This window comes from Aotus nancymaae, unplaced genomic scaffold, assembly GCF_030222135.1.
Source record: "Aotus nancymaae isolate 86718 unplaced genomic scaffold, 86718_ANA_hifiasm-v0.15.2.pri h1tg000041l, whole genome shotgun sequence".
Lineage (NCBI taxonomy): Eukaryota > Metazoa > Chordata > Mammalia > Primates > Aotidae > Aotus > Aotus nancymaae.
Genome location: NW_026988455.1, coordinates 31482728 through 31626906, shown reverse-complemented (window position 1 = coordinate 31626906; position 144179 = coordinate 31482728). Strand labels below are relative to the sequence as shown.

The 144179-nt window shown below is 41.9% G+C and overlaps 1 protein-coding gene, 1 non-coding gene and 2 pseudogenes across 2 annotated transcripts; all 4 read left to right on the top strand.

The window, feature by feature from the left end:
• Window positions 1–30579: 30579 nt before the first annotated feature.
• LOC105725238 (protein FAM110A-like) lies at window positions 30580–39314 on the top strand. The gene is made up of 4 exons (XM_064361319.1): window positions 30580–30774; window positions 35794–35849; window positions 38024–38761; window positions 39053–39314. The coding sequence occupies exons 1-4, from the start codon at window positions 30580–30582 to the stop codon at window positions 39312–39314; spliced, it is 1251 nt and encodes a 416-aa protein (XP_064217389.1).
• Window positions 39315–47880: 8566 nt separating this feature from the next.
• LOC105725240 (spermatogenesis-associated protein 31D1-like) lies at window positions 47881–90587 on the top strand (annotated as a pseudogene).
• On the top strand, window positions 57867–57934 carry LOC135268715 (small nucleolar RNA SNORD95). Its single transcript, XR_010337079.1, has one exon. It is a non-coding gene; the product is annotated as a small nucleolar RNA SNORD95 (small nucleolar RNA).
• Window positions 90588–106043: 15456 nt separating the features above from the next.
• LOC135268691 (spermatogenesis-associated protein 31D1-like) lies at window positions 106044–111518 on the top strand (annotated as a pseudogene).
• Window positions 111519–144179: the final 32661 nt, after the last annotated feature.

Below are 144179 nucleotides of genomic sequence, written 5' to 3'. Positions count from 1 at the left end.
AGAAGATGCAGGGACTGATTCCTTTCTGACAGGTCCTTATTAACGACTTAGAACATAATGTTGTTGTTAATAACTTCATCTTGGTTGGGAAAAGCATTCCTGAGTTCATCAATGCAATAGCAGAGGTTTTCAGTCAGAAGCTGACTCTAGATTCACGTTCACGTAACTTTGCATTTCTTTAGTTTAGCTGGCATTGACAGTAGGATACACAAAGTGGTTCTCAGCCAGTGAAAAACAAAATTAAGCTGGTAAAAGAGACAAAGGTGGTGAGCTTCTTTAGAGAAAAACCATGTGTTTCATTTACTGCCTGGTCTATCACGACTACCATTTATTCCACATCTGATGTTGCCCAGGGATCGTACCAGGTGATCTGGATATTCACATCGTGTCCCTGACCTGCAGGACAATTCCATTTCACAAGTGGGGAAACCAAGGCCCAAATGAGGAGCCTGAGATGGGGCAATGTGAAGTGACTTGGCCCAGCCCGAAGAGCTGGGAAGTGGGAAGGCAGGTCTGGCCCATGCACTTGCTACAAGCTGTGATCCCTTTCTAGCTGTGGTTTGCTGTTTCCATTGTGCACCTGATATGGCTTATTAAATGGTGCTCAGTGGAAGAAAACAATTTGTGGTTGAACTGGTAAAGGCAATGAATCAAATGAATTTACAGTTTGCCATTCTTACCTCTTAGCTTTCTCGAAGGAAGACATTAGCTATGTGGTATCCTTTCATACGAGTTAACAAATGTAGGCTCAGAAACCAGGTTTGAGTATGAAAGAGGAGGTAGGGAGTTTTGGCTAACCTCTCTCCATCTGTAGTTTACCTTCTTACTCAAGGTTAAAGTTTGGGACATGTCTTACCCTTGGGAGGAAGTGGGAGCTGTGAACTCTAGGACTTTGCTGAAGGTCATTATTAAAGAGACACCTGTGCTTAAGCAAGTTTATGCAGAAACCACAAGTGGAAACCACTTGCCTTTAGAATCTTTGCTTCTATATAAGAATATGCATGCACATATATGTTCTTGGGTACAGGAATATGTACCAGAGTAGAGTGGAGGGTGGTAAATTAGGGGGACAATGAAGGTAAAGGAAGCCAGGGGTAGCTGGCTTAATCATGGTAAAAACACTCATATTTGCATATGCAAATGAGATTCCCTTGGGTTTCTTTTAAATGCCTTCATACTGTTCCCTAAGTACAGTCAAATAAAAGGTGACAAAAACTCAGACAACAGAACAAAAGAACCAAACTAATTTTGTGCACACATTGCAAACAGTAAACTGCAGAGCTTTGCTACCCTGCTACCCTCTTTCCAAAGAAAGCATATTTCAGGAGTCAAGATGGGTTCATCCCAGTTTGCATTTAGATTTCATTTTACCAATTATTTGGATTTTTAGGTTTTGGGGTACATGTGAAAAACATGCAAGGTTGTTGCATAGGTGCATACGTGGCAGTGTGATTTGCTGCCTTCCTCCCCTTCACCTATATCTGGCATTTCTCCCCATGCTATCCCTCCCCAACTCCCCACCCCCCCATCCCCCCCACTCCCCCACAACAGACCCCAGTGTATAGTGCTCCCCTCCTGACAAAAGAACACAAAATTATTTGGATTTTAAAAAGGAACAGTGTCCCAAATCCAAGTTTTGCAGACAAGTTTAGGCAGCTGAATTTATACACCTGAGGCATTGTGAAGGAACAAGGACAACAGCCTCTGTGGAGCCGACAGAAGGGTGACTAAGGCTTCTCATCACGTAGAAGCCAGGAAGGAGCAACATAGATCCATTTGTACAGGGAAACTTGTCTAATGGACCCAGAGATTTTTCTGAGAGTTCTTTCAGCCTCCCTTCTATACCAAAGTATGGGCATATGCATTTTATAACAGGAGAGTATTCTACTGGGAGAATCCATCACAAACTCTTTATCTCATTTCAAACAGAAAGCACTAAGACTCCAAAGGCAAAGGCTCCTTCTTTCTTCCAGGAGCCTCTGAGTGAGGGAACCACACAAATCCATTTAACTTTAAAGAAAACTTTTACAATGTGTTTCAGCCTGTCTTACCCTCACTTTGCTCATTTGTAGAATGATGAGTTTATATTCTCTGAATCCCCCCAGCACCAAAAGTTTCCAGTTTTGAAAGATTCATTAAGTACAGACTAATGCCTTTCATTTCTACTGTTTCTAAGAGGATCAGGAAACTAACTGGATCAATCCAAATTGACAAATAAAAAGATCCATTTGCGACTTTCCAAATATGCTGTACTTTGAGCCTTTGCTCAGGTCTGTATTCTCAGAGTGCAGTCCCTGGACCCATGCCATTAGCATCACCTGAAATGCAAATTCTCATACCCCATCCCAGACTTACTGAATTCCTTCCTGTCTCTTTCAGCCCAGCTACCACGTAAACAAGCCCAGCTGTCCTGCAAGTTCTAGGGTGAGGCTTTGAGGAGAAGAGCCTTGATTTGAAGCCTTAAGAGTGACTCTGGGCTAGAATCACCCAGTTAAGCTGCCTCTCCATTCCTGAGCCACAGAAACTGTGAGATGATAAATGTTTATTGCTCTAAGTTGCTAAATTTGGGGGTAATTTGTTATGCGGCAATAGATAACTAAATACACAGGGCTTGCATGTTTTTGTATTCTCCAAAGCTCATAATGGGATGCTTTGCTCATAATAGGAGCTTATTATATGATTGCTGGAATTGAAGGAATTTTGCCTTGAGAAATTTTCAAGAGTAATTTCTCGGTTTAAAAGGGATGCATTCACTATAGGTTCCAGGGAAAATATGCCTGAATAAGTTACAGGAAAAGAACAAAAAGGGTGGGGGTTGGAGGAACACAGAATGAAAGGAAGAAGGGAAAATGCAGTAAGTTTGAGGGAAAGTGTCAATTAGGCTTCTCGGATTCTTTGAGTTTTCCTGCAGTTTTTCCAACTTTTGAAATAAGGGAGACTTTTTTGGTTTTGTTTTGTTTTGCTTTTTTTGAGAGACAGACTCTTGCTTTATCACCTGGGCTGGAGTGCAGTGGTGTGATCATAGCTTATTGCAGCCTGGAATTTTTGGGCTCAAGCAATCTTCCCGCCTCAGCCTCCTGCCTCAGTCTTCCAAATAGCTGGAACTATAGGCATGTGCCACCAAGCTCATAATTTTTGTAGAGACAAGGATTTTGCTTTGTTGCCCAGGCTGGTCTCAAAATCCTGTCCTCAAGCAATCCTCATGCCTTGACCTCCCAAAATGTTGAGATTACAGGTGTGAGCCACCAGACCCGGCAAGAGATTTTTTATGTTACCATTTTAAGAGGAATGAGGCCCAACTACCCAAATAAATATCTTCAGTGCAACAGGTGAAGTCCAGAAGTTCCAAATTACCAGCCAGAGTCTACCATTTGAAGATGAAGTGTGACACTCAAGAGGCTGAGCTTGGATTTAGCTGAGATAAGTATCTGAATGACCACCCTGCACTTCTAGTCTTTCCTGCCACTACATTCATACCTTTCTTTTAAATTTTGACAAATAAAAATTGTGTATATTTATATGATTTGTGTGGTGATGTACAACATCATGTTTTGAAATATGTATGCACTGTGGAGTCATGCGTCTCCCATTTTCTCCTCGTCAGCTCCAGACATTGCCTTGAATCATCTGGAAGGTAACACAACACATCTTCTGGATCTGTGAGTAGCTGGAAGTTGGCCTTCCTTATTTTATGCATGTGCCCCTCTTGCCTGGCTCAGTGTCACCTCAAGTTTCTTTCTTTCTTTTTTTTTTTTAATTTTGAGACAGAGTCTTGCTCTGTCACACAGGCTGGAGTGCAGTGACATGATCTCGGCTCACTGCAACCTCTGTCTCCCGGGTTCAAGTGATTCTCCTGCTTCTGCCTCCCAAGTAGCTGGGATTACAGGCACCTGCCATCATACCTGGCTAATTTTTTGTATTTTTGTAGAAACAGGGTTTCACCATGTCAGCGAGGCTGCTCTTGACAAATAATTGACAAAAAGATCTATTTGCTACTTTCCAAATATGCTGTACTCCTGAGCCTTTCTCAGGTCTGTATTGCTCAGAGTGCAGTCCCTGTCACCCAGGCTGGAGTGCAGTGGCACAATCTCGGCTCACTGCAACCTCTGCCTCCGGGGTTCAAGCAATTCAACCTCAGGTGATCCACTGGCCTTGGCCTCCCAAAATGCTGAGATTACGGGTGTGAGTCACCCGCGCCTGGCCTCACGTCAAGTTTCTTTCCCTTTCATGTCTCAAGTAGGGCTGAGCGTGCCTGGGAGGAAAGAGGGGTGTTTAAGACAGACGAGCAGTCCATCTGCTGGTACACACAGCAAGCCTGTCCACACAGTGTTTGGCATGGTACTTATTCTACCCTTGAGGACAGTGCTTCCTGGGCACTTCTGAATACTGCTGCTGGCTCCTGCAACCACACACACACATACACACACACACACACACACACACGTAATACACTCCTCTGAAAATCTCCAATCTCAGACAGAATGCAGCCAGCTGAAACCAGCAGTGGAACATCCTTCTCTAGAAACCTCAGGACGTAATGGAGGCTGACTTTCTGGGCGATTGCCTGGCTGGGTGGAGAATAAAGACTTTAATTTCAAACCATCTTGTTTGCACTTTCCTTGAGAAAAAAATCTTGGTTTGGATGACACCCAATATAATATGATTTCTTTGGTGTAAGTGCAAGAATTTTTCTCTTCATTTTAATTTTCCCATTTCCTGAACGTCGGGCCTTTTTTTGAGATTTTTTTTCTTTCCTCTGTTGTTGTCATATTTGGTTTCATTTTTAAGAGTAAAAAATTATTTAGGAGAAAGTCTCAAGTAAGTTTTATAGGGATATTAATTTGGCAACTACTTGTGTTACTTAACTAAAGAAAAGCCAAATAAAACTATATCGCTGTGATTTCAAGGCACAGTACTTCAGAATAAGTGTCAGACAAAATTGTTTCTCGTTATGATCTGGGGAGTGGCCCGTAAAATCTGTTTTGAGTTTGGAGGAATTTTGAAGTTGTTGCTATATGGAAATTATGATCTTTCTGGAGAGATCCTCCAGGCTGCGCATTCGGTAATTTCTTTCTTTTTTTTTTTGAGATGAAGTTTTGCTCTTGTCACCCAGGCTGGAGTGCAGTGACACAATCTCGGCTCACTGCAACCTCCGCCTCCTGGGTTCGAGCAGTTCTCGTGCCTCAGCCTCCTAAATAGCTGGGATTACAGGCATGCGCCATCACTCCCTGCTAATTTTTTGTATTTTTACTAGAGACAGGGTTTCATTATGTTGGCCAGGCTGGTCTCGAAATCCTGACCTCAGGTGATCTACCCGCCTTGGCCTCCCAAAGTGCTGGGATTACAAGCGAGAGCCACCACTCCTGGTCACATTCTGTAATTTCTTACACATGCCTGCTTCACCACATTCCTGCCTCACCCTTCTGGAAACATTATTCTCTGCAGTGTGTTAGGAAGAAATGTACATCTCCTCTCACCCAGTCTGGGGCTCTCCCCAACGAAAGGAGCATGACTTTCTGACTCTCAGATGCACAAAGTTCAGCTGGGTGAGTGAGCTGATGCAGTTGATGCTCACACGTGGCCAGTTTCTCTTGAGTTCTCAGTGGATCTGAGTTATGCTGCATCTCCATGGATGTGAGTTAGGATCAACGACCATTGCTCTGCAAATCTCTCTCCCTCCTTACGGGTTTACCAAACTCTACATTTTGAAAGAAGGAGTAAAAATTCATCTTGACCTCTGGTCCAAGTAGTGATTGCTAAGCATATATGCCAGATATGAGAAACAATATCTTGACGCCTCTCCCACTCCGACGTCCATATCTCCATTGGCTGAGCAATCCAAGCACGGACCTCAACCCATACCCTAGTCAGCTGCTGCTGCTCTGTGGGCTCATTCTAGCTCCCCAAATGGCTTGTTGTAACCTAACCTTGTCCTGCAGTTTTCTGAATTTCTCAGTGACCTAACCTTGATCCATTTGGTCTTGGAAATGCTGGGATGGGTTCTGCTCTTCCCACCCTCAGACTTTTCTTTTTTCTTTTTTTTGAGATGGAGTCTCACTCTGTCACCCAGGCTAGAGTACAGTGGCACGATCTTGGCTCATTGCAACCTCCACCTCCTGGGTTCAAGCAATTCTCCTGTCTCAGCCTCCCAAGTAGCTGGGTCTACAGGTGCATGCCACTATGCCTGGCTAATTTCTGTATTTTTAGTAGAGATGAGGTTTCACCATATTGGTCAGGCTGGTCTTGAACTCCTGACTTCAGATGATCTGCTCACCTCAGCCTCCCAAAGTGCTGGGATTACGGGTATGAGCCACCGTGCCTGGCCCCATCCCAGACTTCTTCCAGCTGAGGAAGATGCTGAGCCCACGCACAGGCCAAACAATGGTGGGACTCACTCCAGCCTCCTCCCTCTGTTTATCCTTTTGTCAACGTGGACGATGTTTGCCAGGGTAGAAAAGCCACACATTCTTGGTATAATTGATGGGGCACTGTCAAGCAATGGTATAAGTGGTTTATTCTGAAGGAGGTTATTACTGGCCACAAAACTTCAAGTCAGCTGTTTGCTGGGAACCCTTATGAAGGAAGCCCCTGTTTTGGCATCCACCCTCAAAAGCATCTCACAGAGGGCTTACTGTACTTTTGCACCCAGCCACATTTAATCCATTTATAAGACCCCTTTGTCTGAGATGCCTTACCAGAGGAAATTAATGTAGGATATTGCAGACAGCTTTTTAAAATGTCTTTTCTATAGCACTGTGTAGTTCTGAGAGCAAAGTGGGTTTTCCCCCACATTGTTATGACTTGACATCTCCGTTGTGGAATGTTTCCAGCCAGTTATGATAAGAAAGAGCTGGACTTTTTACTCTTGTGGAAACCACAGCAGAAGAAGGCCATTATATTATCTATTCACTTACTGTCCTCCTGTAAATATAAATGCATTTAAGTAATGGGTCCATGTTAGGGGGGAGGTGAGGTGGCAGCACGTCAGGCAATGAAAAATGGAAAGTTCAAGATCACAATGGTTACCATGTGGACAGCAAAAGAGAAACATGTGCCTCACAAGAAGGAAGATGTATTTAATAAACCTATTCCCATGTGAAAGGTCCTTGGCCCTTTTTTTTTTCCTTTTTTTTTTTTGAGATGGAGTTTCTTTCTCATTTCCCAGGCTGGAGTGCAATGGTAAAGCTTGGTTCACTGCAACCTCCGCCTCCTGGGTTCAAGTGATTCTACTGCCTCAGCCTCCTGAGTAGCTGGGATTGCAGGCATGTGCCACCACACCTGGTTAATTTTGTATTTTATTAGTAGAGAGGGGTTTCTTCATGTTGGTCAGGCTGGTCTTGAACTCCTGACCTCAGGTGATCCTCTGCCTCGGCCTCCCAAAGTGCTGGGATTACAGGCATGAGCCACTGCGCCTGGCTGGTCTTTTGGTTTTTGTTGTTTTCATTTCACAGCAGATCAGTGAGCATGTCCTTATTGCCTGGCACCAGTTCAAGTCCTGGTGTCAGTGCTTTGGCTTTGAAGTCAGATGACCTGAGGTCGAGTCTGTGCCTTGCCACTGGGTGGCTGTGTGGCCTTGGGCAAGCTATTTGCTAACTTTCTGTTTCTGCATCTATACAAAGTAAATAAGACTGAAATCTTCTCTTCATAAGGCTGTTGAAGGCCAGGAGTGGTGGCTCACACCTGTAATCTGAGCACTTTAGGGGACCGAGGTGGGAGGATCGCTTGAGGCCAGGAGTTTCAGTTAGACCTGGCAAACATAGCAAGACCCCATCTCTACCAAAAAATAAAAAAATTAGCTGGATGTGTGCCCGTAGTCCCAGCTTCTCGGGAGGCAGAGGTGGGAGGCTCTCTTATGCCCAGGAGTTTGGAGCCACAGTGAACCATGATCCACTGCACTCCAGCCTACGTGACAAAGTGAGATCCTCTCCCCAAAACAAGGAAAAAAGGCTCTTCTAGAGCACTAAGTGAGTGAAGGAAATGTGTGACTGGGGTATAATGGGCATGCAGCCCTGGGAAGCTCTTGCCATCAGAGCACCACGGACACACCCCTCAAATGCTCAGATGAGAAGGGAAGGTTTTTTTTTTTTTTTTTTGCTTGTTGTTTCTTTACCAAAGTCACCTGCATTTTATCATACACACACACACACACACACACACACACACACACATGTTTTTTTGAGATGGAATTTCTCTTTTATTACCCAGGCTGGAGTGCAATGGCAGAATCTTGGCTCAACATAACCTCCACCTCTCCAGTTCACAGAGATTCTCCTGCCTCAGCCTCCTGAATAGCTGGGACTGCAGGTGCCTACCACCATGCCCAGCTAATTTTGTATTTTTAGTAGAGACAGGGTTTCTCCATGTTGGTCAGGCTGGTCTTGAACTCCCGACCTCAGGTGATCTGCCCGCCTCAGCCTTCCAAAGTGCTGGGATTACAAGTGTGAGCCACCGCGCCTGGCCTATCATTTATATTTATAGGCAAATTATTTAGGAAATGAAGAGACTACTTTTGGAAAAAAAGAAACAGTGTGTCATGAAAGCATAGGTGGCCAGCATAGCAAAGGGAAATCATAGAGGCAACGCTTGCTGCTCACCAAGCAGAGAGACATTAAGATCTGTGTGTCAGACACAATCTGCGCTCTGAGAGCCGTTCTCTGTGATCAGCCAGAGACAACTCAGGGTCCCCCTCAATCCATAAGTGCAAGAGTGCTTTCCCAACCACTATTGATTTTCTTTCCCTTGTTCTGATTTTGTGATCATTAGTCAACTTCTGATTAATTTAACTCCTCTTTCCCAATACTTTTCCCTGAAACCTCGTGCTCCTTCAGTCGCTGTCCTTTCTCCCTAATCAACTCCTATTCATTCTTCAAGATGTCCTCTTTGCTGGATATGGTGGCTCACACCTGTAATCCCAGGACTTTGAGAAGCCAAAGCAAGAGGATTGCTTGAATCCAGGAGTTCGAGACCAGCCTGGGCAACATGGCAAGATGTTGTCTCTACAAAAATTTTTTTTTAAAAAAATGTGTTAGGTGTGGTGGTATATACCTGTGGTCCCAGCTACTCAAGAGACTGAGGCAAGATGATCACTTGAACCCAGGAGTCAGCTTGCAGTGAGCCACGGTGGCACCACTGCACTCTAGCCTGGGTGACAGAGTAAAACTCTGTCTCAAAAAAAAAAAAAAAACAACAAAAAAGATGTCCCCTTTTAAAAAGATTCAGTTGTCTGCTATTTTCTTAACTCTTTTATACTAAATCATAATTTAGAAAATTACCTGGCTTTTTCATGAAATTGTAAGCTTGACCAGAGTGATGGTGTCATACTCTCACTATGAAGAGTTCCCTCTTCCCCAGGTGTCACATCTAGTCTGAAGGAAGCACTGAATACATCCTTGAGGACTGGATATTGAATAAATACGTCAAATGAGTGAAGAGCAATTTGTGGGTGAATCAGTGTTAATGTGTTGTAGTAGAGTATTATGGGCTGAGCTGTGTCCCTCAAAATTCATGTATTGCAGTCCTAACCCCCAAGCACCCCAGAATGTGACTGCTTTTGGAGATAGGGTCTTTAAAGAGGTCATTAAGTTAAAATGGGGTCATTGTTAGGGTGGGCCTTCATCTAGTCTCACTGCTGTCCTTATAAGAAAAGCCACCATGTGTTTGCCCATTCTTGCATTGCTATAAAGGAATACCTGAGACTGGATACTTTATAAAGAAAAGAGGTTTAATTGGCTTACAGTTCTGCAGGCTGTATAAGAAACATGGCTTCTGGTAAGACCTCAGGGAGCTTTTACTCATGGCAGAAGGCAAAGCGGGAGCTTACACGTGACATTCACAAGCGGGGGCAAGACAGGGAGCGTTGTGGGGGAAGGTGCCACACACTTTTTAAGGAGCAGATCTTGCAAGACCTCACTATTGTGAAGACGGCACCAAGCCATGAAAGATCCACCCCTATCATCCAAACATCTCCAAGTAGGCCCGCACTCCAGCATTGGAGATGACAATTCAACATGAGATTTGGGTGGGGAGAAATACCCAAAATGTATCCCACTACAAGATGAAAGCACACGAGGAGGCCCCAGAGAAACACAGGCCCAGGAAAAAGGCCGTGTGAGGATATAGGTAGACGGTGGCCATCTTCAAGCAAGGAGAGAGGCCTCGGGAGAACTCAAACCTGCCAACACCTTGATCTCGGACTACTGGCCCCCTTCACTGTGAGAAAATAAATTTTGGTTGTTTAAGTCACCTTGTTTGTGGTATTTTGTTATGGTAGCCCTACTGAATAAATACACAGAGCAATGTGAATGAACTATTTCTGGGGAAAATGTTGATGTATTTTAAAACTAATGTGGGCCGGGCGTGGTGGCTTACTCCTGTAATCTCAGCACTTTGGGAGGCTGAGGTGAGTGGATCACTTGAGGTCAGGAGTTCAAGACCAGCCTGGCTAACATGGTAAAACCCCATTGCTGCTAAAAACACAAAAAAATTAGTCCGGCATAGTGGTGCATGCCTGAAATCCCATTTATTTGGGAGGCTGATGCGGGAGAATGACTTGAACCCGGGAGGTGGTGGTTGCAGTGAGCAGAGAATGTGCAACTGAACTCCAGCCTGGGCAACAGAGCAAGACGCTGTCTCAAAAAATAAATAAATAAATAAGAAAATATAATAATGTGAAAGGAGGACTTAAGAGAAAGCTACTTAATATTAACTAAACAGGGGGGCCAGGAGCACTGGCTCATGCTTGTAATCCCAGCACTTTGGGAGGCTGAGATGGGCAGATCACCTGAGGTCAGGAGTTTGATACCAGCCTGACCAACATGGAGAAATGCCATTTCTATTAAAAAAAAAAAAAAATTGGCTGGGCATGGTGGCACATGCCTGTAATCCCAGCTACTCAGGAGGCTGAGGCAGGAGAATTGCTTGAACATGGGAGGCAGAGATTGCAGTGAGTTGAGATCATGTCATTGCACTCCAACCTGGGCAACAAGAGTGAACTCCATCTCAAAAAAAAAAATTAACTAAACAGCAGTAATAAGAAGTCACCATTGAGTGCCTTCTATCTGCTGACACTTTTCAAATTGGCTGACATACATTATATTATTTAATTTTTATAATAATCCCATGAAGTAGTTATTATCATCCCTATTTTATAAATGAGGAGGAAAGAGAGGTTTGGTGGGTTGAGTAAAATCTCATAGATCACGAAGGTGCTGAGTAGTGGACTGGGGCCTGAACACAGGTCTGATTCTAAGCCCATGTGCTATTCCACCATATTGCCAAGTTACATCCATTACAGGGAGCAGTCCACAACAGCATCATAGCATTTGACTAGCCTCTGCGGCATGTTTTCTCAAAAGCATTAAACTTCAAAGGAATATGTCTCCAGAAATGCATGGAAATATTATAGCTGAGAAGATTCTGAAAGTTTGCTGATAGATGAAATTACGTATCTGGGAACTTGCAAATAATTTTTTATGGAGACAAAATTGATTTTGCCGTAGGCAATAACTGAGTAAAGCAAACAGGTACAAATGTGAGACTTGCAAAAAAACCAGAAAAGATTCAGCCTAAAACATTCCCAATTAATTTGTATGTGATGTGCTCAAACTCTGTATGACTCTTCAGCAAATAAACTGGCATCCGTTTGCAGAGATGCTAAGTTGCCAGCATTCTCCTATAAATGAATTGCAGAAAATGGGCTTGATTATAGGTCATTTCATTTAAGCCTTAGTTCTTTTATCCCACAGGGTTAAATTCGGTAGACAAATAAAAAGATTTAAAAATATTTTTCACACTAAGAATTTTCTCACCAAAGTCATTTTAAAAGGCTTTTGAAAAATCTGCGTTTATTATTGAAAATGTGCTGCTTAGTTACAGCACTGATCACTGTCTTTTACTGATTCCAAAGTCTAGGAGGAGTCTATTAACTGGAAACTCAATACAATTCAGAAAAGAAACCACAACAAAATCTTGGAAAAATAAAATACTTTCCCACAAAAGCTTCTGGCCCCTTATCATTCCTTTAGTGTTCTCTAACTTTCTTGAAAACTGGGTTTGTGTGGACTATTGCTTTCATATTATCTACAGTTTTTAGCACTGGCTAAACTAGACTGAATTCTCATCTTCTCAGAATTAGCCCAAGTACTGATCAGTTTCCTTTGAAGTCAGTTCTAACTCTCCTTTTGGAATAGCAGAGGAGAATCAAGCTTATTTTCCAGGTTTTCTTCACCCTGGTTGCTCTTGGCATATCTTAATGTGTAGCATCTGCCCTTTTGGTTCCGAATTTATTCCATAAGCCAGAGTCTGACTAGCTTAAAATCTGTATGTGATACAGCAACATGTGATTTCAACCTGTAAAGATGAAAGAGTGCCCTTTGTCCTCTACTGTCCTAATCTCTTTGGGGGGAAAGATGAATTAATTGCAAGAAGGAGAAGTGTGTTGCCTGTAATTATGTGGTATGTGTAAGAAAAGGCCAGTTCAAGTGCAAGAGTACAGCTTCTTTTATAAAACAAAATCTGACTTGGGTGTATAAAAGCAACACTGGGGGCCGGACGTGGTGGCTCATGCCTGTAATCCCAGCACTTTGGGAGGTGGGTAAATCACAAGGTCAAGAGATCGAGACCATCCTGGTCAACATGGTGAAACTCCGTCTCTACTAAAAATACAAAAAATTAGCTGGGCATGGTGGCGCATGCCTGTAATCCCAGCTACTCAGGAGGCTGAGGCAGGAGAATTGCCTGAACCCAGGAGGCGGAGGTTGTGGTGAGCCGAGATCGCGCCATTGCACTCCAGCCTGGGTAACAAGAGCAAAACTCCGTCTCAAAAAAAAAAAAAAAAAAAAATGCAACACTGGGAATCAGACCAGAAAAAGAAATCAACCCAGATGTCACTAAGTTTCATTATGAAAGTAACAATAGCATGAAATCACTTTTTAAAAAATTCAGAAACAACCTACACTTATTCTCAGTTAGAACTCATTATTGGTCCCTGGTTGAACTTCAGAAAGATTTAAGCTGAAAGAAACTAAATGTTCAGAATGCACCAGCAAAATTCTCCTTAATTCAATGATTGGAAAAGAATAGAATCCGTAGAAGGTTAGATATAGCATAAATTAAAAAAAAAAATCTACTAAAAGACCACACATTATCACAACGCAGGGGACTAGGTATAACACTGACTTCTTTCAACAGTATTGGGTAAATATTTGACCGCCAATGTCGTTACGGTTAATGTATATTCTAGACCTCAGAGGACATCAGGACGGAAGACAAGCTTTCTGACTGGCTCTCTAAAAGTCTTTGTTTGCTTGGGAACGACTGGTAATATACTCTGTCCTTAACTTGGCGCTGTTCAACTCCTAGCTGTTCAATAGATAAAACAATAATGATCTCGTCCTTTTGATCATTTAACTAAATGTGATTTGTAAATCAGTACGTAATAACTTCAGGTTAATTATTAACTCTCAGAAAATATTCTCATCAATAGCCTTCAGGGCTAATACTCCTTTATTTAATTCTGGAAAGATGGAGACACTGGTGCTGTACATCCTTGAATGTCCCATGAAATCAAAGTTGATTACAATGACACTAATATTTCTATAACTCATGTCTTTCTTGCAATTCCCTATTAGGATAAAACAAATTCCTCTGTGTTAAATTACTCATTTTGATAACTATGTGAGAAGACGGTGCACAGATGGTATTTCTGAGAATGGCATCAAAGCATTTAAAATGCTGATTGGCAACATATCGCATATTTATGAGTGGAAAGTCATCTTTTGGCTATATTAATGCTGCAGAAATAAACACACTTTGGTCTCTGATGCAAAGTTTTTGGTTCTCACGGCAATAGCTGTTCACTTTGCTTACCAGGTACAATAATGGAGTCAACGTTTTTATCAGTCAGCTGCATTTATGTAACACCAACCATGTGTTCAGCATCAGGTGCTTTGGAGCCTTGGCGAGAAAGGCATTCAAGGACTTTATAGTTTAATGGGGGAGAAGGAAAAACACAAATGTGTACATGTAAACAAGCAGGGTTGGAGATGTCTAAACACACACAGCATCCTGAGCATCTGTGCAAAGACACGGGCGGAAAAGACAAAGGCTGGGTGTGTAGAATGAGTGCAGCGGCTGAAGTCAGGTGAGTATTGTTTTGTCTAGGCTGTGTTGGAGTTTCAACAGAGTTTGTTTTCCATTTCTTAAAAAACTGAAGAATCATATACATTCATGAACAGAACTTTTCACTCTGATTTTGGGGCAGCTGGGGGTGCTCTATGGGATTTGATGGGAGGGAAGTATATTTCTAGTGGAGAGAAATGCCCATGCGGTGGTTCCCAAAAAGTGGTCCAGACCAGTAGCATCAGCATCATCTGGGCACTTGATGAAAATGCAGATTATCAGGCCCCACCTCAGACCTATTAAGTCTGAAATGCCAGGAGTGGGACCTGGCTATCTGTGTTTTGGCAAGCCTGCTAGGGGACTCTGATGCTTAAGTGTGAGAAGCACTGCTCTAGGAGATGGCTCTGTCTGGAGCAGGGGCAGTATTCCTTTGAAATGACACATCCAGAGGCCACCTTTTACCCATAGGAGGCATTCTACAAGACAAAAGCAGTTGGTGAGGAGGGGGCAGTTGTGAAGACCACAAAATTCATCACCAGAAACTTCAAGAGCCCTCTGAAATGTTTATGTTAGAGCCACTGTACTGACCTAATGTCTTCAGAGAATACTTACTAACTTTTGCATTTCCTGACTTTTATGAGAGGCTTTTAAATGTAATTTCCTTTGCTTTTAAGGAAAAGATTAGATGGTGGGGAGGGGGCTTGCAGGGGATGGGTACCTAGTAGTGAGAGGGTAAAAATAGGAAAAAGATTTTCAAGAAAAATTCTTTAAAGACATTGCTGCAAAACCTATATGCCTGGACTGAAACTCAATAGAATAATAACAGTACTAGAAGCTAATATTTACATAGCTCTTATTATGTGCCAGGCATGTTCCAAAGTATTTAGCAACACGGTCATTAGTGTTCTTGAAAGCCATCTGTGCATCGTCTTCTCGCATAGTTATCAAAATGAGTAATTTAACACAGGGGAATTCATCTTTATAGGGAATTGCAAGAAAGACATGACTAATAGAAGCAACAATATTAATTCATTAATCCCTACAACCACTTCTCACGTTAAAAAATAAGGAAACTGTAACACAGAGAGGTTAAGAAACTTGCTTGAGGTCACACAGCAAGAGCTGGTACTAGAGCTCTGGCTTGCAGGCTGTGTTTTTAACCATAACACTATGTTATTCTCCAAGAACTAAAACACTGGAGGACAACTATTTCTATTTTGGAAGAGTGACTCATTGTTCTAAATTGCTTGGCATTTGAGTATTAAGCTTCAGGGCCTGATGACTTTCTTATTTAATTTTCTGGTTGGCCAGCCGAGTATTTCCTGGGTCTACCCAGTTCTCACAGAAAGTAGCTGAGGTTGACTTCTGGGCAGGGTAAATCAGTTACAAAGTAAAGGTTAGGCTCACTGCCCAGAGCAAAGCTGGAGAAGACTCTGGAGAGATTGCCCCACAGCCTGGAGCAGTTTAGCTTGGCCTCGGCAATCCCTGCAGGTTTCAGGGGCTCCTAAAAGGCTTGAGTCCCCCTCAGAGTGCATGGAGAGCAAGTTTCACAGGGTGGAGGGAGTTAGGGGAGAGAAAAAAGAAGACACAGTTTGTTGACACCATCCTGTCTTCTATGAGTCATTCTCAGGACTAAAAGTCATCACCATTTATGGGTGAAGGACATGGACTTCGGGGTCAGACAGCAGCTTGAGTTTGAGTCCCAATTCTTTCACTTATTAGATGTGGGAACTTCCTGCTTTCCCTCACTTATAACATGCAGACATTAGTTTTTGCCTTGGTGGTTTTGAAAGGATTAAGTAAACAATACACTCAAAGTACTTTTTTTCTTTTTTCTTTTTTTTTTGAGATGGAGTCTCACTATGTTGCCAGGCTGGAGTGCAGTGGCATGATCTCGGCTCACTGCAACTTCTGCCTCCCGGGTTCAAGCAATTCTCCTGCCTCAGCCTCCCGTGCGCCAGCTACTTTTTGTATTTTTCAGTAGAGACAGGGTTTCACCATGTTGGCCAGGATGGTCTTGATCTCTTGACCTCATGATCCACCTGCCTCGGCCTCCCAAAGTGCTGGGATTACAAGCGTGAGCCACCATGTCCGGCCGACTCAAAGTTCTGAAAACAGTGTGTAGCACACAAAGCAAGTGTTAGCTCCTCTTGTATTGACCTCCTGCTGCACACGTGGTGCCAACCTATAAGCTTTCAAGAACACTAATGACCACCTCCCGCTATTTCTCACAACAACTCTATGACTTAGGTATCTCCCATTTTGCAGGTGAAGAAACTGAGCCTCAGAGGTGTTAACTGGTCAAGGTGACTCGAGCAGGGAAGGGCTCAGCCAGGCGCTAGCAGAGGCGGGCCTGAGCGGGCGGCTCAGCACTGCTGTCCCCTCTCCCGCAGGCAGACATGCACCCCCGCTGGATTGAAATAATTGTCTACGGGGTCCTGGGGAAACCGCTACTGAGTTACTGCTTTGTTCACCAGTTTTCAAGCTGGATTTGAAGTAGCTTTTAATCACTTCGCTCATAAATGTTCACTGCTTGGTGGGAGTCCTCCCCATAGGTTGTCTCACAGATGCATCAGCATAAGAAATGTTTGATGGGGCCTGCAATTTGCTTGTCATTTTCTGCCCACGTGAGTGATTGACAAGTGCTTTGAGTCACATCTGAGACTTCCTTTTAGGGAATGCATGTAGATCGGCAGTCACATTCCCTGACACCTCTCACACCTTCAGCTGCGCTGTCACCAACACACTGACGTATTGGAAGCTCGGGCCTCTGCTCATTGTGTACATAGGAAGGGACAGCTGGCCCAGGTCAGCAGAGAGGAAGCATATGTCAGGGTCCACTGTGAACTCTGACCTCTCTGCCCTCTGGCCCAGAGGACAGTCTCATGGCTAGGTTGCTGTCATTGTCATTCCCAGGTATACCATTCAACATCATGTGGCTGCAAAGTTAATTTGCTGTTTTCTGTTTAGTCACACAGGTTTCAACTTCTTTAGCAAATTGATTTCCCTCCCTGGTGTCTTATAGCAGACATTCCAGACCAGACAGGGTAGTAGTTATTTCAGATCCTGAAATAGTTGCCCTCAGTGTGTTGTGAGAGACTGAAACCCAAAGGGTATATTAATAGGTCATTAGTTCATATCTGCGCATGTTTTACTGCTATTTGCACTGTAAATTTTTTTTTTGAGACTGAGTTTCACTCTATTGCCCAGGTTGGAGTGCAGTGGCACCATCTTGGCTCACTGCAGCCTCTTCCTCCTGGATTCAAGTGATTCTACTGCTTCAGCCTCCGGAGGAGCTGGGACTACAGGTGCCTGCCACCACACCAGGCTAATTTTTTGTATTTTTAGTAGAGACGGGGTTTTGCCTTGTTGGCCAGGCTGGTCTCCAACTCTTGATCTCAGGTGATCCCCCCTGTCTTAGCCTCCCAAAGTGCTGGGATTACAGTTGTGAGCCATGGTGCACGGCCTACATTAAATCCTTTGACTTTGTAATATTTACTTTATTTATTTTTATTTTTTTAGACGGAGTCTCCCAGGCTGGAGTGCAGTGGTGCAATCTCAACTCACTGCAACCTCCGCCTCCTGGGTTCAAGCAATTCTAGTGCCTCAGCCTCTTGAGTAGCTGGGATTACAGGTGTCCACCAATATAACTGGCTAATTTTTTTTGAGTTTTTAGTAGAGACAGGGTTTCACCACGTTGGCCAGGCTGGTCTTGAATGCCTGACCTCAGGTGATCCACCCACCTTGGCCTCCCAAAGTGCTGGGATTACAGGCATGAGCCACTGCGCCCAGCCAATATTTACTTTAAAGTATACTGTATACCAAGAAAACAAAGAAGCAACAAGCAAAATTCACAGTATCAATGACGACATAAACCTAGAAACAGACACTGTATTTGACTACTAGGTATTAAGTTGAAACACATAAAATTGAGACTCTTTAATATTTTTGACCTATAAGAACAAACTATCCTTGGGCAACAGTGAAGTTAAAATTAGGTGAAAAAAGAAAATATTCAAAAATATCAGAATGGAAATGTCCTTGTGCCTTCCACGTTATCAAGACACGTGATAAAATATTAGAGGAATTTTAGCTGGAAAACTTAGCAATATTAGTACTGGAGAAGGATAAGAAGTTTTTACCATTCAAGAAAGATACATCTGGTAAGACAAAATATCAAAGGAAAAATATTAGCAGGGGTACTAATGTAACCCACCTGGGTCTCAGTTTTCTCATCTGTAGAATGGGGTATTTCACAGAATGATTTCCTGGACTTTGAAGTATGAGGAGTCTGAGATGTAATTAACATTTGAAATGCACATGGGATTGAATGTTGACTTTCTTTTTTCTTTTATGAGGCAGAGTTTCGCTCTTACTGCCCAGGCTGGAGTGCAATGGTGCAATCTCAGCTCACCACAACCTCTGCCTCCCAGGTTCAAGCGATTCTCCTGCCTCAGCTTCCCAAGTAGCTGGGATTATAGGCATACACTACCATGCCTGGCTAATTTTGCATTTTTAGTAGAGATGGGGTTTCTCCATGTTGGTCTGGCTGGTCTCAAACTCCCAACCTCAGGTGATCTGTCTGCCTCAACTTCCCAAAGTGCTAGGATTACAGGTGTGAGCCACCGCTAGATGATCCAAACTAGATAGTCTTTTTTGAGGATCTATGGAGAAGACCCTAAGTTTGAGACAGCTATCATATATTTCTCTAAGGCCTGTTTAAGCTTAACGTTAAACAGAAATGTTCCTGAGTTGCTGTATCCCAGGGGATTTTAGTGAACATACACAAGATGTTTCATGCCCTTCATGTTTCTACCCAGTAGAAAAAAATAAAATCAATTTGTATCTTGGACCAGAAACAGGAGGTGGTTCTTTTTACCACTAGCCTTGATAATATCTTTCTCCTTGTGGTGTGGCACGGGAAGTTTAGCACACACCATCACCCTCCTCAGAGGACCCCAAAGAGAAGCAGTTACTAAGAGAGTCAGGTAACACCATTTTACAGACAGCATTGAAGAGAAGCAAAGTCTCTGTGGCATTGTCATGACAATGTCTGTATTTTCAAGCAAATCCATCAACAAGGACTGAAGTCAGTTCTTCAAATGGTAATACGATCCCCATTCAAGGCAGAGACAAGGTGCCAGTTGGTATCATTTTGAAAATACCAGTAATACTCCTCCAGGTGTACTAAATGCATTAATCATGTTAATCCTGAAAATGCTCTGCATCTAGTACCTCTTATAACAGATGATAAAACTGAGTTATGGCTGGGATTTAAAGGTTGTAGGTCCATACAGAAATGGATTAGGAAAAGCTGGGTATCACGGGGAGAACAGAAACCTACCAAGGAACACAAGGATTTTTTTTTTTTTTTGAGACCATTTCACTCTGTCACTCAGACTGTAGTGCAATCACACTACAACCTCTGCCTACTGGGTTCAAGCGATTCTCCTGCCTCAGCCTCACGAGTAGCTGAGATTACAGGTGTGCACCACCATGGCCAGGCTGGTCTTGAACTCCTGGCCTCAAGTGATCTGCCCGCCTCAGCCTCCCAAAGTGCTGGAATTACAGGCATGAGCCACCACACCCAGCCACGAGGATTCTTTTAATTGAAAATAGTGCATAGTCCTACTATGATGTATTTAATAGAAAAACACTACAATATATTATTTAATTAATTATTACACGCACGGGCACGCGCACGCACACACACACATAATTCATGCTCATCTATTCTGTTTGTTGCCTTCATAAATCTCAGATAATTAGTCTTTCTAAGTATTGTTAGATATAGAAAACTGGTCTGATTGGGCTTCACCTGACAGTGCAGTTTACTTGCAGGGTTTACTGTTTTACTGACCTAAGTTAAGACCCAGCTCTAGTATTCATCAGCTGTGTGACCCAAGTAAATTGCCTAGTAACTTTAACGATATCCACTTCACAGAGCTGCTGGGAGATTTAAATGAGATCATATGTCTAAAGCAGTTAGTAAGTACCTAACACATGGTAAACGCTTAATAAACAGCGACAAAAATAGCGATTTCTAGAGTCACTCAACAAGGTAAACCGTGTCCTTTCACAGCGCTCACTTTGCCAGGTTTAACAGGTGTGACACTCTATAAACTTGCTCCCCCAGGCACTGCTGTAGACCCAACAAATAGAAAGATATTTAAGGTAATAAACTTGTTCAGTATCTTGCCAATTTTATGAGCCAGTCCAACAGGATCTGCCCCAATCATAGGAATGCAGTGATAAAGGCAGTGCCACTAAGCTCAGTTTTTTTTTGCTGGGGCAGCTCTTCCCATAAGATGCCTCCAACAGACTTCCCTTTACCCCATTTGCTTTTTCCACTGCTGTGCATGAAACCAAAGCTATGCGTATTTTCATTTCCAGTGTTCTCATATGTTGATCTTTTTCATCTACTAAAAAATAGTGAGCTTGAAAAGTTCAATTAAAATGAAACATAAATATTTTCTTTCTTACTGTGTCATTAAAACCTCTCTTCCACTCCCCAACATTACTTGGCACCCACCCAAAGAAAATGTTTTCCCCTTTTGGCCCCCAGTGTTTAAAGCATAGAGGAAACAGGTCTGGTTAGTCTGTCTCGACAGGATCCTCACATGGGGAGAAGAGCAGAGATTTCAAAGGACTGGAAAACAGAGTACAAAGTAGAAAAGTAAGCAGAGGGAAAAAGGAGGGTGACTGAGAGCTAAAAGAGGGAAGAAAATCATTTCATAGAACCAGCCTAGAATAGACGATTTCTGTAAGATTGTATCTTATCTTGGGTTTCTGCATTTAAGTGTAAAGGTCATTGTTAAGTGATGACTCCCTCCAGAAGAAAGTCTGATATAGCATTATCTCTGGTCATTTCTGGTCAATTCCAATATTATTCAACACAGCTGGTATTTCAGATTTATATTATCAGGGGATAGATCATCTTCAACAGCAGCAGTGGCACAGATATTTATTGAGCATTTACTACGTGCTATGAAGTTAACAAGGAATAGTTTCTTTACTCCTTAAAGAAATCCCGTGAGCTATGTGCAATTATAATCCCAATTTCAAAGATAGGAAACCTGAGTTCAGGGAGGTTACAACTAGTAGTTGACTGAGGCTGGATTCAAATCCCAGCAGTTGGACTCCAGAACTTGTGCCCTCTATTATATTCCACAGGGCACTCCAAATTTTTGGATACGTTTTCAAAATTCTTACTATAACTCCTCTTGCTCCCGCTCCTCTTCTTCCTCTCTGTCATCCTCCCCCTTTTTCTCTGCTGCCTTCCTCTCTTTACGTGGATCCTGCCCAGACAGTCAGGTTCTATTTTCTAAGTGGTGCACCACCCAATTTTATTTCCTGTCACAGAGCTAATGTATTCCAACCAGTCGTTTTTCCAATAGTTGCTAATCCAGCGAAATCAGCGTCAGTCACCACAGGAAATTCATATAGAGGGAACTGCTCCCTCTAGAGTTTCATTTTGCAAATAAGTTGTTTGTTGTTTCCGTTTAGTGCTCTTCCTCTCTTCCTCCCTTCCCAAGATGACTTTGCCGTGTCTAAACATTAGGCTTTCTATTCCAGGTTAAGCCAAAAATAAACCCATCTACGGAGGCGTGCTCAGTGAGTGGTTTCCTGTAGATATCTGGAGGGCCGCACATTCCTTTTCATCTTCTCTATTCTAAACAAACGTATCTCCATTTCAATCTTTTTTCCTAGGGAAATACTCTTTCCTTTCTCTTCCCCATATTCTAAGCTCTTTTTTCCTCTTTGTTTTATCCATTTATCTGCTTCAATTTCTGTCCGGCTGACTTTGAAACAACATAGTCAAAACTGAGGTGAGCACAGGCTATTACTTTTTGTTGAGCTTGTTTTAATCAGACCGCTTTTACCTTGATGTGGAAAAATCTTGCCCCAAAATGTAACACAGAGGCAAGTGAAATCCAGGAAAGAGTTTCTCTGATCTTCATCTATTGGGGTGATTGACACAGGGTTTCATGTTCACAGTCCAGTTGCAGATAAGATAAATCCTTGACCTTAAAAGCAGTGGTCGTTGAAACCCTTTAAAGTGGTTGGGCAAGCAGGGTCCGAGAGCAGATTGTACTCTTGTGGTATGTATGGTCATAGTATCTCTTACATTATAAAGTATAATACATTGCATTTGCTAGCTGTATAATTTTGACTAACCTCTATGGTGCTCAGTTTCCTCATCTATGAAGTGGGGAGAATAAAAATAACTAACTACTTTATAGGGTTGTCATAAGAAATAAATTAGTATATGTATGTATGTTGTGTATATATATATATATATATATATATGAACACTACCTAACACTGGAAATTAAATATGTGTTACTGGGCTGGGTGTGGTGGCTCACGCCGTAATCCCAGCATTTTGGGAGGCCTAGGTGAGTGGATCACCTGAGGTCAGGAGTTTGAGACCAGCCTGACCAACATGGTGAAACCCCGTCTCTACTAAAAATACAAAAATTAGCTGGGCATGGTGGTGCATGCCTATAATCCCAGCTACTCAGAAGGCTGAGACAGGACAATCGCTTGAACCCGGGAGGTGGAGGTTGCAGTGAGCCGATGTGGTGCCATTGCACTCCAGCCTGGGTGACAGAGCGAGACTCTGTCTCCAAAGAAAGAAAAAAGTATATATGTGTGTGTGTGTGTGTGTGTGTGTGTGTGTATTGGGGTTGGTGGTGGTATTCAGATTTTAGTATGTTTTATGTGTGTTTCCAAAAGATTACCGTGGCTGCAGTGTGAAGAATGTTTCTGAAGAGCTAATCAGGATGCTGAGAGACAGGAGAAGGCTGTTGCAGTAATCTATGAGCGAGATGTTGACACCATGGGCCACACTGGCAGTGGCCAAGGTAGAGTGGTGAGGACAGAGGCGAATGGCATTTAGCAAATAAAATTCATACGGTTTGGAGATGGATGAAGTTGGGAATGGGGCAGAGAGGGCTGGGTGCCATGGGTGACTTCATTAATTCTGATGAGGTTGACCATTTTTCCTTTTGCCCCCTCGAGTGCCCGTACCTCCTAGGTCCATAGCCGATGTGTGCAATCTTTTACAGAGTTGAAATGATCAAGAACATTTGAGCAACACTGCTTGGGCATGCTAATTAGCCAAAATAAAAGAAGGAAGTTGACCCTCAACCCTTGTCTTTGTTTTTCTTTCCAGCTGCAGAAGTCATTTTCAGTTGTTCTCTGACTCCGGTAAACAAAAATCCCTGTCGCCTTATCCCTTTGATGGCTGGTTCCACTTCTATATTTTCACTTGGACATGATTCTCCCTGACAGTAGAAGGTTCAGCACCAAGACCTGCAGCTGTGAAAATACTTGCTCCTCTTCAGAACTATTAGTTCTCCTGGGAATCCTGTCACAGTGCCAACCACTTGCTGGTCCTGAAGTGACCCTGTTATTTTGGGAGGTAGTAAAGGAAATGATATTTTTAAAACCCCAAGTGGCACTCTCTTTGGACACTGAAAGGTGTGTAAGTGATAAAACGCTCACTATGCTGAAGGAACAGGGGAGCACACAGGTGCTGGAGGCTCTCTAGTGTCTCTCTTTGTGGCTGCAAAATACCGCTGAGCTCACCGAAATAACCCATGACCAAAGCCTTCTCTTCTGTTGAATAATTAGATAACAGAAGTGGTCAGTTTAGAAAAGCTAACTCTCTTCTGTATGTGTTTTAGAATTTTTTATTACAAACAAAACACAATCCTTGGGCAGGTTTAAGAGCATAGGAAAAAGACTGCTAGATTTTGACTGTGAGCACAGAACCTATGTTTTATTATTCTTTGTATTTCAAACATACCCACAGTGCTTCTCATTTATTAGGTGCCCCCAAAATACTGGTTGGATAAAAGGTTCGTTGATGTTTTCACAGAGTATTATTTCTATGGTGTGGTAAATTGAGCTTTTTTTATTTTTTTGAGACAGTTTTGCTCTTGTTGCCTGGGCTGGAGTGTAATGGCGTGATCCTGGCTCACTGCAACCTCCATCTCCTGGGTTCAAGTGATTCTGCTTCCTCAGCCTCCCAAGTAGCTGGGACTACAGGCACCCACCACCACACCCAGCTAATTTTTTTGTATTTTTAGTAGATACAATGTTTCACCATGTTGGCCAGGCTGGTCTCGAACTCCTGACCTCAGGGGATCCACCTACCTCAGCCTCCCAAAGTGCTGGGACTACAGGCCTGAGCCACTGCGCCTGGCCAGAGTTGAGCATTTTTTTGTTCTACTTGGTAGAGGCAGTCTTCCTGTGCTCCTTATTTGTTTTGACCATTATTTAGCTACAACGGCTTTCTAAAATGAAATAAATAAGAATTATTTTGAGTACCATTTTGCGTGTACAGATACATACACTTGCTAACCAGGTGCAGATAGAGATGCTCTGCTTGGAGGATGCTTTTGCAACTTAATTGCACTGAAATGAGATTACTGATGTGGGAGGAAGGGAAAGGAAGACAAAACTCACAACTTAATTTCTAAGCAGGATTGCTCTTTAAAAAATAAATTTTAAGTGCTTCTTGCATACCCAGCATAGGCACTACGGGATTTACTGGTGATTTGTGGTTTGTAATTACCCAGAATATGATCCAGTGGACCCTTGTCCTTTGAAGCGATTGGCCCATTCTCTTGACTGCTGCTCTGTACTTTCCCACTCTCGGCTCTCAAGTCAGGGCCCCATTCCTGCTGGTCTGTCCTGTTGGAACAGTCTCTTTACACTATATTCTTTTTTTTTTTTGAGACGGAGTTTTGCTCTCGTTACCCAGGCTGGAGTGCAATGGCGCGATCTCGGCTCACCGCAACCTCCGCCTCCTGGGTTCAGGCAATTCTCCTGCCTCAGCCTCCCGAGTAGCTGGGATTACAGGCACGCGCCACCATGCCCAGCTAATTTTTTTGTATTAGTAGAGACGGGGTTTCACAATGTTGACCAGGATGGTCTCGATCTCTTGACCTCGTGATCCACCCGCCTCGGCCTCCCAAAGTGCTGGGATTACAGGCTTGAGCCACCGCGCCCGGCCTACACTATATTCTTAAATTCTCCTTGTTGCTGGATTACTGTATGTTAGTAATTCTCAAATTGTGGTCCCCAGACCAGCGTATTAGCATCACCTGGAAACATATTAGAAATGCAAATTCCTGGCTGGGCATGGTGACTCACACCTGTAATCCTAGCACTTTGGGAGGTCAAGGTGGGTGGATCACCTGAGGTCAGGAGTTTGAGACCAGCCTGGCCAACATGGTGAAACCTCGTCTCTACTAAAAATACAAAAAAAAATTAGCCAGGTGTGGTGGTGGGTGCCTATAATCCCAGCTACATGGGAGGCTGAGGCAGGAGAATCTCTTGAACCTGGGAAGCAGAGGTTGCAGTGAGCCAAGATTGTGCCACTGCACTCTGTAGCTTGGGTGACAGAATGAGACTCCCTCTCAAAAAAGGAAGGAAGGAAGGAAGGAAGGCAAATTCCTGAGTCCTACCCTGGACCTCCTAAAGAAGACACTGGAGGCCTCAGCAGTTTTGTTTTAATAAGTAAGTGATTTTGATGCACTTTCAAATGTGAGAACTACTGGCATATATAAAACTCATTCTAAGTATATCACCTCTTTGTTCAATACCTTCTATTGCCTTTTTTTTTTTTGCCAAAACTTGTCTAAGCGTCTGTTTTTATATCCGTCTATTCAGTGCTTTCTACTATAGAACACCAGTTGATGTTTCCCTAAACATGTCAGTGTATCCCACACTGCAGAATTCAAGTAGAGTGCTTGTTTTCCCCCTCTTCTTTCTTCTTGTAGAAACCACACTCATTCTTTAGAGCTCTTTGAAAACTTAACATTTATCTAAGTAATTCAGACATGTGGCTTTAAAATCAGCTGGTATTGAAGGGTCTATGAAGAAACACAACAGGTCCTACCCGACCTCTCAACCACTCTTTTCTATTCCCCAGGGAAAATAACTTTAATCTTTTCTATTTTTAGTTTTTCTTACAATGACCTTTAATCTGTAAACACCTCTAATTAAAAATAGTTAAACATTTTATCTACTAACTTTTATGTTTATCTACTAATTTTTGCTATGGCAATGTATTAGTCACAGTTCTCTAAAGGGACAGACCTCTATACAATTTGAATAAATAAAATTTCAGGTTGATAAAATTTGATAGACACTGATTTCTTCTCTTGACTATTTATCTTTAGTTAAATCTTGATCTCGTGCCAAGTTTATCCTTTTCAGGGAGCGTTTTCAGATACTGCTGTCTTCCCTGCCATGATAGTGCTTTGTATCTCTCTCTTTTAATGCATGCCAGGCCTACCTTGTATTACAACCAATGCTTGAAAGTGTGCATTTCCCATCCCAGCTAGGTTGTAAGAGCCAAGGAAATCTAACTGGTGTTTTCTTTTCTCTGTATCCTCCCAGGGCCAACCACAGGACCTGGGACATAGTACTGTCACATGTTGCTTAATGACAGGGGTATGTTCCGAGAAATTCATCCTTAAGCAGTTTCGTTATTGTGCAAACATCATAGAGTGTATTTGCCCAAACCTAGGGGTAGAGCGTACTACACACAAAAGCTATATGGGACAGTCTACTGCTCCTAAGCTACAAATCTGTACAGCACATTACTGCACTGAATACTGTAGGCACATTAACACAATGGTAATTATTTGTATATCTAAACGTATCCAAGCATTAAAAAGATGCATCAAAAATATAGTATGAAAGATAGTAAATGATACACTTGTATAGGGTACTTACCATAAATGGAGCTTATAGGACTGGAAGTGGCTTTGGGTGAGTAGTGGGTGAGTGGTGAGGGAAGGTGAGGGCCTAGAATATTCACTCATGTATACTACTGTAGACTTCTTGTCAGTTTTTTCTTTTTTTTTTCCTTTTTTTTGAGATGGAGTTTCACTCTTGTTGCCCAGGCTAGAGTGCAATGGTGCAATCTCGGCTCACTGCAACCTCTGCCTCACAGGTTCAAGCGATTCTCCTGCCTGAGGCTCCCGAGTAGCTGGAATTATAGGCGTGTGCCACCATGCCTGGCAATTTTTTTGTATTTTTGTTAGTAAAGATGGGGTTTCTTCATGTTGGTCAGGTTGGTCTCGAACTCACGACCTCAGATGATCTGCCCTCCTCGGCCTCACAAGACTCCTTAACACTGTACACTTAGGCAACAGTAAACTTATTAAAATATTTTTTTCTGCGATCATAAACCTTAGCTTACTATAACTTTTTTAACTTTGTGAACTTTTAAATTCGTAAGTCTTTTTGACTCTTGTAATAACACTTAAAACAAACATGTTGTACAGCTAGACAAAAAGTGTTTTCTTTCTTTATGTTCTTATTCTATAGGCTTTCCCTATTTTAAAAAATTTAATCTTTTTAACTTTTTAAAGTTTTTCTTAAAAACGAAGCCACAAACTCACACTTAACCTGGGCCTACACAGGGTCAGGATCGTCAATATCATTGTCTTCCACCTCCACGTCTTACCCCACTGGAAGGTTTTCGGGGGAATGACACACATGAAGCTGTCATCTCCTGTGATAACAATGTCTTCTGCTGGGCACCTCCTGAAGAATCTGCCTGAGGCTGTTTTACAGTTAGCTTTTTTTTTCTTTTTTTTTGAAACTGCATCACTGGTAACTTTTGGTTAATAAGTAGAAAAGTACAGTTTAAAAATAACATTAAAAGTATAGTGAATACATAAACCAGTAACACAGTCATTTATTATTATTAGCTAGTAGTATAGACTATACATAATTGTATGTACTAGACTTTTATACCACTGGCGGCACAGTAGATTTGTTTATACCAGCATCTTGAGTAATGAGTTGTGCTATGATGATGTTTCAGTAGCTGTGACATTTGTAGGTGATAGGAATTTTTCATCTCCATTATAACCTCATGAGACCACCAACGTATATGTGGTCTGTTATTACCCGAAACGTTGTTACGCGGTGCATGAGTGTACACACTAAGTAAATGTGGCAGATTTTACAATACAGTAAAATATATTTGTCCAATTTTGAAGCTTGGTGCTGTTACATCAGTACTAAGAATATGGCTTTTCTTTCCAACGTGGTTGTCTAACATTATTGCAGGGAATAGTAACCCTGAAGTCAGGAGACTTGAGCCACACCAGTCTTCTTGGTGACCTCTTCTAAGACCTCCCATGAGGTGCCTGATGTCTTGGTCCATTTTTTCTTTCTTTTTGAGATGGAGTTTCACTGTGTCACCCAGGCTGGAGTGCAGTTGCACGATCTCCGCTCACTGCAACTTCTGCCTCCTGAGTTGAAGCAATTCTTCTGCCTCAGACTCCCCCGAGTGGCTGGGTTTACTGGTTCCCGCCACAACGCCCAGCTAATCTTTGTATTTTCGTGCCCAACCCATTTTTTCATCAATAAAATGGTGGGTTGGGCCGGGTTTGGTGGCTCACACCTGAATTCCAGCACTTTGTGAAGCCAAGGAGAGCAGATCACCTGAGGTTGGGAGTTTGAGACTAGCCTGGCCAACATGGTGAAACCGCATCTCTACTAAAAATACAAAAAAATAGCCAGATGTGGTGGTGCACACCTGTAATCCCAGCTCCTCCGGTGGCTGAGGCAAGAGAACCACTTGAACCCAGGAGGTGGAGGTTGCAGTGAGCCAAGATTGCGCCATTCCACTCCAGCCTGGGCGACAGAGCAAGACTCTGTCTCAAAAAAAAGTATGATAAGCTGTAGTGAGGAGTGATTGCAACAACACATGTTATAAAGCTTATGTTAATTCCTTATATTTAAAACAAAAAGGCAACTCATTTTTGTTGTTGTAATTAAGGGTCTAGAAAACATTAACAGTAACCTTTAAATAGAAAAGTTCATATTTAGATTGTCTAGGGGTTCTTTCTTCCAAGATCAGCTGAAGAGTCTTTGGGTGAAATTATAGTCTCATTGTCTGAAATTTGAAGCGAGAAAATTCAAACATTTAGTACCATTTGCCTCTTCTTACTTGTTGATGAGAAATCAGCATTACTGCCAACCTTTCAGGCTTTGAAGGGATTTTAAACTTTATCTTGATTTGATGGTTAAAAAAAAAAATTAACTAAAGGCACGTTTTCTAAGCCCTTGTCTGGCCCTACCCATTAGAAAGTGTGAGCTACTGTTCTATCGAAACTAATTAAACCTTAAATGTATAACCAACTCTCAATTACCAAGGTTAATGGGACTACATGCATACATAATTATATCTTACATTTATACAGGGCTTTTAACTTCCTCAAAGCACTTTTCACTGAATTGCATATATAAAACAGATGGGTTTTTTTTTAGGGGGGAATTCACAAATAAGGCAAAATAATCTTGGAATTAATAATTTCAACTCTGTACCTTTTCTAAGCTATTAGAGCTACTGAAATTGTCTAGTAGGACTTTCATTGCTCTACTCTCTTCTTCAGCCCTCCCAACTAAAGGCAAGAAATGATGGAAAGATCTGGAGCAAGAAGGAAAAATAGCCAAGGACCTGAGCCATCCACAAACTAGATCATTAGCTCCAGGGTAATTAAGAGTAATTGACTGTCTGTGTGACTCTATCCAGAAAGGCCAGAGACAAAAGAGACAAAAAGGTGTAGGAAACGCTGTGTAAATAACAGCATTTACAGGGTTCTTATTCATTCAACAAGCATTATTGAGCACCTACTGTATGCCGGACATTGCTCTCAACAAAGACAACAGGTGCAGAAGTGAACAACTCAGGCAAGAATGCTACCATGACTGAAATAATCTTCTTAAATGGTGAAAATAGATAATAACCAAGAACATTAATATGCAAACGAGATAATTCTAGGTGATACTAAGAACTGTGAAGTCCATAAGACACAGCGATAGTGCCTTGGGGAGGGGAGGCTATTTTAGATAGAGAACCAAGGAAGGCCTCTCCAAGGAAGTGATATATGAGGTGCAACCTACAAGGGGAAAAGGAGCCCGCCTGAGAAGGTTTGCTAACCAGAACGATGGAATGAATGAACTGGCCACATATGCTGGAGGGAGGCCAAAGCAGGCCCCAGGTCCGTGGTTATTCATTTTGTGTCCTCCTGTCAAAATTCCTAAAACCGCTCCAGGACCCCTGATTTATTGCCTCTACAATGGATGTTGCTAATACAGATCACCTTGACAGGGGTGCTCTGAGGAATAATAGGTAAACAATTGTGAGGAGCTATATAAATGCTAAATAATGATCACAGTAATAACCTTTTATTCAAGTCAGTACCGTGATAGGCAGCTTACACTCGGATGCTTTGGCAAATGTGGGAAATCAATACAGCTGCTCCCTGAGCACACCAGCACCATCCTTTAAAATAGAAAAAATAAATGAGCCGATGATCATGATATTCAAAGTGGTTAGTGATCAAATAACTGTCTTGAGAGAAAGCTGGTGTGTGAAGTGTAAAATGGGAGTAGAGACTAACGGGGAAATGCAACTGGATGCCCGATGGGGCACACACTACCCGCTCCAGGATGGGAATTCTACCCTCATCAGGACAGGCGCTGCCACCACCAAAAGCTCTGGCAGACAGAAAGTGGGATGAGAAAGAGCCGGATCAGCAACATCTTTGCCAGCAGCCCCATCTGGCCCTCTTGGCCTTGGTAAACCTCCCTGGGGAGAGAACTAAGAAGCTGGTACCAAGGGCCCTCCCTTGGAAGGGCACCAAGGAAGAGGGGAGGGAGGGAGGGAGGGAGGGAGGGAGGGGAGGGGAAATGAGAATTGCATTTTTCCTTTCTAGAATGAAATGTCTGAAGTATCCCAAGGCCTGGAGAGGCTTCTGTAGTCTTCATAGCGGAGCCTCCCTACACAATCGCAGATAGGAATCCATCCTTCTAGTCGCTCCTCCTTTCCCTGAAACCTCCCTTCCTTCCTTTTCTTTAAATCTCTCCTCCCCACAACATCATATTAACACTATACAATGATGATGTTTGTGTGTCCTACTATCTCTTTCATATAAATATTCATGTGCCTGAACATTCTTTCCTGACTCCCACCCCACATCAGCAATTATGTGGCCATAGAGGGATACACACACGCACGCATGCGCACACACGTGCACTCACAAGTACATGCACACACACACACACAGCCCTTCTTTGTTAAACCCTGGCTCAGCTATTACAGAATGCTTGTGGAATATAGGCTGTGTAGCAGAAAATTTTACATTAGAGTTGCTGCTGATTTGAAAAGCGGAAAGAGAATTGAAAAAGCAGATACTTATTTTAAGGTGTCTTAAATTAAGATTTTAAGGTGTCAACCTGACATTTAATACTTTGCTGCATATTGACTGATGCTCCATAGTGACTGAGCAAGTCGCTTTTCCACGGTGGGACAGGTAGACTCCACATGCTCTCTGAGGTGCTATGAGATCCCAGTGCATATTTAACCTTTTGAGGCTTGGCTAGAAATTAGGGGAATAAGAAAGAATATAACAAGGCAATCTTAGTCTACAGGAAGTTTCAGTTTAAATTTGAGTGAGGCAGGATCAAGATCTTTGAAAAAGTCTAATTGATTTTAAGCAAATGGAATAATATTCAATGGTTCCCAACATTTTTGGCACCGGGAACCAGTTTTGTGGAAGGCAGTTTTTCCACGGATCAAGGGGTGAGGAGGATGGTTTTGGGATGAAACTGTTCCACCTCAGATCATCAGGCATTCGTTATATTCTCATAAGGAGCTGCAACCTAGGTCTCTCGCATGAGCAGTTCACAGTATGGTTCATACTCTTGTGAGAACCTATTCTCAAATTCTGCAATTAGCAGTGCCCATTGTAGAGGCAATAAATCAGGGGTCCTGGAGTTTTTTTTTTATTTTATAACTCTTTTTTTTATTGATTTTAGGTTTTGGGGTACATATGAAGAACATGCAAGATTGTTGCATAGGTGCACACGTGGCAGTGTGATTTGCTGTCTTCCTCCCCTTCATCTATATGTGGCATTTCTCCCCATGCTATCCCTCCCCAACCTCCCACCCCCCGCTGTCCCTCCCCTATTTCCCCCCAACGATATTGACAGAAGGACACCAAATGAATAACCACAGACCTGGGGCCGGTTTTGGCCTCCCTGCAGGGAGACGGAGCTCATGCTGTAATGCTTGCCTGCGGCTGCTCACCTCCTGCTGTGCGGCCCAGTTCCTAACAGGCCCCTGACTGATACAGGTCCCCCGCCCAGGTGATGGGGGCCCACAAGGGACATAGTAAGTGCTCAGTAACATTTCAGCTCGTTAGTAAGGCGTGGTATTGATTTCCATCTCCCAGTGTCTCGGGCTGCTTATGACTGAACTCATATGTTCAAATATAACTTTTGTTCAAAGGCTTTGTTTCCAAAAATAGGCAATGGAGGAATCTGGGGAAAGTTGTCCTCAGGAGATGTGGTTATCTTTATGGCCAAATCTGTCTAGAATAGGTTGTTTCATTAGCAGGCATGCCTACTTGGCTTCCAGATTTTGTTTGTTTATTTGTTTATTAGTTTGCTTTTTGAGACGGAGTCTCTCTATGTCACCTAGGCTGGAGTGCAGTGGTGTGATCTTGGCTCACTGCAACCTCCACCTCCCAGGTTCAAGTGATTCTCCTGCCTCAGCCTCCCAAGGAGCTGGAATTACAGACAACCCGCACCACATCCAGCTAATTCTTGTATTTTTAGTAGAGATGGGGTTTTGCCATGTTGGCCAGTCTGAACTCCTGACCTCAGGTGATCTTCCCACCTCAGCCTCCCAAAGTGCTGGGATTACAGATAAAAGCCACCACCACCCTTGGCCTTGGTTTTTTTTTGAGACAGAGTTTTGCTTTGTCACCCAGGCTGGAGTGCAGTGGCGAGATCTTGGCTCATTGCAACTTCCACTTTCTGGATTCAAACGATTCTCCTGCCTCAGCCTCCCAAGTAGCTGGGACTATAGACACATGCCACCACACCCCGGCTAATTTTTTGTATTTTTAGTAGAGACAGGGCTTCACTGTGTTAGCTAGGATGGTCTTGATCTCCTGACCTCGTGATCTGCCCACCTTGGCTTTCCAAAGTGCTGGGATTACAGGCCTAAGCCACCATGTCCAGCCCCTTGTTTGGTATTTTTAATGCCTTGAACTGTCCATAAGATGGAAGGGCAAATTATAAGGAAGGAAGGTACCTGCACGGATTTCATGCTTTTAAATTAAGATAACCCATACCCAACAAAATCCAGGATTGAACCCCAAGGAATGATTCCCTTTATTTCATCTTGATCTTGCCTTTTTTTCTTTTCCTTTCTCCCCCTCAAAAAGAAAACCTCACCTGGAACCTGATCACCGTCTCTCCTCAGCCTCACGTTCTGGTGCTCACTCCTTTGGAGTTGATGACGAATTTTGACTTTCCTGCATTTTTGGCACTCCCTCAAAAAACGGGTTATATCTATCTGGTAGTTCTTTCTACTTCTGGCTGTGCGGACGTTTTGACCCTATTCAGTCAAGTTTTGATCCCAGGGCTCTTGCGTGGCTTTGACCTATCTCTCTGGCATCCATACTGGGCTTGACTCCACCACAGATGGGGTCAGGGGTTGGCAAGAGGAAAGACCCAGCAAGGAACGAGAAAGAACATCTGGCTCAACTTAAGCCGTGTAGAGAAACTCAGCCTTGCTCGTTGTACGGTCTCTGTCCCTGTATTCCTCTGGGGTTTGTTATGTTTCGTTTTGTTCCCTTCTATCTCTGACACTTTCTCTTTTTGTCTGTATTAAATCTCAGCCTTGTAATGAGTCTATCCTCCCCTAGCATCCCTTTGTAAGACTTAAGGGGGAGTGAGAGTCAATGATATCCATTAGTCAAAATAAGTTGGATGGCCGGGAGAAACTGCTGACTCTGTAGTGTGTTTATAGCACTATCAAGTGCCATTTAACCATATTAGTTGGCCAACTCCTCTGACTTGCCAAGATGTGTAGAAAAGTTAGTAATACTTGTCAGATGAATGAATGAATGGGTATCAATTCCTAAATGCATACTAGTTTGGTAGTATTGTATCAGGTACTTGACATAATACAAAATATAAGGCTTGGTTCTTGGCTTAAGAAGTGCATCTTGGCCAGGCATGGTGGTTCACATCTGTAATCCCAGCACTTTGGGAGGCCACGGTGGGCAGATCATGAGGTCAAGAGTTCAAGACCAGCCTGGCCAACATAGTAAAACCCTGTCTCTACTAGAAATACAAAAATTAGCCAGGCATGGTGGCACACACCTGTAATCCTGCTACTTGGGAGACTGAGGCAGGAAAATTGCTTGAACCCAGGAGGTAGATGTTGCAGTGAGCTGAGATTGCACCACTGTACTCACAGGGTGGCAGAGTGAGACTACGTCTCAAAAAAAAATTGCATCTTCTCGTATCCATTCACAAAAAGACTGTTTCAAAGTATCACAGAAAGCCAGACCAGGTTCACTATTTCTTCTGGAAAACAAGAAGTCATCTCTTAAAATGAAATGTTAGTAAAATATTGGTTATGGCAGTAACAGACATGAGCTAATACATCGTGGAAGTCGAACACTTCATAACTATCAGTGGGTTTTCTACTTAATGTCTTTATAAAGAGCAAAATGTATAAAACAAGATAAATAAGATAAAGTGAGCACCTGGGGAATCAACCCCCATGTCAAGGAATACAACTTTGACATGATCCCGGAAGTCCTGAGTCTTCTGTCTGTTACAATAAGCTTTTACTTATTTTTCTTTAAAATACTATTACCTTTATAAACTACCCTAAATAAAGTTTAATTTTACCCAGTTTTGAACCCAAAATAGATTTTTAAAAAACAACAACTGCGTGTATGTTCAATATTGGACTTAAAAAGGAAATCTTTTTTTCTTTTAAATAAGATATTTTGAAGTGTACTGATCTCTCTTGGAGATCAAGACATTTATGCGTTCGTCTGCTTTTATGTTTGCTGACTGCCAGTCAACCTACTCTTTCATACTTCAAAGATATCCTTTCCCAAAGCTACCTTTGGTCTTATACTAATGCTTTCCCTGATTCAATGAATCTTTGAAGGATACTGAGCTCACCATGATGAAATGGGTGTTGACATTCCTTGAACATCATTGTAATTATTCCTAATTTGTACTTTGCTTCAAAAAGTCTCTTCCTCTGCCCCCTAAAGTCTGTACTTTCAAAATGGTATCTACAGCTTTAATTATACCTGACAATAAACTGCTCTTACCACAAAAGCTGTTTGATCATGTACCACACTCAGATTACGTAATCAGATATCATCTCCAGATATTCTATTTTTTTAAAAATCCCAATTTATATTGTGCTTTTAGTGAGCTAAAATACTAGCAGCAGTGTTTTTAACTGTTGCTGTAAATTTTTTTTGTAGTTATTGTAAATCAAATTTGTGACAAATGATTGAATGCTGGTTGAATTTTCTACCAAACTGGGGTAAAATGGTCCTTTAAACTATTGTATGCTGTACTAACCTACTGAGTAAAAAGTGCAATGGAAATTGGATGATTGATCTCCACAGAGAATCAAATCAGATGGTATAGTGATTTTGGGTCCAGAATAATCCTGCTAATCACATCACCTTCCCAATAACTCAACTAATATCAATTCCTGTGTGTGTGTGTGTGTGTGTGTGTGTGTGTGTGTGTATCCATCCAGTTTCTTGCCTTTTTTTTACAAAACTTTTATGTTCACAGGTTTTTGGGAAACAGGTGGTATTTGGTTACATGTGTAAGTTCCTTAGTGGTGATTTGTGAGATTTTGGTGCACCTGTCACCCGAGCAGTATACAATGAACTTGATATGTACTTTTTATCTCTCACCCTCTTTCCACCCTTTACCCCTGAGTCCCCAAAGTCTATTGTGTCATTCTTGTGCCCTTACATCCTCATAGCTTAGCTCCCACTTATGAGTAAGAACACTCGATGCTTGGTTTTCCATTCCTGAGTTACTTCACTTAGAATAATAGTCTCCAATCCCATCCAGGTTTCTGCGAATGCCACTAATACAGTCCTTTTTATGGCTGAGTTGTATTCCATCGTATATACATACCTTTATCCACTCGATTGATTGGCATTTGGGTTGGTTTCACATTTGTGCAACTGCAAATTGTTCAGCTAATATCAATTTCTATGAAGAAGAGGTCTTCTTGTGAATCCTTGTGAGACAGGCTTTGGGAAGGCAGAGTAAAGGAATGAAAGCATCTAGTGCGGTTCATTGGTATAAGGACAGGAGACAAAAATGAGGTCTGTATTCTTTGTTTTTGAGATGGAGTCTTGCTCTGCCACCTAGTCTGGAGTGTAGTGGCGCAATCTCGGCTCATTGCAATCTCTACCTCCCAGGTTCAACCGATTCTCCTGCCTCAGCCTCCTGAGTAGCTGGGATCACAAGCACGCGCCACCATGCCCAGCTAATTTTTGTATTTTTAGTAGAGATGGAGTTTCACCGTGTTGGTCAGGCTGGTCTTGAATTCTTTGGCCTCATGATATACCCACCTTGGTCTCCCAAAGTGCTGGGATTACAGGCATGAGCCACTGCGCCTGGCCGAGGTCTATATTCTTAAGAAGTTATCAGTACCATAAGTGCAATCATTCTAAAGCTTATAACATTGCCACACTGCTCTGTAAAACATAGTTTATTTTTTCCTTGATTCAAGTCTCATATATCTCATAATGAATTAAATAATCTTATCTGTTTTCACTGTTCTTTGTGTTTGGAGACAGTAACTAGGGCGCTCTGGCAGAATCAGTTGTTTCACATGGAGGTCTTGGGAAACAAGATTGGCAAGAAATGTGGGGTCAGATTATGGAAAGCCTTAAAATGCTTATGTTGGACTTTATCCTTCAGAAGTCATTTAGTGGTTGGTTAATTAATTAATTAATTATTAATTGGGAGCACCATGAGGAAAACTGTTTCTGATGGCTTCTAAGGGGACGAAGACTCTGACAGGGAGACTACATATAATGATGTAGCTTTTAGGATATAAGGTTGGACTAGACTGGCAGTGGTGGGAATGACCTGAGGGGGAAGGGACAGATGCATCAAACATTTTAAAGGGAGAATTTGTCTTCTTTTTTTTTTTTTTCAGCCACTCAGGCTTGAGGCTGTTCAGTATTTTTGATTTATTTCTCTTTCCATTTATGCTTTTCTTCCTCCCTCGATAGCCTACTTTTTCTTTCCCATTTTTTTCTCTCTCCTTTTCTTCGCTTGCAGTTAAGACATTCTCATACCACCTTTCTATATGAGATGATGACTAAATCAGCTCAGCGGATATCAAATGGGAGATGTGGGTAGAAATTCACTAACCACACTTTGGGAGGCCGAGGCGGGCAGATCACGAGATCCAAGACTATCGTGGCTAACATGGTGAAACCTTGTCTCTACTAAAACTACAAAAAATTAGCAGGGCATGGTGGCACGCGCCTGTAGTTCCAGCTACTTAGGAGGCTGAGGCAGGAGAATCGGTTGAACCCGGGAGGCGGAGGTTGCAGTGAGCCGAGATTATGCCACTGCACCCCAGCCTGGGCAACAGAGCAAGACTCTGTCTGAAAGAAAAAAAGAAAAAAGAAAAAAAAGAAATTCACTAACCATAAGATTTACTAAGTAATTAGAATATGTTGTGCTGGTTTTTTGTTTGTTAGTTTTAAAAACTCTTGTTTTCAGTTAGAAAAAAGGAGAGAAAACAGAAAAAAGGCATGGGGGGGAAAAGCAGAACAGAAAATGCAGAGACAGAGACCTCCACTCATTCATTAGTTCAAGAAATGCCATGTTTCAAGACAGAAAGAACCAAAGGTACAAAGAGAATACAATATAACAAAATAACAAATTTTACTGTAATTGTATGAGATATTTTTCCTTCTAACACACTGGGAGCCGTGGCTGAGCCTCTTTGAGCGCATTCAGCTTCTTTTTCTCTCCTTCACTGCAGCGGTTGCCGGCGTCCAGCTACCTCCGTTCTGCCTGGATCTCTGGCTCCTCATTTCTCCAATCTCCTCAGACCAAAGCCCTCGGGATATGCAGCAGCCACGCCTGTGGACACGCTGAGCCCTGGAGCCCCGGCCGCCCCTGCCCTACCTTGCCGCCTGCGGACCAAGGTCCCCGGCTACGTGGCACGGAGGCCGGCAGATGGCGGAGTCCGGAAACCAAGTGCTGTGGAGCGCCTGGAGGCCGACAAGGCCAAGTACGCCAAGAGCCTGCATGTGGACAACACCCGCCAGGAACCTGTGCAGCCCCTGCTGTCCACACAGCCACTCTTTAGCCCCGAGACTCGCCGCACAGTGCTCACGCCCAGCCGCCGAGCCCTTCGCGGCCCCTGCCGACGGCCCCAGCTGGACCTGGACATCCTCAGCAGCCTCATCAACTTGTGTGATAGTCCCGTGTCTCCTGCTGAGGCCAGCCACACTCCTGGACGGGCACAGGGAGCCGGCCAGCCTCCCCCAGCCACCCCGCCACGACCGCCGCCCAGTACCTTTGCGGTCCGCCGAGTGGACGTCCGCCCTCTGCCTGCCTCACTTGCCCAGCCCGGCCCGTCACCGGGTCCTGCCGCCGCCTCCAGCCCAGCCCGGCCACCGGGTTTGCAACGCTCTAAGTCGGACTTAAGCGAGCGCTTTTCTAGGGCAGCCGCTCACCTTGAGCGCTTTTTTTTTTTTTTTTTTTTTGAGACGGAGTTTCGCTCTTGTTACCCAGGCTGGAGCGCAATGGCGCGATCTCAGCTCACCGCAACCTCCGCCTCCTGGGTTCAGGCAATTCTCCTGCCTCAGCCTCCTGAGTAGCTGGGATTACAGGCACGCGCCACCATGCCCAGCTAATTTTTTGTATTTTTAGTAGAGACGGGGTTTCACCATGTTGACCAGGATGGTCTCGATCTCTTGACCTCGTGATCCACCGTCCTCGGCCTCCCAAAGTGCTGGGATTACAGGCGTGAGCCACCGCACCCGGCCCTTGAGCGCTTTTTTAGCTTCTGCGGCCTGGACCCGGAGGAGGCAAGAGGGTTGGGTGTGGCCCACCTGGCACAGGCCAGCTCGGACATCGTGTCCTTGGCCGGGCCCAGTGCTAGGCCGGGTAGCTCTGAAGGGGCCTGCTCCCACCGGTTACTGTTGAGGAGCCGGCCCCGGGAGCGCGTCCCCTACGGCGTGTCGGTGGTGGAGCGCAATGCCCTCGTGATTAAGTGGCTGTATGGGTTAAGGCAGGCACGGGAGAGCCCCGCAGCTGAAGGCTAGGCTGCCACTGGACCTGGAATTCGCCACAGGACAGATCTTAAAGAGGCAAGTGGCCCCTGGACCTCTCTTGCATACATTCTCTGGATCTGCATGTCAGAGGCTCCACCCTGGTGTGAACTTGGTATGGAGGCAAAGGCTTAGAGGCTGGACCAGCATTCTTGGGCAAGGACTGACCCTGGAGGGTTTTGCTCTTGACTTTGGACAGCCGAGAACCCCTCCTTCCACCCCAATACAAGGTTTTTGACATGAGTGTATTCCTGCTTAGCTCCTTTTGTGGGGCTGCATTTGGGGTGCTTTGCCCTCCCCACTGAGAGTATGGGCCAAGGGATCTCCTTCATCCGGTCTCCCCAGTGGCTCTGTATCCTTCCTTCCTTGACCTCTGTCCTTTGTTGACGCCCTTCTAACTTTTTTTTTTTTTTTTTTTTTTTGCTTTTTGTCTTTCTCTTTATTTTTAAAATCGTTGCCATCTACAAGAGATGCTCCTTTGAAGGGAAAAATTTCACAGATCATGAAAATTTGTCCTGAGAACAGCTTCTGCCATATACCTCTTGAAGATAACAGCATCAATACAAATAATAATAATAAAGTTGAAATAGGTCATTAGTTTGAGACCAGCCTGAGCAACTCAGCAACATGGGAAGGGAACCCCAGGTTAAGAAAAAAAAGAAAAAATTCAGGCAGCTGATGGGGCACACAGCCAGAGACATCAGCCAGGACATGGATCAGGAAAGCGCTGTCAGTTCGCATGTAAGCCTCTCCCATGGAAATCCCACCACGAAAGCCTTGGGAGGCCGAGGCGGAAGGATCCTGAGGTCAAGAGATGAATACCATCGTGGTTCACATGGTGAAACCCATCTCTACTAAATATAGGGTAGAGATGCTAGGATGGGAGACAGAAGATGAGGTGTGATTGTTAGCCTGCTTCCTTCCCTCTATGCACATCTTGTTTTCCATATCAAAAGATGGAGTCTAAATCCCAACCCTTTGAAACTGAGCTGGCCTTGTGACTGGATCAATCAGTGTATTGCTGTGGAAGTGACTTTCTGGGACTTCTGAGGCTACGTTGCAAGAAGCCTGGGTCTTTGGAACATTTACTCCTGGGATGCTTCCTTTTGGAACCCAGCCACCCTACTGTGGGAAACCCAAGTCACATGGAGAGACCACATGTAGGCACCCCAGCTGGCAGCCCCAAGTAAGACAAGAGCCCACATCTCTGCTAGCCGTGTGAATGAGCTCTTTTGATGTCCAGCCCAACTGAGCTTTCAGATGACTGCAGCTCCAGCTGACATCTGACTGCTCTACCAGGGAGACCTCAAGCAAGAACTGCCCAGCCAATTCCAGTCAATCCACAGAATAATAAGAGTCAAGAATAAATTACCTTCTTAAGCTACCATGCTTGGTGTGATTTGTTATACAGTCATAGATAACTAAAACATTTTTGCTTAGTTTATCCTTATGCAAAATATAAAGAATACACACACTTCATCAAATGTTTGAAAGACTCATAATGCAACCCAAAATGCATGTGTATTTTTAATTAAAAAGAATTTTAAAGATCACTTTATTACTCTTTAGCCTTTGTTACTAGAATCTGATTTTACCTATTCTTTTTTTTTTTTTTGAGATGGTGTTTCGCTCTTTGTTGCTCAGGCTAGAGTGCAGTGGCTCAATCACAGCAACCTCTGCCTCTTGGGTCCAAGCAATTCTCCTGTCTCAGTCTCCTGGGTAGCTGGGATTACAGGCACCTGCCACCATGCCTGGCTAATTTTTGTATTTTTAGTAGAGACGAGGTTTCAACAAGTTGGCCAGGCTGGTCTCAAACTCCTGACCTCAGGTGATCCGCCCACCTCGGCCTCCCAAAGTTCTGGGATTACACTTGTGAGCCACTGCGCCCAGCCAAATTATTCTTAACCAGAAATCCTAGGAAGGATTTAAGCAGAATTTTTTCCAACATTAATTTTAGGTTTGAGGGCACATGTGCACATTTGTTACATGGGTAAATTGCGTGTCTTGGGGGTCTGGTGTACAGATAATTTTGTCATCAGGGTAATCAACATAGTACCTGACAGGTACTTTTTCAGTCCTCACCCTCCTCCCACCCTCCACCCTCCAGTAGGCACCAGTGTCTATTGTTCTCTTCTTCGTGCCTATGTGTGCTCAGTGTTTAGCTCCCACTTGGGGTGACAACATGCAGTATTTGATTTTCTCTTCCTATGTTAACTTGCTTAGGATAATGGCCTCCAGCTCCATCCATGTTGCTGCAAAGGTCATGATTTTGTGTTTACGTCTGCGCAGTATCTCATGGTGTATATGTACCACAGTTTCTTTATCTGGTCTGCCATCGGTGGGCATCTCGGTTGATTCCATGTGTTTGATATTATAAATAGTTAAGCAAATATGTTAATCACTATAATATTTTCAGTACTAGTCAGGATAAAATGATGTAGATATGATAAGAATAATTGGTGTGTAATTAGAGGATGGGTTTAAATATTAATTTTGTCATTTATCACTGTGTGACCTGGAGCAAATTGTTTAACATCGCTGATTCCTGGTTTCCAATGATACCATGTATAGCTATGTGCTGTATAATGATGTTCTGCTCAACAGCAGATTGCATGTACAGCAGTGGTACCATAGGATTACAATGGAACTCTATACAGGTATACCATTTTTATCTTCTATACAGTATTTTTAATGTGCTTTTTTATGTTTACATACGCAAATGCTTACCATGTGTTACAGTTGCCCAAAGTATATGCTACAGTAACATGCTACACAGGGTTGTAGACTAGAAACTTATATAGCCTGGGTGTGTAGTACGCTATATTGTCTACGCTTGTGTACGTACACTCTAAGATGTTCACACAATGACGAAATCACCTAATGATGCATTTCTCAGAATGTATTCCTGTTGTTAAGTGACACAGGACTGTATTTGAAAGCATTTAGTAATGCCTGACAAAACACATTCAATAAATTTTACTTTTCTTCCTTGCTAGCAAATCCTGCAGTCATGAGTGCAACCATGTTGAAGCTTAACATAGTTTTGTATGACTTCCTAAAGCTGAATATTTTTATTATTTATCAAATATCTCTCTTAATAAGCTCTTGATAAGTATTTCATGAGCTTCCACAGTGTTGCTTTTAGTAGCGGATCTACCTTAGTTTTCCTATGGGGATGACTTGTTTAATAGATTTTTGAGGACTCATTTTGTTGCTAGAATCTTACAAAGGCACTTTTGTGGCAACCGTCTTTGATTTTCAAGGACATAACCCTGTTTCACATCTTGAATGTGGTTCCCTTCCCCAGTGCAAATGTTAATAAGTTAAGTGACTATCAAATAAGAATTTTAATTCAGTTCATCATATGTTTATGTATTTAAATTTAAGAGTCAAATTGATATAATTGGTAACATTACACATTTGCTTTGATTTGAGATGCCAAGTGATTGAAAAAATTTTTAATTTAGAAGTGAATTACCTTGCTTATTTGAATTTATCATTTTTGCATAATTAGGACAAACTAATTTAATTTGCAGTTATCCTTTTAAATGACTTAAATGATGTCTGCTGAGATACTCAAGGCCACATGATTAGTGGAATCATCTTGAATATTTCTCTGTTTTACAGGGTTGGGAAGTATTCACGTGCAACTTGTGAAACTCAGAAATAGAGTCAGAAGCTTATGCCTTTCTCCATTAATATACACATTTTTAAATTTTATTTTATTGCCCTTACCTTTGTAGGCTGTTTCATGTTTTCCAGAAGGATAACACTTTGCATTTAGTAATGGAGTGCCTTCCTTTTTCAATTCTGTTTTTTTTGTGTGTCATTTTCACTTCATGTTTAGCTCACATCTCAGTTCTGCAAAGGGAAAGCTGGGTATTCATTTAGTGAGTCATGGTGAGACTCTCCAAGACAATGCTCTTTATGGGGACTGAGGTTTCTTCAGCAAATATGGCTTTTTGATGATGCGTTTTAATGAGCTTTAAAAAATGTGGACACCTGACTACTGGATAGAGTAGCTGGAATCTATAATCTTAGAATAGTGTTTTTCAAACTTCAGGTCCTGGATCAGAAAATAATTCTGGGAATTGTGACAAGCAGTTAAGAAACAACAAAGCAAACTGGAATAGATAATATTAGATACCTTACATGTAACAAAGGAAAGGAAAATTTCATGAAACATTTGTATTAGTGTTATGTGTGTGTGTATTAGTTTATGATCAAAATTATTTTACTTATTTTTTGTGAGTTGCTGTCCAAAGAGTTTGAAAGCCACAGTCTCAGATTTAAAGCTGTCTGATGCAATTTGATAATATAGCAGTTTAAAATGACAACATACTTGAAATATAAAAGTGTAGATTGCTTTTAGTTACATATTTTAAAGAGATTAGCATGTTGCTTTTACCCGGGAAGCCTCTCCCTGGCACGACTGGGCATTTTCCAAAGGGCAGGGACACAGTCATCCCCATGTAACCGGGTCCTGTAGGAGCCCAAGTGGTATCTCTGTGGGAGGCTCTGAGGCAACAGATTATTCATGTAGCCTGTGATATTGCTGCTGCCCTGCTGGTGTTATCTGTTGGCAATATGATGCCTTACTCTACCGGATCAGACTTCCCTAGGTCTCAGTCTGCTGGGAAGACGGCAGCACACTTGTTCCTCATTAATGGGACCTGCACTTTGCTTGGAGAGCTGGCAAATTCTAATCCTGAACTCCTTTCTTTACTAGAGAACTTCTCCTTTCTTTCCCACTGGATCTTAGGAAGATAGGAGCCAGCATGGGAGGTTATTTCTCTCTTATTCATAACACGTGAGTTGGGGTTTTGTGTAAACGCCTACTCATTTGAGGAAAGTTCCATTCCTGGAATTAGAAAATTAATCCTTAATCAGAGTAATGCAGTGTCACAATTTCAATCTGCTAATGACCTTTGGAGAGAGACGGCATATATCTCCAACTGATGAATTTCCCTTTTAGAGGATAAATGACATCCTCCCAGGCTTCTCTCAGCTGGACCAATACACTTCAGAACCCAAAGAATCCTTCGGGCAGGAAGTGATCCCTTACATTTCTGACACTGGTCATTTAGGTTTCCCCAGCTACTCTCAATTTTGCAATTTACTTTCTCTCCCATTAAAGTGGCTTCCTATTGAACTCATTCGTGGAATTTGCCTTATTGTGTCACTTAACTTTTCCCACTGCTTAATTGTATTTAATTTTTTTGCATAGAGCAGCCGTGATCTAATTTTTTAATTCTTCATTTATAATGCTTTCATTTTCAAGTTATTACTGCTGAAAATCAACTAAACTTCATTATTACTCCTCTCTGTCTCTGCTCCCTAATCTCTCTATCAACCTTTACCTGTTATCCAGGCTTTTTTTTTTTTGAGACGCTCTGTTACCCAGGCTGGAGTGCAGTGGTATTCACTGCAAACTCTGCCTCCTGGGTTCAAGTGATTCTCTTGCCTCAGCCTCCTGAGTAGCTGGGACTACATGTGCCCACCACCACGCCCAGCTAGTTTTTGTATTTTCAGTAGAGATGGGGTTTCACCATATTGGCTAGGCTGGTCTCGAACTGCTGACCTTGTGATCCGCCCGCCTCGGCCTTCTAAATTGCTAGAATTACAGGTGTGAGCCACTGCACCCAGCCTATCCAGGTTTTAAAAATATGTACTCAAGACAGCAGTCAACAAAGATTGACTGAATCTTTACATAAGATTTTTTTTTTTTGAGATGAAGTTTTGCTTTTGTTGCCCAGGCTGGAGTGCAATGGTGTAATATTGGCTCACTGCAATCTCTGCCTCCTGGGTTCAAGTGATTCTCCCACCTCAGCCTCCTGAGTAGCTGGAATTACAGGCATGCGCCACCACGCTCGGCTAATTTTGTATTTTTAGTAGAGATGGGGTTTCTCCATGTTGGTCAGGCTGGTCTTGAACTCCTGACCTCAGGTGATCCACCCACCTCGGCCTCCCAACCATAGTGCTGGGGTTACAGGCATAAGCCACCGTGCCCAGGCTAAGATTTTTTTTCCCCCCGCATAGGACATTTTCACAAATAGCTATAACCCATTTTCTTAAGAACTTTAGATGGATTAAGGAAGCAAAATAAGCAAATTTATTAACAGCATTAGAATTTCATTCTGAAATCTTTTCTATGAGTTGAAATGTGGCAGAAGGCAGGTGTCTATTTAAGAAGAAAGACCTTGTTACAAGTTATCTTGGAGACTCTTAGATTGTCCTTAAGAGCAGTGTTATGCTTGAAGATCCGAGGCACAGTTTTGGTCACTACCGTGTTTAATTTAATGGGGAAAGTGAAATGGTCTCTCAAAGCACTGGAACTGACTTTCCCTCAGCCTTTCCTTGGTTATATATTCTTATAATTACAGGATACGGGAAGAAAGAAACTTGGCATTCATTTTATCTGTCTTAGTCTACACACTAGGAAATTGAGGCTCGGAGACAGGAAGTCATTAAAATAATTCATTATTTGGTTACTTGACTAGATTGTTTCAGAAAGGATGCAGGAAAGTAGAAATATTTGAAAGGCATTTAGGAATTGTAATAGTCAACACTGACTGGGCATGGTGGTGTGCGCCCGTAGTCCCAGCTACTGGGGAGGCTGAGGTGGGAGGATTATCTGAGCCTGGGAAATTGAGGCTGCAGTGAGCCAATTGAGGCCGATTGTGCCACTACACTCCAGCCAGGGTGATAGGGGTGATGGGAGTGAGACCGTGTCTGAGGGAAAAAAAAAGTCAGTACTGTGAACTGGTTGGTGGTGGGCTAGGGGATTGGGTGCTGAGGGAGGGGGAAGATTCCAGGATGCTACTTGAGGCTTTAGCTTTAGTATCCGTACAAATAGAATGAGTTCATTTTGAAGGAGGATGCTGGAGGAAAGGTGTATCTGCAGAGAAAGATTGTGAGTTTAGTTTGGGAGTGTTACATCGTGGGTGGCTTTGTGAATCCAAGACAATATTATAATGGAACATATACAGAAGGAAAACCACGAGAATATTGAGTCCTGAAAGTTTAGTGAAGAGAGTTTTTCCAAGAGGGAGTTATTCTCATCCGTAGCCTCTGTGAAGCCAGTAATTAAGATACAGATGGAAATGTGTTTGTTAGGTCTAGCTATCAGGAAGTTGTTGGTGACCTTGGCAAGTCGCGTTTCAATGGTGCATGGGGTTAAAAGCCAAAGTAGTGAGCTGAGAAATGAGTGGGAGGAGAGGAAGTGGCAAAAGGGAATGTAAACAACTATCCAGAAGTTTGGGACGGTCGGGGAAAAGCGGAAAGTCGGGTAATACCTGCCCGAGAAGATGCAGAGAAATGGCTTTATTTGATACAAGAGCGAGTTGGGCATGTTTTAGTGCTGATGGGAAAGGGCCAATTTTTCTACGGAAGTAATTGTTCTCTTTTCTGGCTCCTGCCTTCTGTCTAAAGGTCTGTGTATTTCCTGGAAATTGTGGAGCAGATCTTTTAGGAGCATCAGAATGATCTCTTATGGATCCATTATCAACTAACTTTTGACTACCAGCTCTTGTTATCAATCCATGTGCCTACATTCCCTTGGGACTCCTTCCTGAATGCTCATACTCATGTTAGAAAAAAAAGCATCTTTCAAATTCATTAGCAGGAGTGAAGAGAGCAAAAGCAATTTATCCACTTTTCAAATTGGCCTGGATGTGAGTTCAAACTGAGAAATTATCATTTTAGATCAGTTTTTCAAGAAGATTTGAATAACATTATTTATTATTAATATTAGTCATGCATCTAACAACTGGCTGTATATTTACCTCACATATACTGGCTGTATATGTGTGTCTGTATGTATCTATCTAGATCTATCTATCTATCTATATCTAATCTATCTATATATCTATATATATGTATCTTTTTTTTTTTTTGAGACAGAGTCTCACTCTATCACCCAGGCTGGAGTGCAGTGGTGTAATCTCGGCTCACTGCAACCTCCGTCTCCCAGGTTTGAGTGATTCTCGTCCCTCAGACTCCCAAGTAGCTGAGATTACAGGTGCGTGCCACTACACCTGGCTAATTTTATATTTTCAGTAGACATGGGTTTTCACCATGTTGGCCAGACTGGTCTTGAACTCCTGACCTCAGGTGATCCACCCGCCTCAGCCTTCCAACATGCTAGGATTACAGACATGAGCTACTGAGCCCAGGCGAGTAAACATATTTATTTATTCATTACCTGCTATATAGCAGATACCTGTCATGAAATACCTAAGGATGATCTGAAAATCTTGATTTTTAAGTTATTTTATATTTTGAATGTAAATTTCTGTAGTTTATGATGATTTTCTACACTTTTGATACAATATTCTCTGCTATGTCAAAACAATGTTAAGTTATAGCTGAAACTTTTTTTTGGACACCTGGCATCCAAATTCCCTTTCTGTTTCTAAAATAGGCCCTGTGATGTAATTTTTAGTAGAAACAAGGGCCCTACTTCCTTCTGTGTAAGTTGAAGGAAAGTTAACCTGGATTAGCAGATGGGTTCTCTCACCAAGGGTGTGACACCCTGAGGGAGTGACGTACAGTCCCGGGGATGGCTGACAATCACCCTGGTCGTGGCAGTCCCGTAAGTGTCTGTGGCATCAACCTAACCAGGCTGCTCCTGGGCTGGCCTTGGCTGTGTCTGCAACTGCCCAGCCTGTCTTGGTTCCTGCCTCTGTATGGAGCCTGCTTCCTGTTTTTTCACTGCGCTCTCTAAGTCCCTTCCAAGAACTTTCTCTTCTGCTTAGATTACCTGGAGGAGGTTTGTGCTGTTTGGCATCGAGAACTCTGATGGATTCAGAGGGTCACTGTGGAATAATAAAATAACCAACAAAAACATTTGATTTTCACTAACGTTTGTAGACTATAGGTATTATGCTGAATGCTTGAAATAAATGATGTTACTAAATCTTCAAAACTCCAGGGTGAGGCAGGCACATGGGTCTGTTGCTTCAAGAAGCACCTCAAGGCCTCCTGTTGTGTGAAGACTTTTCTGACCTTTTCTCCCTCTTGCAAGTAGACTTGATTCTTTTGTGTCTATTCTTTGTCCTATAAAGAAGGGAGAATGTATATACATATACACACTATATATACATAAAGACATATATATAGTATACATTATTTTGTCATATGTAACATTATCATATAAAGATAAATATAAAATGTAATATAAGTAATATATAATAGAATGGAATACATATTAAGTATAACTATTGTAGATATAAATTTTTTGTTTGGTTGTTTTTGAAATGGAGTCTCACTCTGTCATCCAGGTTGGAGTGCAGTGACACAATCTCTGCTCACTGCAAACTCCACCTCCTAGGTTCAAGCAATTCTCCTGCCTCAGCCTCCCGAGTAGCTGGGATTACAAGCATGCACCATGATGCCTGGCTAATTTTTGTGTTTTTAGTAGAGACGGGGTCTCACCATGTTGACGAGTCTGGTCTCAAAATCCTGGCCTCAAGCGATCTACCTGCCTTGACCTCCCAAAGTGCTGAGATTATAGGCATGAGCCACTGCGCCTGGCCTTGTAAATTTTATTTCCTTACCACTTATTAAGCTCTTCCTATGTGTCAGACACTGTGCTTAGTACTTTGCTCACACTATCTTATGCCACTCCCACTGGAAGTCTGTGAATTAGATTTATTATCTATTCTACAGAAGAGGAAATGAGAACAAGCAAGATTAAATAACTTCTTTCAAGATGTGTCTATAAACTGCAGTGTTGAGATTTGAAAATGCTTTGTTTTGTTTTGTTTTTAATTCCAATGCCTCTGCTCTTAACGCTCTACACACTGCCTGCATCTGTCATTGTGCTTCCATGGGTAATGCTTTCCTCCTGCACTGGACAGAGGCAGAGTCTACATTTTACTTGTCTTTTTCACTCCCTCTCAATTGTCCAGGAGGAAAGACAGATCTGTTACTTACAGCCACTTCACTCATTCCTCTGTCCACGGCAGACATTACTAGTCAATGATTATTTCACTTTGTCCCAGTAAGCCATCTTGAGAATTCACCTCCCATTGTTCTTCAAGAAGTCACTCCCAATTGATTACAGATCAATCCAGTTAGCTGTTCCTGGCCTAGAACAATGCCTCTCACACAAATGTGCTTAGTAAATTGGTAATGTGTTGCAAGTTTCTTCATTTTACAGATGAAGAAATAATGATTAGAGAATTAAATAATGAGCCATTTACCTGAAGATATTAGGGCCCACCTCATTGGGTTTTTGTGAGGATTAATTGAATCTGAGCATATAAAACCCTTCAAATGATGTCTTGGCACGAGTGTGTTAACTATTATTACTACTTCTCAAAACACACAGGTTGTATCCGGAATAAGTAAATCCATTGAGACAGAAAGTTTGTTGCTGGGTGCCAGGGGCTTGGTGGGGAGTGGGAGGGAGAATGGGAGTAACTGCTTACTAGGTGTGGTGTTTCGTTTTGGAACTAGATAGGTGGTTGTGCAACATTGTGACTATGGCAGTTGCAGTACAAAATGAATTGTATACTTCAAAATGGTTAATTTTGTGTTATGTGAATTCCACGTCAATTTTAAAAAGTCATAAATGTTGTAATGGACACCCTGGGAGTGAGTGCTGCCCTAAATTTGGCACCCTAGGTTCTTCAATCAACTTACTCCAGTCCCAGTCCTGGTAATGTAGTCAGAGGTCAGACCTAAGCCTTTGGTCCTCTAAATAAAGGACCCTTTTTCCTTTAATATGTTGCTTCAGAAGTCATGGGAAGTCCTTCCTCACTGGTGGATAATGGTGTTAAGTGTGTGTTGAGAATTGCAGTTGGAGGCCGGAAAACAAGTGAATTTTTAAAGTCCTTCATAGTTTACAAAGCCATTTAAGAGAACAATGGGTGGCAAACAATAGGAACTTACTGTACATTTAGTAACCTATCCAGTATGCGTAATAAACATGACTCGAGAGGAGGGCTTGGCCAGAAGGGAAGTCTTAAACATTCACAGACAGAAACTTCTCTTCCTGTACTTTGCGTCTCTCTTTACTGACTGCAAAGGAAACTCAAGACTTCAGAACCAGGTCTATAAAAAGCTGGGCAACACCAGTTCACCGCCCTGGTCTGCAAGCAGCAAGCTCCACCAAGCTTGCTGGGGCATTTATGGGGCTGATGACTGCCGCAGAGAAGGCTTAAAGAGAACTTAAGGTGCAGTGGGAAGCAACTGGCAGAGTCCTCGTGAAAACAAATAAAACCTCAGCTCGTCCACGGCTAATCTCTTTGCAGTTTGCTTTATTTATAACCGTGTAAATGTATTGTAGCAACAACCCAGTTTGTAAACACAGCCGCCTCAGTGCTCATTAATAAACAGGAAGATATTAATAAACAGCCACCTCTCATTTCAAGGCAACTTGACATACAGAATTTAGCTAAGAAACAAGGGTTGCAGAAGAAGGTTTTATTACATGCTGTTCCTTGTGTTTGTTTTAAAGGAATTTGGAGGTGGCCTCAACCCAATGTCTGGGTCCTTGCCAGAGTCAAAGTGGGAAGCCCAGAAGTCAGCCAGCCCCTGTCATCCAGGCTCTAAGGAACCAGTGAGCAGAGGAGAGGGCACAGGGTGACGTCCAGTGCTTATGAAACCTTAAAGATAGCTTAAAAACCTTTTCAGATTTATTTTCTTTCTTTTAGCATACAATTATGAACCTTCTCCCTCTGCCACTGGGGATATAAAAATAAATGGCACAGTTTCTGCCTCCAAAAGCTCAGTCTCATGAAGAAGATGGTCCCATAAACAGCAACTGTCATGCAGGTGATAAGGACCATTCTAAAGTTTGTGGACTAATTACTAGGTGAGCAGAGAAGAGGAGATGTTTGATTATGTTGGTCAGACTGGGGATGGGGGCGGTGTAGTATGGGGTAAGACTCGTGAGATTTTGAGAAAAGAGATGACTTTTAAGCTGGATCTTGACAGTAAGGGTTATGGAAGGTGTGCATTTGTCGGTGGGGTCAAGGAAGAAAGTTGTCCAGAGAACACAGAGCTCTGAGTTTCACTGAGTTTAGAGAGCCTTTCATGGTTGGAACGTGGGAACCAGTTGGAAGGGCAGGTTGGGGCAAGAATTTAATCGACCATATCTCATGTCCCTATTGCATCAGTGAGAAAAAACAAAGGAGTAGAACATTTAGGGGACCTACTTTGCTTCAAAAAATGAGAGTGCAAAGAGTCATGGAAAAATGGCATGGAGGAGATGATCTTCTGAGATGCTAAGAAGGACAAAGCTTGTTTTCCTTGGAGAATAGATGATCTTATAATAGCATGATTTTAGATGGGAGATGTCAGAAAACATACTACTGAAGGTCCATCACAGAAAAGTGTTGTTGAGGGCAGGACTTTAATGGTAGATGCCGAGTCGCTGGTGTGGGGTGAAACATCATACTACTGAAGGCCCGTCACAGAAAAACATTGTTGAGGGCAGGACTTTAATGGTAGATGCCGAGTCGCTGGTGTGGGGTGAAACATCATACTACTGAAGGCCCGTCACAGAAAAACATTGTTGAGGGCAGGACTTTAATGGTAGATGCCGAGTCGCTGGTGTGGGGTGAAACGGGTCCCCGGCTTCTGGCCTACATTTGTGGTCTTACATAGGATCGTGATTTCTTCGCTTTCCATTTTCAGCAATTTTGTTTTGAGGTTTTGTTTTGGTGACTATTTTCTATCATATATTTATCCATATTCACTTTACATTTCAGGCTAAGAATACATTTTCTACACCTTGCAGGCTGCTTTCATTGACCTGAGGTTAACTTTTCTTTCCTTGGGGAATATAGTTCCATTCCTGCCAAGGGACTCAATAGAAAAATCCTACAATTCTACTTTATTCTACAAATTCCTACCAGGTTCAAGTAATTTGAGTATTTCATATATCAATTAAAATTCTACTTTCCAGACTTCGGAAATTGAAATATATTATTTATTACTTTTTTTTTTTAAGAGACAGGATTTTATTCTGTCATCCAAGCTAAAGTGCAGTGGCAGGATCACAGCTCACTGCAGCCTCCAACTTCCAGGCTCAAGTAATCCTCCCACCTCAGCCTCCCAAGTAGCTGGGATCACAGGCTCACACCACGACCCTGGCTAATTTTTTTTATATTCTATTTTTTTGTTTTTGTAGATATGAGGTCTTCCTATATTGCACAGGTTGGTCTTGAACTCCTGGTCTCAAGTGAGCTCCCACCTACACCTCCCAAAGTGCTGAGATCACAGGTAGGAACCATCATGCCCAGATTGAAATATATGTGCTAAATAGTCACCATTTGCCAATTGAAATGAGCTGTTTCTCTCTCTCTCTTCTGTTCTGTGCCCAGTACCCCTGGACTTTCCTTGACTGCTGATGTCCAAGGCACTCTGAGGCAATCACTCCCTCCAGCCCCCAACCCACCCATCCCCACCCCACTGATCCCCCTAGACAAACCAACCAAAGATGGTGGGAGCCCCTAGTCTAAGCGTGCTAGGGCTCCTGCCGTCTTTGGTTGGTTTGCTAATTTCTTAAGAGCCCCACCCACCTTTGTAAACAGTCTCGTCGTTGAACTCTCCTTAATGGCTCTCTTTGAAAGCCTGGTTTCTTACAGATCCGACTGCTGCATTATTTAGGTGTACTCACAAAGTAGATTGAAATACGTATGTGATGCTTTGCATTTATATGGTAAGCTTATCAAATAAACTGAATTTAGTAGGGTACAATTAGGAAACTGCATTTTTCTTTACATAAAAAAATGTAATGTATTGCTTGATGACTTGTGATATAGAAATTTAAAATAGTAATGTAAAACTTGAAAAAATGTTCCCACAACTAATGTAAAAAGGACATTAATGTAAAATAATGTCCTTTTGGACTTTCCTTTCTCACTTCTAGAAAACAGCTTCATCAAAGTTTTGTGGGTTTTTTTCTTTTCCACCTCCTGGGTTCCAGTGATTCTTATGCCTCAGCCTCCCAAATAGCTGGAACTATAGGCACATGCCACTATACCTGGCTAATTTTTTTGTATTTTTAGTAGAGATGGGGTTTCACCATGTTGACCAGGCTGGTCTCAAATTCCTGACCTCAGGTGATCCGCCCGCCTTGGCCTCTCAAAGTGTTGGGATTACTGGCGTCAGTCACTAACCCAAAGCTTGGGTTCAGCAGTGGGAAGGATGGGCTATATCTGTTCTTTTACTATTTCTCTTCCTCTCCTCTTTCCCCTATATTCCAAAATCGTGGCTCTTGATAAATATCCAGTTTAAGAATAAGATACTAGCTTCTGACAAGCACCAGCACTCTATGAGTGATCCATTTAAACGCCTTTTTCACTTGGCTCAGGGTGAGTGAGACCGTCCATCTCTGATCTCTACATATAAATTCAACTTTGAAAATTTTCTTCCTAATGAATCTCTACTTTTCTTTTTTATAGGCTGCTGGAGAGAATTGCAACAGATAAATATGGCCCTTTCTTAGTAATTCCTGAGAGGGTTTGTCTCATGCCTCTGTAGGAGGACTCTGTCACCTGTGTCAACAGCTTTGAGATTTTAGCTAAACTTGTGAGAGATCAGAAAATGTCTAATCTTGCATCCTGTTATGTTTGCATATATATGAAAATGCATATTGAGAGAAGCAAACAGGACTATAAATGGAAGGAAGAAAGTGAGTAAAAGAAAAATTTATCAACAGAATTGAGCAAAAGAAAAATGAGGGAATGGAGAGGGAAAAAGAATGAGAAAGACTCCTAACTTAGATGTCTTGAAATTCTTCCTAATATCTTGCCTTGCATTAGTTGACTCTTAGTTTATGGTTGCCTTTGGTTGTTAAAGCATAATATTTTATTTGGAAAGAGTCTAATATAGTGAAATAAGTTATACTTTTAAAATGAAGAAAAAGGCATTTAGAAACACTGCACTAAATTGCTAAAATTATTTTAATTGTAGCAGACTTTGAAATTTTTCTTCTACTATCTGTTTCGGTTCCCTTGAGTGGCAACCATGATGTTAGGAGGAGCAGACCTCATCTTCAGATCCAGAAGAGGGACCTGATTTTCTAGATCACTTAGAATAATTCCATTTCCTTGTCATAGGGATTGATACAGATTTAAGTCAATCAGAAGATGGTACTTCCCTAGCTACAGAAGTATGATCAAAATCTATGGCCATATCACCCTGCACATGCCTGGTCTCAGAAGTTCACCAGGGTTGGGCCTGGGAAGTGCTTGGACGGGAGAAATAGGATCAGGGTAGTACAATCAAAGAGAAGCTTGGGGCTTTTGTATGGCGATCCTAAAAACTGGCCTTGGCGGTAGCTCTGTGTTGGATGTGAATGAGAAATCACCATCAATGCTGTTAGCAGTCATTTTATAAGGCCAGCCTGAGAACAAAGCCAACATTTAGAGGCAGGTGAAACTGAGAGGACTGCAGAAAAAATTGAGCCAGAGCCTGGACTAAACCATCCCTAGATCAAGCCATGAAAAGTCCTGTGGACTTTTTAGTTACAGGAGCCAGTAAATTCTTTTAATTGTTTAAGCCAGTTGAATAGCTTTTCTGTTACTTGCCACAGAAATAATCTCAATCGATAACTCCTTTCTTGTGCTTGAGTAATTTAGACTTAATTGAAACAAACAGGCCTCATTAAAAGAGGATACATTTATAGCTTCAGAATATCAAATACATTTATTGTTTTCCTTATATGCACATTGTAAAGGATCAAAATGAAAATCCCAAAAGCTAAACCTCACCGCCTCATTCACAAAGAATATGGGCTATGAAATTTTAAGAAAAGCAAACTGTTATAATTAAAGTTGTCTGAAGATAAAGAAAAAATTATGGATGAGCCAAAGCTGAAGCAGTTTGAAAGAGCAACAGCTATTTTGACAAACTTCTGCCAAGCTAGGCGGAATAGAAATGAAGAAAAATGGATACCAGTTTAAGATCTGAGATTTGCTAGTTACTTTCATGTATATTATCACATTGAATTCTTGCAATAATCCTTTGAGATTGCAATTGTCCCTTCCCCAACCCCACCACCATTTGTGGAAAGAGGCTCAGAGAGGAAAAGTAATTTTTTCAAGATCATATAGTTATTTAGTATTAGAGGCAGGATTTGAGCGCAGATTATGCTCTTTCTACAAACTTGCTGTTTCCTTACGGTATATAGCTGGAAACTATAGGGGTCCTTAATGCCAGCCGGGATTGGAACAACTTCGCTGAAACTGTCATCCCCTGGTTTCGGGTGCATTTAGCAGTTGCTCCATGTTCTGGAGGTGACTTACATTTCCGATCCTAAGCTTTAGCTATTTTGGATATTATTTAATTTACAGACAAGACTGGCCTGTTGCCTTGGGAATTGCAAATGCAAGGAAAGAATTGGACTCAGTAGTGTTTGCCTGCACATAACCTAACCAAACATAGGCTGCCTTATTCTGATGCAGTGCCTCCTTCTTGTTTTTCTAAAAAGATTCACTAACCCTCTGCCAATATGATAAGTGTTGGGGGAAATGAGTTTCTGAATTGTCATTCTAGGAATTGCCTTTTGCAGCTGAAACTTCACCACTTAGTTAAGCCCTCCCCTGCCATCTGCTCGGCTCCAAAACTGCTGCAAAGGTTGAGAGGAACTGCTAAAATTACAAAAAACCATATCTGTGATAGAAATTCCATGGCATGAAATCTTCTCATTTTTACATCTTATTGAACACTGGCTTCAGAGGACCATACTCTTAAGATCACCAAGGATACTATTGCAAGGTGTCAGGTCTTCAAAGGCAGTCCTTTCATCACTAGACGATTGTTCACATAAATTCTTCTGAGCCAACCTCATAGTCCATGCTTGCTCCTCCCACCCCCAGCTCTGGGACCAATCAAGTCTGAAAGAATCAGTTTTGACAGCTTACTATTACCTTAGTCTGTTGATACATATGAAAGTAACTTACACAGTGCTGAGCACACAGTAGGCATTGTTCCTCAGGTCTGATCAGTAGATCTTCCCTCATGTCTGTGAGCAAATTCATTGTCTTGTGCCCTTGTTCAAGAATCCACTTCATTATATTTTCTCTATGTCTTCAGTCTATAATCTGTAAGAACTGAAGTATTTTTTCCTGTTTTTTTTTTTTTGAGACAAAGTCTCACTCTGTCATCCAGGCTGGAGTACAGTGGTAGAATCTTGGCTCACTGTAACCTCCTCCTCTCAGGCTCAAGTGATTCGCCTGCCTGAGCCTCCTGAGTAGCTGGGATTACAGGTGTCCACCATCACACACAACTAATTTATGTATTTTTAGTAGAGACAGGATTTCACTATGTTGGCCAGGCTGGTCTTGAACTCCTGACCTCAGGTGATCCACCCACCTCAGACTCCCAAAATGCTGGGATTACAGGTGTGAACCATTGTGCCAGGCCAAGAACTAAAGTTTCTTTTATGATCAGTTCAGTTCATTTACAGGCCTGGCTAGGTCTTTCTTACTTGCTTCCATGTTTTTCTAATATGTACTCACTCAGTATGAGTGTCTATTAGATAATTTTTGCCAGTGTTAATGCTTATCAAGGAGATCCAAAGTGTCTTAGGTTATGTTTGCTAGAAGCAGATATTGTTCACTAGAAGCAGATACTGAGATGGGAATTCTTTTTTTTTTTTTTTTTTTAAGATGAAGTCTCTCTCTTGTCCTCCAGGCTGGAGTGCAATGGTGCAATCTTGGCTCACCGCAACCTCTGCCTCTCAAGTTCAAGTGATTCTCCTGCCTTAGCCTCTGAAGTAGCTGGGATTACAGGCACCTGCCACCACGCCTGGCTAATTTTTGTATTTTTAGTAGAGATGGGGTTTCACCATGTTGGCCAGGCTGGTCTCGAACTCCTGACCTCAGGTGATCCACCCGTCTTGGCCTCCCAAAGTGCAGGGATTACAGGCATGAGCCACTGCACCTGGCCAAGATGGGAATTCTTCGGCAAGTGAGGGAATGCTGCAAAGGTAGGAGGGAAACAGTATAAGGTAGGGGAAGAAGCAAGGCAATGATGTGATTTGATAGGGCACTATGGAGAGTGAATTGTACCCATACAGGTTGTTCTCCCATCAGCAAGGGTGCTGGGCTGTGATGCCCCTGTCATCACCAGTCATTGGCTATGGACCACTCCAAGAGCAAGGATGAATGGAAGCCCATGCAGACTCTCCAGCTTCTCCAGGCCAAGTGTATGAGCATGCGTATTAGTGAACACAGCTGTGTGATGTGCCTTTTAAGGGCTCCTTCCTGCATTAAACAATATATTAAAAATTAGGGTTGGTGGCTCACATCTGCAATCCCAGCACTTTGGGAGGTTGAGGCAGGGGAATCACCTGAGGTCAGGAGTTCAAGACCAGCCTGGCCAACATGGTGAAACCCCATGTCTACTAAAAATATAAAATTAGCCAAGTGTCGTGATGCATGCCTGTAATCCCAGCTACTCTCAGGAGGCTGAGGCAGGAGAATTGCTTGAACCTGGGAGGTGGAGGTTGCAGTGAGCTGAGATAGTGTAACTCCACTCCAGCCTGGGCAAGAAGAGTGAAACTCTATCTCAGACAAACAAAAAATTAGAATGGTGATGACCCCAACATGCCATCTGAATGCCTGTGCTGAAACCCAGGGGCTGTTTCTGAACTACTGCAGATAACAGCATTAAAATTAAATTTTATGACTGCATCGATATACATATGAATATAATCCAGGATGGATTATATTTATTTATTTATTTTTAGATTTTGAAAGAGATTAAAACATTTTCATGAGTTTCTAAAAGTATCATGGGACCTTGGCATTGCACCTACTGTGTGTAACAGGTAAACTGGCCCTGTTAGTGAAGGTGGAATCATGTGGAGAGCCAGCCCTGTGTAGTTCAGGGATGCTGGAGTGCCAGGTGTGCAGCTGGTTCTATGTCTGGTCTACGCTCCCATTTCCTACCTGCCTAATTCCAACTAACCCTATTACTTTTGTTTTCTAAAGTCCATGCTCTACTGAGACTGTACTGGGTTGAACAGTGTCTGCCCCCCCAAAATTTATGTCCTCTGGAACCTCAGGGTGTGTCTTATTTAGAAATAGGATCCTTGTAGATATAATTAGTTAAGTTTAGGTGAATGTTCTGAATTAAGATGAGCCTTAAATTAAATGGCTGGTGTCCTTGGAAGTGGAGAGAACACAGAGGGAGCGCAGAGTCACAGCCACTGATGATGGAGGCAGAGATTGGAGTGACACAGCCACAAGCCAAGGAAAGCCAAATTTCCCAGCAACTACCAGAAGCTAGAAGAAAGTCACGGAACAGTTTCTTCCTCAGAGCCTTCAGAGTGGGCATGGGCCTGCTGACATTTTGATGTTGGATTTCTAGCCTCCAGAATGATGAGATAAAAAATTTTGCTGTTTTAAGCCACCTAACTTGTGGAATTTTGATATGGCAGCCCTAAAAACTAATACACAGTATCTCCGCAAAATGTCTTATATGAATCTCAGGCCTCTCTGGCTTTGACTATCTGGGCACAGTTGGGCCCAGACTCCTAAACTCTTTGCCCATTACTTTCTAGAGCTTGCCGTCCACTTTCCAGCACAGATATTTAGTCCTGCAGTACTGAGGAGCAAGCAGAGAATTGTACAGGTCAGAGAAGTTGCCAAGGCAGCTTTCACCCTACCAGAGCAGCCCCCTTCCTTCCTTGCATCGCACTTACTGTCAGCAGTGCTGGATGTCAGAAGAAAATGGAACAATCTCTTCAAAGTTCCAAAGAAAATTATTTGCTTTTGAAGACAGCAAGAGGAGAGGAAGCGAGGTGCACTTGTTTAATATCTTTCTCTTATCCCCAATTCAGAAGGAATAGCCTAAATACCCTGTCCGTAAAACAAGTCTTTTCTAGTTTTCTAGCTATTTAACAACAGCAACAAAATTGGTTGAGAAATGCATGCAGATATGAAGATGATATGCTGCAGTATCTCATAGACTACGTGCTACTTGAGGAGAAGTACCATATCTTTATACTCGATGCTCAGCATCTAGTACAGTACCTGGAACATCAACATTTTCCAGTAAATGTTTGCTTAATGAATTTATCTGCTATTGCGTTGATCACCACGCTTATTTATCTCATGCGAGTCACTGGGCAGACGTCTGGTGCTACATACAGCACATGCACAAACCCTGAAGCTGCATCATTTGAATAGGATCTTGGTTTCTTTGGTGAGATGTATGAATGAATGTTATGTTCTCCAGGTAGTACCTCTTGGTTTGATCTTGAAAAGTCTTAACAAGTCCTCAAGATCAAATACTCTCCACTTATCTGTTGATACACTTGTCCTAAAGGACAAGTAACTAAAGATACAGCAATAATTCAGGAATATCAATACAAAGTCAAAATTTGACAAGGGATATTTTTTATAAGTGATTTAATGCACTTTGTTTCTAGTAAGTTTTTGGATATGAAAAGAGATTTTAACATTTACTGAGCACTTAGCATAAACTGGGACTATGCTAAGCACTATCTATGCAGCATGCCACTTAATCATCGTAACCAGCCTATGAATTTTTAAATTATCATTGCTTTATTGGTGAAAAAAACCTGAAATATAGATGGATTAATAAATATGCCCTTATGTGGCAAAGCTGGGATTCAAATGGTTGATTTCCTAATTGAAAAACGCTGTGCTGATGAAGCTGAAACTTTAGTGCACTGAAAATCATCTAAGGGAGTTTAACAAAAATGCAGATTGTTAGGTTTCACTCCTAGAGAATCAATGAGTCTAAGACGGGGTCAAGAATCTACATCTTTGACTATAACCCAGGGACTTGGATCAAGTGGTCCGTGAACCACACTTTGAAAAGCACTGTTCTGTACTAGGAGATGCCAAATACACAGTGTGAATTATTTTGTATCCAGCAATATTTTATTCAACACAAGTTTTGCCCTTGTGGATATCCAGCTGTTCCAGCACCATTTATTGTAATGACCGTTCTTCCTTCACTCCTTGTAGTTTCATTTTTGTCATAAATCAAGTGCCCATATGTACTCAAGTTCTAGACATGACTCTCCTATTTTATTCTCTCTATGTAATTCCTATCATCAACCATTGTAAACACACTTTGAGAAATTCTTCTGAGGATCAAAGGGCAAGAAACCTTGGAACACCCCATGAATCATTTTATGAGTGGGCATAATATCAGTAAAATTTAAGACAGTCATTTAAAAAGCAATGCCCAACATTTCCTAGAGTCTTCATTTAAATACGTCTGTATGATCTACCAAGCACAATTTCTGACGTTTGCAGAAATCTGTGTGTAGTTCAGTAACACCCAAGAATTACTCTTTTTCCCTCTCCATTTTCATTGCTTTCCTTCCCCAAAACCTCTTTTGCCAAATCAGTAGTACAACATTTTGGAAAACGAGTCCTCTTTTTACTAAGAGCACCTTATCTGGCATTCAAACGTCGTTAGGAAAGAAAGATAAAATATAGACTTATAGTATTTATCTCTCAGCTGTTCTACCTTTGAACAAATGTTTTACCTCCCGGCAATTTGCTGTTGCCTCAAATAGGGTGCCTGTTGTAAATGTAGCTTGATTCAGTTCGATTTACAAAAGAGAAACAAAACCCCAACACATTATACATATTTGCCCACAGGAAAAAGAAGCTTCTGTTTATATATGGTTTAATACCAGCAAAGTAATTTTGGTCAAGCAAGCTCTTAAAAACAACTTTTATTTTTATAATATTATATGAAACAAGTTGAAAAGATTGCATTTGTGATGAATTACAGGTGAGGAAACTGAGGCACAGAGCTGTGAAATTACTAATCTAATACCATGAAGGAAATTGTATAAACACCATGAAATTTCACTGCATTGCTTTTCAGTGAGTTTTGAGGTTGGAGGCAGTCACCCGCTGGAATCCCAGGGAGGGCAGAAGCTTTCCATTAGAAATGGCTCAGGTTTGCAATACCAAGTTTCCATTTATATCTGTAGTTGTGGATAGTCAAGCGGTGACCCAGCTGGTCCCAGGAAAGTGTGTGGGCTAAATGAAGGGTTGCTATTCGGATGATTACAGTATCACCACCTCCAATTCTGAACACTAATACCTCAATAGCACAGAACAGGACTTTTTGTTTTGTTTTATTCTTCAGCATAGGGAGTGTGATGGCCTCAGAATGAGCCATGTTATGTGGTATATACCATTTCTCCATTCTCTGTCAGTAAGAAGCCCAACAATTAAGTGTTGAAAGAATTTCAATTATTCTGTAGCCAACTGCCCAGTGTGTGGGACTTCAGTAGATGAGTTGATGATCAACTGGGAAGAAGTGAGTAGGTCTGAAGACTTAAGAAGTCACTCATAGCTACCACACTAATGGCAGAAGTGCATGAGTGTTCCTCTGCTCAGACAGCCTGGTTTCTCTACCTTTTTTTTTTTTTTTTGAGACAGAGTCTCACTACTCTGTTACCCAGTCTGAAGTGCAGTGGCATGATCTTGGCTCACTGCAAACTCCACTTCCTGGCCTTAAACAATCCACCCACCCCAGCCTCCCGAGTAGCTGGGATTACAGGCATGCACTATCATGCCCAGCTAATTTTTGTATTTTTAGTAGAGATGGAGTTTCACCATGTCATCCAGGCTGGTCTCAAACTCCTGGCCTCAAATGATCCACCCGCCTCGGTCTCCCAAGTGTTGGGATTACAGGCATCAGCCACTGTGCCCAGCTTCTCTACCTTTTGAGCATAATTAGCTGAAATTTTCCTCCAGTAGTGTGCATAATCATTTCAATGACCTGTACTTTTTCTGTGCTAGTCTAGTCATATTTTATTGTTATGTTGGAAATAAAGTGACCTTTATGTTAATGGTTGAAGTGGATGTTTTGGGGTAGCTATCATCCCTAACAAGGGAGTGGACAGTGCTGGGGAACAGGATGGTGAGTCATATCTGTAAGAGAAAAGGGAATTCCCTTTGAACATATTTCTCAAGCTTCCCTGATAACATGAATTAGCTGCGGTGTTGGTTAAACATACAGATTTCCAGGCTTTTCCTTTAAGGATGCTGATTCAGTAATATTGAGATATGTCCCTGGAATATGTATTTTTAACAACCATGTGATTTTTGTCATTAGAGAAGTGTGGGAAGCACTACTCTATGAAGTATGATTTTGAAAAAGTGGTCAGAGACTGGGAGTCCCTGATTCCCAAATATCCACCATCATTGCCTTGGAGTATTTCTCTCTTTCTTACCACTTTCTCAAACCTCTATTGTGTACCTCCCACTAATTACCATTCAGTCCCACCTGGTTGTCTTATTCTTACCTCAAATTTATTGTGTCCTCATCATTTCACCTCTGTTAACAAGTTCCTTTCCATTTCAAGTCATTCCCATTCTACACACCGAGTTACAGTGGTACCAAGTGATTTGCTATTCCACCCTATATCATGCTCTTCAAACCTTTTTATGTTTCCACATTGCAGTTTTTGCATAGACTGCCTTCTCTCACCATTCAGCCCATTGCACTACTGTTTTTTTTTCAAGAGTTCACACATCATTTCCTTAGGGAACGCTGGCTACCCATATGCAGAAAAATGAAACTGGACTCCTACCTATCACCATAGACAAAAATTAAGATGGATTAAAGACAAATGTAAGACCTGAAACTATAAAGATTCTAGAATAAAATCTAAGAAATCCCCTCTAGACATCAGCCTTGGCAAAGAATTTATGACCAAGTCCTCAAAAGCAATTGTAATAAAAATAAAAATTGACGTTTGAGACCTAATTAAACTAAAGAGCTTCTGCACAGAAAACAAAACAAAACAAAACAAAAACAACTATTAAAAGAGTAAATAGACAACCGACAGAATGGGAGAAAATTCTCAAACTTTGCATCTGATAAAGGACTAATATCCAGAATCTACAAGGAACTTAAATCAACACACAAAAAACCACAACTCTATTAAAAAGTAAGCAAAGGACATGGACAGATACTTCTTAAAAGAAGACATACAAACAGCCAAGAAAAATATGAAAAAATGCTCAGCATCACTAATTATCAGAGAGATGGAGATCAAAACCACAATGGGATACTTTCTCATGTCAGGCAGAATGGCTGTTACTAAAAAGTAAAAATGTGGCCGGGCGTGGTGGCTCACGCCTGCAATCCCAGCTACTCAGGAGGCTGAGGCAGGAGAATTGCCTGAACCCAGGAGGCGGAGGTTGTGGTGAGCCGAGATCGTGCCATTGCACTCCAGCCTGGGGAAGCAGAGCGAAACTCCGTCTCAAAAAAAAAAAAAAAAAAAAAAAGTGCAGCCTCAGGCCAGGCGCGGTGGCTCAAGCCTGTAATCCCAGCACTTTGGGAGGCCTAGGCGGGTGGATCAGGAGGTCGAGAGATCCAGACCATCCTGGTCAACACTGTGAAACCCCGTCTCTACTAATACAAAAAAATTAGCTGGGCATGGTGGCGCGTGCCTGTAATCCCAGCTACTCAGGAGGCTGAGGCAGAAGAATTGCCTCAGAAGAGATGGCAATCAAGACCCCTCTGCCTAACTCCTCCCTCTGCCTTGCCTTCACTCCTGCCACCCTCGCCAAACCCACCTCCAAATGGCAGCAGAGACATCAGCACCTGTTGGGTTCAGAAGAGCCTTTGAATCTCCCCTGGGGGTGCACAGCTGGGAAGTAAAAAGTGTTTGCTTGTTTGGTTGGTTTTGCTTTCTTGAAGGAAACCTTAAGATAACACCACTGCACTCAACGTCTCCCACCATGTCGGTGATTGGGAGATGAAAGGGAGCAACAGCACCACCCAGGGTGGAAAAGACAAATTAAGACTTGATTGAATGAGCGATCCCCTGCTGAGGCCCCCCAACTTGGACAGACCTCCTGACAACACAGAGACAATCCCACAATGGACAGGTGGGCTCTGCTGCTGCCTGTGCAGCAAACTTACTATTTCAAAGAAGGTCTGAAATCTTCACCTCCCACACACATCTCCCATGCAATAGTCCTCCCCTCCCTGCTTCATCGTGGAGGAAAAGTGTTAAAGTGTTGCAATTCAGTGACTCCTCCCCCTTCCTCCTTTATGTGGGCATTAGCTTCAGTCTGAAGACTGGCCTGAGTTAGCTAAATGAAACCTAGATGGTTAGATTTTCAGCTGTTGTGAGTGTGTGTTCCTTCACAAAGACACATTAAGAACCACAGAAAGAAATGCCCATGGCTGGGCATGGTGGCTCATGTCTGTAATCCCAGCACTTTGGGAGGCTGAGGTGGGCAGATCACCTGAGGTCGGGAGTTCGAGACCTGCCTGACCAACATGGAGAAACTCCATCTCTATTAAAAATACAAAATTAGCCAGGCATGGTGGCGCATGCCTGTAATCCCAGCTACTCAGGAGGCTGAGGCAGGAGAATCGCTTGAACCCAGGAGGCGGAGGTGGCAGTGAGCCGAGATCACGTCATTGCACTCCTGTCTGGGCAACAAGAGTGAAACTCTGTCTCAAAAAAAAAAAAAAAAAAAAAGCCCTGAGAGAAACCAAATTCACTTATGGGTTTGCTCTCCTGTACTTTGGCAGAAAATACCATGCCCACGCAAAGACAGTAGCTTCACTGAAGGTTGCACAAGTTAGGCTAATTTTTCAGTGTGTCATTGAGTTAGTAGAGTGAGGATTATTTATCTTTTAATCAGTAAAAATACTTTTTGCTGAATATGAAAACCAATGAAAGTGTTTTATGACCTGAATTGTATTCAGATCTGTTTATTGTTTTTCATTGTTTTTAAGACTTTAATCAAAGACTTCATAGCACATGGACTGAGTCCAGTGGATTTGTTTTGCAAATGGGCTTTCACGTGTGTTAACTGTGACTTCTGGTAGAGAAAACCAGAGCTAGACAGTAGATAGAGCGTTAAGAACAGATTTCATTCAGTAACTATTGCAATCAGGAAAAAGAGACTTCAGTGTAGAACTGAGCTCATTCGCAAATAAGACAAGGCGGGTTAGGGACTGATATAGCCAAGGAGCCGGCTTAAAGGGTGGGGAGAGATTGGTGGATGGAAAATTACTAAAAGGAGACATCAAGGATAAGGGGAGATTCTTGGTGCAGGCAGGGCAGAGTGATCAGATATTGAAGGTAGGAGATGAGAAGTTTGATCAGATATGGAGGGATCTGATATCAAAGGTGTGAGATTCTCTTTAAACTAACTTAACCGGATTCTTGCTAAAACTGAGCAATGCAGGCCAACAAAAATGTAGACTGAAGCCCAAGGTTGAGCCATGTTGAGAAGAGGGCTTAGAGCAGCCTGATTAGAGCTGGATCAAGGAGAGAGTTTTTGTCATATTCACCACCCAGAATGTACAGGGCAGATGTATACCGTTCCCCTGAAAGCAGTCCTCTGAGGAGGCCCCACTAACGCTGGCATCGCATAAAGTATTTCTGGATCCTACTTAAACACTGCCTACAGAAAGATCGAACCAGATCTGGGTTTGAGTTCTTGCTTTACCACTCATTTACAATCTAATCCGATAATTAACTTCTCAGCTTATTGTTTCATCCATGAAACGGGGTAACTAATACCTACCTTTCAGGGTTGTTGAGAGGGTTAGAGAAGATAGCTGATGTGAAACACATAAAGCCTAAATAAATAGCTATTCTAAAGATCCCTTTGGAGCTGGTGATGTTGTTTTAAATGTCCCTAGTGGTTACAGACTTGGTTTTCTGGATTTTTGAAATGGCCTACATTTATTCAAAGCCCATCCCCATGGAAAAGATGGTCAAACTGAGTAATACTGTTTTTGTTCAGAAACAAAGTTTACCCCTTACATCATGAGGCTGCTTTTGTCACATTACTTGGAAATTGGTTCTGAAGAAATGGCCAGAAAGAATTTCTGAAGTGGTCGCCATGGCCTTCCCTGGTGGTTGTTAGCATCCACTCCAACTCTGCACAGCCGTATCCACCACCATCCCCTACCCCACGTATAGTCTCAGACCCAATGCCCATCTCAACCTATGCTGTCTGGTTTCCTGTCCATTCAGAAGCTTAATGTTTAGTCACCTTCCCAGACTTGATTTCTAGTAACACGTTTACAAGAGCTGGACTCCTGAATCAGCCCCCGAATCACTCTACTACTATACAGACTGCATGCCCAAGAATCATTGATGTTAACTTTTTTTTTGAGAGTCTCATTCTGCTGTCCAGGTTGGAGTGCAGTGGCACATCCTCAGCTCACTGCATCCCCTACCCCCCAGATTCAAGCATTCTCCTGCCTCAGCCTCTCAAGTAGCTTGTTCTACAGGTGTGCACTACCATGTCCAGCTAATTTTTATATTTTTAGTAGAGACAGGGTTTTACCATGTTGTCCAGGCTGGTTTTGAACTACTGGCCTCAAGTGATCCACCTGCCTTGGCCTCCCAAAGTTTTGGAGGCATGGCTGGCCATAGATGTTAACTTCTTTTTTCTTTGAAACGAAGTCTCGCACTATCACCCATGCTGGCTGGGGTGCAGTGGCGCCATCTCGGCTGACTGCAACCTTCACCTACCAGGTTCAAGCGATTCTCCTGCCTCAGCCTCCCGAGTAGCTGGGACTACAGGCGTGTGCCACCATGCCCAGATAATTTTTTGTATTTTTAATAGAGACGGGGTTTCACTATGTTGGCCAGGCTGGTCTTGAACTCCTGACCTTGTGATCCGCCCCACCTAGGCCTCCCAAAGTGCTGGGATTACAGGCGTGAGCCACCACGCCCAGCCAGATGTTGACTTCTTAAAAAGCTATTTTTACCTTCAGATTCCAATATTATCCCAGTTCACTGACCTGGGATCTTCCAACTCCCAGCCCTGACACACGACCATGCTGAGCTCTATCGCCCTAGCACTCCCTTGGCATGCCAATTCTCCTGCTATTGCCTTGCTACACAGAAGAAGAACTCCTGTATAGAAGTTTCATCAAATTCTTTTTTTGCAAGCAATAGAATCAAACTGGTTTTAATAGAAAAGTAATTTATTGAAGGATATTAGGACCTAAAAGAAGATCAAGAAAGGCTAGACAACCAGGCTTAGTAAATGGGAAAGAAGAAGAAAAACTAAAATCGGCCACAGCCAGAGCCAAAATCATGCCCAAGCCCTTACTGGTGAGGACACCACTGCCACCAGCGCTGAGTGTTGGACCTCATGGCCACCACCTCAGCACTGTACATCAGATGCAGCATGCCTCAGCTACTGCCACTACAGGCATCCCCCAAAGGGATTCTCTACTGTATTTCTTTGTATGAACAGCTTCTGCTGCAGTTTGGAGGGAGCCCATTGGATTGGTCTATCCCAGGTCACAGGGTAGTGCTCCCGCTTCAAGAGATCCTGGGAAAATATCTGGCATCTTCAGCTTCCACAAATGTGTCCAAAATAAGTATCCACGAAACCTCACAGGCTGTGTCTGCTATGATGAGGACATCCATCTCAATGTAGTAAGCTTTAGCTCACTGGAATTTTGAAAGTTTGGAACACTTTTCTGGAAAGCTTTAAAAGAGATTAAACTTTTACATTAAGAAATTTCATCGCTGGGAGTGGTGGCTCACATCTGTAATCCCAACATTTTGGGAGGCCGAGGCTGCTGGATCACCTGAGGTCAGGAGTCCAGTCTAACATGGTGAAATCCTATCTCTACTAAAAATACCAAAATCGGGCCAGGCGCGGTGGCTCACGCCTGTAATCCCAGCACTTTGGGAGGCCGAGGCGGGTGGATCACGAGATCAAGAGATCGAGACCATCCTGGTCAACATGGTGAAACCCCGTCTCTACTAAAAATACAAAAAATTAGCTGGGCATGGTGGCGCGTGCCTGTAATCCCAGCTACTCAGGAGCCTGAGGCAGGAGAATTGCCTGAACCCAGGAGGCGGAGGTTGCGGTGAGCCGAGATCGCGCCATTGCACTCCAGCCTGGGTAACAAGAGCGAAACTCCGTCTCAAAAAAAAAAAAAAAATGTGCAGCCTCAGGCCGGGCGCGGTGGCTCAAGCCTGTAATCCCAGCACTTTGGGAGGCCGAGGCGGGTGGATCACGAGATCAAGAGATCGAGACTATCCTGGTCAACATGGTGAAACCCCGTCTCTACTAAAAATACAAAAAATTAGCTGGGCACGGTGGCGCGTGCCTGTAATCCCAGCTACTCAGGAGCCTGAGGCAGGAGAATTGCCTGAACCCAGGAAGCGGAGGTTGCGGTGAGCCGAGATCGTGCCATTGCACTCCAGCCTGGGTAACAAGAGCGAAACTCCGTCTCAAAAAAAAAAAAAAAAAAAATGTGCAGCCTCAGGCCGGGCGCGGTGGCTCAAGCCTGTAATCCCAGCACTTTGGGAGGCCGAGGCGGGTGGATCACGAGATCAAGAGATCGAGACTATCCTGGTCAACATGGTGAAACCCCGTCTCTACTAAAAATACAAAAAATTAGCTGGGCACGGTGGCGCGTGCCTGTAATCCCAGCTACTCAGGAGCCTGAGGCAGGAGAATTGCCTGAACCCAGGAAGCGGAGGTTGCGGTGAGCCGAGATCGTGCCATTGCACTCCAGCCTGGGTAACGAGAGCGAAACTCCGTCTCAAAAAAAAAAAAAAATAAAAAATAAACAAAACGTAACAGAGGCTGTCAAGGCTGTGGGAAAAGGGGATGCTTATACACTGTTGGTGGGAGTATAATTATAGGTTAGTGCAAAAGTAACTGCAGTTTTTGCCATTCAAAGCAATGGCAAAAACCTCAGTTACTTTTACACTAACCTAATAGTTAAGCCGCTGTGGAATCAATTTGGAGATTTGCCAAAAAACTAAAAGTAGAGCTATCATTTGACCCAGCAATCCCATTACTGAGCATATACCCAGAGGAAAATAAATCATACTATTGAAAAGACACATGCACTCATGTATTCATTGCAGCACTATTCGTAGAAACAAAAACATGGATCAACCTGGGTGTCCATCAATGGTAGAGTGAATAAAGAAAATGTGGGACATATACATCATGGAATACTCTGCAGCCATAAAAAGAACAAAATCAAGTTCTTTGCAGCAACATGGATGCAGCTGGAGGCCATAATCTTAAGTGAATTAACACAGAAACAGAAATCCAAATGCTGCAGTTTCTCCAGACCGCTTTATTTGTCTCGTTGCTCAATAAATTCCTAGTTGTTGGAAGGGAAATGAATGGGGAGAGCCCCTGTTGAGGTTTTGGGATGAGAGTAGATTTTCCAGATTATTCCATGATAATTTGAAATTTTCACTCTCTGCCTGATGGGGGCACATTTCCACTGTATGCCTTCCATGACTATTTTTCTTATTTCCCTCGTTTTCTCCACTCTGCCTTGTGGATTTCTACAATATTATCTTCAAATTTGGCAATTGTGCCTCATTGAATCAATTGGCAACATGCCAAATCTTGTATTAAAAATAGTTTTTAAATGAATAAATTCATTCTGTTAGTAAATGTAACTATGTTATTTTCTCACAGATTCACCAGAGATGTCATAGATCTTATTTGGGATTTCAACAAATTAAAAAATCACCACCTATGTATAAATATGTCATTACTCAAGCCACCACACTAACCAAAAACTGATATGCCCATTTTTTCACCTCTTCCCCTGAGAGATGCCCAAGTTCTATGATTCACTGAATAGAGTCTATGTCAGGGGTCAGCAAACAGTAGTTCAAATCCGGCTAGCAGAATTTCTCTGTAAATACATTTTTATTAGAAATTAGCCATGCCATTTGTTTAAGGGCTGACTGTGGCTGCTTTTATGCAACAGCATCAGAGCTGAGTAGCTGCCACTGAGTCTGTGTGACCCGCGGCACTGACAGCTTTTATTATCTGGCCCTTTACAGAAAAAATTTGCTGATCTTGGACTAAGATATGTTTCTATATGTTCTTTGACCATTAAGTAGGCTTGAACTCCTTGAAAGCACAGACTATCTCTTATTTCTCTTTGTGTCTTCAGTGCATATCATACTGTGTCTTGTTGGAAAGAAGAGTTCGGGTTCAAATGAAGGAAAGTAACCTAATCGAGCTGTATAAATAATCATGGGTCCCCTTCTCAAAATCTTAAATAATATAAGAAAGAATCATTGAAAACTAGCCATTGGGTGATTTTTAAATTAATTTTTTTTTTTTTTTTTGAGACAGCGTCTAGCTCTGCTGCCCAGTCTGGCGTGCAGTGGCATGATCTCAGCTCATTGCCACCTCTGTCTCCTGTGCTTAAGTGATCCTCCCACCTCAGCCTCCCAAGCTGGGACTACAGGCACATGCCACCACACCAGGGTAATTTTTGTATTTTTATTAGAGACAAGGTTTTGTCATTTTGCACAGGCTGGTCTCGAACTCCTGACCTCAAGTGATCCAACTGCCTCAGACTCTCAAAGTGCTGGGATTACAGTTGTGAGCCATCGTGCCTGGCTGACTGATTTTTTTTTAGTGAGGACAATTTTAGACTGATTCTCAGAAATATCTGTGGCAGAAGGGCAGACTCTGATCTTGGTTCCCTGCAAAGGGTTGCCTGTGTTCTCATCCCAGCAATCCAGGGATGGGAAGAGACCAATGCAACTTTTGCTTTATGAAGAGAATTTTCATACCTTATCCCCCAAAAGTATTTCTAAGGATGCCCCTGCGTCAGGTGCTGGGCAGCATGATCAAGAAATAGTTAAGCTAGGGTGCCGGGGATATCTGCAGTCTCCACTCACTCTTCCAGCAGGCAAATTCCGTTTTGCAATTTGTGATGACAAGAAAAAAAGGAAGTGTTTGGGAAGCAATGTAGCCTGTACTCTGTACTCTTCCTGTCCTTGTTTGAATGCTCTTGGTTGACTTTGCCTGCATTTGTAAATTTGAGAAATGACTGGAATGTGATTTTTTAAAAATTGATGTATTTAATACCTTGTTTGGGTAAGCATTGGGAAGGGCTCAGAAAAAATAATCTTGAGTAATTTCCTTAATATCCAAGCCAAAGGCGGCAAATATGTAGCAGGTTTATTCTCAGCCTGACCCCTTTCTTCCCTTCTATCAGATGTCATTAACAGATCAGTGCATTTTTTTTTTTCAGATAGACCTTCAGAATCCTTAAAATGTGCCCAGATAGCCACCATTAATTAGAATTGGCACATGAGGGGACCTTACCTTCCAAAGCTGATCTTACATATTTCTAGATGTAAGAATCTTGTTCTACCTTTTATCTCTTCCTTCTCTCCTAATATAGTAATTGACCCAAGACTTGAAGATAGAAACTGGGAGGCCTGGCAAACCAAGGCATTCTCAGCAAATGGCAGAGCACACACAAAGGTGTACAGAATCCAGACTGAGCAAGGCAGATGGCACTGGGTAGTTCCATGAAATAAACCTGAAATGGAGGGAGAAGCCAGATTAAGAAGGGCATTGGCATCCAGGTCATGACACTTAAGGAACTGGCTCATGTGACTGTGGAAACTAACAAATTAAAAAAAGTCTGCAGTGCAGGCTGGCAGTCTGGAAATTCCGACAGGAGACGGTGTTGCAGTTTTGAATCTGAAGGCAGCCTGGAGGGCAGAACTCCTTCCTCTTGGAGGGTCTTGATCTTTTCTCTTAAGTCTCTCAACTGATTGAATGAGGCCTACCTCTTCTCTGAAGGGTAATCTGCTCCACTTAAGGTCTACTGATTTATATAGTAATCACCTCTATTAATAAAAATTACCTTTGAAGCAACATCTAGACCATTATTTGACCAAACAACTGGGGAACATAGCCTACCGAAATCGACACATAAAAACAGTCAGCACACCTGATTTTTAAGTGGCAGACTAATTGGTGTTTTAAAATTTTTATTATATATAATTTATATATAATAATATAAATCGTATTATAGAAAACTTCTGATATCACAGGAATTATTGGTTAGAACAAGGGTAAATCTATTTAATGAAAGATGATTTAAGAAAGATGATATAAAGAAAATTATTAAGTAAATATTTGGTATAAGTAGAATATGGTACTTTAATGAAGGGTGTACTGAAATGATTGAGATTAGAGAAGCATTGCGAAGTGACAGAGAATCACTATATTCCTGTAACAAGGAAATGTCCTAATAGAAATGAGTGTTAGAAAGATGAATTGTGCTGACCTGAACAAAGGTTAGGACAGAGAAAAGTCTTCAACAGTAAATGTAAAAATTTTCTGTCTTGCTGTAGTAATAAAACAATGTATATCATAAACTTTTTAACCATATTTTCTGAATGTAATTTTTCCAATTGCCTGTTCCTTTTGTAAAAAACTGTTTATTCTATTTTCAAATACAAGTTTTAAGTTTTATGTAATCTGAGCAGTTCATTTTTTGCTTTATGATTTCCATATAATCATAAAGCAAAAAATGATATAAACTCATAAAGCAAAAAAAAAAAAAAATATATATATATATATATATATATATATATGTATATCCTACTGGATAAAACCTCCCTTTCATATAGAAAAGGATAGAGACCAGCAGAAACAGCACTTTAGAGTCGGTGGTGCCAATGTTGAAGGTTATGGTAGCCACATTAATGTAACAACTGTTATATTGCTGGCCCCTAAGAGTTCATATCTCCCAATATTTCCCCTTGTGTAGTCCTCTCCCTTTGAATGTGGGTTGAGATTGTGACTTTTTCTAAACAACAGAAAGTAGCATAAGTGATGCTGTATCAGTTCTTGGTCTAAACTTTAAGAAGTTTAAAGTTTAAGAAGTTTAAAAAGAATTTTGTTACCTTGCTGGAGAAGCTGTGTGGTGAGGCCATGGGAAACGCAACATACAAGGAAAAGGCCCCGAGACTACAGAAGAAGAGAGAAAAGCCTCCACCATTTCAGTGTCTCAGCCAAGCCGAGAACCCTGCTGGCCTACCCAGCTAGATGAATCCACATTAGTTACTATTGGCAAGATCAACAGAAAGATTCACCTGGCCAAGCCCAGCCCAGACTATCAAATTGTGTGCGAATAAACTGATCACTGTTTAAAGCCACTACGTTTGAGGATGGTTTGTAATACAGCAAAAGATAACCATTGGTATGATAATGCAGAAGAGTCAGGGATCAAGACCTAGTGACTATTCTCTGAGACAGCATGGTGCAGAGTGAAGATGAAGGCTTGGCACCATGGCAAGCTTGGGGGAATTATTTAATCTTTCTAACAGTCTTCCTATCTGTTACATGAGAAAAATATTTCCTCCCTCAAAGATTAGTTAGAAAATGAAATGAGTGAAAGTTTTGGGCACACATTAAGAACTCACCTGGCCAGGAGCGGTGGTTCATGCCTGTGATCCCAGCACTTTGTTTTTTATTAGTCTGTCTAGCAGTCTATCTATTTTGTTAATCTTTTCAAAAAGCCTGCTCCTGGCTTCATTGATTTTTTGAAGGGTTTTTCATATTTCTGTCTCCTTCAGTTCAGCTCTGATCTTGGTCATTTCTTGTTTTCTGCTAGCTGTGGAGTTTGTTTGCTCTTAGTTCTCTGGTTCTTTTAGTTGTGATGTTAGATTGTTAACTTGAGATCTTTTTAGCTTTTGGATGTGGCCATTTAGTGCGGTAAGTTTTCCTCTTAATACTGTTTTAGCTGTGTCCCAGAGATTCTGGCACATTGTATCTTTGTTCTCATTAGTTTCAAAGAACTTGATTTTTGCCCTAACTTCTTTACTCAAGTCATTCAAGGCACATTGTTCGATTTCTGTGTAGTTATGTGGTTTTGAGTGGGATTTCTTAATCTTGAGTTCTAATTTGATTACATTGTGGTACAAGAGACTGTTATGATTTCAGTTCTTTTGCATTTGCTGAAGAGCGTTTTACTTCTGATTATGTTATCAATTTTAGAGTGTCATATAGTGATGAGAAGAATGTACATTCTATCGTTTTTGAGTGATGAGTTCTGTAGATACCTATCAGGTCCACTTGATCCATAGCTGAGTTCAGGTCCTGAATATCTTTGCTAATTTTCTGTCTCAATGGTCTAATATTGTCAGTGGGGTGTTAACATCTCCCACTATTTTGGGTGGGAGTCTAAGTCTCTTTGAAGGTCTCTAAGAACTTGCTTTATGAATCTGGGTGCTCCTGTATTGGGTGCATATATGTTTAGGGTGGTTAGCTCTGCTTGTTGAATTGAACCTTTTATCATTAGGTAACTTCCTTCTTTGTCTTTTTGGATCTTTGTTGATTTGAAGTCTGTTTGTCAGCAACTAGAATTAAAACTCATTTTTTTCCCTCCCATTTGCTTGGTAAATTTTCCTCCATCTTTTTATTTGGAGCCTATGTGTGTCTTTGCATGTGAGATGAATCTCTTGAAGATAGCATTCTGATAGGTCTTGGTTCTTTATCCAGCTTGCCATTCTGTGTCTTTTAATTGGACATTTAGCCCATTTACATTGAAGGTTAATATTGTTATGTGTGGATTTGATTTTATCTTCATGATACTAGCTGATTATTTCAGAAACTTTAAACTACTTTACCTTTTCAGGAGAGTCCTGTGACCTGCTAAAGGCAGTTTTATCATAGATCAAATGGGCACTGTGTGTGCATTTGATAAACAATTGCTGTGTTTATATGAACAAATAAACTACCAAAATACAAAAGACAGATTTTCTTTTTTTTTTTTTTTTTTTTTTGAGACGGAGTTTCGCTCGTTACCCAGGCTGGAGTGCAATGGCGCGATCTCGGCTCACCGCAACCTCCGCCTCCCGGATTCAGGCAATTCTCCTGCCTCAGCCTCCTAAGTAGCTGGGATTACAGGCACGCGCCACCATGCCCAGCTAATTTTTTGTATTTTTAGTAGAGACGGGGTTTCACCATGTTGACCGGGATGGTCTCGATCTCTTGACCTTGTGATCCACCCGCCTCGGCCTCCCAAAGTGCTAGGATTACAGGCTTGAGCCACCGCGCCCGGCCAGATTTTCTTTTTAAGTGATGGCAGGTTTGGGACATAGTCTCTGCTGGAGCATCACAATTCTTTAATAACTTTCATCATCAAGGAATGTTGAAGTTACAATTAGCTTGTTTTATTGCAGAAGGCATGAAGTCATATTTCAGTTGGATTTGCACAAATTTTCAGCCAGATTTTAGAGTTTCACAAAAAATTACTCTCTTGTTTTTGAAGTTCACTTAGGCAAAAATGATGTATTTCAAGGCAACACTAGATAAAATTTGGTGCTTTTTGAGCCCTTGTCTTGGTGCTGGTAGGTGATTTAGGGCCTTGGAAAGGAAGAAATCTCATATTCTGTGTCTAAATTATGTTAAAACTGTGCATACATCCAGTTTCCAAGATTCCTGAGAGAAGACACACATACACACGCACACACACATGTGCATGCAACAATGAATTAAGGAGAAAAGAACTAAACCTGTCTTGGCCTCAGTTTCCAATTTGGAAAATGAGAAAGCAAACTAGATTTCTCAGTCAGACTGGAAAGTTCTCCAAGTTCACTTCCAAGAGTATAGCAGACATCCCACCTCCAGGTGCCTGCATTAGCCCTTCATGGACAGTGAGATTAAAAACACAGGTTGCTCTCCAGTGAAACTTTATTTGCAGAGCTTTAATTAGAAAAAGAAATAAAATATTCTTAGATTTTTTTAATTTTATTTTTAATTGTTTTTATTGTTTCCATTTTATTTCAACAGAGAAATGAAAACCTCAAGTTTCCAAAGAGCTGCATACATTTCTTCCCCATACAAATGCCCTAGCAAGTTACCTAAAATGATTTTTGAAAACGTACTTTTAATGAGAAACTCCAATCTCTGAAATTTGTCGTGAATATTTTTTTTTCTTCAGACCTCTTATAGGACTCTGGAGTTTCCATACCTCAGTGCCAAGAGCATAGCAAAGGCATTTGACTCAATTTAGTAATTACCTCATGTTATTCTAGTTCAAAGTTGTTTTGCTCTTAATGGTTTAAGAGAGTCATTTGGATACTTTGATTCTAGCAATAAAGTTCCAATGGGGAAGGTGGGTGAATGCCCATGTAATGTTTAGCTTATTATAATGGCCATAGCCAAAGCTTTTGCAGAATAAATTTTTACTGGACTCTGAATAAGGGTGGATCACTGTGGAGGAAAGCATGATAAAACAAGTGGGAAAAAATAAGTCTGGGAGAGTTCTTTCTCTCTCCAAATTAGGCCCCAGGATTATGGTGGACATTTGTTTTAGTGCTTTCTCATAACCAGAGGGAAAGGTTACCTCAGCATTCTCCCCATGTGTCTCCAGGATGCAAATTCACTCTTACTGTATTAGTCAGTGCTCTCCAAGGAAACAGAACCAGTAAGATATATATAAGCTATGGCCTGAGAACCAAAGAGGCCCATGGTGTCAGTCTCAGTCTGAAGGCAGGAGAAGATCGATGTCCCAGCTCAGGCAGGAAGGTAGAAAAAAGGGGCAAATTCTTCTTTCCCTTATCTTTTGGGTTCTATTCAGGCCCTCAAGGGATTGATTGATGCCTGCCCATACTGGGGAGGGTCATTTACTGTACTGAGTCCATGGATTCAAAGGCTAATGTCATTCAGACACACCTTTATATATAAACCCAGAAATAACATTTAGCCAAACATATGGGCATTTCATGTTCCAATCATGTTAACTCATAAAATTAGCCATACACCAAGGCTTCACTGTGGAGCATGTACATTAAACCACAGATTCTAAAACTATCTGTGATGAAGGACTCCCTGCCCCTGCATCTACAATGGATTGATACTTGTATAAAATACAACAAAAAGGAATCATTGAAAAAAATGACACACAAAACAAAGACATACAGAATACACGCCTCAATTTTTTTATTATTAGATTGAATTACCCTGAATTACCCTATCAAGTTGCAGTAAAATGTCTAACAACTCTCGATTTCTATATTCACCTTGTCACACACAGTCACAAAATGTGTGGGCAGGGACTGGACCACAGATCACTCTTTGAGTAGACTGTACTTGTGAATGCCATGACAGTAGATTCTCCTTTCTCCTGTCTGGATGCCATCTTTGGCTACTAGAGACATAGCCTAAGAATGAGTGAATACTGAGAAGGCAGATCCAAGGGAGGATAAATGAGAAGCTGGATATACTCCTGTATTGTGGTGAAATACAAACCCGTAAGTTAACATTTTTGCATAAACTAGAATTCATCTGGTTTTAGATCATTGGCAGGAGAAAGAGTCTTATGTGATACAGTAATTGTTTTGTCTATTTCCCCATGAACTCTCACCAGCTTCTGTTTGCCAGTCATCTTTCCAAAACACAGAGCTGAGTGTGCTGTTCTTAGAGTTAAGAAAAAGCTGGCTTCCCACTGCCCTCAGTACAAAGGTCAAGCTTCTTAAATTGTCATTCAAAGTCTTTCACAATTGGATCCCCTTTTACTTTTTCAGCCTAATTTTTTGCTAGTCTTATTCTTAGACATATATCTTATGCTTTAGTTTGACCAGACATGAACTTTTGTAGATATTGCAGATTTGTTCATGTTCTCTGCGTGGATTGCATTTCTCCTTTCCACACCCTTTTCTGACTTACTAAGAATAGAACCTCAAAAATATAAGGTGTTCATCACTCTTAAATGTTAATTATTACACATCATCACTGTTGCTGATTTCAAGGGCTATGTTTGAGAATGTTGGCAGGAAGGCAGAGTGAGTTACCCAGAGACTTGATGAAAAGGGCTTTTAGACCCCAATGCTCTTCTTTCATAGAGATTCAAATATGATTGTACTACAAAAATCCTAGAGAGCAACAAGCTTAGACAAAATATGACTTTATTGCCATCTATACTGAGCATCCTCAAATGGTAGTGTATTACTTTAGTAGATCTTTTGGAAAAGACTCCTACTAGGAGACAATATAATCAAGTGTAGTGTGAAATCCAAGAACAGACTTCTGGGTGGTGATGTAGGTAAACTGGGAAGATGTCACGGGGTAGTGTTGAGATAGTCCTGCTCTACTAGAAGCCACCTCTGCCAGCTCCCAAAGGCTGCCTAAAATGCTTTGATAAGAGCTTATTTCAAGGCTTGGAGTTAGGTATATGTAGAATGCATGAAACGTTTTCCTGGGAGGGATGACATTTTAAATTTTTATTTTATAAATTACTGGGAGTCATATGTCATATGGTTCTTGAAATCAAGTTTTAAGAAGGGGATAGGAAAAAAAAATACCCTACAAAGACACTGATGCTAAGAGTGGAAAGGAAAAGTTACCTAAGAGGTGATAGAGTACCAAAAATAGCTTTTCATTACTTCCCAGATGTCTCAGCATTTAATGGACAAAGTGAATATTCTTAGCTGTACAACTGCTTTAATTTAAGGATTAGGGCATACTTTTAATTTTAAGAAATTACATATTAATATTTTTTAAAGTAGGAGCATTGAGAATGTAGGGAATTCATTCATTAGAGCTCTAATACTTACTGTCTGATTTAGAGAAGTCACTTACCCTCTCTGAGCTTTCGTTTCATTCATTAATAAAATAGGCACCATTATCAGAGAAAGATCTAAGTGCCTGTTACAGTAAAAACAAATTAAAAAAAAAAAAAAAAGCACAATACCTGACCTGCTAACCTCATAGGCTGTGAAAATGCACTGAGATGGCTGGAAGTAGAATTCTTTATAAAGTGGGCAAATTTATTGTTTATAGTTGGTGCTAGTGCAGAAAGGATAAGTGCTGTGAAGCATTGCCACTCAGTGTCAATGGAATTCACTGTTGGTGGTACAAAAAAAGAAAATAAATATATCTCTAGTCTCTTGTTTCTTTAAATTTTGAAGGCACTTACTTCAACCAGGTTCAGAAAGGGAATCTTATTAGCATTTGGGGAAAGCCTTTTTACTGACATTTCTTGAAGGTTTCAACTGTAGGCACACATATGTTTGTAAAAATAACTAGCCAATGAATGACATTTTAAAAGAGAGAAGCTCTTCTTTGACCATCTTCTCAAAGAATTATTCATATCAGAAAATTGGAGAGAGTAGACCGACATGCAGGAATATTTTGATAAAGGGCATGATGTGTCTGAGGAGTTGACCCACAGTATCTGATCTGTCCCAGAGATGGCTTGGCAATTGTAAATGCTGGGGGCGGGGGAACCTCTCCTCTACATTTGTATAGTTTTTGAGCTGTGTAGAACTAATGGCTGCAACTGCATCATGAGGTCAAGGGCAGAGCCTGTGGCTTACAGATGCTTGTGTTTCCTAGTTTCCAGTGGTAAATATTTATTAAATGAAAACTTGGCTGAGGCTGTATATCAAAGAGAGGAGGAAGTGGTATCTCCTGGCAGATTTTATCCTCAAGGCAGGTTACCTACTCTTGAATAATTGAAAGGAGACCTGGCCTGACTTGAAGGCTGTCTTACCCCTTCAAAAAAGATCAAGTAACAGCGGTGGCCCATAGGTGTCAAACAAAGGGCTTCATAGTTTAGGAAAGACATCAGCAATTAAGAGACAGTTCAGAGGACAGCTGTCATGATAAAGACTTTAGAAAAGAACATGTAGGAAGATGGGTCAGGGGTGGGGGATACTGGGATTATTTAAACCTGATGAGAGGAGCCCGAATGAAGTATGACAGGTAGTTGGTATTTGGACATTTGCAGGGGTGATTATATAGAATATAGAGCAGATGGTCTCATTTTTTTTTTGTTGTTGTTGCCAAAACACTCAGGAAAAGATCATATTTACATGGCCACAGTGTAATTAGGTGAGGTTACTTAAGACTAGATTCTGCCCTAAGGCTTTGACATACCTAGGTCTCCCTCTACTACCAAGTACTAAGGAGATCAATAGTATCATCCAAAAGACCACCAGGGTGGCTAAATGGTAGAAAGGAGAGCCTCATTGTTTTTCTCAGTTTGTAAGCCAGGAAGGGAAAGCATCAGTGTGGACTGAAGGTGTTCTCTGTTGGAATAGGGGAAGGACAGGTTGGGTTTTATATTCATACTTATATTCAATAAGTTTTGGTGAAAAGTTATACATATATGTGGGAGCCAAACATATGTAACATACATCCCTTATTCAGTTTGGAGTGAGGTTTTAGCACTAAAATGAGGTAGAATTTTGCTCTTTACATCAAAAGGTGAACTATAGGACACAAAGGTGGTTTGTGTGCAGCCTCTATAAGCTGGCAGAAACTGGCAATCTGTAATATTAATAGTTTATCAGAAAGGAATGTTTGTGAGGCCGGTCCTCTGTCTAACCAGAGCTGATAGCTGGTATGGTTAGAGGGAGCTGAGTTATAGAAAGGTAGAAATTTGCCATGCCACCCAGGCCCTGACCCATAGTAACTTTGTTTCCTTAACCCTAGGGTCTGCCTTAGTTGATAAAGGGGCATCTATTTTGATCTCTTAGATCATAATAGCTTAGCGCATTGTAACCAATCCTTGGTTTAAGGGAGTCACATACTTTTTACAAAATTGATGTAAAGGACTGGTAGTGTCTGTATTTAAGGTAGAGTTAGAAAATGTGGGGTCAAAATGACAAATATGAGATTGAAATGAAAGGAGGAAATAATTGATTCTGGATTTAAAAATACTGATTGATTGGGTGTGTGGTTGTGTTTGTAAAGAAAAGAACTTTCATCTGAGGACTGTGAGTCCTCTTACATTATCAGACCTAGAGAGACAGGAAAATGAGACCCCATCATGGCCCTACTTCCTCCTTGAGCTGTGTATTCATCTCTTGAAACTGCATGCTATTGCCACATGTAGCTACACATTAACCCAATAACCCCACACCTGACACCACAACCCACACCCTATAGCTTAACAATGTACAGTCAAACACTAATCAATGTCACTTCTGTAATCCAATGAGAATTCCTGATAACAACTTTGTATCAGCCCACTCCTTGTCCCCTTTTTTGACTTTAAAATCCCACTTGTAACTGCTGCTAATTAGAGTGTATATTTAGGGTGACTTGCATCTGTGTTCCCAGGTTGCAGTCTTCAAGCTTGACCCAGATGAACTCTCTACTTTGATAAAAGAAAAACTTCAGCCAAATTAAATTTAAAGGAGTTTAATTGAGCAATGAATGATCCATGAATCGGACAGCCTCCACGATCACAGCAGATTCACAGACTCCAGGGGTGCCTCATGGCCAGAACAAATTTATAGACAAGAAAGTTAAAGCGAAGTACAGGAATTGGAAGTGAGGTACCGAAACAGTGAGATTGGTTACAGCTTGGCATTTACCTTATTTATATGTAGTTTGAACATTCAGCAGTCTATGAGTGGTGGAAGTATGGCTGCTGGGATTGGCCAACACTCAGCTGTTGTTACAGGTACATACTATTGAGGCAGGTTTTCAATTTTGTCTGACTGTTAAGCTAGGTTACAGTTCATCTATGAGGATTCAAATATAGAAGTGCAGAGTTCTTCTCAGGCCATATTTAGTTTGCTTTTGCAATTCCCCCTTTTGATCATTTTCTCAGTTTTGAGAGATTGACCATAACCTTAGTCATTGATGTTACTATCACTATTATAAATGGATTTACATGCTTTTGAAACTCACGGGGAAAGAGTAGAATAGTGGGTTTTGCAAGGAGAGAGTAAGGACTGAGTAGAGGGTACCTCCTTATGCTGGAGCATCCTGTTTATAGGAGAAAAGCAAAACCTGGTCTGTTATAGGATAAATATATATTTTAGTTTGATTCTGTCACATTTAGCATGAGTAACTTCATTTTAGTTTGGTTTGGTTTGTTAGGGCCAAGGGCATGAGCTTAGTCCAAAATAATGGCCTCCCATAATTTTGTTAAAAAAAAAAATCCCCCTTTTTGGCCAGGTTCTCACTTAGGTGAGAATATGACCAAAATTTAGGGCCACAGTGGCACTCTCAGGTACCATCATTTAGGGTGTCTGGTCTCAGCATGTCATTCATAGGTTATGGTGTCTTTGTAGTCACGTATTTTTTTCAGTTTTTGCCATTCCAGTTGAAGAGAGATCATTTGATGTTCTAGAGATGACTGCATGCAAACATTTAAAACCTTTGAGAGACTACAGCTTACCAGGGAGACTGTTATGACTATTGGAAGGATAATACCAAGAGTTTGGAGTATGCTCCTTACCCAGGGCCCCCATAAATCAAACCACATAAAATTAAATAAAGAATCAGCTAAAAAGTCTACTCACATGATGAAGTAAATTTTTCATTTATCCCCTACAACTGAATTTTTAAAATATACATTTGATGTGTTTCTCCATAGGCCACAAATGTCAGCAGCTGTAGAGGTACTTTTCCATTTAGCCAATTCTATTACTTAGCATAATTTTCATGAGAGAACTTAAAGTCTGTTGTGTAATGATGGCCTTTAAAGTAGAATTTGTTGTAGAGCCTATGATGAGGGAGATATTTCTAGTTATTGCCTATTTTATTCTTAATCATGGAAAAAGGACCTAACAAATGATAACCTTCTAGAAGAGTGAAGGCCTGGGATTGGCAATGTTCTCTTTAATCCATTCTTTGTGTTAAGAGGCATTTTGACTGATTATAAAGCAATGTATGAACCACTAAAGTTTCCCATCTACATTGGGCCTTTATCTTTTATCTATTAAAGTATAAGGTTATTCATGTATAAGGCTGGCTGCAAAAATCCTTCACAAATAAAAATATACCTTGTAAGTACACATAACAGTCCTCCTTTTCTTTTCTATTGTTCGCAGAGGCATAAACACAGAAACAATATTCAAAGATAAGGGTCTCATGATTGTAGAAGTCTTGATCCATGATATGGGAAAAGCTGTTCACATCAAGGATGCCATCTTCTTCTGGAGAGAAACTTTCCTGGTTAGTTTTACCTTACGGGTTCCAATGGATGTACAGTTCCAGGAGTGTGGAGGGACCCTTCTCAGTTGTAAGATTATAAACCCAAGGTCAAGGCTCCAGTTTTGCTGTGGTGTGGATGGCAAGGACAGTTTTTCTCTGATGTTCTCAGACGATCCAATCTTCAGGTTCTAGATTGTGAAGGGATTGTCCTCAGTGAATCATAAAAAAGCTTTCTTTACCTGATGAAAGTAAACTGTAGCATAATAACCTACTGTTATAACATCAGCCCTCTTGCATGGGAAAGCTTTTATACAACCAGAAAACATGCACTGAAAATGACAATTGAATGAAATCTCCTTATAAATGTTTATATAGTCCATCAGGTAGCCAGATGTATCTGAAGCTTTGATTGTCTTCCCAAGAATATGGAACCAAACATTGGTTATAAGCTATTTCTGCAATTTATAAGTCACCACATCAATATATTCAATTTGAATTATTTTATCTCTTCCCTGATGAGTCATGGAATGCAGAGCCTTTAATAACTAAAGCTTTAAGGACTCAAGAAGGACAAGGTGGCTATCCTGGTTCTCCATGAGTTCATGCTTAACACTGGACAATGTCCTCTTGAATATCAGTTGTTTCTCCAATTAAGGTGCACAGCACTGATAACTAATGGGTTATCATAGATAATTTGACTTAGACCATGGAGTTCATTCAAATTGTACATTTACAAAATTTTAGTATTGGCTGATTTAGCATGATAATCTAGAACTTGATTTTGAAAGGTTTGTTAAATACCAAAGATTTAAAACATTGGATATGACAAAATAGAATCTTAGGTTACCATAAGTCATTCATTTAGCCAAAATAACTCAAAACTTTTTTTTTTTTTTGCATTTTAGGTTTTGGGGTACATGTGAAGAACATGCAAGATTGTTACATAGGTGCATATGTGGCAGTGTGATTTGCTGCCTTCCTCCCCTTCACCTATATGTGGCATTTCTCCCCATGCTATCCCTCCCCAACCTCCCACTCCCCGCTGTCCCTCCCCTATTTCCCCCCAACAGACCCCAGTGTGTAGTGCTCCCCTCCCTGTGTCCATGTGTTCCCATTTTTCAACACCCACCTATGAGTGGGAACATGCGGTGTTAACTCAAAACTTTTATAAAAGAAAAAACATCATTCTGATAGAGAGGAGACTCAGCTTCCCAAACAAGAACCAATGAAGATAGCATGAAGCCAACTGACTCTGTCTCCTTTCTTTCCTTTCCCCCTCTTTTTCTTTTGTAGTTTATTTAAAAGGTAAGCAAAAATCTTTCATTATCTTTTAATATTACATAAAAATTCCTTTTAAAAGAGAAAACCCAAATTTTATGTTTCTATTAGTGTATTTTTAATGTCAAAGCTAGTTTTTAATAATTTAAAAAATCTATTCAGTTTTAAATAAAGTTTGACCAAAAAGTACGATTTTTATAAGTCTTTTAAAATCCTTTACAATTTTTTTTATCTCAGAGCAGCACAATGTTCTAAGAAAATTCTGTTGTGTTTCCATTCCAATGTCCAATTTATGGGAAAAAAACTGAATAACGCCATTTTAACTTCAGCCAATTTGTTTACACATAGAATCTCTTACAATCAATTTTTTATAAATCTTCCATAACTTGTTCAAATCTTTAGCATTATTTAATTTTTTTTTTTTTTTTTTTTTTTTTTGAGACAGTCTTGCTCTGTTGCCAGGCACCAGGCTGTAGTGCAGTGGTGCAATCTCAGCTCACTGCAATCTCTGCCTCCTGGGTTTCAAGCAATTCTCCTGCCTCAGCCTCCCAAGTAGCTGGGACTACAGGCACGCACCACCACGCCCAGCTAATTTTTGTATTTTCAGTAGAGATGGGGTTTCACCATGTTGGCCAGGATGGTCTTGATCTCTTGACCTCGTGATCCACCCACCTCAGCCTCCCAAAGTGCTGGGCTTACAGGTGTGAGCCACTGCACCCGGCCAGCATTATTTAATTTAAAACAATCCTTTAACCCTCTAACCTAGGCAAAAATTTACATTCTCATACCTTCGTATAATTGCATAGAAATAACACATTTCATTCTCCTTACACACCTTGCATTTTAACCTATTTTCTCAGTACTCTCAATTACAAATTACAATGCCAACTCTTAACAACTTTTACTTTTGGCAAAAACCTTATTAAATAAGAGATTATGTACTAGGTGTGGAATCTAGGACCTAGACAGAAATGCAGATAAGGCCTGACTCTTTCCAACATCTAACTCCATTTACATTTAGGGTTAATATTGTTATGTGTGAATTTGATCCTGACATTGTGATGCTAGCTGGCTGTTTTGCCCATCAGTTGATGCAGATTCTTCATTGTGTTGATCCTCTTTACAATTTGGTATGTTTTTGGAGTGGCTGGTACTGATTGTTCCTCTCTATATGTAGTGCCTCTTTCAGGATCTCTTGTAAGGCAGGCCTGGTGGTGATGAAATCTCTGAGTACTTTCTTGTTCGCAAAGGATTTTATTTTTCCTTCACTTATGAAGCTTAGTTTGGCTGGATATGAAATTCTGGGTTGAAAGTTCTTTTCTTTAAGGATGCTGAATATTGGCCCTCACTCTCTTCTGGCCTGTAGGGTTTCTGCTGAGAGATCTGCTGTGAGTCTGATGGGCTTCCCTTTATGGGTAACCCGACCTTTCTCTCTGGCTGCCCTTAGCATTTTCTCCTTCATTTCAACCCTGGTGAATCTGACGATTATGTGCCTTGGGGTTGCTCTTCTTGAGGAATATCTTTGTGGTGTTCTCTGTATTTCCTGTACTTGAATATTGGCCTGCCTTGCTAGGTTGGGGAAGTTTTCTTGGATAATATCCTGAAGAGTATTTTCCAGCTTGGATTCATTCTCTTAGTCACATTCAGGTACACCTATCAAACATAGATTAGGTCTTTTCACATAGTCCCATATTTCTTGTTGACTTTGTTCATTCCTTTTTACCCTGTTTTCTCTAATCTTGCCTTCTCATTTTATTTCATTGAGTTGATCTTCAACCTCTGATATCCTTTCTTCTGCTTGGTCAATTCAGCTGTTGAAACTTGTGCATGCTTCACGAAGTTCTTGTGTTGTGTTTTTCAGCTCCATCAATTCACTCATATTCCTCTCTAAGTTGTCCATTCTCGTTAGCATTTCGTCAAATCTTTTTTCAAGTTCTTAGTTTCTTTGCATTGGGTTAGAACATGTTGTTTTAGCTCAGAGAAGTTTCTTATTACCCACCTTCTGAAGGCTGATTCTGTCATTTCATCACACTTGTTCTCCATCCAGTCTTGTTCCCTTGCTGGTGAGGAGTTGTGATCCCTTGTAGGAAGAGAGGTGTTCTGGTTTCGGGTGTTTTCATCCTTTTTATACTGGTTTCTTCCCATCTTTGTGGATTTATCCACCTGTCGTCTTTGTAGTTGCTGACTTTCTGATTGGGTCTCTGAGTGGACGTCCTGTTTGTTGATGATGAAGTTATTTCTGTCTCTTAGTTTTCCTTCTAACAGTCAGGCCTCTTGCTGTAGGACTGCTGAGGTCCACTCCAGGCCCTGCTTGCCTGGGGATCATGTGCAGCTGCTGCAGAACAGTAAGGGTTGCTACCAGCTTCTTCTGCTTTGTCCCAGAAGGATACCCACCAAATGTCAGTCTGAGCTCTCCTTTATGAGGTGACTCTTTGGATATATGGGGGTCAGGGAGCTGCTTGAGGAGATGGTCTGTCCTTTATAGTAGCTCAAGTGCTGAACTGTGAGCTCTGTTGTTCATTCAGAGCTGCTGGGCAGGTACGTTTAAGTCTGCTGCAGCAAAACCCATAAACCCCCGCTTTTTTCCCCCAGGTGTTCTTTCCTGGGGACTTAGGGCTTTATTTATGGGTTTCCACTGTGCTGCTGCTTTTCTTTTTTTTTTCAGGGCTGCTCTGCCCAGCAAGGAGGCAGCTTAGTCACTGCCTGCCTGCAGATGCTTCACTGAGCTGCTGTGGGCTCTGCCCAGCTGCCGTGTGAACTTCCCTGCAGTCCTGTTTATATGGGTGTAGTTAGAACTGCTTCGGCAATGGTGGCCCACCTCTGTAATGACGGATTCTCTCTGCAATGGCGGGTTGCCTCGGCAATGGCAGGCTGCCTCAGCAATGGCAGATTGCCTCCGTAGTGGTGGAGTGCCTCGGTAATGGCAGATGCCCCTCCCCCACAGAGCTGGACCGTCCCAGGTTCAGCCGTGCTTGCTGTGAAACTCTCAACCCAGAGTGTTTCCAATTGCTGTTTTTTTTTTTTTTTTTTTTTTTTTGGGGGGGGTGGGACCAACCAAGCCTGATCACCTGGCTCCCTGCCTCAGAGCCTTCTTTTTTTTTTTTTGGTTGAACGGTCGGCTCTCTTCCAGGTGTTATAGTCTCCTGTTCAAGGAGACTATAGGATCTGTGTGATGTCCTGTGCGGTGACCCACTGCCCTGGCTGAAACAGCGGCATTGAGATTCATGGTGCTTTTTTGCCCAGGAATCTCCTGGCCTGGCTCCCTGTTTCAGTCTCCTCTTTCTCAATCAGATGAATGAGTGACTCTGCCTTCCTGGAGCTTCTTGGAGCACCCCTTGCTGGCTAACAGAGGGGGCCCAGTCCCGTTTACTCTGCACCGGGAACTGCCATGCTGGGGTGCAGGCAAAACAGCCGTGCCGGCCAAAACAGCCACGCTGGTGATCCATGGGGCTCCTCCACCTGGGAATCTCCTGGTCTGTGGGCAATAAAAATCCATCTGGAAATGCAGCGTCCACTCACCCTCTGTGCTTTCACTGGGAGCTGCAATCCTGAGCTGCTCCTAATTGGCCATCTCAGATCAACCTCCTAGGGCTTTATTTAGGAATTTCTGTTATGCTGCTGCCTTTTTTTCAGGGCTTCCCTGCACAGCAAGGAGTCAGGCTAGTCACTGTCTGCCTGCAGAGGCTTTGCTGAGCTGCTGTGGGCTCCGCCCAGCTGCCATGTGAACTTCCCTGTAGTCCTGTTTATATGGGTGTAGTTAGAACTGCCTCAGCAATGGTGGCCTGCCTCTGTAATGACAGACTCTCTCCATAATGGCAGGTTGCCTCAGCAACAGCAGGCTGCCTCAGCAATGGCGGATTGCCCCTGTAGTGGTGGAGTGCCTCGGTAATGGTGGACACCCCTCCCTCACAGAGCTGGACCATCCCAGGTTCAGCTGTGCTTGCTGTGAAGCTCTCAACCCAGAGCATTTCCAATTGCTGTTTTTTTTTTTTTTTTTTTTCCTGTGGGGGTGGGATCAGCCAAGCCTGATCACCTGGCTCCCTGCCTCAGAGCCTTTTTTTTTTCTTTTAGTTGAACGGTCAACTCTCTCGCCTGCTGAAAAGGCGCTGGATCTGTGTGCTTTCCTGTGACATGACCCACTGTGCTGGCTGAAACAGCAGTGCTGAGATTCATGGTGCTTTTTTTTTTTTTTTTGTCCGGGAATCTCCTGTCCTGGCTCCGTTTCAGTCCCCCTTTTTAATCAGATGAATCAGGCTCAACATCAATCTCTATTCCCAGCCCTATTGCCTTGTCCCCTATTCCAGATAAAGACCTGTGCAGTGTGTTTTCATAGACCCCAGTATGAGGCACAGTCTCTTATCCCATCTGAAATTAACAATCTGGAGTGGAACATGTTACAGAAAGAACAGAAAAGTGTGTGGGGTTTACCCTTTCTGGTTCAAAAATCCCAGGAAGACTTTCATCCTCCAGCTCCCAATCTTGCATTAGTCAGCCAGTCCTTTAAGTCTTATGTCCCCGTCTCCATCATTCCTGGTGGTTTTTCATTCAGCTGTGAGCTAAGGAAGAAACAAGAGCACCACCTTCAAAGGAGGCTTGTCCAGCACAGATGGGGACTGCCCTGCAGAATCCATGAGTCTCTGTCAATGCTGTGTCCTCACAGCAAAATTTCAGAGATAACCTGAATCCAAGAAAAATCATGAACCCTTACACAGCTCTTTGGTAAAGCGTCAGAGCAATAATAATCTAAAGAATTTTGGATCAAGCAAACCAAGAAGCTTCTATGAGAAGAGCTCAAATATGCTTGCCCTGGAGAATGCGGGGAAGTATCAGGGATACAGCCAGGAGAATGGCCCGAAAGATCATCTGTTGCATGAACCAGAGACATCTTCATTAGATGATCTGAGTTCTAACTCTGAGAGTGAACTAGAAGGTCATATGATGCATCTGCCAGGGAATGATTTAGGGGTGAGCCTAGGTCAGAAACAACTTGCAAATGCCCTGACAGTACATTTGAGCAAGAAATCTGAGGAAATCAGTAAGAGTCGAGTGTGCATAGTTCATGGCATTCAGTCAAGCAGACAATGTCTCTTCCTGAGAAATCCCATAGCCAAACAAACCATCGAAATTTGGCAGCATTGGTGTGTGAGGACTACTGCGTTGATATATCCCAGGAGATGTCCTTCCTTGGTTCCAACAAACAAAAGATGTTGGAAGCCCATATTAAATCTTTCCATATGAGGATGCTGTGGGGTCTTCCCAGCAAGGTCCTTGAATCCATAGAAATCTATAAATCACAAAAGGACCTTTCCAGTTCCTATTCCCATATTGACCTCCCCTCCTCAGCCACCTTCATTCCTCAGGAAGATTCCAAAATGGGGTCTCCAAGTCTCTTGGACAAAGCACTCTTCAAGAAGAAAAGTTGGGAACAACAAGCTCCATCCCCATTTTGGATCATCCTGACCCTGTTTCTCATACTGAACACGACCTTACAGAGACGGATTCAAAAGATGGTGCCTCCAATCCCCTTAGAGGAAGCACTACAGATTTTCAAGGAAAAAAGATAGAAACAATAAGCTTATTCTACATCCTGGATCATCCACACCTGGTCATCTCACCTGTTGACAAAGAACGGCAGGAAACCCTGAGAAGAGAATTATCTGATATGATAATGAGCTTACAGAAACTGTCCAGACACCTGACAATGGCAGACAGAATTTTCTGCCCCGCACACACAGCATCACAGATGAAGTCAGTCAGAAACAGAATGTAGTAGCCAGTAGGACCAGCCCAGAGCTGCCCATAATGCAAGCCAGGGCTGGTGGTGAGTCAATGGATGAAAAAGAGAGTTTCGGTAATAATGTAGAAAGGCTTCAGAGCAGTAGAAAGACCTTTCCTGTCACCAATGGGCCTAAGGAAATGTTCAAGGAAGATGAGCTCAGTTTTCTTCAATCACAAACTAGGAACAACTTGACAACCAGCAAGTTAGGAAGATCCTCAGTGACAAAGGGGAAAATAAGCACTTCTCTTGAAACTGAAAATTTCTCACCAAAAATATCAGTTTCCCAAGATCCTAAATCATCATCCCTTAAACATCAGATGTTTAGTGAGTTAAAGTTGGCCCAGGGGGGAGCATAGCCAAGCTCAAACACATTTCACTGACATGCCCCTTGCCTTAGATAACTTGACTTCCAAGGGCTTACTGACTCATGCCCAGGGCATCTCCAGTGGGAACATGGCAACATCCCAGGAGCTACATGTCCATGTGGAGGACAGAAGGATCCATCCATGTGGAACAGCAGCAGGAGCCCACGGTCCCTAAGCATCTTACAGATTTGCCAAGTTAAGAATTTCCCACCAGCTACAAAGAGAGTGAGCCCTCTGAGACCCAAAGGAGGAGACGTTGGTGGAGGGGATGCAGGGTTGGGAACACCCCAACCCAGGAGAAAGAGCCATCCTGTTCAAAAGAAGACATCAGGGGAGGTGCTTGGGAGAAAATCTTCTCCAACCTTGGTAACACAGCCTCCTCCTGAAAGCATTTTCAAAAAATGGTTGAAGACCTTTTTTCAGAGGTTTAGGAAACTAAGCATAACATGTGAGGAAGAAGAAAGTTCCCAGGAAAAGGGTAGCTCCCTGTCATCATCTTGCAGGATAGAGGTCCAGCCAGGATGGAGGTCTAGTTTCTAGGAAGAAACTAGAGCAACACCTTCAGAAGAGGCTCATCCAGCACAGATGGGGTCTGTCCTGCCAAGTCCATGAGTCTCTGTCACTACTATGTCCTCAGAGCCCAATTTCAGAGCTATCTGAGTCAGAAAACAGTGAGGGACCCTTACATAGCTCTTTGGTTGTGGGTCAGAGCCACAATGATCAAAAAGAATTTTAAATCAAGGAAACCTAGAATCTTCCACAAGAGAAGCTCAAATATGCCTTCCCTGGAGAATGTGGGGAAGTTTCAGGGATACAGCCAGGAGAATGGCCCAAAAGATCATCTGTTCCATGAATCAGAGACCATCCATGGATCCAGAAGGATCCATCCATGTGGAACAGCAGCAGGAGCCCACGGTCCCTAAGCATCTTACAGATTTGCCAAGTTAAGAATTTCCCACCAGCTACAAAGAGAGTGAGCCCTCTGAGACCCAAAGGAGGAGATGTTGGTGGAGGGGATGCAGGGTTGGGAACACCCCAACCCAGGAGAAAGAGCCATCCTGTTCAAAAGAAGACATCAGGGGAGGTGCTTGGGAGAAAATCTTCTCCAACCTTGGTAACACAGCCTCCTCCTGCATTTTCAAAAAATGGTTGAAGACCTTTTTTCAGAGGTTTAGGAAACTAAGCATAACATGTGAGGAAGAAGAAAGTTCCCAGGAAAAGGGTAGCTCCCTGTCATCATCTGTGCAGGATAGAGGTCCAGCCAGGATAGAGGTCTAGTTTCTAGGAAGAAACTAGAGCAACACCTTCAGAAGAGGCTCATCCAGCACAGATGGGGTCTGTCCTGCCAAGTCCATGAGTCTCTGTCACTACTATGTCCTCAGAGCCCAATTTCAGAGCTATCGGAGTCAGAAAACAGTGAGGGACCCTTACATAGCTCTTTGGTTGAGGGTCAGAGCCACAATGATCAAAAAGAATTTTAAATCAAGGAAACCTAGAATCTTCCACAAGAGAAGCTCAAATATGCCTTCCCTGGAGAATGTGGGGAAGTTTCAGGGATACAGCCAGGAGAATGGCCCAAAAGATCATCTGTTCCATGAACCAGAGACCATCCATGGATCCAGAAGGATCCATCCATGTGGAACAGCAGCAGGAGCCCACGGTCCCTAAGCATCTTACAGATTTGCCAAGTTAAGAATTTCCCACCAGCTACAAAGAGAGTGAGCCCTCTGAGACCCAAAGGAGGAGACGTTGGTGGAGGGGATGCAGGGTTGGGAACACCCCAACCCAGGAGAAAGAGCCATCCTGTTCAAAAGAAGACATCAGGGGAGGTGCTTGGGAGAAAATCTTCTCCAACCTTGGTAACACAGCCTCCTCCTGAAAGCATTTTCAAAAAATGGTTGAAGACCTTTTTTCAGAGGTTTAGGAAACTAAGCATAACATGTGAGGAAGAAGAAAGTTCCCAGGAAAAGGGTAGCTCCCTGTCATCATCTGTGCAGGATAGAGGTCCAGCCAGGATAGAGGTCTAGTTTCTAGGAAGAAACTAGACCAACACCTTCGGAAGAGGCTCATCCAGCACAGATGGGGTCTGTCCTGCCAAGTCCATGAGTCTCTGTCACTACTATGTCCTCAGAGCCCAATTTCAGAGCTATCTGAGTCAGAAAACAGTGAGGGACCCTTACATAGCTCTTTGGTTGAGGGTCAGAGCCACAATGATCAAAAAGAATTTTAAATCAAGGAAACCTAGAATCTTCCACAAGAGAAGCTCAAATATGCCTTCCCTGGAGAATGTGGGGAAGTTTCAGGGATACAGCCAGGAGAATGGCCCAAAAGATCATCTGTTCCATGAACCAGAGACCATCCATGGATCCAGAAGGATCCATCCATGTGGAACAGCAGCAGGAGCCCACGGTCCCTAAGCATCTTACAGATTTGCCAAGTTAAGAATTTCCCACCAGCTACAAAGAGAGTGAGCCCTCTGAGACCCAAAGGAGGAGACGTTGGTGGAGGGGATGCAGGGTTGGGAACACCCCAACCCAGGAGAAAGAGCCATCCTGTTCAAAAGAAGACATCAGGGGAGGTGCTTGGGAGAAAATCTTCTCCAACCTTGGTAACACAGCCTCCTCCTGCATTTTCAAAAAATGGTTGAAGACCTTTTTTCAGAGGTTTAGGAAACTAAGCATAACATGTGAGGAAGAAGAAAGTTCCCAGGAAAAGGGTAGCTCCCTGTCATCATCTGTGCAGGATAGAGGTCCAGCCAGGATGGAGGTCTAGTTTCTAGGAAGAAACTAGAGCAACACCTTCAGAAGAGGCTCATCCAGCACAGATGGGGTCTGTCCTGCCAAGTCCATGAGTCTCTGTCACTACTATGTCCTCAGAGCCCAATTTCAGAGCTATCGGAGTCAGAAAACAGTGAGGGACCCTTACATAGCTCTTTGGTTGAGGGTCAGAGCCACAATGATCAAAAAGAATTTTAAATCAAGGAAACCTAGAATCTTCCACAAGAGAAGCTCAAATATGCCTTCCCTGGAGAATGTGGGGAAGTTTCAGGGATACAGCCAGGAGAATGGCCCAAAAGATCATCTGTTCCATGAACCAGAGACCATCCATGGATCCAGAAGGATCCATCCATGTGGAACAGCAGCAGGAGCCCACGGTCCCTAAGCATCTTACAGATTTGCCAAGTTAAGAATTTCCCACCAGCTACAAAGAGAGTGAGCCCTCTGAGACCCAAAGGAGGAGACGTTGGTGGAGGGGATGCAGGGTTGGGAACACCCCAACCCAGGAGAAAGAGCCATCCTGTTCAAAAGAAGACATCAGGGGAGGTGCTTGGGAGAAAATCTTCTCCAACCTTGGTAACACAGCCTCCTCCTGCATTTTCAAAAAATGGTTGAAGACCTTTTTTCAGAGGTTTAGGAAACTAAGCATAACATGTGAGGAAGAAGAAAGTTCCCAGGAAAAGGGTAGCTCCCTGTCATCATCTTGCAGGATAGAGGTCCAGCCAGGATGGAGGTCTAGTTTCTAGGAAGAAACTAGAGCAACACCTTCAGAAGAGGCTCATCCAGCACAGATGGGGTCTGTCCTGCCAAGTCCATGAGTCTCTGTCACTACTATGTCCTCAGAGCCCAATTTCAGAGCTATCTGAGTCAGAAAACAGTGAGGGACCCTTACATAGCTCTTTGGTTGAGGGTCAGAGCCACAATGATCAAAAAGAATTTTAAATCAAGGAAACCTAGAATCTTCCACAAGAGAAGCTCAAATATGCCTTCCCTGGAGAATGTGGGGAAGTTTCAGGGATACAGCCAGGAGAATGGCCCAAAAGATCATCTGTTCCATGAATCAGAGACCATCCATGGATCCAGAAGGATCCATCCATGTGGAACAGCAGCAGGAGCCCACGGTCCCTAAGCATCTTACAGATTTGCCAAGTTAAGAATTTCCCACCAGCTACAAAGAGAGTGAGCCCTCTGAGACCCAAAGGAGGAGACGTTGGTGGAGGGGATGCAGGGTTGGGAACACCCCAACCCAGGAGAAAGAGCCATCCTGTTCAAAAGAAGACATCAGGGGAGGTGCTTGGGAGAAAATCTTCTCCAACCTTGGTAACACAGCCTCCTCCTGAAAGCATTTTCAAAAAATGGTTGAAGACCTTTTTTCAGAGGTTTAGGAAACTAAGCATAACATGTGAGGAAGAAGAAAGTTCCCAGGAAAAGGGTAGCTCCCTGTCATCATCTTGCAGGATAGAGGTCCAGCCAGGATGGAGGTCTAGTTTCTAGGAAGAAACTAGAGCAACACCTTCAGAAGAGGCTCATCCAGCACAGATGGGGTCTGTCCTGCCAAGTCCATGAGTCTCTGTCACTACTATGTCCTCAGAGCCCAATTTCAGAGCTATCTGAGTCAGAAAACAGTGAGGGACCCTTACATAGCTCTTTGGTTGTGGGTCAGAGCCACAATGATCAAAGGACAGGAGAGGATACAACAAAAGGGGTCAATCCATTTTTGGAAGGTGGAAACCTGGTAGGGGACACATAATTGACTTAGTGCCTGAAAACAAATTCACATTATATATCAGTCCATTCTCACACTGCTATAAAGAACTACCTGGACTGGGTAATTTATAAAGAAAAGAGGTTTAATTGACTCATAGTTCCACAACTTGTTTAGGAGGCATGGCTTGGGAGGCCTCAGGAAACTTACAAATGTAGCAGAAGTCAAGGAGGAAGCAAGCACATCTTCACATGGCACAAAAGAGAGAAAGCTAAGAGGAAGTACGATACACTTTCAGACAACCAGATCTTGTGAGAACTCACTATCACAAGAACAGCAAGGGGAAAATCTTCCCCCGTGATCCAATCACCTCCCACTGGGTCTCTCCCCCAACACTGGAGATTACAATTTAACATGAAACTGGGGAGGGGACACAGAGCCAAACCACTTCACACCACAAAACTACAGAATACAAATGACATGGTGGAACCAAACAAGAAACTAGGAGTTACATGCTGTAGACACGGTTCATTGAAATTTTGGTTCTTTTTTGTTTTACATTGTGTATTAGCCCATTCTCGTGCTGCTGATAAAGACATACCTGAGACTGGGTAATTTATGAAGAAAAAAAGGTTTAATGGACTCACAGTCCCACATGGCTGGGGAGGCCTCATGATCATGGCAAAAGCTGAAAGGCACATCTTACCTGGAAATGGACAAGAGAGAATGACAGCTAAGTAAAAGGAGAAATCCCTTATAAAGCAGTCAGATATTGTGAGACTTATTAATACCATGAGAACAGTATGGGGAAACTGCCCACATGATTCAGTGATCTCCCACCAGGTCCCTTTCACAACACATAGGAATTATGAGAGGTACAATTCAATATGAGATTTGGGTGGGGACACAGCCAAACCATATTGTTCCTCTCCTGGCCCCACCTAAATCTCATGTACTCACATTTCAAAAGCAATCATTCCTTCCTTACAGTCCCCCAAAAGTCTTAACCCACTTTAGCATGAACTCAAATGTCCACACTTTGAAGTCTCATCTGTGACCCCAGGAATTTTCTCATCCTCATACTAGTTCACAAACATCCTCCAGCAACTTGTCAAAGTGTCCATTTAAGTGTTCCTAACAGTTTATGGCTTCAGTGGCTTCTGCTCCAGGTAAGCTGATCTCATTTATGATTCTCTTTATTCATCTTTCTGAGGATTTTAGGGGGTGGTTAGCTCTATGACCTAAATTCCTCAGTGGCTCCAAGAAAAGTTATTTTCAATTTGTTAAGCTTTTTGCTTCTAAAGATGGGAGTGGTAAGTTTTTTAAATGTCAGAGCTAGAACCAGAAGTATCCCCTCAGAAAATGATTCATTATTTTCCTGTTCTTCTTCCCAAATTTATAAATGAGTTTAGTTGGCTTAGGGACACACTTGATATGGGAAGTATGAGGAGAAGCTAGATCATCCCTCTTCTAAGGCAAGATGTCAGACAGGGGTGGGAGTTCAGGAGGACTAAGGTTTCCATCTGAAACTCACAGACTACGTATCTGGCTATAATGGAGAATTCCAGGATAAAATCCCAAACACAGTGATTCTGTGGCCCTGGATTAAATTATTTAGACTGTGGGCTCTCTAATGAACAGTTTCTCCTGACACTTGATCATGAGTAATATTCCCATGTCACATGTCACTTGACCAAGCCTTCCTTCATATTGGGCTGATGAGGAGGGCAATGCTGAGAGCCTCTGAGCGGAAGCTGGAGCTGGAGTGCTGTTTCCAGGACACAGGTCCTGTGTGGGAGCACAGATGTGACTCTTGGCCTCTGAATCTGTGCCTTCTCTTGAGCTGAGGACTGCTAACTGAGAACGTCAAGTGTATCTCTCACAGACAAAACCCTCTGAATTTTTCAAAGGAAAAAATTGGAAATATTTTATCACCTTTAAAACTTGACAGGAGAAGTACATTTCTTTTTTCCTTTTCTTTTTGAGACTGAGTCTTGCTCTATTGCCCAGGCTGGAGTACAGTGGCGTGGTCTTGGCTCACTGCAATCTCTGCCTCCCAGGTTCAAGCAATTCTCATGCCTCAGCCTTCTGAGTAACTGGGATTACAGGCACCTGTCACTACACCCAGAAGAAATAGATTTCTATTAATTTAAGATAGAGAGTCATATTATTCTTGTATAATGAATGTATGAGCTTCCTAGAGGAGTGAGAGAATTGAGCTCTGGCCTCGGATTATTTTCTTTTTGTTCTTAGCATCAAGGCAGAGCCAAGAGGATAAAGAAAAATGGAACATTTAAAGGTCAGGTTCTGCCCTTTCAACCTCAGCTCTCCAAGGATGACTCTTCCTGTCTCTTCCATGAGGTCTCAGGTTCATAATCTCTGAGGATGTCAGTTACTAGAAATACAGTCTCTCTTAGAAAACAGTCCTCACAGGAGAGGCTCATGGGAAAGCAATCAGACCTGAGACACTTCTCAGAGTCCCTGCTCTGCCCATCCATGGGCGTGAAGGAGTGAGGAGCCTGTGTAATGGGTGTTGCCCAATAGGTGGCAATGTGAGATACATTGGAGAAGGACTACTGGTTGGTTGGTTTTGAGTCATGCCTTCTGTCTCTCCACTTTGTATAAGTACTTTGACTTCCCCCTCGCTGAGATAACCATTAATATCTGTGCTTCATGTGATGGTTTTGAGTATCATAAGGAATACTGTATATGAAAGTACTTTATAAATGAAGCCACATACATATGTGAACCACATTAATATTATCAATGACAGCTTGACCTTTTCTACTGATCCTTGGGATTCTTCAAGACAAATCTACCAAGGGCACCCCTAAGGGGCATTCTACTCAGCTTCCAATAAGATCTCTTTGCTTCTAACTTCATCACTAACCTGTTACTCAACCTACTAGGCTTTTCAGGTTGGATAACTTACCAGAGTGAAGTAGAAGAGAAGAGGAAGCTGTCTTTTCTTCTGTAAAGGTGACTCAACATTATCCTTCTTTCCAGTATCCCCCTTTTTAGTAGAGTTCATGTAATTACAGGGCATTACTAAAGCCTGGGGTTGACATGGGAGGGGAAATCCAGTGTCAGAATGTAAAAACAATGCGGAAAGGGATAAAAGGTATACTGTGAGATAAGGGAAGTGGAGCACGGCATGTGAAAAGACAGTATGCACTGGGTGGCCTCAGCTTTGCAAGACCTGTCAAGGTCACATACACTTGTTTCAGTCCTGGCTGCAGCTTTGTACCTCTTGTCTCCTGCAGTCCCCTGAGCCAGCATTACAATACCATCTGTTTTTATCAACTATTATGTCCAGAACCCCTCATGAGGTATGTAACAGAGCCACTGCTGAGGTCACGGACTGCTTTTCCAGGAGTCTCCAGAAGATGCTACTTCTCTGTGACCCCTTTGGCTTCCACAGCATCTGTGACCAAGTAATCATTCACTCTGACCTCTGCCCTTCCAGCGACTCTTCCAGAAGACCTAATACTGGCCCCTCTGCCTGAGCCTTCTCTATCACCCCGCTCCATGCTCTAACCTGACCTGATCACCCCTTTAGCTGACTTCTTTTCACCCTCACCACTGAGTGACCCTCTGCCACCACAGCCTGTTCTTCCCTTGGATTCCAAATTCCCCATGGACCATTCCTCACCCAACAGCATGCTTTTCCCCCTCTGTCACCACAGCACACTCAGAAGGCAGATACTGATCTCCAACCTGAGGCCTCTCTGTCTCTGAACCCCACCCCTGATACCACCCTTTCCCAAGATATCAACCCCTTATCAGATATTTCCCAGGCAATGAATCCCACTGATTCATGTGCTTGTAATCATGTACCTCCAACCCTATCTGCTTCACCACCACAAGACTGTACTGTGACTTGACCTAAATCAAGTTCCATCTTATTGAAACCTGTTTCAGAGAGGTTCTCTACAGAAAGTCCTAGTAGGTTGTCCACTTATGTTCCAACAATCAGAGGCATGGACCATTCCATTTCAGAATTCTCATGGTGGCAGCCTCATGTCAGGAACATGTTCCTCCCCAGATTACCATACCCTGATTTTCAGCAAGAGCATGTTTCCCTTCCTTCACCAGAGACCTGTTCCTGGGGAGACTCTGATACCAAGCACATGGAGGCCAGTAGTTGCATATCCACCCAAACGATGGAGGGATCAGCATATAGCAGTTGCAACAACCCAAGTCCATAAGTATGTCTTATGGAAGTGCCAGGATAAGAATTTCCCATCAGCCAAGAAGGGACCCAAAGCAAGAGCCTTTTGGGACCCAAAGCAAGAGAATGTAGAAGCGAGGACTTGGGATTAGGGATATCCGAAGCCACAAGGAAGAGCCATCGTACTGAGGACAGGATTAGAAGAGACTTCAAAGTCTCTGAAACGAAAGAACCATTTTCTCCTGAAAGTTACTTCAGAAAAAAGATGAGGCAATTTTTTTCAGTGGATTGATTTCAAGAGAAAAAGCACAGGGCAGGAAAGTCCCATGCAAAAAGACAAATTTATGCCAGCCTTTGCATAATGCCAAGACCTAGTTGAAAGTAGACCTGTCTTTGTGAGGCCTCTTCAAGCTCTTGAGCTCATGACAGCCACTGGGAAGATATTAGAGGAGAAACTGGCATGTAGGCAGGAACCTGAGGACTGGGAATTAAGTCAGCAGAAGGAAGAGCTGCAGACTCATACAGAGCCTTACAACAGGCAACCCTCCAACTAGGGGTTCCCTCTGATCAGCAGCAAGGAGAAGGGTCAAGTACTAACCCCCACAACCAAGAAGCTGTCTCTGCTGGCCCAAGTTACCTTTCAAGTGTTAGATGGATCAGGACTAGGATCAGTTATCTCAGAAAGCTGTGACATTTAAAGAGCAGCTATTATGCCAGAGTAATCTTCCTTCCCTGCACTCTAGTGAGCCTGTGTCCATCCAAACTCCACCTGCATGCAAGTATGCCAGGTGCCCCTGGCTGATATCACACCCATTGAAGGCACTGAGTTCAGAGATTTGACTCTTCTATGCAAACAGAAAATGCTTCTCCAGCACTTACAGGAAGCAAAAATTTCCCTAAAGAATAATCCAGTTATTGTAGAAAGAGCCTTTCAGTTTTCATGATAGTATATCCTCTGATGAGGACAATCTCTTTTTAGCACAACCAAGAATATTGATCCTCCCCAATAAATGTTTCTTCTAATATAGAGTGGTGTTCTCCATGTACTGCTCTGGAGGTGTGGATTTGTGCTCAGGGAAAGGAAGAAACTAGTTTAGGTCTTACTGTTTTCCTCTTGTGGCTTCTAAAAGATGACCAATCCCTTGTAGAGAGCCTGATAATGGCCTTCTCAGTCTTATCCTAGGGTCTTTTATTTGACACTTTTCAGATGTCCTGTAATTAAAACACTGTATTATTTCATAAAAAGTACAAAAAGTTTACTTTAAAACCTTTCAGACCTTTGTAAAATGAGAAAAGCCCTTTGAAAAACCCAAAGTCCAGAACTTGGCTCAAATCATCCTTGTACCTGCTACCTGGCTATCTTAAACTATATACAGCTGTAGAGTACAGTAAGTTACTTTGACATAATAAAGCCAGAAATTCCCCTTGCTTCATCAAAGCCAGGAAAGGAGAGAGCCTTCTAACCAAACAGAAGTTACATCTTTTGTAAACTAAAAATTAAAATGATATCCTATCATCTGTCCCTTTTTTCTTCTGGTTAGAAGCAAATCACAAAGCCCAAAGCCCAGCCTACATTTAAGGGGAGAGATAATTACACGTGTGTCAATACCATGAGGTAGAGTCATTGGAGACTTCTTAGAAGAATTCCTAACACAAGGGTCTCTTCTTGGCCATCTCATTGAGTTCACTGAAGCCAAAGTGGCCAAAGGTGCCAAATAGGTCACCATCCTTATCCATATACAGGTTATCAAGGTGGAAGTTGTTTAACAGCTGAGTGGAGTGGTGGCTGGTTAAAAAAAAGATTAAAAAACCCATAAATATCAAAGAAGTTGGAACATCCAAAGAAAAGAGAAAGTTCGTATGAAGGTAAAAGTGGTGTGGGGTCATTATGAATGGCAAAGTGAAAGGATCCCTTAGAACCACCTGAAACATCACTGCCAGTATTCAGACTTAAAGGAGAAATTAGGTGCAAAAAGTCTGGAAGTAAGATTGGCCCTAGGCAGGAGGGTTCATATGGGGGCTCAATTAATTTCCTCCGGATTCATTTCTATCCATGTCTTGGCTCTCTGCTATGTGCTGGCTTCATTAAGAATTTCTATCAGTCAAGTTCATAGCTATATTCTCCATGCTTCAAGTGCAGCTAAAAATAGGTTGCCTCTCCCACTAGATCCTTCAAAAGTTCCATTGGAACCCTACTGGCTCCAATTGGGTCACATGCCCATTCCTAACCAATCACTGTCACCAAAAACATGGAATGATATTTTTGGCCAAGTCTGAGTCACATACCATGCACAAAATAGGAGTGTTCGGAAAGGCAACTTCACCTGCACATGGATTGAAACTGAGAATGGGGTTAGTTCCCCATAAGACAATATAGGAAATATTTCCATAAGGTGAGTAAATTCTGGGTGACAAAGATAAAATGGATGTTTTCTAAAGCTCTCTTTCTTACTGCTCCATTTCTTCCTTCTTGTTCAGAGTGATGTCACTGACCAAAGCCTGGAGGTGCAGGAAGAATGGTGATTCTGTGGATGCCTTGGGAGAGGAGGGAAAGTGGGATGGGTTTAGGGTAAGGAGACCATCTAGGAACTTGGCCTCTTACTGTCCACTCTTTTTCATCTTAAAGTCCTTTACCTTCATTCCGGTTCAGTTACTGCCATACCCTAAAACTACCAGGAATATCTCTGCTTTTTGAAAAAATACAGTCTGACATTCCACCCTTTATCCTTCGCACTTATGCCCTCAGTATGCCAATTCTTCAACCAATTCAGGAATTACAAGCCACTTTAAACTTTCTCCTTGTCAATCTAATAACCTTTTAATTTCCTTCCTCTCCAAGAAAAACTTCATGACCCACACTTAATCACAAACCTGGTTAAGATCTGGACTTTATGGTCTACTCGAAACAACCTATCCCAGTGTCCTTTCATCTTTCCTGCCTGGAAAAATCCAACTTGCTACTTTTACTAGACCTGCCTTCTAAAAGCAAGCTGATTTGGAGTCTCACTCTGTTGCCAAGCTAGAGGGCAGTGGTGTGATCTTGGCTGACTGCAACCTCCCCTTCTTGGATTCAAGTCATTCTTCTGCCTCAGCCTCCCGAGTAGCTGGGACTATAGGTGCACCACTACACTCAGCTAATTTTTGTATTTTTAGTAGAGATGGGGTTTCACCATGTTGACCAGGCTGGTGTTGAACTCCTGACCTCAGGTGATCCACCCGCCTCGGTCTCCCAAAGTGCAGGGATTATAGGCATGAGCCACCAGTCTTGACCTTTTTTTTTTTTTTTTAGAAACAGAGTCTCACTCTGTGATCAGGCTGGAGTGCAGTGACACCATCTCGGCTCACTGCAACCTGTGCCTCCTGGGTTCAAGCGATTCTCCTGCCTCAGCCTCCCGAGTAGCTGGGACTACAGACACACAGCAGTACGCCCAGCTATATATATATATATATATATTATATGGGCATTTTTAGTAGAGACGGGGTTTCGCCTTGTTGGCAAGGATAGTCTCTATTTCTTAACGTCCTAATGCACTTGCCTCCGCTTCCCGAAGTGCTGGGATTATAGGAGTGAGCAACAGTGCCAAGCCCAAGCTAATTCTTTTTGGATAAAATCACATGATTAGGTGTTTAGCAACACCATTAATTCATTATCTACAACTAATGGCCAGCTTCCAACACTGCCTGAAAATAATCCATTCATTCTCCCAGTGAATACTTTGTCCTAGGCAGACTTCTAAGCACTTGGGACACACTAGTGGGAAAACAAAGCTCTTTTTCTTGTGGAGTTTGTATTATTATTTTCTTAATAAATTTCCTTGCTTATCGACTCAAAATTACAATTTCACTTTCCTAACTTTCTCCACCCTACTCACCCATTGAACATATGTGCTGGACCACATATGTTAAAAGGAATGAGAAGCCAACAGATGGAAACCATTCATCATAAATCTTAAAAAAAATCCCAAACACCTTGAATTCCCATCAAATAACTTTGCCCTTACCTTCTATTATACTGAAACAGGTTTCCCTAAGATACCTGCCTTGATCCTCCGAAGCTGTGATCTGTCCTTGGTTTCCAATTCACAACACTCTCCACAGTGTATTGGAATATTTGGCTCAATAGTCTGTCTTCCAGACTGAGGTCATGTCTCCCTCAACACAGGTCTGTGCCCAGCATTTGGTAATTAGCATCTAGTGGAGCACAGAAACTTAGGAGGAACGAAAGAGCAAAAGGAAAGATTTCAGGCCGGGCACGGTGGCTGAAGCCTGTAATCCCAGCACTTTGGGAAGCCGAGGAGGGTCCTGGTCAACATTGTGAAACCCCGTCTCTACTAATACAAAAAAATTACCTGGGAATGGTGGCGTGTGCCTGTAATCCCAGCTACTCAAGAGGCTAAGGCAGGAGAATTGCCTGAACCCAGGAGGCAGAGGTTGTGGTGAGCCGAGATTGCGCCATTGCACTCCAGCCTGGGGAACCAGAGTGAAACTCCGTCTCAAAAAAAAAAAAAAGGCCGGGCACGGTGGCTCAAGCCTGTAATCCCAGCACTTTGGGAGGCCGAGGCGGCTGAATCACAAGATCGACGAATCCAGATCATCCTGGTCAACATTGTGAAGCCCCGTCTCTACTAATACAAAAAAATTAGCTGGGCATGGTGGCGCGTGCCTGTAATCCCAGCTACTCAGGAGGCTAAGGCAGGAGAATTGCCTGAACCCAGGAGGCAGAGGTTGCGGTGAGCCGAGATCGCGCCATTGCACTCCAGCTTGAGTAACAAGAGCGAAACTCCGTCTCAAAAAAACAACAAAAACAACAACAACAACAAAAAAAAACAACAAATATTTGTAAGGCCAGTCCTCTATCCAAACAGAGCTGCAAGCTGGTATGGTTAACGGCATTTTAGTTATAGAAAGTTGGAAATTTCCCATGCCATCTAGGCTCTGAATCCTTGACCTATAGGGAACATTGTTTCCTTAACCCTAAGGTCTGTCTTAGTTGATAAAGGGGTGTCTATTTTGGTCTCTTAAATCACAATAGCTTAGTGCACTGTAATCTATTCCTGGTTTAAGGGAGTTGCTTACTTGTTATGAAATTGATGGAGAGGGCTGGGACTCTGTATTTGAGGTAGAGTTAGAAAATGTGGGGTCAAAATGACAAATATGAGATTGAAATAAAAGAAGGAAATAATCGATTCTGGATTTGAAAATACCACTTGATGTGTCACAGGATGGGTGTGTAGGGATGTTTTTAAGAAAATAACTTTTATCTGAGGAATGTGAGTCCTTTTTAGTTATCAGGCCTAGACAGACATTAAAATGAGACAGCAATCACGGCCCTACTTTCTCCTTGACCTGTGTATTCACCTCTTGAAACTGCATGCTATTGCCACATGTACCTATACATTAACCCAATAAACCCACAGCTGACACTATAACCCACACCCTCTAACTTAACAATGTATAGCCAAACACTAATCAATATCACTTCATAAACCAATGAGAATTCCTGATAACAACTTTGTATCAGCCCAATTCCTTATCTCATTTTTTGACTTTAAAAACCCACTTGTAACTGCTGCTAATTGGAGTGTATATTTAGGGTGACTTGCATCTGTGTTCCCAGGTTGCAGTCTTCAAGCTTGACCCAGATGAACTCTCTATTTATGATAATTTTGCCTCAACTTCTTCCTTTTAGGTCGATGTGTATGTGTGTTTGTGTATAGAGTATGTTCCAAAAGTGCTTGAAAAGTTTAAACTTCACTAACTTCAGAAAAATAAGTGCTATAATGTACCCCCAAGATCCCGTGAAGTTTAGTTACATACACTTATTGTACACTTACTTTCACTTTGTAGATTTTAAAAGGAATTATTAGTGAAACCATGCCCCAGAGTTCAAGAAACCAATGACCAACACAGATCATCAGTTTACAGGGCAGCAGATTAAACAACAGCAGCAACAACAACAATAACTTGCTAAAATGCCAAAACTGTCCCTGCTCGTGAGATTGAAAAACTGGCTAAAATGGATTAAAGTTGATATTGCCAACTGAAGTTTGCACAGAATAACCTGGCTGACATCACAGCCCAAATTTCTGCCACGTTTTCAACTAACTCCCCACAAATGTGTACATGAGATCCAAGAGGTAGCATTAAAAACAACTGTGTATGCCTGAGGACTTTACAGACCTCCTATTTTCTTCCACTAATCACCTATTAATCCCAGAGACAACTCCCTAAACCTTGTCTAACAAAATGACTGCATGAAAGCCAGCACACGGGACAGATTTGAGCTGGACTCCTGTCTCATTGTGATTAATTTACCATAAAACCCTGCTTTTCTCAAAAACCCAAATTGGGCAGTGAGCTCCTTTTCTTTGATAATATTAGATTTAATCGTTTGAGTCAGTCCCTCTGATTGGAAATAGTTAAGGCTGACTTTAAAGTAAAAAGTTATTGTTTGACACTCACAATACAAAGTAAGCATAAAGGCACGTTAAGTTTCATATCTGGCTAATGGAAGGCAAAAACATCCTGTAGATAAGAGGGACTGGAGGACATTTGTGATCCTGAGAGTGCCAATGCCTGGGTACAACAAAAATTCCAGGCAGCATTTCAGGCTTTCAAGGCTGTGGTGTTGGTGGGGTTGAAGTTAAGGGCTCCAAACAGTAAAGCAGGACTTGGGTAATACCTGGTTTACTGTTGGAGCAAACAGAAAATTCCACTTAGGTAAATATATGACATGAAGAAAAGATAGAGTTGGGAAATGGAGTGGGAGGGTAGGGCAGAGGGATCTGGAGGGCACAGGAGGGGTGTGGTCAGCTGGGTGGGTGGGGTCAGGGATGCAGACACACCCTCCTCTTACGGCTCCCTCCACCCTCAGAAACCCTCTGTGACTTCCACGCTCTATGATGCAGGCCTAGGCTTATAGTTAAGCCTGGGCAAACTCAGGGCTCAGTTGCTTCAGGCAGCCATACTATTCAGATCATGGAGAACATCCTCTGTTTTCTGAACAGTTATACTGAGTCAGGGCTCAGCCCTGGCTTGGCGCATTGCTTGGATATTGATCTCAACTTCATCTGCTTGATTGGGTTGGGATTGTTTAATCTGTACTTGTTCTACGACCTATTGACCCTGTATTTGTCACAACCTGGGAAAAATAATGACATCCAAATGGTAAGGAACTGTGGGCGAACACCCAAGGGAGATTCCCTCTTGTTGTTTCCCAATCCTATTCCCACATTTCTAAGTAAGTTTAGTTGGTACAGAGAGATGGTCTTAGATGGGAAGTCTGAAGAGAGGACAGAATTCCACTCTTCTTTGGAAGAGGTTGGGTAGACTTAGGGCTTCAGGAGGACTAAAGTTTCCATCCGAAGCTCATAGATTACCTATCTGGCTGTGGTGGAGAGTTCCAGATAAAATTCCAAACACAGTAATTCTGTGGACCCTGATTGGACTATATAGACAGTGTGCTCTCTCTGAAGAAGAACGATTTCTGCTGAAATGTGATCATGAGTCACATTCCCCTGTCATCTTCATTCAACCAAGCCTTCCTTCATATTGGGTTGACCTGGGGAGCAATGCTGAGAGTCTCTGAGCAGAGGCTGGAGGCACAGTTCTGTTTGGGACACTTTTCCTATGAGGAAGCACAGATGTGACTGTTGGCCTCTGAGTCTGTGCCCTCCTTGAGGACTGCTTGAGCATATCAAGTGTGGCTTTCTCTGACAAAATTCTTTTTGAGTTTTTCAGAGAAGGAAAAGTTAGAAATATGTGATCACCTTTAATAATTCTTAACAGGAACATATTAGCATTAATTTGGGAGTCATATTATTCTTGTGTAATGAGTGAGTGAATGAATGAATGAGCTTCATAGAGAGTGAGATAAATGAGTCCCAGCCTCTCATTGTCTTTCTTTCGTTCTCAGCGTCAGGACAGAGCCAGGAGGAGAAAGAAAGGTGGGACATTTAAAGGTAAGGTCAGCCTACTCTATCTGAGCTTCAAGGGTGACCCTTCCTGTTTCTGTCAGGAGGACTCAGGCCCATAATTGCTTAGAATGTCAGTTACTAGATACAGTCTCAGAAAACAGAGCACTCAGCAGAGAGGCTTACAGAAAAGCAATCAGACCTGAGACACTGCTCATAGGCCCTGCTCTGCCCATCCATAGGCATGACAGAGTGATAGACCTGGGCACTGGGTGTTGCCCAGTAGGTGGGCAAGTTAGATATCAAGGAATGACTACTGGCTGGCTTGGAGTCAGAGCTGCTGTCTCATAACTTTGCGTAAGTGCTTTGACTTCCTCGATGCTCAGATTCCTCTTGGAGGTCACCACTGACATCTGTGTTTCCCATGGTGGTTTTGAGCATCACATGGGGTAATGTATGTGAAGGAATTTTATAAATGATGTCACATACACCTGTGAACTTGTTAATAGTATCAATGACTATTTGCCCTTTTCTACTGATACTTGGGGCTATCAGAGTTGAATATCTTAAGGATCTCACACAGAGCGACTTCTGTATGATCCCTGTGCCTCTACCTTCATTATATATAACATACTGTTATGGTTTCCCAGACCGGATAACCTTGCAGAAAGAAGCAGAAGAGGAAAGGAAGCCGGTTTCTATTCTCAGAAGGTGATTACTTGTTCCCTTCTGTCCTGTTCCCACCCCAGTCCTTTCTTTAGCAAGTTATATTCACCTCAGGGATTTCTTGTAGCCTGCTATAGTTGTGGGAGTGGGTAGCCGTTGGAATGTGTATGTGAATGAATGTGTTGAGAGGCCCTAGAGTGCATGGGAGGTCATAGGCGGGGGGCAATGTGAAGTGGGTAGCGGGCACCAGGGTTCCCACCACTGCCAGGCTAACAGACTCTCCTTTCCTTGTTCTGGTCCTGGCTACAGCTTCGGGCCTCCTGCTTCCTGCAGTCCCCTGGGCCAGCATCATGACACCACCCGCTTTTGTCGACTGGTATGCCCAGACCCCCTCTGTGTGGTGTGTAACAGAACAGCTGCTGAGGTCCAGCGACTGCTGTATTGGGATTCCCTGAAAGATGCTGCTCCCTCTGTATCCCCTTGGGCTTCTGCAACTTCTGCAACTGAGTCATCAGTCACTCTGGCTTCTGACCACTCAGCAACCCCTCCAGAAGACCTAATAGTGTCGCCTTGGCCTGACCCATCTCTACCACCTCCCTTAACTCTCTCACCTGACCTGATCACCCGTTTAGCTCACTTATTGTCACTCTCACCACTGAGGGACCTTCTGCCACAAAAGCCTGTTTCTCCCCTGGGTTCCAAGTTCCCTATAGACCATTCCCCACCCCAACAGCTTCCCTTTCCCCTTCTCCCACCACATCATATTCAGAGAGCAGAGCCCAATCTCCAACCTGAGGCCAGTTTGTCTCTGCATACCATCTTTTCATTAGACTCTGCTCTATTACAAGATACGAACTCTTTGCCAGATAATTCCCAGGCCATGAATCTCTGTGATTCATGTACTTTTCATTACAAACGACCAAACTCTTCTGCTTTACGAATGCAAGATTGCACTGTGACTCAATCTAAAGCAAGTCTCAACATATCAAAGCCTCTGGAAAAAGAGATGTTATCTGTAGGTGGCTCTGGTGGGTCAACCACCTCTCCCTCTACAATCAGAGACATTGACCATTCACGCCCTGCATCTGCAGAATTCTCCTGGTGGCAGCCTCATGCCAAGGACTCTTTTTCTTCCAATTTTGTACCATCTGATTTCATGCAAGAGCTCCTTAGCCTTCATTCTTCTGAGAGCTTTTTAGGGGGGTACTCTGTGGTCAACCTCACAGTGCCTGTTAACCTCTCATTTGTCAGCCATGACATTGTGGCACTTTTGGAGAGACAAGTCAAAAAAAGGGACGATTTCCTGATGTGTAAAGAAAATGGAAAGACACCAGGAACTTTCCCAAAACATCTTAGGCCAAACTACCAACCGAATTCTTCAGGGAAAAAGTCAGCTTCAATTGCTGATAAGCATGGCCTGGCAACCTCCTTTCCTTTTTTGGCCAGTAATAGGAAAGTAGAGTGGCTGCACACCCATCAGCAGCCCCCATATTCTAAGTGCTTTGAAGACCATTTAGAGAAAAAATATGTTCAGCTCCTCTCAGGTCTCCCATCTCTGCACAGCAAGTCTCTGAATCCTACTGTTCTTCTCCCACGTGGACGTTCCTCCATGTCTGTATCCTTCAATGAGATTGCGAGTACGTCTCCATTACAGAAATCCCCAGTACTTCCCCATCCCCAACCTCTGTCCTTGCCTGTTACCCAGCCTCTACCCTTGCCTCAAACTCTGCTCCAAGGTCAGTCTGTGGCTCAACATCCATCTCCACTCACAGCCCAAGTACCTAGTCCTCCATTCCAGGTTGGGATCTGTGGAGTGTGTTTTCATACATCTCAGAATGAGGCACTGTCTCTTACACCATCTGAAATTAACCATCTGGAGAGGAATGTGTTGCAGAAAGTACTGGAAAATGTGTGGGGTTTACCCTCTGTGGTTCAAAAATCCCAGGAATACTTTTGTTCTCCAGCTCCCCGTCTTGCATTGGTCAAGTCCTTTAAGGCTCGTGGTCCCATCTCCATCATTCCTGGAGATTTTGCACTCAGTGCTGAGTTTAGGAAGAAACTAGAACACCACCTTAAAAAGAGGCTCATCCAGCACAGATGGGGTCTGCCCCGCCGAGTCCATCAGTGTCTGACACAGCTACGTCCTCAGAGCCTGATTTCAGAGTCAGAAAACAGCGAGGGACCCAAGAGCGACCTAGAAGGTCGTATGATGCATCTGCCAGGGAATGATTCAGGGGTGAGACTAGGTCAGAAACAACTTGCAAATGCCCTGACAGTACATTTGAGCAAGAAATTTGAGGAAATCAATGAGGGTCGAGTACCTGAGAGTGTGCGTAGTTCATGGCATTCAGTCAAGCAGACAATGTCTCTTTCTGAAAAATCCCACAGCCAAACAAACCATCGAAATTTGGCAGCATGGGTGGGTGAGGACCACTGTGTTGATACATCCCAGGAGATGCCCTTCCTTGGTTCCAACAAACAAAAGATGTTGGAAGCCCATATTAAATCTTTCCGTATGAGGATGCTGTGCGGTCTTCCCAGCAAGGTCCTTGAATCCATAGAAATCTGTCAATCGAAAGAGGACCTTTCCAGCTCTTTTTCCCATGTTGACCTCTCCTCAGCCACATTCATTTCTCAGAGAGATTCCAAAGATAGGGTCTGCAAGTCTCTTACATGCAGTACTTTTCAAGGAGAAAAGTTGGGAACAAGCTCAGTCCTTGTCCTGGATCGTCCTGACCATGTCACCTCACCAGTGGGTAAAGAAAGACAGGGGATCCTGAAAAGACGGTTTTCTTATACTGACCATGACCTGACAGAGATGGATTCCAATGATGGGGCCTCCAAGCTCCTTGGAAGAAACACTGCAGATTTTCAAGGAGAAAAGATCGAACCAACAAGCTTATTTTCCATCCTGAATCATCCACACCTCATCACCTCACCTGTTGACAAGGAAAGGCATGGGACCCTGACAAGAGAATTCTCTGATCCTGATGATGAACTTACAGAAAGTATCCAGACAACTGATGATGGCAGACAGAGTTTTCTGCACCGCACACACAGCATCATAGACAAAGTCAGTGAGAAACAGACTGTACTAGCTAGTAGAAGCAACCCAGAGCTGCCCATAATGCAACCCTTGGTTGGCCGTGAGTCAACGGATAAAAAAGTGACTTTCAGTGATACCATGGAAAGGCTTCAGGGCAGTAGAAAGACCTTTCCTGTCACCAGTGTGTCTAAGGACATGTTCAAGGAAGAGAAGCTTAAACATCAGATGCTGAGTGAGTTCAAGTTGGCCCAGGGGGAGCATAGTCGAGTTCAGAGTAGAGCTGCCTTTACTGGGACTGCTGAGGTTCAGAAAATTAAGACTGACATTGGAAAGTTCCTAGAGGAGAAGCTAGGGCATAGGGATGGGATAGATATCACCTGTCCCCAAGAGCCCCTTTCCTCCTCAGTAGAGCTTGGGAAAGCTCAGCATGAGCCAGAACTGCAGGTCAGAGCAGAGCCTGTCCAGGGCTATCCCTGCAGCTACACGGCTCCCTCCTGCAAAGTGACATGTAGCGAATCTTGCAGCCAACAAGCTGTCTTAGTTGGCCAGAATTATCCGACAAGGATTAGACAGATCATAGACAAGAACAGACAGCCGCAGAAAGTTGAGGCATTTAAGGGCAAGATAATTGTGTCAAAAGCATCCCCAATCCGTGCCCCACAGAAAGCCTGTGCCCCAACCAAATCCCACTTGACAGTGTCGGTTGACCCACTGCCTCCAGCCATCCCAACCACTGCTAAAAGCACTGTGTTCAGTGATTTGTCATTAATTACACAGAAAACTCTTCCGAAGCATTTCCAGGGAGGAAAATTCCCCCCCACAAAATAATTTCCTCCTTGTGGAGAATATTGGTTCTCTCCAATAAATGTTCTAATAAGAATGATGTCTTTTCTGTGTATTGTGTTGTGGGGTATAGATTTTGGGTAACCCAAGCTTGTGTTTGGTGAAAGGTAGGAGTTAGTTCAGCTCTTACTGACTGCTTCCTTTTACTTCTAAAAGGTGACCAATCCCGTGGATCTCTTGTGGAGGAATGAGTATCATGTGTCTCCAAAAGTCCCTTCTCTCCCTGATGAAGTCTGAGGAGATGGGCCTTTTTCTGCCTCTTTGCTATCAGACTCACTGATATGGTATGGCAGCCTGGACCTTCCTCTCCATTCACTGCTTCATATTTAGAGCAGTGAGGAAGACAGGCCTTCCGTTTGTGAAGAGAGGGTTAAGGACAGGTATATTTTTCAGAAATAATAGTTTAGTCACTATTTAAAAAAAGTTATCAGTGACCAGAGGATCATGTAATTTGGTGGAGTGTTGAGGGTATTGCTGGTTGGGGTAGGGTGTCAGGAACACCATGGGTACTGCTTAAGAATCTGAGAAATAGGGCATGCTTATAATTTAGGGAAGCATATTTTGACCTCACTGTTGAGGCTTTTGTACTAAAAAGTCACTTTGGGGAAGTATTTCCCCTGCTTGGGTATTTCTCCAGGCTGCCTGGATTGATGACTTTTTTTTTTTTTTTTTTTGAGACAGGGTCTCACTCTGTCACCGAAACTGTAGTGCAGTGGTGTGGTCTCAGCTCACTGCAACCTCCACCTTCCAGGCTCAAGTGATTCTCCTGCCTCAGCCTCCTGAGCAGCTGGAATTACAGGCACGTCCCTGTAATTCCATGCCTGGCTAATTTTTGTATATTTAGTAGAGACAAGCGTTTCACCATGTTACCCAGGTTGCTCTTCAACTGCTCATCTCAAATTATACTCTTGCCTCGGCCTCCAAAATTGCTGAGATTACAGTTGTGAGCCACTGTGCCCAGCTGATCGATGACATTTTTACAGAGCAAAACGATCCCTTATCTGTCTGTGGCAGCAATGTTGACCAGGCAACCACCTACCTTATAGGGTAAAACTAAGCTGAGAGTAAAGAAAAAAGTACCTTAGAATGAATGAGAAAGTAAGAAAAAAGTGAAGATAGGAAAGGATGACCCTGCTGGAGGAAAAGGGTTTGTGCCCCATCATGTCCATATCATGACCCTTTCTCAATCTGGATCTAGGTACCACCCCCCTGAGGTTTACCAGGGCACTGCAGAGATTAGAGATGCCATTTTGCCAGAAGTGTACACGGCTCTATTATTCAATTTCTCTAATAGAATATGCAGGACTGTTTTCAAGCATGACCTCCCTCTCTTTAGAGAAGAAGATCTTTGTGCCTTCTCTCCAGCCATGTTGATAGCAACATACAAGATCTTCCCTTAGTGTTTACGGTGCATGTATCAGGATGGAGGTGTCACGTATGATCTTCATGGGCTTAGTGGAATATAATTGATATTGTCTAGAACACCTGCAGCTCATGATCCAGAGGTGAGTCCTGGATTATGCATGAGCGTTACAGATATTTGGGGGCTCACTATGGAGCATTACAGAATGCTTCTTATGGCCAAGAGTGTGCACATACCCACCCTTAAAATATGAGGGGTCTGAAGAGAAGGCAACTCCACTTACATAGACTGGGACTAACAAATGAGGTGAGTTTCCTTTTCTTTTTTCAGATGAAGTTTTGCTCTTGTTGCATACACTGGAATGCAATGGCATTATCTCGGCTAACTGCAACCCCAGCCTCCCGTGTTCAAGCAATTTTCCTGACTCAATCTCGCAAGTAGCTGAGATTACAGGTACCTGCCAGCACATCTGGCTAATTTTTGTATATTTAGTAAAGGCAGGTTTTCACCATGTTGACCAGACTGGTCTTGAACTCTTGACTTCAGGTGATCCACCTGCCTTGGCCCCCCAAAGTGCTGGGATTACAGATGTGAGCCACGGTGCCTGACCATGAGGTTTGTTTTCTAGAGGGCACTTGAGGTAGGTTTTCCAGAAAAATTTGTGAATGCTTGGTGTCAAAACAAAACAAAACAACAGATGTGCACTACAGCTCCCTCACACAACCATCCTTCTGTTTTCCTGTTCATGCTTATGCCACTGACCTGCAGGATCTGAAACTTAGCATTGCAGAAATAATTCAGATTCCATGAAGGCCTTAAGAATGACAAAATTGGGATGCAGCCCAGGGTAAAGAACTTGTGGAGCTGGAGAATCAGTGGAGGCCCCAAACATCCATGTGGATAGACTTGCCAATAACCTGGCCTCTTAATTCCTCTGTCATTCCATCTTAGGGTTCTTGAACTCTATTCCAGTTCAGTTACTGCCAAACCCAGAAGCTGTCATCAGAAACATCTAAGTTATCATCAGAAACACCTCTTGTTTTGGAGGCGAAGTTTTGCTTAGTCACCCTGGCTGGTGTGCAGTGGCATATTCTTGGCTCACCACAACCTCTGCCTACTCGGTCTATGCAATTCTCCTGCCTCAGCCTCCTGAATAGCTGAGATTAAAGGCATGTGCCACAATACCCGGCTATTTATTTATCTATTAGTAGAGACAAGTTTTTACCATGTAGGCCAGGTGGGTCTTGAATTCCTGACCTCAAGTGATCCACCTGCCTTGGCCTCCTAAAGTGCTGGGATTACAGGTGTGAGCCACCATGCCTGACCTCATCAAAACCACCTCTACATCTGTAATAATACAGCCTGATGTTCTACCATTTGACCTCATCCTCCTACCCTTCCAGCTTAGGCCCTCAAATTTGTTCAAATTTTCACACTGGCTCATTAATTTTTCTGCTTATCTATCTACTATGTTCTTGCCCTATTTTCCTCCCTCTTAAATGCAGACTTCATGGTCTATCGTATAACCAATATTTAAAAAGCTCTACTTGAAATATGCCTCATCCAATTCCCTTTAATCCTTCCTGTCTAACAAAATCTCATCTCTCTGCCTTTTCCAGAAATGTCTTGCTACAAATGACCAATCAGTATTGGATTAAATCTCACAATCAAGCCTATTGACACCATGATAAATGCATGGTCAGCCTTAACACTACCTGGCAATAATTCACTCATTCATCCAAAAAATACTTATCCAGTGCTTACTAACAGAAAACAATACAAATGGAGCTTTAGTCATTTTTCCTTTGTCTACTTTCCTACCCCTGCTACTCAAATGTATTTCAAACCTTCTGTACTTTTCTCAAGTTTAGGCCATCTCCACTTGCTCAGCAGATGTGCTGGCCTCACCATTTACAGAGAAACTAGAATTCATTGGATGGAAATGTGTCATAAAAAATTCTTCAAAAAACTGTATCAATCCCTCATTTGTTTCCTTCTTAGGTTTCTTTATTTTTTTTTGAGACAGAGTCTCACTCTGTTGCCCAGGTTAGAGTGCAGAGGTGTGATCTTGGCTCACTGCAATCTCCGCCTCCTGGATTCAAGCAATTCTCTTAACTCAGGGTCTGAGTAGCTGAGATTACAGGCATGTGTCACCACACCTGGCTAAATTTTGTATTTTTAGTAGAGATGGGGTTTCACCATGTTGGCCAGGTTGATCTGGAACTCCTGACCTCAGGTGATCTGCCTGACTCAGTTTCTCAGAGTGTTGGGATTACAGGTGTGAACCACCACACTCAGCCACCTTCCAAGGTTTCTATCTTCAGAAGAATTATACTTCCTGAAATGTCTTTACTGAGTGGTAGCTAAAGTCTAGTCTTGATGGACTCATCTATTCTTGCCTTTTAATAGGTAAAGAGTATATGCTTTAAGTGGATGAATTTTGTGTTTTGTGTACTATATTTTAATAAAACTTAAAGGATTTAAAAAGAATAAATGCTTGAGGATAACAAGAATACAAGAGCATACACCAAAAAGAGTTAACACGTTTTTGGAAGATGAAAACCTGGTGTAGGAGAGATAACTGATTTAGCAAAGTAGACAAAGCACCAGCTATCCTTATTGCTGCTTCCTCCTCTTCATGAGGCACTGAACATGTGTTTTTTCTTAAATCCTTTCATTGAAAAGATGATTAAACATACACAAGAGCAGGCAGAATGATATAACTCCCATGTACACACCACCTAACTTTCACAATTATCATTTGGTACAGATGATTCATCTCATCTTTTATATTATGATTAAAGAGCAAACATCCATTTAAACATTTTGCTATCCATCTCTTAGAAGATGTGCCATGTGCCATATGTCAATGCTGTCACATTCCTTTGATGCTTATCACATGAGGAACACGCTTATGTACAACAGATGTACACAGCATTGATGACAAACACATTGCTGTTTACTGGCTTTGGCAGTTAATTCTCCTTTGACTTTAAGTCAACCTCAAGGAGTCATTTGAATTCCTACCCTGAGTCCATTCAAGAAGGAATCATACAGAAGCAAATTCAGTGCCCAACATTTCAGTCCCTTAATCACAAAGTAACTATAACATGAAAAAAAAAAATAACAGTGGAAAACTACATATGGTTAAAAACTTGAGATAGCCACATAAATATTTTCAAATATTTAAATTTTTTTCTATCACACATTTAAAATGAGTTTTTGTGTTTCTTCTTAAATAAGTAGATCAAATATAGTTGTTTATCTCCCCTCCTTCCCCAAATCCCATTAAGAGTAAAGGATTACATGAAAAGATGCACAACATCATTAGTCATCAGAGAAATGCAAATAAAAATCACTATGAGATACTACTTCACACCTACTAGCATGGCTGGAATAAAAAGATGAGTGTTTGAGATAACTGGGAGAAATTGGAAGCCTCATACATTGAGAGTGCGAATGTAAAATGATGCAACTGCTTTGGAAAACAGGTAGCTACTCAAACTGTTGGCCTATAACCTAGCAAATCCACTCTTAAGTTTATACCAAGAGAAATGAAAACATGTGCCTGCAAAGAAACTTGTATACAAAGGTTCATAGCAGCATTATTCACATAGCCAAAAGATGGAAACAACTAAAATGTCCATCAACTGATGAATGTATAAACAAAATGTGGTATGCCCATACAACAGATTATCCAGCCATAAAAAGGAATAAAGCATTAACATATGGTACAACATATATAAACCTTGAAAATTTTATGCTAAGTGAAAGAAGCCAGTCACAAATGACCACATATGATTTCATTCTGATGTCCAGAATAGAGACATTTACAGAGAGAGAAAGTAGACTTAGAACTAGGTGAATGAGGTGCAAGAAGTATAATAGCTAGAGGATATATGGTTTCTTTTTGAAGTCATATAAATGTTTTAAAAATGGCTGGTGGTGGATGTACAACTCTGTGAATATAAAAATCACTAAATTATACACTTTAAATAGGTGACTTATATGGTACATCAGCTGTATTTCAATAAAACTGTTTTAAAAACTGAAGGATTTAAAAAATAAATGCTTGATGTGACAAGGACAGGACAGGATACAACAAAAGGGGTCAATCAATTTTTGGAAGGTGGAAACCGGTAGGGGACACGTAATTGACTTAGTGCCTGAAAACAAATTCACATCATATATCAGTCCATTCTCACACTGCTATAAAGAATTACCTGGACTGGGTAATTTATAAAGAAAAGAGGTTTAATTGACTCATAGTTTGACAAGTTGTTTAGGAGGCATGGCTTCGGAGGCCTCAGGAAACTTACTATCATGGCAGAAGTCAAGGGGGAAGCAAGCACATCTTCACATGGCACAAAAGAGAGAAAGCTAAGAGGAAGTACGATACACTTTCAGACAAGCAGGTCTTGTGAGAACTCACTGTCACAAGAACAGCAAGGGGAAAATCTGCCCCCGTGATCCAATCACCTCCCACTGGGTCTCTCCCCCAACACTGGAGATTACAATTTAACATGAAACTGGGGAGGGGACACAGAGCCAAACCACTTCACACCACAAAACTACAGAAATACAAATGACATGGTGGAACCAAACAAGAAACTAGGAGTTACATGCTGTAAACATGGTTCATTGAAATTTTGGTTCTTTTTTGTTTTACATTGTGTATTAGTCCATTCTTGTGCTGCTGATAAAGACATACCTGAGACTGGGTAATTTATAAAGAAAAAGAGGTTTAATGGACTCACAGTTCCACATGGCTGGGGAGGCCTCATGATCATGGCAAAAGCTGAAAGGCACATCTTACCTGGAAATGGACAAGAGAGAATGACAGCTAAGTAAAAGGGGAAATCCCTTATAAAGCAGTCAGATATTGTGAGACTTATTAATACCATGAGAACAGTATGGGGAAACTGCCCGCATGATTCAGTGATCTCCCACCAGGTCCCTTTCACAACACATAGGAATTATGAGAGCTACAATTCAATATGAGATTTGGGTGGGGACACAGCCAGACCATATTGTTCCTCTCCTGGCCCCTCCTAAATCTCATGTACTCACATTTCAAAACCAATCATTCCTTCCTTACAGTCCCCCAAAAGTCTTAACCCACTTTAGCATGAACTCAAATGTCCACACTTTGAAGTCTCATCTGTGACCCCAGGAATTTTCTCATCCTCATACTAGTTTACAAACATCCTCCAGCAATTTGTCAAAGTGTCCATTTAAGTGTTCCTAACAGTTTATGGCTTCAGTGGCTTCTGCTCCAGGTAAGCAGCTCTCAATTATGATTCTCTTTATTCATCTTTCTGAGGATTTTAGGGGGTGGTTTGCTCTACGACCTAAATTCCTCAGTGGCTCCAAGAAAAGTTATTTTCAATTTGTTAAGCTTTTTGCTTCCAAAGATGGGAGTGGTAAGTTTTTTAAATGTCAGAGCTGGAACCAGAAGTATCCCCTCAGAAAATGATTCATTATTTTCCTGTTCTTCTTCCCAAATTTATAAATGAGTTTAGTCAGCTTAGAGACACATTGATATAGGAAGTATGAGGAGAGGCTAGATCATCCCTCTTCTAAGGCAAGATGTCAGACAGAGGTGGGAGTTCAGGAGGACTAAGGTTTCCATCTGAAACTCACAGACTACCTATCTGGCTATAATGGAGAATTCCAGGATAAAATCCCAAACACAGTGATTCTGTGGTCCTGGATTAAATTATTTAGACTGTGGGCTCTCTAACAAACAGTTTCTCCTGACACTTGATCATGAGCAATATTCCCATGTCACATGTCACTTGACCAAGCCTTCCTTCATGTTGGGCTGATGAGGAGGGCAATGCTGAGAGCCTCTGAGCGGAAGCTGGAGCTGGAGTGCTGTTTCCAGGACACAGGTCCTGTGTGGGAGCACAGATGTGACTCTTGGCCTCTGAATCTGTGCCTTCTCTTGAGCTGAGGACTGCTAACTGAGAACATCAAGTGTAGCTCTCACAGACAAAACCCTCTGAATTTTTCAAAGGAAAAAATTGGAAACATTTTATCACCTTTAAAACTTGACAGAAGAAGTACATTTCTTTTTTCTTTTTCTTTTTGAGACTGAGTCTTGCTCTATTGCCCAGGCTGGAGTACAGTGGCGTGGTCTTGGCTCACTGCAATCTCTGCCTCCCAGGTTCAAGCAATTCTCATGCCTCAGCCTTCTGAGTAACTGGGATTACAGGCACCTGTCACTACACCCAGAAGAAATAGATTTCTATTAATTTAAGATAGAGAGTCATATTATTCTTGTATAATGAATGTATGAGCTTCCTAGAGGAGTGAGAGAATTGAGCTCTGGCCTCGGATTATTTTCTTTTTGTTCTTAGCATCAAGGCAGAGCCAAGAGGATAAAGAAAAATGGAACATTTAAAGGTCAGGTTCTGCCCTTTCAACCTCAGCTCTCCAAGGATGACTCTTCCTGTCTCTTCCATGAGGTCTCAGGTTCATAATCTCTGAGGATGTCAGTTACTAGAAATACAGTCTCTCTTAGAAAACAGTCCTCACAGGAGAGGCTCATGGGAAAGCAATCAGACCTGAGACACTTCTCAGAGTCCCTGCTCTGCCCATCCATGGGCATGAAGGAGTGAGGAGCCTGTGTAATGGGTGTTGCCCAATAGGTGGCAATGTGAGATACATTGGAGAAGGACTACTGGTTGGTTGGTTTTGAGTCACGACTTCTGTCTCTCCACTTTGTATAAGTACTTTGACTTCCCCCTCGCTGAGATAACCACTAACATCTGTGCTTCATGTGATGGTTTTGAGTATCATAAGGAATACTGTATATGAAAGTACTTTATAAATGAAGCCACATACATATGTGAACCACATTAATATTATCAATGACAGCTTGACCTTTTCTACTGATCCTTGGGATTCTTCAAGACAAATCTACCAAGGGCACCCCTAAGGGGCATTCTACTCCGCCTCCAATAAGATCTCTTTGCCTCTAACTTCATCACTAACCTGTTACTCAACCTACTAGGCTTTTCAGGTTGGATAAATTACCAGAGTGAAGTAGAAGAGGAAGCTGTTTTTTCTTCTGTAAAGGTGACTCAACATTATCCTTCTTTCCAGTATCCCCCTTTTTAGTAGAGTTCATGTAGTTACAGGGCATTACTAAAGGCTGGGGTTGACATGGGAGGGGAAATCCAGTGTCAGAATGTAAAAACAATGCGGAAAGGGATAAAAGGTATACTGTGAGATAAGGGAAGTGGAGCACGGCATGTGAAAAGACAGTATGCACTGGGTGGCCTCAGCTTTGCAAGACCTGTCAAGGTCACATACACTTGTTTCAGTCCTGGCTGCAGCTTTGTACCTCTTGTCTCCTGCAGTCCCCTGAGCCAGCATTACAATACCATCTGTTTTTCTCAACTATTATGTCCAGAACCCCTCATGAGGTATGTAACAGAGCCACTGCTGAGGTCACGGACTGCTTTTCCAGGAGTCTCCAGAAGATGCTACTTCTCTGTGACCCCTTTGGCTTCCACAGCATCTGTGACCAAGTAATCATTCACTCTGACCTCTGCTCTTCCAGCGACTCTTCCAGAAGACCTAATACTGGCCCCTCTGCCTGAGCCTTCTCTATCACCCCGCTCCATGCTCTAACCTGACCTGATCACCCCTTTAGCTGACTTCTTTTCACCCTCACCACTGAGTGACCCTCTGCCACCACAGCCTGTTCTTCCCTTGGATTCCAAATTCCCCATGGACCATTCCTCACCTAACAGCATGCTTTTCCCCCTCTGCCACCACAGCACACTCAGAAGGCAGATACTGATCTCCAACCTGAGGCCTCTCTGTCTCTGAACCTCACCCCTGATACCACCCTTTCCCAAGATATCAACCCCTTATCAGATATTTCCCAGGCAATGAATCCCACTGATTCATGTGCTTGTAATCATGTACCTCCAACCCTATCTGCTTCACCACCACAAGACTGTACTGTGACTTGGCCTAAATCAAGTTCCATCTTATTGAAACCTGTTTCAGAGAGGTTCTCTACAGAAAGTCCTAGTAGGTTGTCCACTTATGTTCCAACAATCAGAGGCATGGACCATTCCATTTCAGAATTCTCATGGTGGCAGCCTCATGTCAGGAACATGTTCCTCCCCAGATTACCATACCCTGATTTTCAGCAAGAGCATGTTTCCCTTCCTTCACCAGAGACCTGTTCCTGGGGAGACTCTGATACCAAGCACATGGAGGCCAGTAGCTGTTCTTTTTGTTTGGAGAAACAAATAAAAGAAAGGCACTCTTGGAGAAACAAATAAAAGAAAGAATAGCTTTCTAGATTTTGGAGAAGAAGGAAAAGGAGAGGCATTATTTTCAAAACAAATGTGGTCAGAATACCAACTGACGTCTTCAGGAAATTCTTTGTGGTCACTTGTTGATGAGCAGGATACCACAGTCCCCCAAACCAGGTGAAACACCAAAGGCACACCAGAGGAGCTGCACATTTTTCAACAGCTCCTATATGTAAAAAATTTGGGGGGAAACTTGCAACAGAATATAGCCAGCTCTTCTAGGGTCTTCCCTCTCTGCACAGTGAGTCCTTAGTGGCAACTCTCCTGGTCTCTAGGAGCAGCTCCCCACTAGTGTCTTGCTTTATTGTATTCAGTGGAATCTGTAATGCTCCTGCAGTCCAAATACAGGATCAAGAATCTCTACCACTTCCTCAGTTCCACCATTGTCCCCTCAACCCTGTACATTCCCAATCCTTTCCTCAAATCAGCCGCCAACCCCAGATCCTACCTATCACTCAGGTCCATTCCCAGGCTCACCTTCACTCTTTACTCCCTACCCTACTATCATCTTCCCCATCTCAGGTTAAGGACTGCAGAGTATCTTCCCATATATTTCAGAATGAAGCTGACTCTCACATCTCAAATCAATGTCTGGAATGGCAGGTGTTGTAGAAACAACTGGGAAGTTTTTGGGGTTTAGTCCCTTGGCTCGAAAAATCTTAAGAAGCCCTTCATCCCCCAACATAGGCCTGGGAGGACTGGCTGACCAATGGACCAACCTGCCATTGGTCAGTCAGTCCTCCCAGGCCTATGTTCCAGTCTCCAACTTTCCTGGTTATTTACACATCAGAAATGATCATCAGGATAATTTGTAGTTCCATGTTCCAAAGAGGCCAATCTTACACTGGTGCCTCCATACCTACAGGAATCTAGGATCTCTAGCACTGATGGAACCTTGGTGCAAATCAACAGAAATAATCAGCATAATTGCAGACATACTCACAAAATCTTGAGCTTCAGGGCCACAGTAGCAAAAATCTAGGGAAGACAGAATTGAGTCTCCTAGGAAGTTTCCATGAGAGGGTCCCAACAAAGTTTCAGCTAAGAAATGACATGGCAAAGAATCTTGGGCATATCTTAGTGAAGTGTCCATTATACAACCTACCAATAGTCTCAGAAAACTACCTGGTGAAGGGTGTGAGCGTTGTCTCTGAGACAAAATGTGAGTGGGTAAGTCACTCAAGGAATGAATTACTAAGTGAATCAAGGAGGAACTTAGACAAGAATCAAGTGAAAAACATTTTTAGATTACATTTGAACAGGAAGTTTTGTCAAGTCACTTTGGATAGGATTCCTATCAGAGTATGTCATTCATGGCTGGCTAACAATACATTGCCTCCTTCTGGGAGTTCCCACATCAATATGGAAAACAGAAATATGGCACCATTTGTGGGTAGGGTCTACTGCAAGATTACCACTCTGGAGCTTTCTTTTCTTGATTCCAAAACCCATCAGGTGCTAGAGGCTGATATGATGAGGTTTAGGGTAAGTTAGGGGTGGGACCTACCCTTCAAGGTTCTTGAATCCATAAAATTCTATATGTTAAAAAAACCCAAAACATGGCCTCTTCCCCAACTTGACTTTCCCTTGTCTGTCACCTATATTTCTAGGGTGGTTTCTAAAGGTGTGGTTTCCAGGTCCCTTGAGGGACACTCCAAAGCTTTACAGGGAGACAAGTTAGAACTGACACAAGAAGAGAAAATCAAACACCACATGTTCCCACTCATAGGCGGGTGTTAAACAATGAGCACACATACATTGGGGTCTGTGTGGGGGTACTAGGGGTGGGACAGTGGGGTGTGGGGAGTTAGGGAGGGATAACATGGGGAGAAATGCCAGATATAGGTGATGGGGAGGAAGGCAGCAAACCACATTGCCATGTATGTACCTATGCAACAATCTTGCATGTTCTTCACATGTACCCCAAAACCTAAAATGCAATCATATATATGTGTGTGTATATATATATATATATATATAAACCCAGTTCCCAGCTTGGATTGTCCTTTCCCTGCCACTTGATCTATAAACACAGGACAGGGAGCCTTGAGACAATCACCATCTGATACTGACCATAAGCTTATAGAGAATTCCTAGACAACTGAGGAGGGTAGACAGACTTTTCTGCCCCCTACACACAGCATAATAGACAAAGAGAATGAGACTGTACTAGCCAATAGACACAGCTCAGTGCTGCCCACAAAGCAAGACAGGGCTAGACATGAATCAAGGAATGAGAAAGTGAGTTCCAGCAATAGTGTGGAAAGGCTTCCGGGCAAAAAACCTTTTGCAGAGACTTCAGAACATTTTTCTATGTCCAGTGTGTCCAGGGAGATAGAGGAGCTCTGTGCTCTTCAAAAACAATGTAATGATATCTTGACAACCAGTGAGTTGTGAAGCTCCTCAATGATGAACTCCAATACAAGTAAAGAAGAAACTATTCTGACCACCAAATGCTCCCCACTAAGAATATTGATTGCTGAAGATCCTAAATCATCAGATTTTAAAGGACAGCTGGCTAGTGAAAGTTTAGATTGGAGAGCGGGGAGCATAGTCAGGCTCAAGGCTGTCCCAGAGATATGTTCTTTACCTCCAATAGCTTGACTTCTAATTCCTCACTGGCTTACTCCCAGAGTGACTCCAGTGAGGGCAGGGCAGTTTCCCAGGTACTGCACATCCACCCAAACAATGGAGGGATCAGCATACAGCAGTTGCAACAACCCAAGTCCATAAGTATGTCTTATGGAAGTGCCAGGATAAGAATTTCCCATCAGCCAAGAAGGGACCCAAAGCAAGAGCCTTTTGGGACCCAAAGCAAGAGAATGTAGAAGTGAGGACTTGGGATTAGGGATATCCAAAGCCACAAGGAAGAGCCATCGTACTGAGGACAGGATTAGAAGAGACTTCAAAGTCTCTGAAACAGAAAGAACCATTTTCTCCTGAAAGTTACTTCAGAAAAAAGATGAGGCAATTTTTTTCAGTGGATCGATTTCAAGAGAAAAAGCACAGGGCAGGAAAGTCCCATGCAAAAAGACAAGTTTACGCCAGCCTTTGCATAATGCCAAAGGTCTAGTTGAAAATAGACCTGTCTTTGTGAGGCCTCTTCAAGCTCTTGAGCTCATGACAGCCACTGGGAAGATATTAGAGGAGAAACTGGCATGTAGGCAGGAACCTGAGGACTGGGAATTAAGTCAGCAGAAGGAAGAGCTGCAGACTCATACAGAGCCTTACAACAGGCAGCTCTCCATCTAGGGGTTCCCTCTGACCAGCAGCAAGGAGAAGGGTCAAGTACTAACCCCCACAACCAAGAAGCTGTCTCTGCTGGCCCAAGTTACCTTTCAAGTGTTAGATGGATCAGGACTAGGATCAGTTATCCCCAGAAAGTTGTGACATTTAAAGAGCAGCTATTATGCCAGAGTAATCTTCCTTCCCTGCACTCTAGTGAGCCTGTGTCCATCCAAACTCCACCTGCATGCAAGTATGCCAGGTGCCCCTGGCTGATATCACACCCATTGAAGGCACTGAGTTCAGAGATTTGACTCTTCTATGCAAACAGAAAATGCTTCTCCAGCACTTACAGGAAGCAAAAATTTCCCTAAAGAATAATCCAGTTATTGTAGAAAGAGCCTTTCAGTTTTCATGATAGTATATCCTCTGATGAGGGCAATCTCTTTTTAGCACAACCAAGAATATTGATCCTCCCCAATAAATGTTTCTTCTAATATAGAGTGGTGTTCTCCATGTACTGCTCTGGAGGTGTGGATTTGTGCTCAGGGAAAGGAAGAAACTAGTTTAGGTCTTACTGTTTTCCTCTTGTGGCTTCTAAAAGATGACCAATCCCTTGTAGAGAGCCTGATAATGGCCTTCTCAGTCTTATCCTAGGGTCTTTTATTTGACACTTTTCAGATGTCCTGTAATTAAAACACTGTATTATTTCATAAAAAGTACAAAAAGTTTACTTTAAAACCTTTCAGACCTTTGTAAAGTGAGAAAAACTGTTTGAAAAACCCAAAGTCCAGAACTTGGCTCAAATCATCCTTGTACCTGCTACCTGGCTATCTTAAACTATATACAGCTGTAGAGTACAGTAAGTTACTTTGACATAATAAAGCCAGAAATTCCCCTTGCTTCATCAAAGCCAGGAAAGGAGAGAGCCTTCTAACCAAACAGAAGTTACATCTTTTGTAAACTAAAAATTAAAATGATATCCTATCATCTGTCCCTTTTTTCTTCTGGTTAGAAGCAAATCACAAAGCCCAAAGCCCAGCCTACATTTAAGGGGAGAGATAATTACACGTGTGTCAATACCATGAGGTAGAGTCATTGGAGACTTCTTAGAAGAATTCCTAACACAAGGGTCTCTTCTTGGCCATCTCATTGAGTTCACTGAAGCCAAAGTGGCCAAAGGTGCCAAATAGGTCACCATCCTTATCCATATACAGGTTATCAAGGTGGAAGTTGTTTAACAGCTGAGTGGAGTGGTGGCTGGTTAAAAAAAAGATTAAAAAACCCATAAATATCAAAGAAGTTGGAACATCCAAAGAAAAGAGAAAGTTCGTATGAAGGTAAAAGTGGTGTGGGGTCATTATGAATGGCAAAGTGAAAGGATCCCTTAGAACCACCTGAAACATCACTGCCAGTATTCAGACTTAAAGGAGAAATTAGGTGCAAAAAGTCTGGAAGTAAGATTGGCCCTAGGCAGGAGGGTTCATATGGGGGCTCAATTAATTTCCTCCGGATTCATTTCTATCCATGTCTTGGCTCTCTGCTATGTGCTGGCTTCATTAAGAATTTCTATCAGTCAAGTTCATAGCTATATTCTCCATGCTTCAAGTGCAGCTAAAAATAGGTTGCCTCTCCCACTAGATCCTTCAAAAGTTCCATTGGAACCCTACTGGCTCCAATTGGGTCACATGCCCATTCCTAACCAATCACTGTCACCAAAAACATGGAATGATATTTTTGGCCAAGTCTGAGTCACATACCATGCACAAAATAGGAGTGTTCGGAAAGGCAACTTCACCTGCACATGGATTGAAACTGAGAATGGGGTTAGTTCCCCATAAGACAATATAGGAAATATTTCCATAAGGTGAGTAAATTCTGGGTGACAAAGATAAAATGGATGTTTTCTAAAGCTCTCTTTCTTACTGCTCCATTTCTTCCTTCTTGTTCAGAGTGATGTCACTGACCAAAGCCTGGAGGTGCAGGAAGAATGGTGATTCTGTGGATGCCTTGGGAGAGGAGGGAAAGTGGGATGGGTTTAGGGTAAGGAGACCATCTAGGAACCTGGCCTCTTACTGTCCACCCTTTTTCATCTTAAAGTCCTTTACCTTCATTCCGGTTCAGTTACTGCCATACCCTAAAACTACCAGGAATATCTCTGCTTTTTGAAAAAATACAGTCTGACATTCCACCCTTTATCCTTCGCACTTATGCCCTCAGTATGCCAATTCTTCAACCAATTCAGGAATGGTATCTCACTGTGGTTTTGATTTGCATTTCTCTAATGATCAGTGATGATGAGCTTTTTTTCATATGTTTGTTGACTTCATGAATGTCTTCTTTTGAGAAGTGTCTGTTCATATCCTTTGCCCACTTTTTGGAGGAGTTGTTTGCAAAAATTTTTTCCCATTCTGTATGTTGACTGTTCAATCTGATGATAGTTTCTTTTGCTGAGCAGAAGCTCTTTAACTAAATAGATTGGACAAAAAAAATGTGGCACATATACACCAGGGAATACTATGCAGCCATATAAAAGAATGAGTTCATGTCCTTTGCAGGGACATGGATGAAGCTAGAAACCATCATCCTCAGCAAACTAACACAGAAATAGAAAACCAAACACTGCATGTTCTCATTCATAATTGAAAGTTGAACAATGAGAACACATGGACATAGGGAGGGAAACATCACACACCAGAGCCTGTTGTGGAGGGGTTGGGGAAAAGGAGAGGGAGAGGATTAGGACAAATACCTAAGGCATGCAGGGCTTAAAACCTAGATGATAGGTTGATAGGCGCAGCAAACCACCATGGCACATGTATACCTATGTAACAAACCTGCACATTCAGAACATTTATCCCAGAATATAAAGTAAAATAAAAAAAAATACATAAAGCAAAATCTGAGAATTTAAAAGTGATACAGACAAATTCATAATTATACTTTGCTCTTTTAATATTTCTTTATAACTGATAGAATAAGGAGACACAAAATCAGTTTAGAACACTTGAAAAACTCTAAAACAACTTGACCTAATCAATATTTATTGAACATTCCATTAACAACAGAATACATATAGACCATTCATCAAATAGACATGTCTTAATAAATTGAAGAGATTTGAAATAATACTATGTATATTACCTGTTTACAGTGAAGTTACCCTAGAAATCACTACCAGAGAAACCTCTGAAAAAACCCAAAATATGTGGAAACTAAGTAACATACTTCTAAGTATGTCATGGATTAAAAAAGAAATCAAAGGGGAAATTTAAAGGGACTCTGAAAGGAATGAAAATAAAAACACAATATACCAAAATTTGTAGGATGCAGCTAAATCAGCGCTTAAAGGGACATTCATAGCATTAAATGCTTATATTAGAAAATAAAGAATTCTCAAATCAATGATGTAAGCTTTCCTCTTAAGAAACTAGAAAAGATGAGCAATTAAACCAAAAGTAAGCAAGCATAAAGAAATAATAATAGTAGATTATTAGTAGATTAAGTAGTAAATACCAATTGGATAATCCAGTCAATCACCCAAAGCTCTGCTCAGTGGGAGAGAAAATTACAATTTTCTCATTACTGTCTTTCAGAGTCACCTCTGAGTGGGACTATCATCCATCACTTTGCCCAACCACCATTTGAGAACCAAGCTTGACCACTTTCCTCCTCCACCACCTAAATGTAAGAATTCTTCTCCCAGTGTGGTCACAGGTATGAGCTGACAGAAAGGCAGTCATAACAAAACTAGTCAATTACATGGAATTATGGCCTACATCTCCATGCGGCTTACTTGTGCCCTCCAGCCCTATTCCTACCCAGCACCAGATACACCAATATTGGTTTACAAAGGATTGCTGCTAGACATTCCTAATACTGTGAATTTATGGGACTGATAAAATCCAGCTCATGATGAAAAATTTTAGCCATTTTTTCACTTGACATCCTATGGTTAGATGCTCCATTTTTATGAGAGCATTTTACATCAAGAGCTGTCTTTTGAATTATGTATAATTCTCTGCTGCATATGGCATGGCCTCATGCCAGAACTCTAGCTGTCTATGTTATGATTTTCCCACTGAGATTTGTCATAAACTCCACACAGCTTCTTTTTCCACCATAAATATTTCCAATTCCCTAGGATTTGCCAAGTCCTATGGTTTAAGAAGTAGGGATACTTGCACCACAGCATGGACCTGCTGCAAAACCTTCCTGCTCTGGACCCTACTCAAAACTGGCAGCTTTTTATGTCACCCAGTTTATGAATCAAAGCCGTATTGCTAAATGTAAAAAGCACTCTGCCTCCAGAACTAGAGGAGGCTTACTAGGGTTGGCACTTTCTTATTAGTAGCAGAAAATTTAAGATGTAATAATTTATCCTTTATAATAAAGAGAAATTTCCACCATACCTTTGACACAAGCTACCAAAACTTCACTGATGGGGTGGACTCATATTTATATGGAGTATCTCCCACACTGTGGTATTCATGTGTTTTTATTTTTACCAAGGCTCAATGTCCGGTGGTCAGGAGAGAAAGTGGAGGTAGGTCTTGAAGTGGGAATGACAGACCTTAATAGTGGGGAGTAGGCTACTTTTGTAGGCCCAGAGGGTTCAGAGATACTGGGCTTGCAAGATTATTGAATGCATTGACCAAATGTCTCATCCAAAGCCTCAGGGTTCCACTCCTTTCTACCAGGGTCCTCACCTTTGTGGGATCTCCCCAGAAACATTGCTGGGCCTGGAAATTCAAAATTCTCTGGAGTTCTGTTATCTTATAATTAAATACTAGGACCAATCTTTATCGATTCCACTCTCCAGCACCAGAAGAGGATTTTTAAATGTTGCTCTGGAAGTCCTCTACATTTTCAGACTTTTGCCTTATATTGGTGGTTAACCACCTCAGTCTTCCATCCTCTTTCTCCACTGCATACATTGTGGCCAGCAATAGCCATCCAATCCCATTGCCCTTTTTCATTACTATTCCTTTGAACTTCTCAAATGCCTGAGATACTGAGTCCACCAGTGCATTTCCTTACTCCCACACTCCATCTCAGTTTACCACTAGCGAAAGCTGTAATATTTGCACCACTACTGCATGCCACAGCTTCTAGGACTCTGCCTATAACAATGGGTTCTCACTGATAGCTAGGAAGTGACCCATCTCCCAAGTTTTGTTTTAGAGTCTGCCTCCATAGACCAATCCTCACACTAACTCTCCTAGTTCAGGTTCCCTGAAAACACTGTTATGGATAGAAATTTGAATGTGGGAAATGCATGCTTTCAGGAACTACACCTGTGAGGGAATAAGGATTGGGCAGAGGGAGAAGATTAACTGTCATAGAGTCACAACAGAGACCTCAATCAGTAACGAGGAGTGTTCTGAAGCTGGGGTGGCCCTTCATAGATCTCCTGGGTCAATGGGGGAAGGCTTTTGTGCCTCCACAATGGCCAGTCTTTGAACATGGGCTGTTTCCAGGGAGGAAGCATAACCTTGGGCGAGGCTGCTCAGGGAACTCCCTTCCACAAAGGGCAATTCCCCTGTGAGCTGTCAGCAGGCAACTTGGAAACTCTTAAAACAAATGCCTCAGTCTCAAAGGAAGGGGGTGATTTGGGTAGGCCTCCGCAGCACCCACCACAATATCCAAATGCCTGGAATACCTAAGCACAGAATTATAGGTCTAAGACCTCAATTCTGAAAGCACAAACAGTTCTGCCTAACTGAAAAAAACAACTAAACTTAAACCCATTAGATTGATGTAAGGCAGAGTAAATCAAGCATCTGGACAGGGAGATGAGAGTTAAATTGTCAAGTTAATTCAGATTTGGGGTGTAATAAAGCCAAAATCAGGTGTGCAGATGAACAGGGGAGTCCCCTTGATTCATTGACTGGCATTACCTCGCTGAACTAAAAAGGTGTTTCTTTTCTCAAGTCATTTGTTTGACTATTCTATCAAACAAATTTGTTATATTCTAGCTTCTGAATATAACCTAAGTATCTTCTGGGTGCCTTAAGAAAGCTGTAAAAAATGGAACAATATTAGCATAATAAATTCTGTTTTACAACTTTCACTCTGTTTTGTTGTTTGTTTGTCCTGAGTTCCCTGAAGTAGTCTTGTAATTATTTCTAGAAGGTTCCAGAACAGCCTCATATATCAATCTAGTCAATCAACAGGCCTACCTGCCATGCTTTTACTTTACTTTTTAGTCCTTTCTGGTATGGTCTATGGCCAAGTCCCACAATGCTTCTGAAAACCAGTTAAATATTAATATCTTACCATTACTCCTGTGGCCCATGATGGTGTAGCTTTTGCTGTTACACTGCCCCACTGGGTATCTGTGATGCATGCATTAGAGATGGTGGTCTGGTTCCTTGTAGAAGTAGAAACAAGTTGTTTCCCGATTTTGTGTCCCCACATGATTGGAATAAAAATAGTATTACTTTTGTATCCATGCATCTTAGAGTGAACACTGCTTTCGAAGCCTTCTCTTTCAGTCCATGGTCCCTCTTGACCAATGAGAGGCCATTCACTGTAACTTAGAAAATAATAAACTCTAGCCAGGCATGGTGGTAGCATGCCTGTAATCCCAGTTACTTGGGATGCTGAGGCAAGAGAATCATTTGAACCCAGTAGGTAGAGGTTGCAGTGAGCCAAGATTGTGCCCCTGCACTCCAGGCTGAGTGACAGAGCAAGACTCCATTTCAAACAAACAAACAATAAACTCTAGGACCAATAAACTCTAAATAATAAACTCTAGTTGCCTTCCCTTCTTTCTCTACCTCTATGTGGTGGGCAAAATAATGGACCCCAAAGATTTCCATATCCTAACCCCTAGAATCTATAAACGTGTATGTTACACGGGAGGGAGGATTTAAGTTTGCAGATGAAATTAAGGTTGCTGATCAGCTGACCTTAAATTGGGAAGATTATCCAGGATTATCTAGATAGGCCTGTAAACATGAATGAGGAGGCAGAAGAGTCATAGTCAGAGAAGGAGATGTGAGGATGAATGCAGAGATTGGACTGAAAAAAAAATGCCCTCTTTGCAGATGGAAGGGGGCCATAAGCCAAAGAATGAGGGCAACATGTAGAAACTGGAAAAGGCAAGGGAAAAAAATCCCTCCTAAAGCTTCCAGGGGAACAGAGCATTGCCAATACCTTGACTTTAGCCATGTCAGACCCATTTCAGACCGCTGACTTCAGAACTATGAGATCAATTTGTTTTGTTTTAAGCCACCAAGTTTGTGTAATTTGTTATGTTAGCAATAACATACTCTGACTCCAGCTCTTTCCTATTCCTATCAACAACATCCTCAGGCAAATCGATGCCTGCTAATGGCTGTGGTGCACCCACCCCACTAGCCTGCCTAATGTGTCCGGACTTCTGAGTTCCCACCCATCTCCAAGGGAAATAGGTCTTGTGAGAGTTCTGTCTTTTTACTAATCCACATCTCCATTACCATCAAATAAGCCGATGGAAGAGGTAGGGCCTGGAAGATTCATGTGTTAAAAGTACTCTAGGTGAAATCCTACTGATATAAAACAAATCTTCAGAGGTAAAGATTGGGGAGTTGAATAAACTGTACAATTATGTAAATTTTTTGGTACAGTGTGTGTGACAATAGGAACTAAAAGTTAAGGAAAAAAAAAAAACAAAACAGTCCAGTGATTGAATGTATATAGGAGCGGAAAATCACTTCTTACGGAATATTCTAACCCAAGAATCTATAACTTATTTTTTGCATTTATGTTTATCATGACAAGGCAAGTTCCCAAAACCAAATATTGTAGCTGGCTTGCTAAGTCACTAGGTAAAGGTATATATCATATATATCAGAAAAGTGGCTATGAAAATGCTTGATGATGAGATGCTAAAGAATTAACAGAAAGAAACCACTATTTTGAATAACATAATAAAGAAAAGTAAGCTGACCTTTTTTTTTTTAAATGTACACAGGATCTCAAAATAAAAGGAACACATTGGAAAACACTTCTTATATTTGCTGAATCTTTTCATTAGTAAATTATTTGATGTCAACCCACAGAACTGTTTACATGCAGAACAAAAAAGACAAAGCCAGTAAAACATTTTGAATTTAAAAAATTGCTCTTTTGTTTCAGTAAATATTTGTTGATTAAATTTGTTTTGCCTTTATAAGCCTATGTTATGTGTGGTTTTCGCTAAATAAATCAATGCAAATATTTTGTGAGGGCCTATACTTGTAAACAGCACAGATTTTAATCTAGCTTCTGGTTTGTTCTAAGCTGTATTTTTCAAACTTCAGCAATTCAAATACTACCTTTATGATTTTTGTCATATCTGCATAAGATTGTAGTATCACTAATATTTTACTTAAGGAAATTAACTTTGTTTACTTAAATTTATGTTGATGGAAAAGTACATATTACTAACAGAAATGAAAAAAATGTATCACTTGCTGGAAGTAGAGAATATTGACAAATATAATTGGAATAAAAATAACCAAAACATTTGCATGTTGGAGTTTTGAGCTTGAGGTTTGTTCTTTTTGTTGTTGTTAAAGTGGGTAATTAGCAGGCGCTGGAAGTGTGAAAGACATACAATCCTTAACTAATACTTGTTTCCCTTTAAGTTGACCAGAAGGATTTAAAGAAAGGTAAAAAGGAAATATTATGTGATTCAATGTACTTTATTATCATGTCTAAATGCTAAATAAAATGACCTTGGGAACATCAGGGATTTTGAAAATACCATTTAAAACCATTTAATTTTGCTTCCTGAATTGGTTTGTGCCATTGTCATCTATCAGTGCTACCATGCTGCATAGACTTTTACTCTATCTTAGAGAGAAAGATCTTTATCAAGCACCTATCTTTTACTACTTCAGAAGGCTCATATCTCTACATTTAATTTCTAGCCCCATGTGTGTCATCTAATACAAGGCAACTCAACTCCAGTTCTTCATCTTCTGACAAGACTGCCAGAATAAATTCAAGCTATGGCAGCAGTCATATATGAGGAATCACTGTAGTCTTTCTATTGGCACCTGCCATCATTATTTTATCCAATTCTGTTCTGGCCTTTTTAAGTAACTCTAGCTTGCCCATACAAACTCAAAGTAGTCACTCAGGCATTAATAGTCTAGGATTCACTTGGAACCACATACTTGTCTACTCTAGTTTCTTGCTACTCCAACTGTAGTCCAGTTGGACTGGAAGCATTGCATTACCTGGGAGTTTGTTAGAAATGTAGATTCTCAGTCTCTCCCATAGTCCTACTGAATCCGAATCTGCATTTTAACAAGACCTCTCCCGCTCCCTTGGTGATTTTTATGCATGTTGAAGTCTGACTGGCACTGGTCAGCCTTCTCCATTTCCACTTCTCTGTATATCCTGGTTTGTCAGCCACTTCTCTCTACAGGCCCCTCCTTACCCTTGGGCTTCTCTACCTCTTACTCAATGGTCCTCAAATTTGGCTGCATGCTGGAATCATCTGGTGAGTTTTGTTTTTAAATTGTGATTGCTGTTCTCCACCTCCAGATTGTTTTTAATTATAAGTAGTGTCTAAATTTTAATTGCCCAGGTGATTCTAATGTGATGTCAATATTGATATACGTTGAATGAATGGTGGTTTGGACTCCTGACATTGGGTGTCTGCAGTAGTAGGGTGTATCTACCTTAATGTAACAAGTTAGGCCCAGTTGAACCTCTCTTGATGTTCTATATTAAGGACAAGTAACTGATCAGTTTCCTCCTCCAAATAGTCTATGGGCAGAAGCTCATATGGCTAATGCAGCAACAGTAGCAAGATTATACTTTTTCACTGCTCATCAAAACCAACTCTATCATTGTAAGAATATAAGTTTCAGTCCTAATAGGTTTAAAATTTGTTTAGGGCTCATTCTCTGTCTAAAAAATAATTCTAGTCACATAAATGATACAGCTTTTATAGAAATTATAGACCTCAAGCTGAAAGTAAAGAATTTTGTCATTGTAAATTTTAGACATATCCATAATATGTTCATATAACCTAACAGTGGGAAAAAAAATCTGTTTAGGAACAAGCAAGGGAGTTTATTTTAGAACAATGTGCTTCATACAAACCTCATTTCAGTAACTCCTAATATCCCATCTATGTATTTGTCCCCACTGCTGCTTGGATCTGACTATGCACTCAGATGAATTTGGTCTCCATTGGAAGTCTTTATAAAACATGTGCCACAGAAAGTGTCAGCCATGACCAAATGTCATATGTGCTGTTCCTATCTACCTCTACCTCACCCCCAATAATCTGTTACTCATGTCTCTAGCCAAATTCCAATATCTAGTTGTATAGACCCTTAGCCTTGTGGTTTTTGTCAATTCCTGTTTAGTCCTTCTTCAGGATTCCTGATGCTTTGTTTTACAGATTTTCATCCAGGGCTCTTGAATAACAATGATCACTAATTGCTAGATGCTGCTAAGGAAATGCTAAATATCCAAATGTCATCCTATTTTCTCTTCACAGTAACCTTACTCTGATTTTACAGATAAGGAATCTGAGACATAGAGAGATTTATGTAACTTTTTGTATTAGTTTTGGCAAATTATGCTGTGGTAACAAACAACCCCAAATTTCAGTTGCTAACAAGACAGGCTCATAATAAATATCATTTATAGGTCTGTGGTTCGGTCCTGGCACTTCCCACAAGGCACCTTTACTCTGAGATCCAGGCTGAAGAAGCTGACCCTCTCTGCAAAATGCTGTTCTCATAGCAGGGGGAAAAGAACAATGAAAAAAAAAAATCATGGATTGAATCTTAAATCTTCTTTTTGGACTTGGTTTTTGTCACTTTTGCTCATATTCACTTATCTAAGCAACTCATGTGGCCAAGACTGAAATTGGTGTCTGCAGTGGGTACTCCTGAACAGAGCCTCTGAAGAGATGACTTATTTATAGACACTCTTGCTCTGTTGACCAGGCTGGAGTGCAGTGGTGCAATCCTGGCTCACTGCAACCTCCCCTCCTGGTTTCAAGTGATACTCCTGCTTCAGCCTACTGTGTAGCTGGCACTACAGGTGGACGCCACCATGCCCGGCTAATTTTTGTATTTTTAGTAGAAACAAGGTTTCACTATGTTTGCCAGGATGGTCTCAATCTCCTGACCTTCTGATCCACCTGCCTCAGCCTCCCAAAGTGCTGGTATAACAGGCGTGAAAAGCTCGTATCTTAAGGAAATTATACAAACACAGTTGCTCAGTCTCATAGTCAGAAAGAGGCAAAACTGGGGTTTGAATACAGCTCTGTTTAACTCTCAGCACTGCAATGATGCTTCCATTTTGCTTTCTCCACTTGGCTGATTTTGAGTATTTAATACCTAGCATATCTAACTATACAATCCTTACATGCTCCTTCCTGATTTAGCTGTTCTCCCTGTATATAACTTCTGGCCTGAGTGAATTATAACCTTGACAAATATTTCTTCAACATAGCTGAACTGCAGGTTCCTGCTTTGTGATCAGCTTGGTAAGGCCGGGGTAAGTGTGAATCTGTTTCCCAGCTCCTGTTCCACATATCAAATGAAGGTACTCCTATCTTCAAAATGATGGATACAGATAGCTTTTTTACTGCTGCAGGGAAATTCACAGGGACCAAATTTTAGCAATGTGGCCTTAAACCATATTTAAGAAGAACTATATTTAAACTTGGACAACAAACATTTTATGATGATTTCCAACCAGAAACGAATCCTTTCTTTGGTGGTTAAACGTGCTCTACGGGAAGTCTTGTTTATTGCTGATCTCAGGGAAGTGAATTAGTGAGGTTCTGTCAACACACTTGGATCACTTCAGAGTAGGTTAGCCCTCCAAAATCCACCCACTCATGTCATCTTTCACCATTCATAAAGAGAGGTTACAGATTTAAAGCTTCCTGTCTCTTTTGCCAATGTGAGGTAACTGCAGAATCTTCTATCCTTTATTTCCAAACAGAAAATATATTTTGCGATGAGAAGATCCAGTTTTAATCATGTATCAATGATCATTGTAGGCTGAATTCTTCCCTTGTAGGCAGTAATTTGGACCCTTTTTAAAAATCAGCATTTGCAAAAGCTACCTTATAACTTAAAAGTTGGGTTCATTTTTCAAAGAACGTTATTGGAAAAGAAAATAAATAGGTAGTATAAAACTATCTTTATTACAATCTCTTTGCAAAGTATGACCTCATCGTATTGCCCTTTAAGAAACTGTGTTTACTTTCTTCAGTATACACATCCAACTAGTCTCTGAGGGGTCATTTCTATAGTTAGCAATATACTAAGCTTTATGGTCTATTAGAGACAATGAAAGTAAGACAGAATTGTATAAATAAAAGCTTAATTTATAGAGTTTTAAACTTGAAACAAGGCTTTCTCTCTGACAAAGCAGTTTTTTCCATGCTAACTTGCCTCCCAATAAGCTCTGGTGAACAGAGTAGGATATGTCACAATCATCTCAATGTATTTTTTTCATTGGATAGTTGACATATGTGAAATCATGATGAGGCATAAAAAAATCACAGTTAATGTTTTTCAATGTTCTTTTTTATGCTTTTCAAATCTTAACAAAAAGGACATTATCGGGGCCCCAAAGCTAGAATAAGCCTTTTATTAGAATGCAAGAATCATAATGAGGGTGTTCTTCATAGATGCTTTCTATGAATTTTCATCATGTATTTTTGTGTAAATAAAACAGAGAAAATGAAAATTGGAATGTGGTTCTGACCAAAGAATGATATTCAATTTCCTCCAAATTTAAGGCTTCATTCTTACCCAATACTTAACAAAAAGCAGTGCCCATTTCAACTTGGTAATCGTGGCTTGACTCCTGTTGTAGCTTTATAATTTTCTGTACAAGTAGCAATCACTGGAGTAGTTTTGATTAAATGACTATACATAGGCCTTCTCTTGAATGAAATGACAAATATTCACTGAAAAATTTCAAGTCGACATTGCAAACTTGGAAAACTTCTAGGATGAATGTGCTCCAAATGGCATTATGTGTTGGTAATAGCAATGATCTACAACTCAAACTTTAGAATCTACTTTCTATAGAGGGAAGAAACTGGTTTCTTTGACTAAAAATGATGGAGAGGGGGAGTTTTAAAAAATTTATTAAAAGGAAACAGTTTAGAGAAGCTTAAAACTTGAGTATTTGCAGAAAGTATGGTTTGTATGTGTAGGCTGATATGTATACCAGCACCAGAGAAAAACATCTTGAAAAGAGACATAGAAGACCAGGGAATTGTGCCTTCCTCCTTTTCAGTTCCCATCACTCATTCTATTTGTTGTATGACTAAGAACTTGTTTTCTTTGAACAACAACAAGAAAAAATGATTTAGGCATTCAGATAAGAAAAACATCACAAATCTTATTTTAATTTCTATGATCTAATGGCTAAGACAATTGTATCTCTAAAGAGTAATACTCTGTGCCTTAGCTACATCATCTTCATTTCAGTTTTTCATCCTTGCATGATGAGACACCAGTGGGGCAGATTCAAAATAATCAAGCATAAAGAAGCTGCAACCTACTTCCAAAATACATATTTACAACTTAAAAATAAACAAAACTTAACTTTTGCAATGACTAGGTTTTAGAAATATACTCTATATTTTACTTGGAAAAACAACAGAATTCTTCAAATATCTACGTATTGGGTGGTTCTAGAGACTTCTGTTTATTTATTTTCAGTTGACAGATTAATATTGTATATATTTACTGTATAATATATACATGTATAATGTATAACAACATGAGGTTTTGATATATGTACATACATTAGAGAATGACTAAATCAAGCTAATTGTTCTAGACAGACTTTTGATCTTAGCAAATCCTAAAATGATGCTGATTGTAGATTAAGAGTTCAAAGGAATGCAGTGCATGGAAAATCAATTTACGCCAGTGATATTGAAACAAATTATTTGCCTTTGAAGTTTGGGGGCTTTACTAATACAAAGATAAAATATAGGGGTTACTACCTTATTTGTACACCGTAGAATAAACATTCACTTTGGGATGGATGTAAAGAGTTTTTTGCACTAAAGCATAATCACATTGGAAATTTATATAATGATACTCTATCAACAATTTAAAAAAATAAACTCAACAAATTTTAGGAGAGAAGCATTGGAGGACACGAGTTTTCATTTTCACTTTGCTGTTAACTGGCTGTGTGATTTAAAGTGTTGACTTCAGGTGAACGAACCTACCTCAGTTTTATTTCCAATCTATAATGGAAGAGAGGGTCTTAAGATTAGGATTCCCCGTGGTTAATTCTAGATAGAATTTGGATTTTGTTACTGCAAGTCCTGCATAGGCATAGTTGGGAATTAAATAGAGGCCTAAAATTTCTATGAAAATAGAGTGTGTTAAGTCAGCTAATTAAGAATAAATGGGAGATTTTCAGTATATCTTTCTTTAATGGCAGCAAGAAAGGTAAGGTAAAGAGTATAGAAGATAAGGTAGGATTGGCAAGGGTCTAGCCTAATATGGGAAGAAAAGAGTTTCTCACAGATGTCACCATAGTCTTAAAGGAATGTCAGCAGAAGGATTTATTGTAGACAACATCCTTTCTTCCCTAACATTGTCACTCTGAGTGCATGTGGCATCCAGCAGAGGACAGAGTGCCAAAACTGCACGTTCACACCGATATAACCCTTGGAGTTTACAAACCATGCCCTCATGTTAGCCTACTGTTTCTTTTCAATATTTTAATGGCTGAGGCAGGGAATGAATGCAGTGGTTAAGCACATGGACTTTAGAGTCAGACAGTCCTGGGCTCAAATACTGTTCCGTCCTCTTATCTGAATTTACTCTGGACAGTCCATTCCTTTTAACAAAGATGTGTTGAATCTGCTATGCTGTGCACTGAGAATATAGAAGACAGGCAATAAATAAGTAAATGATGATTTTAGATTGTGATAAGTGCTCTCAAAAATAAAATATGGCTACAAAATAAAGAGTAACAAAGCCTAGCTAAATGGATGGGGTTTCAGGAAAAACTAAGGAGGCAGCATTTGAGCTAAGACAGATGAGAAGATGGAGCAAGTCATGAAAGATCTATTGGAAGAATGCTCCCAGAAGAAAAAACTGAAAATGCAAATGTCCTGTGGTGGGGAAGTGCTTACCTGGGCCAGGAAAAGCAATTCAGCTAATGCCCCTGAGTGCTGGGAAAGAAGGGGAACATAGTATGTGCTGAATTCAAAGAGGTAATTAGAGGATAGATCCTGTGGGGCTTATAAGACATGAGAGGACATTTAGATTAGATTTTTCTCTATGCAGTTAAGCCACTGCAGGGGTGGGGGTTGCAAAGCGTATGACAGTATTGATGATTTTAGAAGATCACCATTAATATTCCAACAAAGTAGATTGAAGAACAGTGAGAGTGGAGGCAAGGATTCCAGTTCTGAGGCTATTTTAGTTTTTGAGGTAAACATCTTTCTAGCCCTGGCTTTCATATCTGTAAATGGGAATAATAATAGGTGCATCATAGGGTAGCTGTAAAAATTAATTGAGAAAAGATAAATAGGCAAATACGCAACTTTAACAAATAGTGAGCATTCAATAAACAGAAGTTGTCATTGTCCCCCATATATACACAAGAAAACTGACTCTCTTAGAGGTTAAATGACATTGTCAAGGTCAGAGAGCCAAAATCCATAGATGATTGGAGCTTGAATCCAAGTTGTAGAATTGCAAAATTAGTGTAAGTGTACATTCACATAATTAGAAAAGGAGAGAGTTCAATTCAACAATTGCTTCTAAGACATAGAAAGAATGTGCCAGCACTTTCCTAGGATGTGAGGGTGCCAAGGCCTCTTCCAAGAAGCTCAAAGTGTAACAGGAGTGACAGATACAAACACGAACAATTTTGAATGAAAAATGAGATATATAGAAATAGATACCACTCACAGAGAGGATTTTACATAATAAAGGATAGCTAAGTTTTGAGGTGTAACAAATGTTTACCAGAAAGATGCAAGGCAGCAAGAACAGCTCGGGAGAGGTCATGGGATGAGAAGCAGCTTGTCACATGTGGCAAACTCTGAGTGATTTTGAATTATTGGTGTAAACAGCATATAAAGGAAAAAGAAGGAGCTGAGGTTGGGAGAAAAGGATCGGGGTGAAATAAGGACCAACAGGAAGGATGACACAGTTGAAAGTAAAAGCTATGACTTTTATAGGCTGAAAACAAGTAGGATGTGTAGACTGCCAGGGAGAAGGGGGCAATAGTGTCATTAAGTAAGAATTTACAGAAGTTAAACTTGCTGCTTGACTTATACTGCCTCATATGAGCCTGATGGTATTTGCATGAGCACTCAGAGCACATGGTGTACATAGGTGGAGACGCAAGCTTTGCTGGATTAAGTGCCTTGTTTACAGTCGCTCAGACAGCAAATAAAAGAACCAGGAGGAGAGCCTAGATTACCTACCTATACTTCAAGCTCCATCTATTGACTACATTTCCATTATTCCATGTGCTCTGTGTAATAGTAAAGATGGTTGAGAAAGAGCTAGAAGCAGAACAAAGCAGAAGAGGTGGATGACAGGACAGTAAAGGCACAAAGGAAGATAAAGAGAAGGGAGAAGGAAAAGCATAGAAATCAGCATCTGTCTAGATAATACTTGGATATAGGTTAATGTTGGGGAATTGGGGACAGAACAACATAGTGCCTGGAGGACAGTAGAGACACAAAGACTTTAAGAAGTAGGAAAGGAGGGAGGGAGGCAAGGCGGGAAATTAGCGAAGAAGAAGAGGGAGAAGGCCTGGGAAAGGAAAGGAGAGAAAGGCAGAAGGAGAAGGGAAGATATACTGGCAAACGAGTTACGGGGGAGATTATGGCCAGTGTATTTGGATGACTATGCCTGGAGAAAATGTCTCTCTGAATAGGAAAACAGGGACATGAAACTCTGAGTGGGTAAGTACAAAGTGCCGGTGATAATTCATAGCAGTTACAACGGTGGGGCTGACATGGTTTGGAGCTGGAGAAGACTGGAAGAAAATTTCCTCTCCATTGCTTCTCCTCTCTCACAGCACTCAGGAACATTGGCTGAACTCTGTCCTTTCTTGACATGATTATATTTCCAAAACCTCAAATAAAGACACATAACTTGATTTAAAAATAAAAGAAAAACTTTGCTGTCACTTTCACATAGGAAAGATAATCTAAGAATGAAGCTAGTTGTCATTTTAGAGTATTTTCATGATAATATGACTATAGTAATAAAGAATAGTTGAAATTGAGATATCTCAGAAATTCCAGAAAATGTGGTAATAACAATTAATCCTTTTTGAGTGCCAAGCATTGTTCTAAGAGCTTAAGTCATTCAATCCTCTCCACAACTCTGTGAAGTAAATTCTTTTACAAACTCCACATAATAGATAAGAAATCGGGGGCACAATGGGGTTGAGTAAGTCCTCAAGGTCATAAAAATAGCAAATGGCAGAACTGGACCTACATTTTGTGGTTCCCAACTACTACACGAAATTCCCAAAGGGCTTCATTACATTTCTTTTAGTTCTGTTTGATGGCAATGTTATCTCAAAGAACTTTGGAACAGAAAGGTTATGAGTTTTACAGGTTCTGTTAATTTAATCTACCATTTAAAATATTTATATATAGGTAAGTTAAACATTATGAACTATCAGATAATTTAGGCAAAGAGCTTTGAGATCTTCATAGGGAGCTGACATGAATAGTTCTTACTCCCTCTTTCAAAATGAAAAATATCTTGCCAAACAAAGGTGAAAAGTCCCAAGCCAAACACTAAAGTAGGTAGTATTTCTTTCTGTGTTGCTTTATGAAATATTGGCAGCCAGACATATTTCTCAACCCTAGAACACATAAATCTTTTCAAGGGAAACCAAATTTCTTTGGTTTATCTGCCAAACTATGACTTCAGCCTTGAATCTCATCTCAGAAACTGTAAACACCCTTTTCCTCCCCTGTGTTTAATTTTGAGCATATCTTCCCTTCCCAAAGAGCATCTTTCTTCCTTTTCGGTGGCTGTCTCTCAACCTGTCTTATCCTGCGTGCCAACCTGTGAGTGCTGACCTGCTGAGAGATGGGCTGTCCAAGCCAATTCAAGTCCTCTGCACTCCCACCTCATGCTTATGCCCCTCGGTTCTTCTTTCCTCTACTTTATATGTTTTTCTTTTTACTAACAGTCTTGGCTTTCAATTCACATTCCATTGAAGGTTGATGATTTCACTCCATAAGTTTTTTTTCTCTGGACCTGCTGCTGTCTCTGTTATCATAGTGCCTGTTGACTTCTTACTTTGTGCCTACATGGCAAAAGGATTCACAGGTTTCATTTAAAAATAGTCTTAAATCACTTTTTCAGTAACCAAAGGCTAATTGACTAGATTGACTTATGAGCAATTAGATTGACATAAATATGCAAAAATATCTGAAGCTATATGTGCTTTAGGGTGAAGAGAATTAAGGTTCCTATAAATGTGGAAGGGATGATGTTCATACTCCAGAAATTCAGATGAGCATGATACCTCTGGGCATTCACATGAAGGAGACAATAGGGTGTAGGGGAATACGCACTGGGCTGAGACACAGGAGATCAGGTCCTAGTCCAAGTTCTGACTCAAGACAAACCAGCTGTGTGACACTGGGAAGAAAGCTACACCATCATTCACTCTGGGTGTCAATTTTTTTCATGTTAAATAAAGCACCAGACTAGGTAGATTCTAAACCTGCATAAACCTTAGACTCTCTTGAACACTCTGGAGTTTCACAACAGAAATAGAAAGCAGGGCTTCAACAAAGACACACTTAATGAGAACCCTCACAAATAAAGCCCTAGAATCTGATATATGGTTTTATTTAGCTGCCCCAGTCTAGGTTTAAGGACCAGCATCAGGAGACCTTTTGATTTGTTAAACTATCATGTCCTTCATGTTTCATCAGTATTTCCCAGGCAAGGTAAATTATTAAACAGGAACACTCACTGCTATCCACTAGAATAATGCTTCAGAAATGGCTAGTGCTGAACTGAGCAACAGAGAGAGCCAGAAAGGCTAAACTTGTTGCTCTGGACTAGTTTATCAGTCGCTTGGATGCTCAAGTGTTATCGTACAGCAAGTAACAGCAACAATCCCTCCTCCTATATGATTTTTCTGTCTTAATATACTGTAATCACAATCATTTTCAGGGCTACTCCTAAAAATAGACACATTACTTTTAAAAACTGTGATATGTACTTTTACATAGCTATATTATATAGCTGTGATCTGACCAGGTCTACTTTTACCTTAAAGATACTTGTCACATCCTTTCCATGAAGATTATATTCGTGGCTCTTGGTGTTTTATTGGTATATGAAAGTGCCATGAGAGGAACCACCTAAAGCTGCAGTTCCTAAGAGCCAGGTGAGAACAAGGCCTTTCAGGATCTGGGCATATGTTGACCTCATTTCTTTCTTTACCACCGAGAATCCTTTTCATGTTAAAAAATATATATATGTGATTTTTTGGGGGGGCAATTATTTATCTGATTCTTGGGTAATTGCCCCAATTTTATTATTGTCTTCTTTTCTTCACATGTTCTTCCATCTGTTTCCTTTGTCAGCTGATTCTGCCATCATTCCCACAAAAAGCAGAGTGTGCTTTGGCCAGTGGGGTACAAAGAGACGTGATGCAAGCAGAGGCTTCAAATGTGCTTCCACTCTTATACTTTTCCGTAGGAAAAGCCTCTCCCATGTA

Coding starts and splice junctions, on each gene's coding strand:
- LOC105725238 (XM_064361319.1), top strand. CDS start 30,580: ATGCCCGATGGGGCACACACTACCCGCTCCAGGATGGGAATTCTACCC. Junction 30,775..35,793: donor GGGAGAGAACTAAGAAGCTG/GTACCAAGGGCC, acceptor TTATGTTCACAG/GTTTTTGGGAAACAGGTGGT. Junction 38,762..39,052: donor TTTTTTTTTTTTGAGACGGA/GTTTCGCTCTTG, acceptor GCGCTTTTTTAG/CTTCTGCGGCCTGGACCCGG.